Source organism: Mercenaria mercenaria, chromosome 15 (assembly GCF_021730395.1).
Source record: "Mercenaria mercenaria strain notata chromosome 15, MADL_Memer_1, whole genome shotgun sequence".
Classification (NCBI taxonomy): Eukaryota; Metazoa; Mollusca; class Bivalvia; order Venerida; family Veneridae; genus Mercenaria; species Mercenaria mercenaria.
In genome coordinates, this window is record NC_069375.1 from 39,600,910 (window position 1) to 39,705,078 (window position 104,169).

Sequence of the window (104,169 nt, forward strand, 5' to 3'; positions counted from 1 at the left end):
CTAAATTTCTATCACACCGTTAAATTTGAATTAGAAATTTAAAACAAATAAAGAAATTTTGAAATATGTGTTTTTAATGTAACATAAAATTAAGAACTGTTCATTACTACTATTCAATAATCACTGTTGTACTAAAATAATTGTATCTCTACATTATCATTTAAAGTGGAATTATATGCATTTTTCAAGTAAAAATCAAGCTCAAATAGATGTGTATGTAAAAAGGGTGGAGGAAATTATAGCTTTTAACCCAACATACCAAACTCTTCCTGTTACCAGTACAAAATAATAAGTTTCCAAATATGACTTTTCTTATTTTGACTGGGGCAGTCTTTTTAAAAAACGTCAAACTGCAAGCAGGAGTTGCTTCCCTTCTACTTCAGAAATTTCTATTTTCAGGTAAGGGAGATCATTGCGCAGAAGATTGAAAAAATATCTATTATTTTATCCGTCCGATTTCTTTATTTTTAAAGCATCAGCTTCAAATACTAATGCGGCATTATCGTTAATTTAACACATCTAATTGCACAGCAACCGAAAATTGCTTTTATAGAACACTCACCCAAAACACACTATGTGCAGTATTAGATGCGCATAATGCCACTTTAAGAACATTCATATATTTCCTTTCAAGGAATAACGTTATTGATACTTGATCAATTTACTTGATGTACGGGTTTTTCTTTAGTGTTTATAAGTAACATTTAAAAAAGTATAACTCTTATTTATTGACATCGATAAACTTTGTTATGAAATAGCCACTGAAGATGCTTATGAGGACGTTTACAAGGACAAAGATGTATTTGACACAGCCCTTAGACACAGACTCAAAAGTTCACATTGGAAACATTATAGAAGTGATTGTTATATTTATGGATTAGGCTTAAAGGCGCTAGCGATAGTTTTTTCGGACGGGTCGATATTTACCCCAACACCGTGCCAATTTGGTTGTGTTTCTAATCGATGTAGCTCACTGCAGAGTTGGAGCGGTTTCTGCGCATGCCCGAAAGTGATTATCTAATGTCGCGTACGGCAAAAATGCGCAAATTATTGTATGTTCGCATGCATTTAGTGTATAATATGTATAATATAATGACTAGAGGTTAGGGTAAGTATCACCATGGTTACAAAATATGTACATTTTAAGTACTTTTAGTTTAAATTGCTTCAATCCTGCATATACTAGAGTCTGTAATTTATACCGGAGCTCCAACTCTGCATTGAGTCACAGTTGTTTCTAATCCCGTACCGTACCCATACCGTATATCCGTATTCGTAAACTATAGGTTTTGTTCGGAGAAAGGCGGAAACTTTTATCGTTCTATGACATCAAAATACACCAGAAACACCTAAAATTCCGCTTATTAAGAAATCAGCCGTTTGATAATTTGATACATATCTAAGTCATTTGCTCAAACACTGAAAGATTATTTCGTACCAACCTGCGTTGTATAAATACCCGCCACACCCCACCTCGTTGTAATTTGATTTAAGCGAAATCAAATATGGTGATCTATCAATTTTCTTTTTGTTTTAGATTAGGTAGACATAACCAAAGTTATGTGCAGAGTTTGATTAAATTCTATTATGTGAAACTCGATAACATAGCAGAAGTACCAAGTTAAAATTGACAAAAATATGCAAAAATAGCCCTTGGGTCTGCTGAACAAGTATTCCTTTTTCTACAAAATTATTTTCTTTTGATTTCTCTGAGCATGTTTCAAAAAGATAAATTGTTTTCCGTCATAAAAATGCTTAGATATCAAATTTATGCTGGTTACTGTGAAATCATTATTATTCGTGGGGATTAATTTTCGTGGATTTCGTGGTTGAGCTCAACCACGAATTTAAGTCCCAACGAACAAATTGTGCCCACGATAATTTTAATTGTACGCAAAGTCGCCAAAAAGTGCACCATAGCCGTTCGATCTGATCCGTAGTTGTATGCCCGCGGCAGTACTAACCTGCAGCTTTCGTGTAGTTTATGGAGGCTCCATCAACGATAAACATAGGCATGCGTGGTAACAAAAGCGACTATTTCATTTAGAAATGTACCCGTGGTGTGTTTATGACATGCTTGTCAAAGTAAAAGTATATACTATTAAAAAATAGAAGTTTGACGTAGCCTCACGTGTCAACCGCGCTATAATACGGCTGTTATTTGATTTTTTCGGCCCTGCTTTGCAATGTTTATACGCTAGCCTTTATTTTTATAGTAAAATACTACGACTTTGGAGCTATTAAATTAGAGAGTGTAATTGCTAGATTTGCGTCCGATGCATTAATACTTAATTCACATTACATGTTTCTCGGCAGGAAATAACGCATGCACAAGTTCAACAGCTTGTAATTTTATCGAGTAGATGCAGACCGCCATTCATTTTGCAAAAACAATTTTTTTTAAAAAAAACCGGATCAGTTTATAATAGTTTATGTAAGGATTACTAGGGTTAAACTAGTACTACGGAATAAAAACAATATTATTTTTCTATAATTGTTTTACAATAACTGAATCTTGTTTAAAACACGATCAAATGATCAATGATCAACTTGTATCTTTGTTTGGATTATGAATGCTAATTGTGCAAGGTGCTACTGTTTTGACACTTCTTTATTGGCGTCTACTTTTCTTATTGAAAATTTCACAGTTTTAAAAAGTCTTGCAAATTAGGGGTCGTATAACTACAGATAACGCGTTCGTTAATTGGCACATGATCACTCGCTAATCTCCCGCGGCGTAGATTGCAATTTCGGTAACCATGGTAGCGCTGTTTGACACGTGTAGGTTGGACATGTAAGGACAGGAGTACTAGTAGATCTATTCCTGTGGAAATTATATTTTTTTTATTTTACAAAAATTGAAAATCCACGAATTTACATCCCCACGAAACAGCCGTTTTGGGCAAAACCACGAAATTTCGTGCCGACGAAATTAAATGATTTCACAGTATTGTACTTTACTGAAATATATTTTAGCAGTAAATTTTGAAAAATGTTAAAAATAACACAATATCTAGGGGCATATTAAATTGAAACAATGCTGGTGACCTAGTATTTTTATTTCATTTGTCAATACATTATGGCATGATCTTTTAATACAAAACATTTCATCAAAATCTATTATTGAGAAAAAAATACGAAACTGTAGCGAGCGTCTTTAATTCCCATTCTTGAATTTGTTCGGTTAAAAAGTAAAATGTATTCGTTTGTGTTAGAAAATTAAGTAAAGATGTTAAAAACAACAGTACATGACGATGATAATTAAACATTCATTTTCATAAAAGTCAAAGTAATCGGAACTTTAAAAATTATTTAACTCGAATAAGCATAATACGTTTGGAAAACGTATGCGTCTGTTTGCCTGTCCGTCGTGTTTCGTGGCCGGAGCTTAACTCAAAAACCATTCAAAGTATGTATTCAATTTAAATTTGGTACATAGCTTCTTAGCGGTGATACAATCTGCATCTGTGATGAACCAGGTCAATTTCCCCTCATATTTCGTGGCCGGAGCATAACTTAATAATCGTTAAGACATAGACTTTACATGTATAGGTAGATGGCGAAAAAACAATATGAGGAGCATATAAACCTGGGCATTAGGTTCAAATATAAAAAAAATGAAAACTCCACAGGTCCCCTTAACACGAAAAAAAAAGTGCAAGCTCGGTTATATTGAGCCTGTTCATGGACGATAGTGGTGGAAAAGCATGCTACCGTCCACGCACTCTAAGGTCAAAGTCATAACTGGAGCTCATAGACCAAGTTTGTCCTTCATATTTAGTGTCCGGAGCAAAACGCCGATTTAAAGTTTTTGGACGGACAGACTTGTGGGATGCCAAACTAAAGCTCCATCACAAGGCTAAATGAGAATGAGAAATTTAAAACAAATGAAGAAACATGCGTTTTTAATGTAACATAAAATTAGAAACTATTCACTGCTGCTATTCAATAATCATTGCTTAACTAAAAAGAAATTGTCTTTATAATCATTTAGTATCATATATGTATTTCTTTCCAAGGAATTAAGTTATGTATAAATTTTCAGAGCAATATATAGAGACTTAGCCTAAGCCTTCTTGATACAAGGTATATAGTGAAATTGTTGAGTTATCACCTTTTGTTAATCCTTATCCTGCCTGTGTTATATCAGTACAAAGGAAAAGTAACTTATCTATGTTAAATGTCGTGCATGATATGATAACAGTCATGCACCGAACAGTCCTGAAACTGATGTCTTCGATTTTCTCATATTTCTAGATATTTTTCAGTACATTGACGCATATATATGGGTAGTAGAGATTGTACTTCTTCCAGCAGTAGCCTTTTAATCATACCACACCTTGTGAAATTCTGTGGGTTTTGACTTTTTAAAAAGAATCGTCTGTTTGCTAACAAATTTCACCATAGAAATGTTACAGTTTCCCCAGGTCATTAACCTTTTTGATCTAGACATTGCTTTTTATTCAGATTGCTCATCCAAGTGGCAATTATGCATGCTTTTTTCCTGCCTAGAGGTAAAAAATGCATAGTTTGCATGAGATTCTAGGTCTTTAGCCACCTAAGCCTACCATAAAGTCTTAGGGGAGTTGTCTCCTTTGTTAGCTCACCTGAGCACAAAGTGATCGGGTTGAGCTATTGTGATTACTCACCGTCCGGCGTCCGTACGTCCGTCATCTGTACGTCCGTACGTCCTTTCGTCCGTACGTCCGTCCGTCCACACGTTCGTTTAAACAACATCTCCTCCTAAACCATCAGACCAATTTTGATGAAATTTCACAGGGATGATCTTTTGTTGGTCTTCTTTGAAAAATGTTCAAAGAATTAAGTTTCGTAAAGAAAAAACTTTAAAAATCTTCTTGTACAAAACCGCAATGCCTAGGGCTTTGATATTTGTTATGTAGCATCATCTAGTGTGTCTCTACCAAGATTGTTCAAATTATCCCCCTATGGTATAATATGGCCCCGCCCCGGTGTTCACATGGTTTATATAGACTTATATAGGGGAACACTTTGAACATCTTCTTGTCCAAAACCATAAGGCCTAGGGCTTTGATATTTAGTATGTAGCATCATCTAGTAGGCCTCTACATAAATTGTTCAAATTATCCCCCTCCCCCTTGGGTCAAATATGGCCCCGCTCTTGGTGTCATATGGTTTATATAGACTTATATAGGGAAAAACTTTGAAATTCTTCTTGTCCAAATCCATAAGGCCTCGGGCTTTAATATTCATTATGTAGTATCATACAGTCGGCCTGTGCCAAGACTGTTCAAATGATCCCCCTGGGATGAAATATGGCCCTGCCCCGGGGGTCACATGGTTTATATAGACTTGTATAGGAAAAAAAAAACTGTAAAAATCTTCTTGTCTGAAACCACAAGATCTAGGCTTTTGATATTTGGTATGTAGCATTGCCTTGTAGCCCTCTACCAAGATTGTTCAAATTATTCCTCTAGGGTGAAAAGAGGCCCTGCCATGGCGTTCCCTAGTTTTACATAGACATATATAGGAAAAAATCTTTAAAAATCTTCTTGCCTGGAACTGAAAGGCCTATGCTTTTGATACTTGGTATGTTGCATTATGCCCCTGGGGTGAGAGAGGCCCTGTCCTGGGGGTCCCAGATTTTACATAGACTTGTAAAGGAAAAACCTTTAAAAATCATCTTGTCTGAAAGTTCAAGGCCTATGCCTTTGATATTTTGTATGCATCATTGCCTAGTTGATCTCTAACAAATTTGTTCGAACTATGCTCCTGGGATGAAAAGAGTCCTGCCCCAGGGGTCACTTGATATATGAGTTATATAGGAAAACTTACTTTAAAAATTATCAGATTATATTTCCTAGACTGTTTAATTATAATTGCCTGATGACCCCAAGTGATAAGTGTCACCCGACTGTGACCTTGCCCTACTAACCTACTTTCTTGTTTGTTTAAGATACAGCCTTGAAATTTGGATGACATGTATAGTTTTGCACATCGATCTGAAAATTGACTTTCAGTGACCATGAAGGTGGCCTACTGACCTACTTTCTTGTTTCTTAAGATACAGCCTTGAAATTTGGATGACATGTACAGTTTTGCACACTAATCTTAGAACTGACTTTCAGTGACCATGAGTATGATCTACTGACCTTCTTTCTTGTTTTTGAAGCTTTAGCAAAGAAATTTGTTCAAGCAAGCAAATTAACTCAGGTGAGCTATATGGGGCCATCATGGCCCTCTTGTTTCCAAACATTTTACCCGGGGTCATTTTTTTCAGCTCTTCCTTTAGAAAAGGACATTTTAATATCTTTTTCAGTCTACGTACTTTGATGCAGTTAACTACACTATATATCTAAAATAGATAGTTCCTACTTGAAGATTGTATTTTTAGTTACACTGCCTACAATAAAGTGTATGCAAGGGCCTTAAAAATAGCAGTCGATAATGCACCCATAAAAATAATTGAGTTTCCCGGTTTAATTCTGGAAAGCATGACTTAATACTGGGAATGAATTTGGGCTTTTTGTATTGTCTTTAATGAAACATCAGTCAAACTTGAATGTGATCTTGAATATCTAAAACAATTACATGATGATAATTACAGAAATTCAACCCAAGTACTGAGGAGCAGAACAGAATAGAACTTCAAAAGGGTAAGTTATTTCATTCACGAATGCACGTAGATAAGAAATTGTAAGTACACTAATTAAAGTTATCGACAAGGAGTGTTTGTCTTAGATTGGCATTCATTTCATAAAACTCATCTCTCAGTGGAAATGTACATAATGAAAACACAAAATACCGAACTGGATTGTAAAGGCGGTAGTAAATAAAATATCTAAGAATATATATCGGAAGAGTATCGGAGTCTGTTCATGAGCAATAACGAAATGTGCAAGCCCTCTAGTCACTGTTTAAACTATCAATATTTTTACATTTATCAATAGATTATCTCTCCACTTTAGTCATCATGTCTTTTTATATCAGTTTTAAAACTCCCCTTTTAGAATTAAGTTATGCTATCTTTGAAATATCCATTAAAGGAAATGAAAGATGTTTAAAGTATATATTGTTTGGTTCTTAATCTCCAGACTTATCAATTTACAGAGCATTTACATTCTTAGTGCATGCCCTGTGTGATAAACGATACCTCCAATGCTTTCAGGATAAATGCAATTTAAATCTTTGTAAATCATAGTGCGACAAATATCAAAAGCAGCGAATATATGAATTTTTCGGAACTAAGATATATGTTTACACTACACAACAGTTACAGTTAGTCTTTTACTTATGTTTTTAATTTATTGTAAAATTCAGGAAATTCATACAATCGGATTTTTATTTTGTCTGATGGAGAATTTAAATTCAGATATTCTTGTAAAATATCATTGTAAAGTAAAACCAATATGTAATCTGATACGCGATATTATACATTAAAGTAATCTTTTATGTTCACTGCTTTTGTTGGAAATATAAGAAGTATATTCGGCTGGGAGATGTTCTGATTTGATTTACTGACCTGTCCTTCAAGCTCAGCTTCTTACAAACATTGTGACTTGAAATATAGAGCTGAAACTCAGATTTGGAATTGTCTATTTTTCAATACTACAATTCAATACTTCCTATTCCAATTACAATGACAGCAGAAGAAAATGCGTTTCCTGACACGGTTAATTCTCTTTAAAAGCAGTTAATCGGATATTGACCTCTGGATCATTCTGTTTACATCTCTGTAAATACCGTTTTAACAGCTTTCATAAGAAAAATGAGTGTTTAGAGTCCTTATCACGCTCCATTTTGTTTTCTAGGAAAATATCATTTTCAATCGTCTAACATACAAAATAAAAGTACCTTTTAACCTTCAGAGATTGGTTCAGCAATTCTTCAATACGACAACTGTGGTAGAGATATGGGAATTACAAGGGGATCACTGGAAATGATTTCACGTCTGAAAGGAACATGCAGCTTGAACGACTTCCTCACAAAGAAAGGGAGCATTCCCGCTGTAGCTGCTGCTGCGATAAGTTTGAAACTTTCAAAGTATTTGACCATGCTTCATGAGTCTTCAATTGCTGTCGATGAAATATCGGAGAGAAACACTTACATTCGAATGGATAGAAAGAAGGTATAAAAGATAAAGAATTTATTGACATGTATGTACAAAAATACTAGAAATGACGATTTGTTTATTCTTTAAAAGCATCAAAACGATATATATTTCACAAGTGTAAAATATCTTGAATTGTTAAAGTCAAATTTTACTCCCCTTACTTTTGCTATTTTCACATGCAGAATGTCAGCTTGGTTCTCGATTGGAAGTTATCTTTGGTGGACGACAAAGGAAAGATCCAAAACAATATTTACGAGTTTGGTATTCTTCTGCGACAACTTACTTCGAAAAGGAATTAGAAATGATTGTTTGGACTTTGATACAGTAAAGAAGTGATTGTAGAAATTTTCCTTTTTGTATCTTTTTTACAGTATGCGACACATTTAGATTTATTCGTTTATATATTTTTGGTATAATTAAACCTTTCTTTTATCTACTTTTTTTTATTGTATTTTGCTATGGGTAGTTTATGCTATTTGATACTAATTGTGTTATATTCAATATTAAGTGTTTATGCTATACATATTTTCAATTCCAAGCAGCGATTTGCAATTTCAACAAGTGATCGTAAAATAGATATTTTGTATTTGATTCAATGAATTTTATAATGAACACATTCGACCGAATATCCGAACGAAACTTCACGTTAGTTAACGATTTACTAAGAGTCGTGTCAAATTACGTATTGATTAGCAATCGTTTCAGTCATCTAAAATGGAAATAAATGCATACCAATTTGAATTGTTTAAATTTTTAAAGAGAAAATGAGATTAGAATAAAAAATTCATTTAACATATTCCTCTATAATACGGGGAATATTTGGATTTGTATCCATCCAGAAAACCTATTGCACTACCCATATTTTAGAATGGCAACTTGTCCAAATATATAAGCGTATTGTACAGATTAATGCAAATAATGTAATACTCTTGACTTCTATATAATGTATAATTTTAACTAACATTATTTTGAATTGTATTCTCTTGAATTTTATTGAACTACTAGTATATTGTATTGCACTATTATTTATTGTATTGCGTTGTGTTGTGTTTAATTGGGTTGTGCTCTACTGTATTGTATTGTATTGTTTTGTGTTTGTATTTGTATTTGTATTTGTATTGTATTGTTATGTGTTGTATTTGTATTTATAGTTGTTTTGTATCATGTTTCTAGCTGGATAATGCGCAAAGAGCTCATGATGAGCATTTAGGATCGTTGCAAGTACTTTGTCCGTCAGTCGTCGTCTGTAATTGGCATGCGTATTCTATAGCAGAAAGTTTTGAAGAAATGTTATTCAAACGTGTATTACATTAATATGACCAAATATTCTCGAGTTCGACAAATATCATCGAATCAAAATGTCAATTATCTAGACTCTAGCACCTTAATGTCCATCACCAATTTCAATCACATTAAAACCTGTGTTAAGGGGACGCATATTGCTACATTCACGGTTCATATAGAAATGAGGAAGGGGTGCATTTCAAGAAATTGATAGTGGAAAGATAAAAAACATGTTCCTAAATTGATATAATACTAATGGACAACTGTAATATTCCGTACTTTGTGGATAAAGATGTGGTACTACGAATGTAATAGGAAAACAGACGTCTTTATGAAAGTACATTCAACACAAAATATTAACCTTTTGTATAAGGAAAACGCAGGTTTTCTACAATACCAGTGTAACAAAAAATTTTGTAGGGATGAAATTTACTTTCTAACGCACCAGGTTTGCTTAAACATGTAAAAATTTAACGCCACGTCATTTCAACTCGGGATGGACGCCATCTTTCTCATTGATAAAAAATGTAAACAAAAAAAGAGTGGGATAAGCATTGCAAGGGCATTACATGACATTCTACACAATGAATACCTTAGTACAGATATTCAAGATGCTACACAGGTCTGGTGGGTTGGTTTAAACATATTTTATAAGCGAGATAGGTTACAAAATACATATACAATCAACAAAATTCACAAAAACGCTTAGGATAGGATCGAAAGCCTAAGGCTTATATAGATCTTTTCCTGGTGGGTTAAATGCATAACGTCGATCACTTGAAATTGATCTTGAAAAAGTGGTTCAGTTTAGTTTAATTAGTTCTTAATTTTCCCACGACTTCTCGGCGATTCACTGCAAAAAGTATTACTGCGCCGGGCGAACGGTAACTGTAATAATCAACGGAAGATAACTTAGCACGTGTATGTTTTTTTTTTTAAAAAAACGGTCAATGTTTATAATTTCTTATCAAATAACGAATCCTTTTCAGAAATGTATTTTTAATATCAGAAAATTATTAATTTCTATGGAAATTTATCAAAAAATATTATGTACAGTGGACTATTTTGCGAATCGAACGCATTTAAAGTTGTGAGGCACTTCCGTTATACTTTTTGACAACAATAACAAAATACAAAATGAATTAATAAAGTCACATATAAACCGACTGCTACTCAGATCAGTGTAAGTGTAGCTGTTATTACAACACCATACTTGTCAATTACGTTATGAGATAAAGTTTTTCTTGAACTACATCATCAATTAATTACGTTATAGCATTTACAACTTGCTGACCCCGTTTCTTTACGTGAATGACGGCAGTCTCATGCAACTCGTGCAAACAGAGTTATGAAAAGTATGGTTGAGAATATTCAAGGACACGTTATAAATGACATTTAAGTGAGGATAATTGTATATTTGTCCAGTTTTGAGCATTGACATCCTTGCTGTGTATTACTAAGTTTTGTGAATGAGATTAGAAAGTTACTTTTGCACATATACACATTGATTGGACCTCTCGACCCAATTTCATACCTTATTTGGGATTTTTAAGACAATACATTTTCAAAAGTTTGTTGAATGTGTTTTGATATTTAAATGGATTGTACTTCATGAATACCAAGTTGAAAATTAATAAGGGAATCATTTATAGGCCCTTATTGCTAGCCACTCGACTTCTGTAATAATAAATGTTTAATGTATTAAGGGGAATATACTCTTTTAGTTTTGGAATGTGGCCTTCCTTGACCACCATATCTTTTCATATGCACTACTTTGTAAACAAACTAAATACTCTGTTTTAGCTTACATATGCAAAATGAAAATAAAGACAGTGAACTTATTTCACTGTCTTTCTTTAAATTAGAACCTGTAGGATATTGATAAATGTTTGAACAAGGTACACCACTATTATTTTCGCACAAAAATATAAATTGTTGACATCGAATGTACGCAATAAGTCGTATGTAATTCAACAATAACTTTCTTGTTTCAGTTTTTCTCATTTTTATTTTAGTGAGCAATCCGTTGTGTACTTATAACAGTTGAAACAGTATCCATTTCATGTACCAAAACTTTGTACTTTTTTGCAGGTAAATTTTATCATACCCCACCCACTTTTTTCTAATTTCAAAGTATGCGTCCCCTTAATAATGAATCTGAATAAAAAGAATAATAATAATGTCGTGTCATATATCTGAAATGATTTCTTGTAGAACAAGATACAAAAAAACTTTATTGTTTTTTTGTTGTTTTTTTTTTTTTTTTGTTTTTTTTTTAAAGAATGCAGAGCTGTGAAGTTGATATAGAAACCTTTATAGTGATAATAAAGGCTTCACTATAAAAGATGCAAACAGGCGTATAAACTATTATCCATAAATCCATCAATTAATTAGTCCAATTTTGTACCAAAGCATGACGTCTTTCTACATTTTACTATCTTTAGCATGGAAAAGTGTCTAAAGCAAAATTTTAGTTTGAACAAGGTAAACCACTATTATTTTCGCACAAAAATATTAATTGTTGACTTTTAATGTACACAATAAGTCGTATGTAATTCAACAATAACTTTCTTGTTTCAGTTTTTTCATTCTTATTTTAGTGAGCAATCCTTTGTGTACTTATAACAGTTGAAACAGTATCCATTTCATGTACCAAAACTTTGTATTTTTTGCAAGTAAATTTTATCCACCCACTTTTTCTAATTTCAAAGTCTGCGTCCCCTTAAGTTAAATAATTAGTAAAATATGAGGAGTAATGTGTCCTTGATTTATTAAGAGACGCCATATTTTTCTTTGTGTTCACTACCATTTTACATCAAGATGGAAAAAGATCCAGTAGGAATAGCATCACAGAACAAAGCATATAGCTGTGTAATATATTGTATGAATGTGAAAATGATTGACATTTACACAAAATTAAACTTTTCTTAACAAACCTTGATCGTATTTACACGAAATATGTGAACATATAAGATGTTGTTCCAGTTAAATTGTAGGCAACATCGGGTTCATGTCCACAGTCTATACAAACTCAATATTTTTCCATCATTTACTCTAGCACCTGTAGTTATTTCCCAGTCCTGGTCATGTTAGTTTGGGAGATCTGCAGTTACATGCCCGTAATGTATTCTCAATATATATATTTCCCAATATTAACATTCTTGCACCTTTAGTTCTTAACCGTATATAATTACATTTCAAAAAATTGTTGTACGTGTATTTTGTACTGCCTGAAAAGTCATATAAAAGTTATGAGCCCTTGCTTAAAATATTAAAATGGTCCATTTAATCATATGTCCACTCAAAAGCTTTTATTTCGTTGGTCAGTTGTTATAAGTAATATGTAATCAAGATATATTTTCTTTAGTATGTATATTAAATATGCAGTTATACACTTTTGATTTAGAAATCATTGCTAACTGGCCTTTAACTCCTTCATAACAATAATAAATTTACTCATCTTGGTATGCAACTTTGAGTATTGTGTAATTAAGCTGGCCCCCTGTGACCTTCACCTTGAACTTACATTTTGGTTATTGTAGAAACAATAGAAATTGTACTTATTAGGTAATTACATCGTATGGATTGTCTTGTATTCATTATTTCTTCATCGCCATCTAAACGATGCATAGATTTGACCTATGAAACGAAACCTTTTGGACATTGAGATAAGACATTATACATTACGCCATGAAATTTGTTGATATGCCGCCACTGTGTCTCACAAGCTTTTTTAGAATCTGCAGATTGTATAGCCTTAAATATAAAAAAACAAACTTCCTGTTTTAATAACTTGCTTATAAAGACTCTGCTTATTGATACAAACTTATCATGTTACACGCCCTTGATATAACTAAGCTTTAGTATATTGACTTTATATTGTTTATTTGTATTCCCTTGAATTGTAGTTAATTATAGTGTATTGTATTGTTTTGTGTTGTGTTTTGTTGTTTTGTATGTTGTTATGTTGTGTAGAGTTGTGCCATGTCGCGTTACGTTGCATTGCAGCAAATATTTATTGTATTGTATTATTAGCTCTCTTAAGCACAGGGTAAGCTTTTGTGGTCAGTGATTGTCAGCGTCCGACGTAGTCCGTCGTACGTCGTCCGATAACACCTCCCAGCCTAAACCACCAGTCCAATTTTGATGAAACTTCGCAGGTATGTTCTTTGCATGATCTTCATTAAAATCAGTCTGAAGTGAATTCCATACAGAACTCTGTTTCCCATAGCAACCGAAAGAAAAAACTTTAAAAAAATCTTATTATCCAAAACCACAGAAGATAAGGCTTTGATATTTGGTTTGTGGCATCATTTAATGGTTCTTTAAAAATGTGTTCAAATTATCCCACAGGGTCAAATATGGCCCGCCCTGGAGGGGAGGGGCGGGGGGAGTTACGGGTCACATGGTTTACATAGACATATATTGGGAAACATTTGAAAATCTTCCTGTCCGAAACAACTGGGCCTAGGGCTTTGATATTTGGTATGTCACATTATCTAGTATCCCTCTACCAAAATTGTCTAAATTATCCCCCTAGGGTCAAATATGACCCCGGAGGTCACATGGTTTATATAGACTAATATAGGGGAGAAATGAAAATCTTCTTGTCAAACACAACAGAGCATAGGGCTTTGATATTTAGTATGTGACATCATCTAGTGGTTCTCTACAAAGATTGTTCGAATTATGCCTCTGGGTGAAAAGAGGCCCCGCCCCGAGGGTCTCAGGTTTTACAAACACTGCTAAAGGAAATTGATTTTAACATTTTCTTGTCTTGTGACCTTTGATATTTGGTATGTAGCATTGCCTATTAGTCCACTACCAAGATTGTTCAAATTATTACCCTTGGGTGAAAAGAGGCCCCACCCAGGGGGTCCGAATTTTATAAAGACTTATATAAATATATTGTGTGTAGGATTGCCTTGTCGTTTACTACTGAGTTTGTTCAAATTGTTCGTCCGGTGTGAAAAGATGCTACGGGGTTACCAAGTTTAACATAGACTCATATATAAAACAACTTTAAAAAATCTCATGTTCTGAAACTCCAAGGCCTAGGCTTTTGATATTTGGTATGTTGCATTGCTTAGTGGCCTTTTACCAAGATTATTCAAATTATGTCCCTGAGGTGAAAAGAGGCGCCCATCCAGGGGTCCCAAGTTTTATATAGACTTATATAGGGAAGAAAATAAAAATATGCTTGCCCGAAACTGCAAAGCCTAGGCTTTTCATATTTGGTATGTTGCATTGCCTAATAGTCCTCTACCATAATTGTTCAAATTATCCACCAGAGGTGAAAGAGGCCCCGCTCCGGGGAGCCAAGTTTTCCATAGACTTACATAGGAAAAAAGATTAACAATCTTCTTGTCTGAACGTTAAATGCTTAAGCCTTAGATATTTGTTATGTAGCATTGCCTAGTGGTTCTCGAAAAAATGTGTTCAAATTATGAACCTGGGGTTAAAAGAAATCTTGCCCCGGGAGTCACTTGTATGGGTTATTTAGCAAAAAATACTTCAAAAATTATCTGATCATATTTCCTAGACTGTTTAATTATAATTTCCCGATGACTCCAAGTAAACAGGGGTCATTGAGAGTGACCTTGATCTACTAACCTTGTTTTTTAGATGCAGCCTTGACATTTGGATTACGTGTACATTTTTGCACCGAATATAACAGCATAGAAATTTGGACCTATCACGTCAGTAACTTTCTATAAAGATCTCAATACCCATCTTTAATGTTCTTAGCCCTGACTTACTGGCCTACCTTCTTCTTTTTGAAGCTAAGGCATAGATAATTGCATTTTTAACAGAGTTCAGTACTTATCTTTACCATGATCTCTCCACCTAGTTTTCTTTTTGTTTTTGAAACTTTAGTTAAGACATTTGTTCAAGCAAGCAATTAAACTCAGGTGAGCGATATAGAGCCGTCATGGCCCTCTTGTAATGTAATGAAGTGTAGTGTAGTTTAGTGTAGTGCAGTGCAGTGCAGTGAGTGTAGTGTTGTGTAGTGTACATTTCTACCTCTGATCATCACCTATATTTTGAGACGAAAGCGAACATAAAAATTGAATGGCTTCATTGGTAAAATCCTAAGAATAAATACAGACTAGGTTTAGGTATGTCTCTTTTTTTCAATAGTCTAATATCTTTAGTTTTTTTCTTTTGTTTTGCTACTGTCTATCCAATAACAGAAAATATACAAGTTTGTCGATTATAAAGACTCTTGGACATTGTCCGACTTATTATTAGGTCATTGCATGCCCTTGATAGAACTAGGTTTTAGTATTTTGACTTTACATTGTGTATTTGTATTCACTTAAATTGCATTTAATAGAGATGGTATTTAAAAATTCAGATTCGTGTTTACAGCATATTTTTGGTGTAAAGTGTTGGCTAAGTGCACCAATTTACTGCATATATTAATGCTTTACCTCCTTTTTATGTAGAAATAAAAATATTTGATATTTAAAAAATGACCTTCTAAAAGTATGAAGCAAAATGGACAACTCTTGTACCGACAGTTTTACATTGATTTTTTTTTTATTTCCCGAATTATAGTCTATATTTAAAGTCTCCATACCTAAATATTTTCAATAGAGACTAGTGTAAGTTAGGTTTACTTTCAACACTTTGAAAGAGCCTGTACTGACCTTTCTTTTGTCTTTTAGTGAATTCAAATTCCAAGACTAGCCAAGAGTTTGAAACTCATAAAAAAAATGTCTGAGTGAAAGAGAATGACAAGCTCTTTATTAAAAGCTTCCCAAAATATACCACGTATTGTATTGATACCAGAAACACTTGATAATTTTAGCTGTAAGGCAACCGTAGAAAATGTGACAGAGAACGACATTTTGAATGCTGAGCAAAATGAATGCGACAGTGAAATACCAGATATTTCGAGCTGTGCTGCAACTAAATATAATGTGACTGATATAAGGATTTTGAATGTTAAAGAAAATGAAGGCGACAATGAAACGCCAGATATCTCGAGAGCAGTGTGGAAACTGAAGACACTGTGACAGAGAACATCTTATTGAATGTTGAAAAGAATAATTGCGATAATGAAGAGCCAAATATTTCGAGCAAGGTAGCACTGAAGAAAATGCGACAGAAAATGGAGTTTTAGATGAATAAAAAAATAAATGCGACAGTTAATAGCCAGATATTACGAGCAATGTGGCGAATGAAGACAATGTGACAGGGATCGGAATTTTGAATGCTGACGACAACAAATACGAAAGTGAAGCGCCGAATTATTCGAGCATTGTGACATCTGGAGAAAATGTGACAAAGAACGGCATTTTCAATGTTGAAGAAAAAAGTGCGAGAATGAAGCTTGAAATATTTCAAGCAGTATGGAGATTGAAGATATTGTGTCAGAGATTGGCATGTTGAATGTTGAAGAAAATAAATGTGACAATAATGCGCCAAATATTCCAATCAGTGCTGCGACTGAAGATAATGCGACAGAGAATGGCATTATGAATGTTGAAGACAATAAATGCAATTATTAAACACCAAATATTTCAAGTAAAGTTGTAATTAAAGAATTTAACCCGAGTGTGCAATTCTACAGAGAAACCTAAACATACAAAGATTAGCGTTTCATGTATAATGACAACAAATCAAACAGAAATTGAAACCATTTTAGGGAAATGGTCAGTAGGAAACGAAATACTCGAAAACGTAAACCAACAAGAAAGAAGTTTAGGTATATAACCAGTTCTTATGAGGACATTCCACTAAGTGTGTATGCTTGCAGACACTTACAATACGATAACAGCGTAACCAATTATAAGACGGAATTGTATAATTTTCCAAGTTGTCAAATTCATGCAAAAGGCGTTACAAAAAGGAAAGCTGGTGAAGAAAACATGGAATGAACCTGTAAAGAAATCATTCGAACAGAGAGGCAGATGTAGAGTACCGATTCTTAAATGGTGAAGGACTTAAACGGGATAATGTTCCTACCCATGGAAAGTTGTTTTTCGAAGCAGTATGCTATGCAAACCTTAAATCAGAATCACATACAGAGTGTCTGAACATTTTAAAGGAATAGACGAACTGATAGACATAGAAGCTCCGAATAAAACCAGTGAATTACAACTTCAAGAGATAAGGAATCATATACAATCCTTTCCAACCGTTGAGAGTAATTGTGTTAGAAAGTCTACCAACAGGCAGTTTCTTGTACCAAACTCAAATATCAAGAAAATGTATGACGAAATTGTATCAAAATGGAAAGAAACTCAGTCAGAAGCTGTGAATGAGCCAATATGTAGAAGGGGTTTTAACCACTAATACAACCTGTCATATCATGAGACGAAAAAGGATCAGTGTACTTTGTATAACAACTATAAAAATGCAAAATCAGATGAAACATTGGATGAAAACCTACAGGAAGAGTACACATTGCATCAAGAAAGCTAGAAAGTGGTTAGAGAGAAAAATACAGAAAGATAGTCATATTGAAAGACAGGATAGCAAAGTTAAAACTTGCCCATCAGTCTTGCATACGCCATATTACCTGGTCAGGTTGATGTACTATATGAGAAAACTTTGTTCTTATAATCTCTCCATCTATAGTGCAGGTGAAAAAAAAGCAACATGTTACCTATGGTCAGAAACAAATGGCAAATGAGAATCAAATGAGGTATCAACATGTTTGAATTTATACCGTTCAAGTTTGGAGACGTCAGTAGAGCATGTAATACTATACTCAGATGCATGAGCTGGGCAAAATAAAAATCATAAAAATTAGATTTTGCAACCTGTCTCCTTATTTCTATTACAACAATACCATCATTGAAAAATATTGACCACAAGTTTTTGGAAAGCGGACATACACACATGTACTCGACGATCGAATTTGCTAAGTCCAAGAGATTAATCTTTGTACAAAGTCGATGGGAAACAGTAAAATCAATGGCCAGGAGGAAAAGCCCATACAATGTTGTAAGATTAAAATTCTATGGCTTCAAATATTTCTAATCAGCAAGAACAAAAGCAAATTCCAAGGCTGAAAGTGGCAAAAAGCCAAGATGGAAACAAATGAAGAGGATGTGAGATGAGCTATTTCAAGTACAGTTTTGATGAGGCAGAGGAATTCGAAAATGTAAAGCTTCTTCGAAAGAAACGTCCAAATAAGCATATTCAATTTTATACAAGGGGAAGTTCCCAAAGTGCAAAGGAAAAGGATTTGATATCTTGTGCAATCAAGATGTAATTTCTACTGAATTTCATGATCATTACAAAGAATTATTGGCTAGTCAGAGATTTATGGAACTTCTGCCTGAACAAGATAGAGAGGAAACGGAGGATGATACGATACTGACATTGATTAAGAACAGTGTATGTTCATACATCTATGACTGTGGTACACCTCTTGTGTTTTCCATAAAGACCTAGTTCTATTAAAGGCTACAATCCCTTTTTATAACTGAAATATCTTTGTTATTACAAGACGTCGTTTCTGTTGTAGCAGAGCCATCGGTGTTTGAAAAAAACTTAATGAACTCGGAAAAGGAAGTGTGTGTGTTACTTTGTGTGTTACTTTGGACGAGATCTTCATGGTTACAGTTAATAATAACCCGTGATTGCAATAAGTATGATAAAAGATATTTTTGTGTAATGACTACTGAGTGCAAGAGTATGATATAAATGGAATTTATAATGACTACTGACTGCATAATGTATGAATTCAATAGTATCTTTTAAATGACTACTTGCAGCGTGAATACCATAGGATCTTCGATAGATATCATTTGCGTACAATGCTATTGTAACTTGTGTTACTTTTTGACGAGATCTATGTGGTAACAGTTTATAATTAATGGCGACGGCGGCACGAAGTATGATAAAAGATATTTTGATATAATGACTACGGAATGTCACAAGAGTATGATATAAATGAAATTTATAATGACTACTGACTGCAAAATGTATGAATGCAAACGTATCTTTTAAATGACTACTTACTGTGTGAATATCATAAGATCTTCAGTGGATACAATTAGCATAAACTGCTATTGTGTGTTACTTTAAGTTAGATTTAAATTCTCTGGCACCAAATAAAATGACACATGCATATTTACTTAACACAATTTTAAGTATAAGGTTTAGAAATCTGCTGTAAATTTATTTTCAAATTTGTCTGAAAGATCAAATTCATCAAATTAAAGCAACATTAAAGTCTTTTTCATTGAAAAGCTTAGATGTTTGAGATCAATTTAAATAAACATTTAATACAACCAAAACACTTCTCACGAGGTTACTCTGTTCTGTCCGATATTCTATGATTTTTTGAAAACAAACAGCATTGCCATTATCAGTCTATGCATGAATACTATTACATTGTATATAGCACAATGTAAATACGTGTTATGTCATCTTTCCATTAACCATTAACACCAAACAATAACATTGGTATATGTAAAAGTTTGGCCTGCTCTTTGCAAATAACATTGGCAAACAAATGCAAAGCTATAGTATGTTATGACCATATACTACGTTATGGCTTATTATTCCTTGTTATGTGATTTTCAAAAACCACGAATACCAAAACCAGGCATCTTTAACTGCAGTTTTCTGGTTAGAATGGCGCAAAAAGAAAGTTATATCTGCTAAATCCAAAATATATTATCGAAAATGAGGTGTTATTCCTATTAGAAATGCTGATAAATCTCCAAAGTTACAATGCCAAAAGAAAATTGTCCAAATTTGTCCTAAGTTTAAGAGCAAATGAGTAGATACATTTACTAATTATTAAAGAATGTAACTGGTCATCCAATCACTAGAGATGCTAAATGAATGTATATTTTTTATACATTTAAGAAAGTTTTTACAAGTTCCTTGAAAATTTCAAAAATGTCACGTATAAAATTCCAGATTTAACAGACGATATAAAATACCAATTTAACTCTTGTAAGTTTTCATTGCTGGATATACATTTTACATTTAAATATGTAAAATTTCGTGTTAACCAAGTTATCATCATAGAGAACATGAATTAACTTTAGCTTAAAAACCAAAACTTTAATATCTGAATGATTTTTAATGTCGTAAAATTTCGTGAAAGGAATTTACGCATTTTTTTGCTTTAGTTTTATGCATTACTTAACTTTCTAGTAGGGCTTAACTTATAAAATAACTGTTAGTGTAAGCCATGAGAAAAGCGTGCATGTTCTATATTGAATACGAAGAGTTTTATACCCCAGTCACACATACGGCGCGGAAAGCTACGTCTAGCCACGGACAGAAACGTAGTAATCCGTACTGATCCGTATCGATCCGTACCTGAGCCGTACCTTAAAGTAGTAACCCGTATCAATAAAACAAATAAGTCGCTTGACATTACAAAGGTAAGACTCATACACTAGACTTAAGAAATAAATATTACATGCCAAAAAATATTTGGTCAAGTAAAAAGACTAGACTGACACAGTTTGCATAAAATGTTTCTTCACAACGTATTTTTCTTTAGAATGATTCAGACCAGGTGTATATCTAAAACTGCTCCACACCTGACAGTCATTATAAAAGAAATATTTCTTCCCAAAACCCTTAACCTCAGGAATGGAGTAACTGTTAATATCCAAGAAATGAATTGAATAAATGTGAACTTTACTTGCTTATGTTAATGGTCGGGTGCACTGTTATAATGTGTCTTATGAACATTACCAAGGATAAGGAGATCAACCCTCAAATAAACAGATAACCAGCAAACTTCCTCGGAATGGGCAATCCCAATATGAGTAAGAGGACTGAGATTAAGTATGAATCTTACCATCTTATTCTGAGTTGCGTGAAAGTTTTTACTCAACACCAAACACCATAGTCAAAGTGACACTGAATTAATGAAGAAACAAGAGTACTTTAGTATACCTATTTAAAAAAACTTACTTTTTCTAAATAAGAGCTTCGCATTGGCCTTTTTAATAATCTGCTTGGCTATGGACTCTCCAGATAAGCATTTGTCAAGATCTGCACCCAGATATTTGACGGATTTGGTGGTTGAATCAACCTTGGCCTCGATATCATTTGCAAAATCAAAAATAGGAGATGCCAAGATTTTGTCTGCTAGATTAGTTGTTGGGAAAAAGACTACTTAGTTTTTCTTACACTTTTAACCTCTGTTTTACGTTAGCTTCAGTTTATTTTCAGAGTTTTTCCTTTAGATTTTCTAGGGTAGCTACCATCTTTATATTTAAGTATACTGTGTTTTATTGTGTTGTGCTGGGTTGTGTTGTGTTGTATAGCTTACATTGTATTGTATTTTTGTATATTTTGTATATTTTTCACATTTTTACCTCTGGTTATCGCCTATGTTTTGGGAAGAAAGCAAACGTAACTGCATAAAATCTAAATGGCTTCAGGAGTTATCTATTATAAACCAAATATAGATTCTGATTACAGATAAGGTGTAGATTTGGCACAGTTTGTCAGTAGGCTATGACTTGTACTATTTTCTTTTATTTTGATACGATTTTAACATAAGCGAAAAAAACTGGTCTGTCGTTTATGTAGGCTTTTGGGCATTGTCAGGCAAAATACTGTTCATTGCATATACTTGATATAACAAGGTTTTAGTAGATTGACTTTACATTTTGCATTCACTTGAATTGTGTTGAACTTTACTGTATTGTATTGTATTGTGTTTTGTTGTGTTTCTTTGCACCGCGCTGCACTGCACTACACTGCATTGCACTGTTCTACTTTGCTCTGCTCTGCACTGCACTGCACTGTACTGCATTGCAATGGTTTGTATTGCATTGTATTGTTTTATATATTTTGTACATTTTTACCTTTGAACATAACTGTATAAAATTTGAATAGCTTCAGGAGTTATCTCTTATGAAACAAACATAGATTATGAATTCAGACTAGGTGTAGATACATGTATGACACTTTTTGACAACAGACTATGATTTTCACTACTTTTTTGCTTTAGTACGCTACGTATGATATAATTTAAGAGACAATAAACAAATATGCTGATTATAAAGTTTGTCGGACATTTTCCGATATATTATAGTTCAATGTACGCACTTGATGTTATTGACTTCATATTGTATAGTTGTTATAATATGGGTGCATTATGTATTACTAAACCCAAAATGAAACATTTATTCTGTAACTACACTCTTTATTTCTTTTTGTTTGGTTTAAATCATGTCATGCTTACTTATATATTTTTAATTTGCAATTTCACATTGGTTTATTTAAACATGTTAAAATGAAATAATTATATATACATTGTACATTCATTTATTTTAGAATATCTATAAATAAACATATTAGAGGTGGTCAATTACGATTCAAAAACTTTTCTTTTTATAAACGGAAAAATAAAAGAAAGAAAATGGCGGGTTTAATATTCAATTTAATAAATGTAGTTTTAAAAGGTGTATTAACTTTATCTTAAAATTTATAATTACCGCTCTCTAAAGTGTAATTGTGTTTTGACGTTAGTTTTTATTACAAACTAACCTTTCACAGCCGTTAAAAAAACCAATAATACTGTTTGAAGTTTATATTCAGTTGTACATGTACTTCACATATATGCTTAAAGTAATACGTGCGTTATATTTAGATTTACGTAATTTCTTATATAATCTAGGAATGACGCTTCTATTGGCTATACTGTTAAAAGGATAATACAAGGAAGTTGTAAGTAATATTATTTCAAAGAAATATATTTAAGTTGAGCATAACAAAAATCAAGTACCATGTTCATTTGAATCTAATTGACCGCCTTTATCATTATTTGTTGAACTGGACTCTCTTGAAACTTATGTAGTGTTTTGTTGTTGTGTTTTCTTTTCTTTTTTTTCATTTTTGTAATTTTGCTTATTGTATATTACAGTTCGAAAGCTTACGGCCTTTTAGCTTACAAGATCAGAAGGCTCATGGTCAGCTATTACCTTGTCCTATGTATGAAGACATTTGCCTCAACTCCACAACTTCATAGTCTTATTTGTACATTTGTTTCCTTAGGACCAGCACTTTGACTAAGGAAATATGTTAGTTCTTGTCGACAAAAAAAAAGAAACCTAAAGACTGATATCAATTTACTTAAAATTATCTTTCTTCTGATAGCTCTGGAACCTCTCTTAAATGCGAAAGTAGCATGTAAATACGATAGATTTGTAACAGCATAATGAGGATAATTTGTCTCAGATGACTTGACAGGCCAAACGACTGGTCATGGAAAGAATTATGTAACCACATAAAGAGCTATGTCTTATAAGACTAGGTAGGCGAAATGACTGGTCATGAAATAAGAATGTAACCACATTAAAATATTAAATTATCTCATATTTCTGGCCAAAGCTTGTTGCTGTTAATAGTTATGAAACCACATAAAGAGGTTAGATTTTTTAGTGTATGTCTAGATAGGCTGGTTTTTGCAATTTACTCTATATGTTATATATCTATTTAGATTATTTTCTTCGTGTATAAATTTCCAAAATGCTGAAATACTTATTTCAGTGTGTGATGTCAGTTCTTTCTCTGCATTTTTGACAAATTACAAATTAATCATGAAAATGAAACACGAACACACTGATCTGAGATTCATCTTAGTTCAGACTGACATTTTGGAATGACTGTGATCTCTTTTCTTGCTTGAATAAAATTCTGAAAAAAAGTTACGTGTTTTGTCATATTTCTGTTTAAAGCTACAGAGTAAACTTCATCTACAATCATTGCATCATTATGTTATTTCGAATATTTTTAACTGAAGTTTTGTATTTAAGGACCACTTAGCATTTTGAGTAGAATATATATTGCCTTCATGCCACGATTTTATTGCTTTCATTATTTCACAAAAATTAGCCACCAAATGCGATAATTTTACTAAAAGAAACATACAGAAAGGCGTCACATTTCCGCCTTTATTTAGAATCTACGAGGATCATTCAATATATAATGCCAACAATTACATGAATTCTTAATTACAATATTAATTGTTCAAACCTTGTCATAATTCTTCAAAGTAACTTCCCTTGTGGTCAATGGTCGACTTTTATTTTTTCGGCAGATCTTCTATTCCAGTTGCTAGGCAACTACGCTCATACACCCTAACCTGCTCGGCCACGGCATTTTAAATCTCATTTAAGGCAGCAAATCGAATTCCCCTCATATTCTCTTTTAGCCTCGGGAATAAGTCGTAGTCACAGGGGTTAATTTCAGGTGAGTGTTGCGTTTCCCACTCATAATCCGCAATCATTGACGTCACGCTCTGACAGGTGTGTGGGGTTGCGTTGTCAGTATGATAGGTCCGGCTTTTAAATGTTCTAGGCGCTTTCTACGCATTGCTGATCTTAGGCGTTTTTAATATGCACCATGTAGTATGCCACTGTTGACCGATCAGAACCATGTGACTTGTCAGAACTCCACGAATATCATACGCGAATATCAGCAGTTTCTTGATACTTTTTAGAAAGTTCCGTCCTATATTAAAGCACGAAAGCAGGTTTGTAGCGATTGTTAAGCGGCGTTCTGCCTGTTCTGACGTCAGACGACGGGGCACACATCGCGCATTTTAACCTGTTCCGTAAAATCGAATAAACAGAGCCAATACTAATGTCCACTTTCTGAGCTATCTCTTCACATGTAAGTCTTCTGTCTGTTTCCAATAGTTCTCTCACTTTTTCTTTATTGTATGTGTCCGTTGCATTGATATTCCGTCCAGCACGCTGGTGGTCTTTCACTGTAATTCTGCCGTTCTTAAATTCATTTACCTATCTAGCTACTTGAGAATATGAAAGAGAGCATTCGCCACAAGCTTCTTGTAAGGCAATAAAAATTTCCCTGGCACTCTTTTCTCGGCGGCAATCGATTTTTATGTATACTGTGTTTTATGTTATGTAACTATGTTAATTTATGTTTCTATGTAACTACGTTAGTCTTGTGACGTTATCGCGTCCACGTTGTTTTGAGTGATGTCAATGGAAGGTGCGCGCCTATGACGTCATCGACGTTAATGTGCTTAAATTTCTTGGAAAAGGGGAATTGATGTAAATGATTATTAGGCCAAGTTACGTTAAATTATCAAGACTGGCTTCAGAAAAAATTGATAGTTCGCATTATATATTGAATGACCCTCGTATATTTAAATATCATGTAAAAAGTAAACAGTGCTGTTTACAAAAATGAACGTTAAAGTAATAATAATGAGATCACTCTGAGATTATTGAATACATTACACATATATCTATATGCACATTTGTATCTACAAAGAAAACGGTAAAAATATGCTCGGAAAAAGATACAATATGTAAATAGGAAAGATGTGAATGATTTAAGCCCACACAAATGGGCATGAAATATACCTGCCTCAAGTTTTCACAATTCCAACTTCTTTCATCTTCTGTGTCCCATTCATCTCTAAATGTGCCTTTTTCAGGTGCAGATAACGGTTGAATAAAATATCTACTGATTGATCTACCTTTCTGTGACAAGGGTTTTTATTGGTTTCTGTATACATGTATATATATAGACCACACAATTCACGTACCACACCTTTCCTAAAATATCCGATGGCGATGAAGGGAATTTTTCGAATACTCATTTTATCTTGATTACTTATAAATTTATTCCCTAGAAAATAAGAAAAAGAAGATATTGCTACGGTATTTTTCATGGTAAATTTCGTCCTACATCTTTTTAATGTAAGCTTCGGCTTTACCTGTTCTCATTTACTATAAAACATTTCTCTGACATTACGAAACAACATTTTTTTTTCAAAAACTGTTCATGGACCAGATTTGGTTATCAAATGAACATTATTATGATTATAAAATATATCAATATCTACTTTTTTAATCCGACTACCATCCAAAGCAACATTTAGGAACTTTACAGTGATGTTTAACGTAAATCTGGATCTTGCAACATAACGCAAAATGCACTAAAGATCTTGTTACTGGTCTGATGGATCAAACTGACGGACGTCATACTGATACAGGAAAAATACTCGAAAAGTTAATTTGGTGTTTTAAAAGAAACTGTAAAAACTAAGTAGAATTTTTAACTTCTGTTAACATGATGAAATATTTAGGCCTTGGTGCAAAATATGCGGCCACGCAATCTTTGCGTAGGTGCAACTATATTTATACATCAGGACTTGAGGAAAAAAGGTTCTGTATGTCAGTTGTTTTTTTAGTTTGTGAAAGTTATTGATGGATTGACTGAACTTATTTCCGAGAAGAATAGAATCATCTTATGGACTAAATTTGATTCTTATTATTGAACTTGATTCTTTAAAATATGAAATTATTTAAAATACGTGTCATTTAAAATACGTGTCAGTACTGCAAGTAAAACTAATACACGATCACGAGTGTGGTTTGAAAATGTCTAATATGTTTTTGTTCTTTTTAATGAAATGTATAACGGTATCAATCCCAAAATAATTTCCCGTCGAATTTGCACTCGGTGTATATCTATTGTTGGTTTACATGACAACGAAATACACTCCATGTGTATTAACTTATTTATACAATGTCCTGTAACGTGCAATGAATACACACTAAACAAGTTTTGCACGGTTGGTAGTTTGATTCACATGAAGTAAAAATGATTTGGCTTGTTAGAACAGTGCTTTGAACCTAAATTAACTTTCATCAACGCATATCATTTTAAATTTAATAGATTTACAAACATATTGAAACCACGTAATATCATTTACTTTTCACATGATGTAAACATCGTTTTTAATCGTGTTACAATGTATCTGGCTATGCCAGCGTTTGAGATGCCCAGTGTTTCCGTAGAATAACACTATTCAAATATATATAACACTGTTACCAGTATAAACAATTGTAGTTCCAGCTTTCACTGGACGCCCGAACATAAAGTATGCCTGAATAATGTGTCTTAAGACATCAGAGATAAAGTCAAACTTGCCCAATAGGCTATGTTTATTACGAGTTAGACTATGTACTACCGTTTTCCTCCTACCAACAGCAAGTCTATATTTCGACTGTACAAATCGTATAAACACGGTATTGTCGTTGTCTGAATAAATAAATACAACTCATCAAATTATATAGCTTGATAGCTATACGATTAACAGTTTAGGTGATGTCGTCTGAAAAAGTAATTAGCTGGCTGCCATGACATAAATCCTATAGCCCCCGAACTGTTTTCAACCATAAGGGGGCTAATAAGCCATGGTAGAAAATCATATTTAGCAGTATGCATCCCCATCCATCCTGGTCGCTCTAATGAATAGAATAAAACAGAAAAGCATAGAATGTATTTTGTTTACCAATTACTGACTGCTTTCATCTCTGTTTATACTTTTACCTAATTTAAGGCGATCATTTTGAATACTGTTGCCATCTTGTTACAATTAAAATCTATAACAAAATTGTTTTTCTGTTTAACATGATTTAAACAATACCAGACAATTTCTGTCATGAATGTATATTTGAAGAGCCATGATCGAGTTTCTGGTAGCCATTTTGAAAATAGTATCAAAATGATCAGTAAAACACCTGCTTATAGCCTGTTTACAATTCAGCTTACTAACTCAATAATATGTGATTTAAACGCCGGAACGAAAGAATATTTTAGGTGGCCATTTTGAAACAAGTTGAATGAGACCCATGCCAGTTTTAAAATTCAGATCTGTTGTAGGTTGAAGTTATTCTGGAGATTTCATACTTTTATTACTGTTTGCACTATTTTACCTAATGTCGCCCGACGATATGTAAAACGCTAAAGAAGTCCAGTGGGTGAGATAGTAATTTATACAGTGTAAGACATTGAAATAACATATTACCTTGTGTTTGCAATATGAGTGAATAAGTGCTCAGTTAAACAAGTGCAGATAAAGGTTTGCATAAGTTTGATGTAGTAAAAATCGAGATTAGTTTTAAAAAAGTAAGTTTATAACACGATTGCTTTGAAAAATTCGTTCAGAAGAAGACCACTCAAAGACTTATATTTGATAGAAATGTTTCAAATTTCAGAATGTTAAGCGACATCGCTGTTACCTGGCTAATTTATCATATATTTGAAATAAACGTTCGGGAATATCTTCCTCACTACAATAAGCATGTTTTATAAAACTAAAGATAATAACCATAACTATAAAGAAACAATGCAATAAAGTTCTCCTTTAAAATGAAAACTAACTTGTCTTTTATGTATAATTGACTTCTTGTCAACATGGATACGTCCAGCTGTGACGATGTTGCTATAGTAGGTGCTGGCATATCCGGAAGTTACGCCGCCTGGCGTCGTTGAGACAAAGGACTGAAGATATCACTGTTCGAGTACTCGAATCGTATGGGTGGACGGTGTTTTACCGTACAACTACCGGGCACACCGGATGTAAATATCGAAATGGGTGCAGTGCGGTATTTTGCTAGCTGTGTGTGTTCTGTTATTGAACTATAACATATTCTTAAATAACATGATGTCCCTTATAAATCGCCAGTGAATAGTTCGTGCTATTGACCGGTCAGAAGTTCATCACCAATCTAAAGTCAAAACTTCAAAAAAATACGAACGTAAAATACTTTAATGGCTTACCGGTCAATAGTCGACGAACCTCGGGCAATAGTTTTGACTATTGACCGGAAGACATTCAAGTGTATACTATTTACTTAAAAAGTGTTCATTCTATACGCCAATTAAAATGAAAAAATAAAATAGACTTAGTATTTGTCAATATAATATTTTTATCATCAAGTGTTCGGTGTGTTTACTATGCATGGCGGATATGCATTATGAACTTACACGTAAAACTAGGCGAGTATACAAATGATTAACGAACTGTAAATAAAAGGACTTGCCATAACCTCAAAGGTAAACAAAATAGTATGCTGCAATAAAAACGAGCTCGACAGCATTCAAGTATGAATTCAATCTTTTTCGTTAACCCTGACGGACGAACACATTTGTTGATTACATGCATCAGGCTTTACTGGTATCAAAGGTATTTTACTTCGAAAGCCCGATTGTTAGATTTGGAAATATCTTACAAGTAAATTTAGCGTACCTTTCCTGACCACTCTATTTTAAGGGATACCGTTACCGTTACGCACGACCATTTGCTTCCAGACTGCATGATTTTTCCCCTTGCATGACGTTGAAACCTATTCCAGGACATCCAGGTTTGGATGTAGAAGACTTGAAGAAGGCAGCTAGAGTCGGGTGACGACGACACTCTCTACAATCTTCAAGGAAAACATATGTCATACAGTGAACTTCCTGTACAAGGTCCTTGTAACATATATGAGTACTACCAAATTGACTATGACACACTTAACTTGTAAAGTTCTTTAACATTTTATTTTGCATTTGCTATAATCTAATTGCCCAAAAAATCAACATATCCTTGAACACATTCAAATGGTACACTGTTTCAGGTTAACATATACTAGTATCTAAGCTGCAAGTTGAAGGCACTATTCCAAGCCTAAATTGGAAATCCAACAGCCATCTAACGTCGTGGTCAAATGTTGGTTTAATTGACCAAATCACTCAGGGTACGGTTAACTATTTGTGCAGTAGCTGATTCTCTAATTAAAAATTCATTAGCCTAAGGTTTAAATGTGCTAATTCGGGTAAATCATGAACAATGTAGTTTCGCTCAGAACATTCATGGGATTGTCATTCAAACGTGAATATGACTGGCGGATTATAATGTGAAATTGATTACCTTCTTATTTTAGAATGTGTTCGCAAGTTCATGCATATTTTGACTATTTGAGATCATCAAAAATGCTGAATATGTATATAATCTTAAAAATTCATAACCAGTTTTACTTATGTTTACAGTGGACGTGTTATACCTAAAATGACTGTAAAAGTTAACTTTCTGGAGAAAGGGAACTATATATATAAAATTTAATAGCTGCTGTTATAATCTGTTATGAACAAGAGATGTATGGTCCGGATTGATACCGATTTCTAAGTGAATCTCGGTATAGATTTCATGTAGAATCTGGAGCCTGATACAGGCAATGTTATTATCTGAATGGGCTAACTTTATGCCTTTAAATAACTTTACATACCATATAAATCTGGCGACAAATTATGTTCTACACAGAGTTTTCTTGTATTATTATTTTCTCAATGAGGCTATTTAAATATACACGCAGTTTCAGAAAGAACTGCACGCTAGTTTTCTACTACAAGGTATGTTTTAAAGGAGTTCATCACAATATTTTGTGCGCAGCTCAATCGCGCAGCAAGCGATATCCACTGTAAAGTTCAGAATTCGCCGCCGAAAGTGCATAATTGTCGGATATGAGGGCACTCGCGCAAAATATATCGTATGTACTGACAATATAGGTCGTGCATCCATATTTTACCTTTAAAAGTGATGGTGTTTTATTGGAGGAGTAGTTGTAGGAAGTGCTCGAATCGAATACATTGTGGACAGCCAATTTGAAAGTAAACTATTTCGTCCAGTAATGATGCAGCCGACTCCAAGTCAAATAAAATTCCAAAAAATCTTAAAGTAGATATATCTCCTTCAAGTTCAAATGTGACTTCCTAAAAATGTTGTTATACTTTTTCTGCCCCATCCCGAATTTCACGTAGTAAGACCAGAGTTATGGCCCCTGATAGTCAAATTGTACCTAAAGGGTCTAAACATTTGTGTCGCATGTACCTCAAAATTATATGCGCCAAGAGTCATGAAACCACACAAGAATTAAATTCAGAATGCGAAATTGTGCACCAGTGCTTTTATTTGAGGTTTCGCTCAATAAAAACAGATTTATGTCCCTTGACGTGGTCAAATATATACGTAAATGGGATGTGAAAGCTTGTGTAGCACGTATCTCAAAAAGTATTTGATCTAGAGGCTTGCAACCTTAAAGGAGCATTATTCCGCATGTGAGTAAGAATATTGGTTAAGGAACTGGTAATAACATTGTGCAATTTGTTTTGTAAGAAAAAAAAATGTTCATAATTTTTAGGTGGGTGGGGTAATGAAAAAATACTTTTGTGGGTGGAGTGAATATTTTTTAATTTTTCTTGAAAACAAGCACGGGTTGATATTATTTTTTTGGTTTAGATTTTTTTGTCTTAGTTCTAGCTTACATAATATAAAATTTGGAAAAAATCTGTCCGCTAGATTTTTCATATCATTAAGAAATACTTCGTGTTTTTCTCAGTTTCAGATACTTTCGACATCTGTCAAGAGTAATTTTTCTGAGTTAATATATCTATATGTTGACATTTTATGCATAGTTATAGTGGTGTTATTAATTCGGATGCATAAAAAGAAACATCAGAAAAAAATTTCAAATAAATAATTGTTTGCAGATTTTTTTTAAACATTGACTGTTTTCAACAAAAATACCGATTTGGTGTTCTATAAACTTGAATATTGAAAAAAAGCAGGGGCCCTATTGTTTTATTTTTTTTTTTAACTTGTCATACTCAATTATAAATATGCAAATTTTAAAAAAAAATTCTGCCCGCTAGAAATAATTGTAAAAACACCTTTAATTTAAAAACAGATAAACCATCTGTAGTAAATGAATATTTGAAAAAAAGGATGTTATAGTAGTTTTTTTCTTAGGCAGAGTTTTTTCCTTTAGGCAAAATACATGAAATACCACTTTAGAAAGCGCAACTTTGAAAAACACAGATAAAAACAGACAATCCATTAAACATTGGGGCGGTGTGGATTTGTACGGTAAGTACGTTGATCTTTTTTAAATTTGATGTATCAAAAACATATCAAAACCATACCAGGGACATTTTGTTATTCTTTTTTTCTTTAAATATAAGAATAGAGAAAATCTTTTTTGTTTCAGTGTAAGATCGAAATTATTTCACCAAATGAAACTAAATTTGCCCCAAACGCAGTGGTGTGGGAACATATTGATTTCCCCTTTGTTTTCTGTGTTGTGTAGTCTTCTTTTGTCACAAAGTTTGTCCGCACTTAAATCGAACATTTCTCATGATCTTCCCAAAATGAATAAAATGTGTTTGACAATAAGTCTTCGGCCAATTTTCGAAAACTAGCCAAATCGGCCCAGGCCTTCGGAAAATTAGGGGCCCTTCCCCAAAATAGTAAACCCCCCCCCCCATTCACCCTAACACCTAGACTCATAAAAATGCTGAACCTTTCTTTCAAAAACAGTTCCAAAACCATTCACCCTAATCACCTAGATCAAAACAACGAACCATTCATCCCAAAAAACTTTTTCCCAAAAATTACTGAACCTTTACCCTGTCCCCCAGACTAAAAAAACACTGAAATTTTTTTCCAAAACTTCCCCCCGAATGTACTTTTTAACTTTCGATTTTAGACAGTTGTGGGGAAAAGCGCTTTCCAAAAGCAGCTTAAAATATTTTTTTGAGCGGCGCATTTTTTGGTGTTCAGAGTGAAATATTTTTCGATCTTACAGGAAACAAAAAAATTTTCTCTTTTTTTTTTTTTTTTTTTTTCTTTGTTTTTTCGAGGGTTTTAAAAACAAATTATACTATTTTACCCGCGCAGCATCACGTACACGCATCAACGACTATAATTTTAACGTCATGATATTATGAAAAAAAACGTCAATAGTTTATAGTCCAAGGATAGGGACTTTATTTACTTGTTTGAGCCAAGCAAACTTTTTATTTCTTTTGACGCTAAAAATATAAATTTGAAAAAAATTAAATTTCGTTGTCAAAGGGGGTGGAATCACTAAATTTTTTAAGAGGGGCCGCCAATATGGCCGCCAAATTTTTAAAAATTTCCGTTTATTTAAAAAGGAAGCATTCTATATAAAATTGAAAAAATTTATCAGAAATGGTTTCCTTCCCTCGACCCCCTTTCTAAATTCCATTGTTTAGTTCTGCCATTTTTTTTCTCGTTTGGAAAACTTTATTTTAACTGGGGACCATACGCCGTTTTCAGGAATTACACATAGTGAGCTTTAAAGGTTCTATGTGCCCGCCGTTGAACCATCGGGCGGGTCTCAAATTGTTTTTTGTACTTTTAAAATGTGAAAATTTTAAAGTTCGCTAAAACCGGGGGCTAGAGGGCGGGACTTTTTCATGTTTTCCCAAACCCCCGCCCATGAACAGGTCAACAAACCGGCCTGCAACATTTCGTTTTTGTTGTGTTAGGGGACCTGGGAGTTTCAACTTTTCTTTTTTTGACAGAAAAAAACTTTTTTTAAAATACGTTCCCCGTTTATTTTATTTTATACCTTTATTGTAAAAAAAAAATGCCTACAAAAGGGGCAAAAATATTTTTTTTTCGTTTTTCTCTTTACAAAACCCGTAAATATTTGTCTTTCAAAAGCGACAGGAATACTAATTTGGAACTTTTATATCTATTTAGCATCCTCAATAAGATAATTTTTCTTGCCAGATATGTATCTAGCAGAATAATATGTTTTTACATAAAACCCCAACGGCCCGAACTTTTGTTTAGCCACAAATGTTCTGATATTACCGTGTTGCGAAAATTTGATTTGAAAACGAGCAGAATTGTCGTCGGGTTTTATGGCAAATAAAAGAAAAAAAAAGTTTTCAACTGGCAAGACATAAGAAATGACAACGTTAATAAATTGCGAAAATCGGGGGAAATAACTCTTTTTTAAAGGAAACTTTGAGGTTTTTGTATATAAAACTTTAAAAATGAAAAATGACCTATACCGTACGGGATTTTTTCATCTTTTTTTAAAAAAGAAAAGTTTATATCAAATACACAGTTTTGTTTGATGTAATCAAACTGTTAAAAGTAAAGACTTATGCAATTTTATGTAAGTTTTTATTCTTATAAAAGAATGGTTTTTATTTTTTGTTCTTGATATTGCCGAAATTGACATGTTTAAACACAGGAAGCGTAGTTTTCCCCTTTTTTGTTTAAGATACAAACGACTAAAATTTAAGTGATAACTGTAAACTTAAAAACTAATTTGTTATCAGTAGATACATGTAATTCCTAAATACTTTTAGATTCTATATAAGATATTTTGAAATATGACTTTCCCTAGAGGGTTTTTTTTATCGAAAATAAAAAAAAGACGAATTTTTTCATGCAATTACCAAAAATATTCTTGTCATTGTTCTCTATTTCTTTTAACAAAGCTTTCTTTTAAGCCTATGATAAAAATGTTTGATAAACATAAAGTGTTCATATGAAATTAAATACATACAGGATATTACATGATGTCTTTTATTTAATTCAATTTAATTAAATTTTTTTTTTAAATTTGAATTTATTTAACGGTTGAAAAATGATAAAATGCGGGCTCTCCGACTTTTATAAATTTTTATTCAACGAGTTTAATAAATTAAATGTAAAAAATCACAAATGAAATATTCTTTTGATCACACGTTGCTTTTCTTGTCGAAACTAAAAAAAAATCTTTTTACTATCAAACTAGAAAATTTACCGACGTCGCCAAAACTTAATGAGTCGACGTCAAAGCTTATTACACTTTGAAATATCATTTTTATTTTATGGTTTTATTCACCCCGCGCGTCAAACATGTGATAAATCCTTTTTTGCATCCAGTGCAACATTAAACGGTTATTTTTGTACAGTAATAGCATACGAAACGAGAAAAAAAAGATTGCATCCCAATGCTCATCTGACACAGGGCCAGTCAATGTCCGATTTTTGGGTTCTGGCCTACATACTCTAAAGTAAAAAAATGACCATACTTAAAAATAAATGAAAAAATGTAAAATTTTTTGTCAGACTAAAATTTCTTTCAATTTTGTTTAAAAAATTTGCCTTAAAAAAAAACCTTAACTAACATCAAGTGACAATAATACTTCCTTGATTTGTGTCTTAAAAACAGACTACCTACAGATAAAAGTTTTTCTAAAATACTCCTTTAAAATAAAAATTATTAAATAATTGTAACAGACACAATGCTGTATTTGAAAGCGCACCATGTTTGGGTTGTTGATAAATATACCCCTGTAAATTTTATTTATTAAAAATGATTTTTTATAATAAATGATTCAAGTAATAACAAATTAAAAGTTGTTTCAGTAAAAACAGCTTGTTTTATTTCTTATGAAAAGCCCCATTTTTACAAGTTTATAACTGGGACATGTCTTTAATTTGTTATGAAAACCCCTCACTTTTATTATATTTGAAAAAAAATACACCCCCTCCCCCAGGTGGAATGCCCGAAGGAAATAGATATCGGATCGCAATATCGCAATACTTAAAAATACCATACAGCTGTGTCTCCCCTGAATCGATTTTCGCTTGGGTGGGTCCCGGGGGTCAATTCTTCCTCATATCATGCATTGTTACTTTATCTGTAAATCCTTGTTACTTTATATAAATACTGGGGACTTCTTTGGGCCAATTTTAAGAAAGGGGGTTAACCTTTTGAAACAGATTTTTTCTCAACCATTTAACACAAGAAACAGCCTGTAACACCTGGTAACGCCTTGTTACATCTATAAAATTTAAACTAGGGACTTTTTTGTTATTGTTATTATTATTATTTTTTTGGATTCGTTTTATACGCCCTTTTCATGATTTTCACGTTCAAAGGCGTTTTACATAGCAAAAGCCCCACCAGGGCGCGAAATTCACCTCTCAGAAAACACAAGCGATCTGCCCCGAGGGACAAGTGAGATAAACCCCCCAGAACAGATAGAAGAAATCCTTTTTGAAAAAAGGTGTCCGGAATTAGCCTGCTCTTTGCAAATAGACAGTCTGGTTCTTAAGTCCCCCGTGTATAGCACCGGGTTTTTCCCGGGGAAGAACCAGTACGGGCCTTTGTTAGGGGGGAAACACTCGAGAGTATTCAGAAACTTCCAGTCCCTGGATGGGGATTCAAAACCTCAACCTCGGGTTTGCAGTCGTCGGTTCCACTAGACCACCGGCCCCCCTAAAGCGTTTCGCCTTTTTAAAAAATGGGGTGTAACAGCGATATTTTAAATACAAAAGACACCTCTTTCAAAAAACGTAACATAAGTTAAAATAATAACACCCCTGTCCATCGATGTTACATCAATAAACTCTAAGAGCGTTTTTTCGGGGCATATGTTAAAAAAGGGGGTTTAAAATTGTAACATTGTGAAAAAAATCCAAAAAAGGGGGGGGTTTGAAAGGCCCTAGTTTTCATTGTAACATCGATATAACAAAACAATGATGGAAAAAAAACATGTTACATTTTATAAAAAAACTTCCTTGAATTTGCCTTAAAAGCCCTGAACATCTATATAACACTCTGTGTCGTTTATTTGCCGTTGTTAAGAAATGAGTATAACATTTGACTACAAATAAACCCCATAGCTAGACCCCTTTCTCCGTAACGTAAGAAAGTAAACCAAGAAACCCCTTTTTAAAAATTGTTGAAACTTTATGAAAACACAATACGGGCGTTTTTGTTTTTTTCCCCTTTTAAAGAAATGGGGTGTAAATTTGAAAACTTTTTTACAAGAAATAAACCCTTTTAAACATAACAAGTAACATAGGTAACTTCCATGAAACCCAAATATCTCCTAATGCGGAACTTGAATAATTAACAAACAAAATCAATTTTTATATATATCCCTTTATATAAATCCACACTCTACCAAACGTATGAAACACCAGAATGTCTGATATTTTTCTTTTAAATCATGAAGGCAAAGGGATTGTAAAATCTACGATTCTTGCGTGCTAATTTACAATGCAATGAAATGCCGGTGTTATTATAATACTTTATGTATAACCAAGGGCGTAATGTTGAATATTCCTTTTATGTAAGATAACCAAAATCACACATTTTGCCACATCAAAGTCAGTATATTATTACAAAAAGATAAGAAATGCTTTTCTATTGTATAAAATACTATTTCCAATTGGAATGCTACAGTCATAAGCAACTTATTTCGAGATATAACGAGGGCAAACTTTTCGGCTTATTTTATCTGACAAATGTGACGAAGTGGTGACTTTATATGTAGTCATCCTCACTATATGTACTAAACGTACTGCTCACGGCTAGGGGTTTTTCTCAAAATATTTGTAGTTTTTGTAATTTGGGCGAACCAATAAAAGACTGCCAACGCAATAAATTATAAAAAGAAATATTTATTTGTAATGTATGTCCTTAGGAAGAAAAAATAGGCAAGGAATGATCTTTCAAAAACAAACAAAGAAGATAATATAAAAAGCTATTTGATTACTAAGATATAAAACTATTTAAAAATGTCACATTACAATGATATGTTATTGAGGAAGACCTAAGTTAAAATAAAAAAACAATCATAACCGAAAGAAAGATTATCAAAGTAATATTTATTTGATAAATGTATGTCCTTATGGAATGATAAACATATGGAAGGAAATGATGCATTGCACTTGCCCAAATCTCGATTTCCAAAGGGGAAGGGCAGGGTTCATGAATAAGTAGGGGGAATATAATAGGATAATTGAAGGGTGATATATGGGCCCAAATAAGAAGTAAAGGGAATACGTTGATGAAAAATTTTATCAAAAGTGTCATTTTTACGGTATAAAGGAATGTCATAAAATGTAAAAAAACAACCACTTTATTCATTTTATTTATTTTTTAAATGTTCCCCTTGACAAATGCAAGTACAAACCCTTTGATGTATAAAATTATTTTTAAAATTCTTAGCTCGTCGTTTTTTTGAAATGAAAATTTATTTTCGAGCAAGAAATTAAATTTATAAAACTTTTAATTTAATCTTTTAAATTTCTGTTAAATATAAAAAAATAGGTTTCATTTTTAAAATGTACAAAAACCAATTATTTGTTTTTGCATCATTTTTGGGGGTACGTAATTTTATTTTAAAGGTTTTTTTTTCACATCGCTGTCACGAATTGTGAGAATAAGGATTAAAACTTTTTTGCGTTACAGGCTGAAAAATACATTACTCTGTAGGCTTGTAAATGGAAGTTGTCTTTAAATAAATTATAACCGCCTGAGCGTATCATGTAAAGCTTCCCGCAATGGGGCCCGGTGGGGGGGAAATTTTAATTCTAAAGGTTCGTTTCATGGTAAAAAATTTTAAAAACGACCGCGCTGAAAAACAAAACAAAACGTTTACTCTGTAAAACATAGATTAATTTCTAATAAGAAAACGGACTGCGTACTACTAACACAACTCACCAAGTTGCAAACCCTCTGACGTGATGGTTCGATTTGAGGTATTATACAGCTAATGGGTTTTTGTAAATGTATGAGAATGTGTGTAAAATTTACAGTCTTTACTTAACGCGTTATCTTTCTTCCCGGAAATTTTGAAATATACGCTTTAAGCCAAACATTTTTTACACCTAATCTGTTTTATCCAATTTTTACTGAAATGCGCTTTATCAAAAAATCGTTATAGGACAGCAAAGTAGGACCATGGAAGGAAATAGAGATCAAATAATTGCACCTTTCTAATCCTCCCAGGTTTCTGTATTACAAAAGTGGATCTTTTGGACATTTGAAAAACAAAACGTTTTTCTGCAATTTTTTTCTCTGGTATTCGTTTTATTTTGGTTTGAAAAATTTAAATTTTTACCATTTTAAGTTGAAGAACATGGGAAATCTTGAGGGGTAAATCAAACACAAATGAAAAAAAACCTTAAGATTTTTTTGTGAAAAAAAAATGATATTGGTCTTAAACAGTTTTCATTTTCCATAATTTGTTATTGCAAGGGAATAAATAATAGATCTTACTTAAAAGTATAGCCCAAGGCAAGAGTTGTCATTCTTTGTGGATCACAACTTTAAATTAAAATTAAAACCTTTTATTGTTTAAACAAAACATCATAAATTTCACATTTGTGAAACATTTTGGTTATTTCAAGGATTTGGAAACAAATTTTCTAGACTTTAATTTAATGAAAATTTATCATTGAAAATTTTGGGCCCTATCCTAGCCCAGTAAGTTCGTACAAAAAGTAAATGATAAGTCCCGTATAGGGCCCCGGGGCGCCCGGGCATTGCACAATTGCCCTGTTGTGTTCTACAAATATTAAAGGCCATACCCTTCTATAAAAACATTAAGTGTAACCCCCCCCCCCCCCCACACAAAAACACCCTCCCCCACCTCAAACAAAATAAAAAATAATAATATTGATAATTTATAATAATGATAATAATATTTTATAATGATAATAATAGTAATATTCATAAGCCACGGGTATAGTGAACACTGGGTACTTTGGTTGTATTGACAAACCATATCTGCCAATATCATATGAATAAAGATGGCATTCGTTTTAGAATATAGATTTTTTAATTTAAACCATATTAAGTGAAAAAAAAAAAAAAAAAAAAAACTGTTCTTCCTGAAACATGTTAAAATTGCACTACATTCCTAAATAAGTTTCTTTGTTCATTATATGTGTATTATTATGTTTTAAAAACACAGTTTTTTTGAATGGGCCAAATTAAATTTTTATTTTTTTAAAATTTCGAGGGATGTTGAAAAAAATTGCTTATTTCTATTTGGGGACTTCAAATTTTTAAATTACCCAAAAGGGCTCATTTCATGCCTCGAAATACCCCCTGGCTAGAAAAGCAAAATTTCAGCCCATGAATCCCTTTTTGAAGGCGTCAGGGGGCGCTGATTTGGGCAAGTAATAAGGTACGATAATGGCAATCCAAGTGTTGTCGGGGCGGATTTCCGCCCAGCAAAGGGAAAGATTTCAAATTTTGAAACAAAAAGAAAACCTGGGGCAAGGTCGGGGAATTTCGGGGGGTGAGGAAAACAGTTACTTTTTCTTTCTTCAAAAACGCCCTAACTGTTTTCGGAGGATGAGCGGGGGGGATTGTCAGTGAAGCGGGAAATTTTAAACCCTGGCAGGGCGTCGTTTTGAAATACTTTTTCAGTTTCTTTATATGTCTTTTTTAGTACTTTCCGGGATGCTTTGCCCTTTTTCCCGGCATTTTATTGCGACTCCTTCACCAGAGAAGAAGATTGCCCCAAAAAAATTCTTTGCACTCAAAAAAACGTTGCAATTTTGGGCGTTTGCTGTGTTTAGGCCCAATCTTATTGCTAACCTTTCTACGGGTTTAAAAAAATGACCCCGGTTTTTATCACCGTGCGCATTGCAAAATGCTTTTTGTCTATTTTGGGAAAAAAATTTTTAAAGCTTTTTGGCCCTTTAAACCCGTTGCCTCTTTTCTCATCAAAACAGTGGGCACCCCTCAGCAGAAATCTTTCTGACTTTCAAAACTTCTTCAAAATAAGGTGAACCCTTGGGAGTGATATGCCACCTTTTGTGCATTATCCAAAATGTAAACTGGCATCTCCCTTTAATGATTTTTTTTATTTTGGAAACGATTTTTTTTACGAGATGCAGATTTTGGCTACCTGATTTCGGTGCATTTTTGATTGCCCTTTCACCCAAATCAAATTTTTTTTCCCCCCGCCGAACTGTGTCATAAGACACAAAAAGGGCCATAAACAAGAAAGTTCAATCATCAGCGTTCAAAGAACAACCAAGTTTTGACGAGCTTTTATGAAAAACCCTATTTTATCTTTCTTGTCGACGCCCTTTTACCCAAATTTTTAACAGGGCAAGATTGGTGTATTTAAATGGCAAAATTTTTGTCTTTTCACTTAGTTAAAAATGTACATTTAACACCGTTGTGTAGGTATTGAAATAACCCCATAAAAGTAGGTATTGGTTTTTTCGTGCCCCCCGGGTGACTAGGGACAAAAAGCAAATTTTATGAAAACCCCCCCGTACAATAATTATTAAAAAAAAGTTTTAAAAAAACATTGTACTTTTCATCTTCTCACTTATTGATCCAAAAAACAAAGAACCTGTTTTTTGGAACCCTACTGCAGTAGCCCACTTGCTAAGGAAAAAGAAAACCCCTTAAAAAGCTTACTGCAAAATCTAGGCCTTTAAGGAAAGTGTTGCTACAGGAAATCTCAATAGATACAGTTAGATGGAGTAATATTTATGCAGTAAAGCAAAGAAATCTTTCACTTTAGAAACAAAAATATCGAGAATCGGAATCATGATAAGCGTAAAATATATGTGCCTAGAAACTTTAAACCTAGCTTGCTTTCAAAACAACTGTCTTTTGTTGTTAGGTAACGCACCAAACTAATTTATAAACTTTAAATTGGCGAATCAGTCAATAATTAAAAGACAATGTTATACGAATTAAAAAGGGTGATCAAAATGCGTTTCGCAAAAGGCGGACATTTCAGCACCTGCAAAAAACAGCAATAAATACGTTCCAAAAACGATGTTATTATTTTGAGCATAAAATTAAACTAAGTGAATGTTTTGGGCCCTGAAAAAGGTATACTCTATTGAATAAATGCGGAAAATTAAAGCTATATTTCTACTCAAGGAACATAAATATCGGACGATTACAGTTCCAAATGGAATATATATCATTTTTGTACAATTGCAACAATCAAATTATTATGGTATTAAAGACTTGAACTATTTTAAGGAAAGGGTCATATTTGTAAAAATTTTAGGTTTTTTTATTAATTTGACAGGAAGCAAGTTGCGTAAAACCAAGATGGCCCCTGTTGAAAATAAAGTATGTGATTTCCTCATCCCCTGCCTCCCCATGATGGGAAAAACAGCTGTATTTTACAGACTGGCCCAATTTGATTGATTTTATTTTTCTTTTCCTTTCCCCCATTTTGTATAAAATGTATATGATTTTAAAGCAGAATGTACGAATACGTCCAAGCACAACAATTTTTTAACCCAGGATTGTTTTTGAGGAAAACAGAGATATCTGACTCCCCACATATTTTACGATTCTAAAAAAAAACAAACCGCTGTACAGATAGTCCATTTTATTTTATTCCTGTTACAATTTGTAGCATACAACATGCAAGCAAATGCATTTATCACTAGTTGCATAATTACAGTAATATCCTGTTCCGAAATCTCTTTCCTATCAGAGTTTTATTCCTTTTAAAAAATCCCTTTTTAGATTAATTATCAAACTACTTTAAGTATTGTTAATGATTGTGAAATTTGTTTTTACCTGTAAAAGATTCGCTTGCGTTTTGGTCCGTAAAAAAGGGAGCTGGGGAAAACGGGTTTTTTCGTGCGGGCATAGGTGTTTTTCCCTCTTGAAAATGATAATTTAAAATGCACTTTCAAATTATCGACTTCTGCGCATGTCATTTTTTACGCTGGAAGATGTTTCAAAAGTGGCGTTTAAAGGGAAAAAATTAACTTGAAATAATCGTCCCCTGAATTTTTTAAACAAAGTGATGCTTTCCTTAAAAGTACAAGTCGTAAAAAAACTACGATTTGTTTGTTTCAATTGTGCAAAAAATGATATATTATTCATTTGGAAAAAATTTTTAAAAGTGCGAAGTAAGGGGGAACTGAAACCCCCCCCCCCGGGTAAAACACTTCCCCGTTTTTTCCTGAATTTTTCCGTAAGGTTGTTTTTCCCATATAAATTCCATTCTTTCGGGGGAAAAAACAAAGTTTTTAGGGGGGAAAATTAAAAATTTTTTAATTATCTCTAGAAAACGGGGTTAAAAAAATAATCTACTGGTAAATACTAAATTTCCCTGTTAGAATTGGGAAATACCTGCTGTACAAAAAATGCATTTTGAGTGTTAAATTCAGACAAAAAAAAAAGTTTTGTTTGCAAGAAAAGTAAACAAACCGTTTTAAATGAAACGGGTAAATATTGCAATTGCAAAAAGCTTTAAGCGACATTTTTTAAAATCCCAACTCTTATCCCTAAAAGCTTTTGGGAAAAAAAAAAACTCGTGAAGATTCTTGCAAATGTTAATGGGGTACTGAGACATGTTTTACAGACGCTTTTTAAACAGTTGTGGCACAGAAAAAATACACGAATTATTAATGGAAATAAAGGGGGATGGCAATCAAAAACAAATTTTTTGGTTTTTGTCTAATTTTCCCTTTTCCGCATTTTTACATTTAAAACATACGACGTTTGTTGAAGTACGAAAATTACGCCCAATTATCAACTGGTTTGGATTTTTTTTTCCATAAAAAGGAGCAAATGGTGAATTTTTACTAGAAAGCAAACGCACGTTAGTGGGGACATATATCAGTATTTCTACTTTTAGGATAAGCTAATAGATTTTTAAAATATTTTAGAAGTGGCTCAGTTACCCCAACACGCTGGGGAACTGGCCATAAACGTTTAGTAAATTTTATTGACGCTTGCGCGGGCTATCCGAGTAAGACATACAGATTGTATTCAACACGGATTAAAAAAAAAGCTGAACTTTTTGAAAATTGTTAAATTAAAATTTCCCGTTTTTAATAAAATTGCGACAGCGGTACATTTTTATTTAATCCCCCCCCACGAGTGTGGGGGTTAAGAAAGGTCTCCCCCGCCCTTCCCCCCCTTTCCCTTCATCTCCCCCTAACATTTTGTTCCGCTCTGTACCTATACCCCTTTAGATTTTCATGAAACTTAGGTCAAAAAATTTTCCCCTCAAGACTGTGCAGAACCATGGTCACCATGTCGGCGCAAGAAGGTGGCCAATTCCAGGTCAAAAATTTTTTTGATCCGCTCTGTTCTCCTAAACCCCCTTTAAGGTTTTTATGAAACGGGTCAAATGAACCTCATCAAGACGATTTTAGAATCTAATAGCCCTGTTGGCCCAAGGTCAAGGGCACAATCAAAGTCCAAGGGTTTTTGATTTTCCCTTTGTGTCCGCCTATATCTCCCAAGGCTTGAAAGGGTTTTTAAAAGATTGGAAGAATATTTCCCCCATCAAGACGATGTGCAGAATCAAAAATTTACCCCCAAACCCAAATCAACGTCAAGGCACAACCAAAAAGTTTAATGATCCCCCCAGTCCCCCCAACCCTTTTTATCCAAAAAACGGGGGGGATATAGCTTTTTTCAACTGATTGTTTGATTTTGACCAAAATTGCCACAACTTGTGTTTTTGGGTTTTAAAAGGGTTGGGCGATATTTGGGTTTAGTTTAAAAATGTGAACCGCTTATATAATACTCTAGGCCCAAATTTTGGGTATCATCACAAAATAATGATGATTATATCATTGTGGTAAATGTTACAATTTTTTTGATGTGTTTCCTATATCCTAAAAAATCCCCTTTCGACCCGGAAAATGACTCGTCCTATGCAAAAAAAGAAAAGCACAACGACATGCGCAAAAACGATAAAAGGGGCCGGCCGTTTGTAAGTTTGCTACAAATTGTATTTAAGTCAAAATGGATAATTTGTTTTTTTTTCATCTTATCCACATGATAAAGGTGGCTCGTTACATAAATATGTTGGGTAAAAGAGCCCTTTTGGGCAATTCGTCACTTGCGTTTCCGAAAAACAACAAAAAAGCGTTTCGGGACTTTTGCCCCCAAAGGTTTTTTAAAATTATCCCAAAAACAAAAAAAAAATAAATTTGGGGATGCTGCCCTTTGTTTGCAAGAAACAAGCTTCATAGTTCTTTGGGGGTCAGTTAACCGAAAATTTCCCCCATATTTTAACACGTCCGTTAGAAAAGAGCTTCCAGGTGAATTAATTTTTCACTGGGGGAACTCGTGGCCAAGGGGGTTCGGTCGTGCTTCGAATCACAGCCCTCACCACTGGCTTGAAATCGCTTGGCTCTAGAAACCCTTTTTTGGAGGAAAGCATCCTCCCAGCCAAAGAAAAATGGGACGTGGGTTAAAAATTCGGCCGCCCCAAACCAGGGGTCGTGGGTTCGAACCCCATGGGTCCGACCATGACTTTCATATGACACCCGTACTGGTTTTCCAGGAAGCGGACCGAAGCAGCAAAAAACCCTTTTGCTTTTATCACAATTGAGTGAAATTGTATAACTTAAAGGGGAAATGTCGCTATATAACCCACATTGTGCAGAGGGGCCTAAATCCAACAAAAAAGTATACTCAGTTACTTACTTTTTGACTCTCTTATAGAAGATACGCGGTTGTGTACACGTCCAAAAACAGAGGCATGAAAGTCGAGTCACCAATTACTCCAGGGGGTTCTATATGGAAAACATGCAATTCGTAGCATGACATAATACAAAAACTTTATGACTTATGACTCTGGTTCAATTTAAATATACCGTTCTGGTTATAAGCCTCCAACTGTTTCTCCACAAATTTCCATTACGGGTACGGCCTTCCATAAATCGAACATACATATCTAATCACATCGTTTTTCCAGAGCTGTCTTAGTTCTGCCGAAATAAAAGACGAAAAGCGTATGAACAGTGTTACTTTATTTGAGTATCTTTCACATGAATGATAGGACCCTCTGTTTACATTCCGTGCATGATGGGAGAAAACAGTTTCGTAAAACGTTTTCTTCAAAACTATACACATCAAAGTAGCTATATTTTAAAAATGCCAAAATGCGTTGAGCTTAATTTCGAAAAAAACCACTTCTGGCAATTTTGATGTAACTTTCAGAGCGAAAAAAATCTAGCCTTATTATCAGGGAACATTTACAAGTAAACGACCGTTTCTTTTTTTAATAAGTGGGCTCGGGCCCTGGGTTTTTTCTTGGGAAAAAGTCAACAAATTTTAAAAAAATCCATAACCGGGTGAGAAGTCAACGACACTACCAAAATCTAAAATCAATGTTTAAAACGAAATTTTATTTTTTCTAAAAAAAAATGACATTTTAACTTTGCATACGTCTAAAATTCGGGAAAAGGGAAAACAATTTTTTGGGTATTTTTGTACGACAATTTTTTAGTATCGCAAAAACCTGCAGCAACCCCAAAAATTTTAAAAAGAAAAAAACAATTAATCAATACTTCCAGCATCTTAAAAAAGATTCCAAAAAAAAATCTCACACTTTTTGCATTCGCGTATTCGCGATTTTTTTAAAAGACGAATTCAATGCCTTCTTTTTCAACAGAAAAAAAAAGAAAAGAAGCAGAAGGCACAGTTTAGGTGGCATTATGGCAAGTGGAAGTGGGTTAATTAAATTGATTTTTAGCTCAGAAAAATTAAAAAGCAAATGTTATGTTAAAGGGGAAAAACAAAATGTGAAACCAATGTCCATTCGCGATTTTAATTATATTCGTCCCTTTACAAAATTTAAGAAAAAAAAGTAATATTAAAAGTGTGCATTGCCTTGTTTATATATGATTTATATCCCATTAATATCTTCGAAGACCCACTGTAAAGGTACTTTTTATGCAAGACTATTTCTTTACTTTTAGCGTACGGATATATGCGAAACTTTCGTCATATGAGTCACTTTTCTAATACTCTAATTTTTTTAAGCGTGCAGAAATGTGAATAAATTTTCTTTTAAATATCACATCGTGTCCAACCGATAACGACGATTTACGGTAATGGCGCCTAGTAAATCGGCGTTACTGATTGAACACGGTGTAACAGCTCGCGTCTATGTGAGTCATTTTCTTTTTATACTAAGCGTGCGGACATATGTGTTAATTCTCATTTATATATAATCCGTGAGTATTCACAACAGTATTATAGATAGTTTATGTCTATAGTTGTTACGAACAATAGCATCGTTAATGGTCTTGTCGCTTTACACAATGCAGGTTTATATTCAGTTTGTTCTAATTCTCTAACGCATCAACTTCCAGCACATCAGCGCTCAGTTTGCAAAGATTTTATTCTTTTCAAATATCTCCAGCATCTCAGTATATTATCCAAGTAGTTTGAGAACTTTTTCAACAATCTCCAGCGCGCCGTTAGCCCAGCTTGAACTTCGGCTGAAGGTATTCGATATGATATATATTTCATCTGTACTTGACGGTTTCAACATCATAGATTCAACATCCTTCCATTTGTAGCCTGGAGCCCACGAATACCATGCAGCACCTATTGGATACTGGTCCCAGATCGACATCACCTGCAATAGTTTGTAACTGAAACATATTCAATATGCAAGATGGCTAACTATTTTATATTTGTACCCTGGTGGCCTCCGATTACTTTAGTATCTATACAATATTGTTCAAAACGAAATTAAGTGGACGTGAAAAGAGGTCAAAAATAATTTTTAATCGACTCACAATATAGTAAATAAAAATTATTATCTTAGCATCAACAAATATATCAAGCATAAACGTATGAACTTTAAAAAGCTCGACTATCACATTTACAGATATTTAAAAATAATCAAAATGAAAATGAACTTATGATAAAAAACCGAACATGCTTAGAAACTGACAGAGAGCCTAACAGTAATAATTTCAACTACACAAGCAATTACATTACCACCATAATCACACACCAATGTGGCTTATTGAATTCCTGAGGTACAATGCCTATTCATTGACTCCATCAACTATATTCTGGTGATATTTTTTGTGAAACCATTTTGACGACTTTTGAGCGTATGCAAAACGAAATGTATTTTAAACTAGACAAGAATACATACGGCAGATATCGGTGTGGGTATGTCATCTATACTGACGTTGAGGATCTGAGATAGATAATTCCTGGCAATGTGCACGCTCGTATTTGTCATTTCAATTGACTTATCCCCTACACCTGGTACAGGGTCACCAAATGCTTGTGCATGCCTCCAATACTCGTTACCTTAAAATAGTGTTATTTACTACTTATGCAAATTTATCAGAGTAACAAAACTCTAGAGAAAAGGTTCTCTGCTATGTGAATCTTACATTTTGATGCAATTAGAATAATTTTTCACTTTTAAATCAACCCGCACAAGGTCGGAATAAAATAATAAACATCATGATTTAAACAGAGTTTGATTATATAAAATATATCTGACAATGAGACATCACAAAATAGGTGAAAACGTATCAAATACTCCTACAAACTACTGTAAAATTCTGAATTTGTTATTCAAATCATATCAGATATAAAAAATCTACTACATATGTTATTTCACTGGCAAGGTATTAAATTCGCGACCTGTCGCACTGTCCGAGGAAGCAAGACATGCCTTTGGACTGTTGCAGAACCATTTCACAAGCACTTATTTATTAACACAATAACATAATATAAAACATTTTAAAATTAGCATACTTAAATCAGGATACGCAGTCATATAAACAGCTTTCGACGTAGATTTCGACTGTAGATTAGCAAAATCATACGTGGCTCTCAAATGTGTATCCGACACTATACTGTTGGAATACAGCTGCATATTTCTCCACCATGTAGTTTCATATCCCAAAAACATCTTTGTTGCATGGATACTCTTAAAGTGATAAAATGTATATATATAAGATATCAAACTTTTCCTTTATTATACTACGACTTAATATGTAAATATTAATGAGTCGTCAAAAAGATAAAATAACGATTTTTTAGAAGTAATAGCTTCCTTTATATTTTGATTTCTAAGAAACATCAAATACACATACATTTCAGTAAAAAGAAATTACTTCCGACGGGTGCCAAAGTCGAAATTTTCAAAAGTGAGCAATAATGGTCCACTTGTTGGCTTCTTTTTATAGATTTTATTAAATGTCACAACAACATTCATTGTGTGACGCTTGGCGGCCGTAAAATCCCTCTCCGTTTTATGATTCGGTGTTATATTTTTCCTAGTCTTTTTGGATTTTTTTGTCCATTTGATTGTATCATAACAGAGTTCCGCTTAAACCAGTACATCAGGGGTGTTGCAATTTTCAATACCTCTCATGAACAGATTCAGTCAAACCGAGCCTGCTATTATTTTGCTCGGTTACATTCAGTGCTTCCAAACGATCTTTTTAAAAGACTTTATTGACGCTCACACTCACCATTATGTTATTTATTTGTCAGTTTACATCGTCTGATTTGTCATTCTTATCGCATATCAAAAATGATGTGCTAATTAAACGTTTGATATGCTACAATGAAATGCACAAAGAAGGCAAATACGGGTATAACCGATATTTACAACAGTTCAATTCCAGAACTTATCCTGTTACATCAATTTGCCACAATCTTCAGCTGATTGTATTCTTTCACATGACAGTATGATTTGCATTCTTTGTGTCCTTGGGTTTTGGAATACCTACCACAAGAGAATTTTCCAGAATGTCTTTAACAGGATCGTTCTTTAGGACATCCCAGTCTAAATTTTCTAGTGCAAGTTTTTGTACTGCCAGCAATACTTTTCGAGCACACATCATCTTTGGAGTTGCTCCCTGAAAATTTGATAGTTTAGAACAAATTTCAATGTCAAGTTTGCTTGAGCTAGGAGACAACATGCATTACAAACGAATTAACATAAAATATATATTAAAGATCTGAAAATAAAATATTCCATTGTATTATGAACGTTATTATTAAGAATATGTTCATGCATTATTTCAGATAAAACGATTACCTTGACGTCTGAGGTAATGCCAGCTTTAGTTGCTGTTGGTTGAAATTTAAGTATATAAAGGCCATCCCGGTTCCTGTTTATAGACCGCAAGTGAAAATTCCGTTGAAATATGTGCCTGAAATACAATTTTGACCTGTTATAACACTGAAGCGATGAGAAGAAGCAAATACAAAGTAGTTACAGGGGATATAAGTCATAACACGACTCATAACATGTTTATACCAATGTTTCGATTAAGTTCAAGTTAGAAGTGTAAATTAATTTCGACTGTAAAATGTAATTTTATTTTACCTGGTATAAAGACAGTCACGTCACCTGTTTTTGTCGATTTTAACATTTGTTGTGAATTAACACTTACAAATAAACATCATATTTAGGATTTTCCAGCCAAAATCTCTATATACAAGCGTTTACTAAAGTTTGAACTCACTTAGCGCTTGCATTGAGAAATTGTTCTACCATTGTTGTTGGAACGGCTTGAAACCCTTTCGAAGGCGTAATGAAACGGGCAGTATTCCATCCTGACGGAGTATTTGACTTTGGAACATATTGTGCAGCGCTTGTACCTTCGAACTCGTAGTCATATCCCGCGGCGTCAACTATATAACTGGTTGTTTCTTTATCTAGATACTTTCCACTGAACACATCCCAACTGAAAAAACAGAGACTGCCTTTGAGAGTTGCTTTCTTTTAATCTTTTATAACACTTATCTTGTTCACACAAGAGTAAATCAGCTTCGTCCTAGCCATTTTCTACAAAACCATGGCATGTTTATACGATAATAGACCTTCATGAATACTAAATAAAACAAAAATTAAACGAAATATGAGTTAAGGAAATAAGAATAACAACATGTTCCTGTGTATGTTTTAGATACATCAATGTACAAAACGATCAACGTACCTCTGCCGATACAAATCCACACCGTCTAATGTTTTAATGTATTGTCTGTTTTCATCTGTAAGTGTTTCAACTCTGCTGCTTTCTAATGTGGTATTCATGTATATTTGCCTGAAGAGATATCTACTGCCTAAGGAAAAACTATTATAACATCCATTTTATCAAAATATTCATTTACAATACTAGAGTGGTTGATCTGTTTAGTAGTTACAACATACCTTGTAGTACAAAACTAGCGTGCAGTTATTTCAATATGAAACTACGTGTATATTTAAATAGTCTCATTGAAAAAATAATAATACAAAAAAAAATCTCTGCGTAGAACATAATTTGTCGCCAGATGTATATGGTATGGAAAGTTATTTAAAGGTATAAAGTAAGCGCTCTCAGATAATAACATGGCCTGTATCAGGCTCCAGATTCTGCATGAAATCTATATACAGAGATTCACTTAGAAATCAGTATCAGTCCGGACCCTACATTTTGTTCATAAGAGATTACAACAGCAGCTATTCAATTTTATATATAATGTTCCATTTCTCCGGTATATTTGACTTTTAATATCATTTTTGGTATAACACCTTCACTGTAAACATACGTAGAACTGGTTATGAGTCTTTAAGATTATATGCATATTCAGTTTTCTTTTTGATGATCTCAAATATTCAAAGTATGTATGAACTTGCAAACATATTCTAACATAAGAAGGTAATCAAGTTTATATCATAATCCGCAAATCATATTTATCTTTGAACGACAATCCCGTGAATGTTCTGAGCAAAACTGCCTTGTTCATGACTTACCTGAATTAGCACATTTAAACCTAAGACTAATGAATTTTTAATCAGAGTATCAGTTACTGCACAAGTAGTTAACCGTTCGTCGAGTTATTTGGTCAATTAAACCAACATTTGACCACGACGTAAGATGGCCGTTGGATTTAGAATTTAGGCTTCATACTCATACTTGGAATAATACTTCATACTTTAGAATAATATTTCATACTTTGGAGTAATACTGACAACCTGCACGGCATAAATATAGTGTAAAGTTTGAATATGTCCAAGGAAATGTGGATTATTGGGCAATCAGATTATAGCAAATGGAATGTAAAATGTTAAAGAACTTTACCAGTGAAGTGTGTCATAGTCGATTCGGTAGTTCTCAGGTATGTTATAAGGAGCTTTTACAGGAAGTTCACTGTATGACATATGTTTGCCTCGAAGATAGTAAAGAGTGTCACCGTCTCCCGACTCTGCCTTCTTCAGGTCTTCTACATCCAAACCTAACTCATGTATAGTTTTGTTTAACAACGGATGCCCTGGAATAGAAATCAACTTTTGACATTCGGTTAACATGTCATCCAAGGGAAAAAATAAATCATGCAGTCTGGAAGCAACGTCTTGCGTAACGATATCTCTTAAAATAGTATACCATGGTCAGGAAAGGTCAAATGTGTCTCGTACGCATGATGTACTTTAACTGTTTTAAGATATTTACAGGTGTAACAATTTGGTTTTCGAAGTAAAATACCTTTGATATGAGTAAAGTATGATTCATGCAATAAACAAATGTGTTCGTCCTTCAGGATTAGCGAAAAAGATTGAATTCATACTTGAATGCTGTCTGACTCGTTTTTATTGCAGTACACTTGATGTACTTTGTTTACATTTTAGGTTATGTCAGGTACATCTATTTACAATTCGTTAATCGTTCGTATACTTGCCTAGTGTTATGTATAAGTTCATAATGCACTTTACCGCCATGCATAGTAAACACACTTGAAACCTGACGATAAAAGGATAATATTGACGACTAAAAAGTTTTGTTTTTTTTTTCATTGGCGAACAAAGTGAATGCTTTCAATGTTAATAGTATATACTTATTTAATGACTTACCGGTCAATTGTCAAAACTATTGACTATTGACCGACAAGCCATTCATTGACAAGTGTTTTATTTTTTCGTATTTTTCTGGAAGATTTGACTTTAGCCAGGCAAAATTTATTGATGAACTTCTGAACGGTAAATAGCACAAACTATTGACCGACGATTTATAAGGGACGTTAGGTAATAATATATATATCAAAATGTAGCTATAATAGTTCAATTACACAATACACACAGCTAGGAACAAACCGCAGTGCGCCCATTTCGATATTCACATCCGGTATGTCCGGTAATTGTACGGTAAAACATTGTCCGCCTATACGGTCCGAGTACTCGTACAGTGATATCTTTAGTCCTTTTTCTCGAAGACGCCAGGCGGCGTAACTTCCGGAAATACCAGCCCCTATTATAGCAATATCATCACAGCTGGACGTATCTATGTCATCTGGAAGTCAATTATACATAAAAGATAAGTTATTTTTCATTATATTGTATTATTTCTTTGTCAAGATTTTTTATCTTCAGTTTTGTAATGCATGCTTATTGCAGTGAGGGAAATATTCTTATACCATTCCCGAACGTTTATTTCACATATATTATATCATTTACAGCGTTGTCGCTAAACATTTTCCAACTCTGAGATATGAAACATCTATCAAACAGCAAAGTCTTTGAGTGGTTTACTTCAGAACGAATTTACTGTGCAATCGTTTTGTAAGGTATGTATAATATCTTACTTGTTTTTTAACCTTTACCCTGCTATATTTCTAAAATCGACTGGTCCATCGTTCAATTTGGGCAGTACCATTTATTATTCGAAGGGAAGTTCGCTGAAAATATACTGATTTGATAGCGAACAGTGCAGACCATGATCCGACTGCACGGATGTGCAGGCTGATCTTTGTCTGCACTGGTCGCAAAGGCAAACTCACTTGCCGCCAGCAGGCTAAAGGTTAAAGATCTGGTTACTTTACAACATCTAACTTATAACTTATACAAACCTTCGTCTGCACTTTGTTTAGCTGAACATTCATTCACTCTTACTGAAAACACAAGGTTAGATGTTATTTCAATGTCTTTTACACTATGCACATTAATATTCATCTTCTTTAGCATCTTACATAAAGTTGGGCGATTATTAGGGAAAATAGTGCAGATATTGATACAAGTATGACACCTTTAGAATATCTTCATTTTAAAACTGACCTGAGTCTCATTCAAGATGGCCGCCTTTTTTTCAAAATGACCACTTGGAATATTATTTCCTTCCCGCACTTGAATCACATTTTACTGATTCACCAAGTTGAATTGTCAACAGATTATATACAGGTGTTTTACAGGATATTCTATTACTATTCTCACAATGGCAGCCTGGAACATGATCGTAGCTTTTCAAATAAACATATCTAAGATAATTGACAATGAACTGCTATGTTCAAGTCCGTATTTGTATATAAATTTCTGTTCTGTTCTGTTCTGATAAAATTGTCTGGTATTGTTTCAAACATGTAAAAATAAAACAATTTGGTTATACATTTGGTCGTTACAAAATGGCAACAGTATTAAAAATGGTCCCCTGAATTAAAGTAAAAGTACAAACAAAGATGAAAGTGGTTAATAATTGGTAAACAAAATACATTCTATGCTGATCTGTCCTATTCTAATATTTGAGCGGTCAGGTAGATATGGAAGGGAATGCATACTGCTAAATATGACAATTATGCCATGGCTTATATTATAATCTCATTTTTGTAATAAAAGTCTCACTTTATGTGCATATGAGCTGCTTTTAGTGTATGCTTGTTAGGTTTGTATATGTCTGATTCTTAATGACATCTGCATTACATACGTTTACAATTTGGCACATACATGAAAGCACCAAGAACTTTTCAATATATAATCTAGCACAAAGGAAGTCTCAACATAAGATTTATGCTGTTATAAAGAAATATACAAGATTAGTTTAATTTATTCTTTATTTAGACTCAATCAAACCGAGTCTGTTATTACAGATTTTATTAACTATCACAACAGCAATCTTTAAGTGCCGTGTGCGGGCCGTAAACAGTCTCCCCGTACTTGGATTCAGTGCTGTTATATTTTCTGGTCCTTTGGGATCATGGAGTCCATTCAATATCTTCCATTCCACTTAAGCCGGTGCTAGGGGGCGTGAGAGGTGTTGCACTTTCAATTACCTCTCATGAACAGACTCAATCAAACCGAGTCTGCTATTATTTTGCTTGGTTGCATTCTGTGCTTCCAAAGGATCTTTTTACAGATTTTATTATAAAATGAACGGTAACAATCCATTAGAAGATACATATTTTAACTCTGCACATTTACAGTCGAACTTAAAGTTACATTTGCTACATGTTGCGTGTCGTATTGAATTGGGTTTCGTACGTTTTTGTTTTCATGACAATCTCCATTATTGACGTACGAAAATACGCATCGCCCGTAAGTATTTACCTGGCACTCATTAATATTCGCCAATATTTTCGGGCTTCTTTGTTATGATACGCGACAGATATTTCCTGACAATATTTGTACTAAGTTAAAAATAACTTATACAGTTAACCCATGATATGGTGGCGTAATGGTTAGCTCTCAGACTTTTTAATATGGGTTCAAATTCCGTTCAAAATATTTTATGTAATGTAATTTTATTGAAATTGCTTTTACTTTTTACATATAAGTCACATTTTTGCCATTTTCAATCAATTTTAATAGCTTTTAATTTGTGAAACCTTAAAGGAATATAGAAAATTTTCACATATTTCTATTGAAATGGATGAACCAGGAAAACCAGATAGTGTTGTCATTATCAATTGAGAAAAGTTTCAGTAAACTTATTCATTCTATAACCTCCGTTGGTTCAACACGTTTCTACATGTGATATTTTTGTAATTTCTATTTATAATAATGTGAATATACTTAGCCAGAAATGTGTTGGGATAAATCTTATACATTTATGTAAGGATTATCATACTTTTTTCTATCTCTAACATGTCAACCAGTTAATTACTTTTTAGACGATGTCACTTTAAACCGTTAATCGTATATATTTAAAGCTGTATGTCGATTTGATGAGGTGTTATCATTCATACACGTCAGACAACATTAATACAGTATCTATACGATTTATACAGTCGAAATAAAGACTAGCTATTGGTAGGTGGAAAAGGTTAGTGCAAGGTCTAATTCTGAGCAGAATGTAGCAAGTGCGACTAATATGTTTGTTGTCTAAGTAAATTAATATTCAAGCGATAATTTACGTTCGGGGGTCAATTGTAAGTTGGAACTACATTTTTTATACTGGCAGAAGTGTAACATATATTTGAATAGTGTAATTCTACGGGATCATTAAGCATCTCCACACATCGTAAAACAATAAAAAGCGATGTTCACCTGGTGTGCCAAATAAAAGCTGTTATATGCTTTCAATATGTTTGTAAATCTTTCAAATCTAAATGAAATTTAATTTAGGTTCAAAGCGCTGTTATAACAAAATCGCAGAATCATTCTTTCTTCATGTGAATCAAATACTACCCGTGCAAAATTTGTATGGTGTGTATTAATTGCGTGTTGCAGGACCTTGTGTAGATAATTTAATACCATATGGAGTGTATTTCGTTGCCATATGAACCAACAATAGATAAACACCAAGTGCAAACTCGACCGAAAATTATTTCGGGACTGATCTCTTAATTCATCACTATTTTAAAGTCGTTCCCTAACATATTAAGCATTTTCAATTCACACTTGTTTTCGTGTATTTGTTTTAGTTTGCAATAATGACAACATTGTAAACGATTTCATATCCTTAAGATACCCAGGTTTGGACAAGTTGAATGATTAAGCCCAAATTTAAGTTATTAAATAATTTTATTCTTCTCAGAAGTATGTTCAATTACTAAATTTCACAACTTATTTGCACCTGGAACACTTTCTGCCTGAACCAAGGTCTAAATATTTCGCCATGTTAACAAAAATAAAAATTATATTTAGTTTTTACAGTTTCCTTTTTTAACATCAGATTAACTTTTCGATTATTTTTTGCTGTCTCAGTATGACGTCCGTGTTAATACGTACTACAGTTTGATCCAACAGATCAGTAACAAGATCTTTAGTACATTTTGCTTTATGTTGCAAAATCCAGATTTACGTTATACATCATTGTAAAGATCCTAAGGTAGTAGGATTTTGTAATGTAACAGGTTTGAAAGGTTCGGAATATTGTATATTATATAAATCATTGTTTAATATGTTACGGAGAAAGATGATAAACTGTAATACTTGAATCTAAATAGAAAATATTTTAAGTTTGCTGAATTATCAAACCTGTCACAAAACATGTAGCCCAAGGGTTAAACAGGTATACTTAGATGTTTATACCATTTACTTCCGGGATCAAAGTTAAATATGTTTAAGGAAAAGGCACGACGAATTGCGTAATTTTACATAGCGGCTAGACTGCTTAATTAAATATATATGCTGAAATATAATTATCGGGAGTTAGATTTAGAGTTAGAGAGAAAGATGGGTTATAGATGCTAGATTGATAAGGTCACCTTTACTTAATAATATCTAGCTAAAATGTTATGTTTAAATATTAAAGACTGTTGCTATGGTAAATAAAACTGGTTAAAAGGTTATGTTTGTTGTACTAAATGGCCACGCTACGTTACAACGCGCATTTCTGGAGCCGCAGACCAGGATGGACCTTTGGAATGTTGTCGGGGCACTACGATTAAGTACGCAATACCACTAGAAGATCACGCCGAGAAACAAGGTTAGAAAACTGTCTATTCTATTTGCTTGTTAAATAATTTATTTTAAAATGGCAGACAACGCTTCAATTCAGCAAATTTTTCAAGATTTGGCTATTCAGTTAAAAAATGTTTCCACCGCAATAGGAACTCAGAGCGTACGACATATGATTTCAAAATTTGATGGTAATTCTGAAGATTTTAAGTCATGGGTAAAATCAATAGAAAAATATTCTATTTTAAATGATTTAACTGATGATAGAAAGAAATTAATTTGCTATCAAACTGCAACAGGGTCAGTGTCAGATTTTATACATAGATTTATGAACGAAAATCAAGATTGTACTTGGGCTGCTTTAAAACATGCTTTATTTACTAGATTTTCTACAGTACATGACTCACAGCATGCTTTATATCTTTTGCAAAATATAAAACAAAAAAAACCTGATGAAAATGTAAATGTCTATGCTGAAAGATTATTAACTCTGGCAGAAGATGCCTATGAAAATCAGGATCAAGGTCAAAATCATACTATTAATTTAGCAATTATTCAGAAACAGTTAATAGGTAATTTTATTGATGGGTTAACAGAAAATTTTTTTGAAAATGAAAGTTATGCGTGATTCGCCGGAAACTTTACAGGCTGCAGTTACGTCAGCTATGAATGAACAAAATTTAAAAGATCGGTTTAATTTACGATTCGGAATTGTTACTTGCCAGCAAAATATTTCAGAAATTTGTCAAAAAGCTAAAGACTTAGATCACACTCAGCCACAAATTCGTTGTCAATATTGCCGAAGGCTAGGTCATAATGTCAAGCAATGTAGGACACGTCAGAAATATGTTCATGCAGTGTTATTACGAAAGAAAGCCACTAGACATATGCAGAAATTAAGCCAAAGTAAATTTCAAAACAATTATGATTGGAAAAAATATATTGATTGCTGGAATTGTGGGAAATTAGGACATTTTATGAGGGAATGTAAGAGTGTGTTGAGACCTAAAAGGAATATATTTAGGCCTTTAAACTAAGATCTTCCTATCATAAAGAAGTCGATGGTAGGAATAATGATTTATCAACGTATTTGATAGCGCTAGCAGGGAATCCAAACTCTTGTACAATTAGAATAGGGAAACAGAAGATTAGGGCATTAGTAGACTCTGGAGCAGAAGTCTCATTAATTAACAGGAGGACATATGAATCATTAAATAGAATGCCAAAACTATTTAAAAATCATAAAGTTTCATTACAGTCTGTAAATGGTAATTCACTGCATGTAGATGGATACACCAATCTTATTTTTCGAATAGGTGGTGAAAAAATAGAACATAAATTTTATGTGGTCTCAAATATGAATAGAAAAGCAATACTTGGAAGGGACTTTCTCATTCAGAACAAATGCAGAATTTATTTTGATCTTTTATCAATGAGAGTTAAAAATAGCTATGTCACATTACAACAAGATGTACATATTGCTTCAGTAGTTAGGTTGCAAAAAGATACTGTAATTAAACCTCAAACAGTGCATATTTGTTCAGGACAATTACGAAAAGACTCTAAACTAAAGAATTTTAAAACATATGAATTAAAAAGTGTTGAAGATGGTTATCTTAGTACAGAACCTGGTTTAATGGTAGCTAATTCAGTCATAAAATTACGAAAACATCATAGGTTTCGTGTTATGTTAGTAAATGCTACAAATAGAACAATTAAATTAAGAAAAGGATGTGCTGTTGCAACTGTTGAACAAATTGATGAAAAATGTATAGCTTCTGTGTCTGATGTCAATAAATTATCATACAATAAGGGTGAAAAATCAAGTATAAATACAAAAGAAATAATAGCACCAAAAGAACACTTTCAGTATGTAGAAAAATTTGTTCAAACAAATGGGGACGTTTTTGCGAATAATGACTCAGAATTGTCACAGACAGATACGATTACAATGAAAATTCCTACTGTAGAACATGAACCGATAAAACAGCGACCATATAGAGTACCATTAAATGATAGAAAAAATATGAGTGATGCTATAGATGAAATGCTTAAGGCTAACGTAATAAGACCTTCTCAAAGCTCTTATGCAAGTCCTGTTGTGCTGGTTAAAAAAAAGAAAAACGACAACAGTACTAGATTTTGTATAGACTTTAGGAGGATCAACGCCCTGGTGAGACCCACAGCATATCCTCTACCTCATATCGATGATATATTGGCTCTTTTAGGTGATTCAAAATACTTTACTACCCTAGACTGTCGCTCAGGATTTTGGCAAATACCGATTGATGAAAAAGATAAAGAAAAAAACTGCATTTACCACATTCAGGGGTCTATTCGAATTTAACGTTATGTGCTTCGGATTAGTTAATGCCCCTGGGGTGTTCCAGGAATTAATGTCTAAAGTCTTAGAGGGATAGATTTTGCTGTGGCATATTTAGATGACTGTCTTATATTCAGTAAAACATTAGAAGAACATAAACGCCACTTAGACATTATTTTTCAAAGGTTAAGAGAGCATAAACTTAAACTTAAGTTGAAAAAGTGTCAATTCATGCAGCCTAAAACCGAATACTTAGGTTTTGTCATAAACGAAGATGGTATTAGACCAAATCCTGATAAAGATAAAGCTATTAGGTCACTTCCGGTTCAAAAAAATGTGCGTGAAGTTCGAAAAATAATTGGGGCTTCCTCATTCTATAGACGGTTCATCCCCTCATTTTCAGAAATAGCAGAACCTCTTATAAACCTTACAAGGAAAAAGTCTCCATTTATTTGGACAGAAGAATGTCAGAAAAGTTTTGAGAAAATTAAAGAACAATTAACAGCTTTTCCTTTCTTATCTTACCCAGATCCAAACAAGCCGTATACACTGTATACCGATGCCAGCGATAGTCATGTGGCAGCGTGCTTAACTCAAGCGTGTAATTCACCAGAATCAGATGAAAATAAAGAAAGGCCTATATATTTTCTGTCTCATAAACTAAGTGAAACACAAAAGAAATACAGCACTATTGAAAAAGAGGCATATGCCATATTTTATTCTTTGCAACGTCTAGATTTCTTTTTACACAATGCTGAATTTACAATCAAATGCGACCATTCTCCGCTTCAGTATTTATTAAAAAGCCCAATGCAAAACAAGAAAATTCAGTTATGGGCATTGTCTATTAGTGGTTACAACTGTAAGATAGAGTATCTTCCAGGAAAGGCAAATGTTATTGCTGATTTCTTTTCACGACCACCAGAATCTGAAAATAAACAAACAGAAAGTGAGCAAGAAATTGAACCAGATATAAATGACAATACCTACAAACTTTCTGACAAAAATACAGTGAAAAGCATAAATGTTATAAACTCTAACAACTTAAACCCGAAAGAAGTAGCTAACAAAGAATATCAAAAACAAGATTCTTTAGTTGAAACTGTCCCAACGTTTGCAGATTTAGATATGAGATTAGAACAAGATAAAGATCCTGCAATTGTTCAGATGCAAATGCAACTTAAGCATGGTGACCAAAGTAAGGCTGAATTCAAGAAGTATTTAGAAGTAGACAATGTTCTATACTATATTTCAAACCCAGATGAAGAACCAGTTATGAGACTGTACGTTCCTAGTCATTTGAAATCATTAGTTATAACAGAATATCACAATAATGGTCACCCCGGTACACAGAGTATGTTTGCAACTATAAAAACAAAGTACTACTGGCCAAATATGTTTAAAGAACTTTATAGATATGTAACAACTTGTGTTGATTGCCAGTCTAGAAATTTGACAAAGGTTAAAGCTCCCTTAAGAGAAACAAATATTGCACCATTTCCATTTGCTATTGTGTCAATAGACATATGTGGTCCTTATGAGAAGACACTTAGTGGCAATCGTTACATCATTTGTTTTGTTGACATGTTCAGTGGTTTTCCAGAAGCTTTCGCAGCTCCTGATAAAAGTACAAATACAGTAATAGACTTACTTTTGAGTGAGATATATCCTAGATATGGATGTCCTCTCCAGATAATTCATGACCGAGGGTCAGAATTTACGAGTTCTGCCTTTAGGGAGGTCCTGAAAGAGTTAAATATTGACAATGTATCATGTACAGCATACCACCCTGAAAGTAATGCAAGGCAAGAACGAATGCACAGAGTTCTACATGATATTTTAGCAAAAAGAGTTCAAGGTAATACACGAGAATGAGATCTCCATCTTAATATGTCTTTAGCAGGCATGCGTCACAATGTTTCTTCAAGTTCAAAGTTCACACCTTTCTATTTAGTTTACAACATAGACCCGATTTTACCTATAGATAATTTGCTAAAGCCTAGAGCTAAATACCATGGCGAAGAGTTTCACAACATAGTTCTTCAAGAACAACATGCAAGTTTCCTTACTGCTTATAGACATTTAAAACGCTCAAAACGAAAACATAAGGCACAAGTAGACAAAAAAGCAAAAGACATTAAGTTCGAAAGAAATTATCCTGTCTATTATAAGAACTATCAAAGAAAAAACAAGCTTGAAGATCGCTGGAAATCGCATTACAGTATTCTTGAACAAAAAGGTCCAGTCACATACCTTATTAAGAACCAGCTTGACAACTCAATTGTTCAAGTGCATGCAGATCAGATAAGGCTTGCTGACATTGCTGAATGACCCGAACGCAAGCTGTCAAAGTTTGTCCAAGACGAAGGGTTAACTATGTAATACCTCCAGATGATTCTAGCTCAAGCAGTAATGATGAATCTGATGCTTCTGATGCTGAAATATCAAACAAAATCAGAAAAGTTAAAATGCCTAAAAGCACAAATAGGGTCCGTCAAGAACGTGAAAATTCTTCCTCAGAAGATAACATTCCTTTAGCTCAGTTAAGAAAACATTTAAGAGAACAGAGTAGGGAACAAAATGACTCAGAAACGGAACAAAAAGCAAGCAATACTGGCGAAAGTTCAGCTAGTATGGTTAACAATACAGAAGAAAACAATTACATTGATAATGAATCCCGTATGGAATCAGGTGCTTCGCATTCTGATCAGTCCATAGAGATGGATGACATGGATACACAGTCTTTGCCAAACGAGTCTGAAAATAATCAAAGTAACATGGTTATTGAAAATGTTACAAGACACACAAAGAGACCTAGTCCTGTAATAAAACAAGATACTGATGACAAACAAAAATATCTGCAAATGATATTAAGTCACATGGCTGAGAATGAAAAAAGCAAAAATGAAATGATGCAAGGTCTGCTAAAGACATTGTTTTAGACTTTAACTGTTAGACAATTGTTACAGGGCTTAAACGAAGGTCCTATCTTAGAGAATATTTTGCTATTTATAGCATAAAATGATACACAAGAGATTGGTAAGAAAAGTAGCGCTATATGATGACGTTGATAAATCCAAATGACTTCACCAAGGTGTATATTCATATACACTGTATTGTTTTGTAAATATCTTCAATTAAAGTTATTGTTCATACATTTATTATTATAACTGTTCGGTGTTGGTTAAGTTCCTAATGCACAAAGTTATATTTTCTGCATAGTAAAAGGCTAGTAGAGAAAACAAGATACAACCACAAAGTAACTTTTTTTTTTCTTTAATTCTGTTTAGAACAGAATATCTATGCTGTTATTCACATTTGTAATTATGTTAACAGAATATTTTAATGTCAAATCATTTAGTGTTCTGAGACCTGTGAGAACAATAAATAAAATTGCCTGGCTAACATTTTTAATGTATTTTTTGTGTTTCGTTTCTGCAATTTAATGTCAGCTGCAGTCTGTAGTTATAGGAATAAGGTCAGTAATTCGGTCGAAAATGTGCTTCCGTGGTGTAGTCGAAAGAAGTCCATAATAAATAGATCCTAATTTTCCCATTTTCTGCGCAAATTCGTGTAGAACGAGTGCTTTAATCACACTTTTTCGCTACTAGAATACATTCTGCATGAAATGAGACGGTTTTCATGTTCATACAACCCACATGGCAAGTTTTGCAGATCGAAACCGGAAGTAGGTGTTTATTGCGCGGAGGAGAGCAAATATGCGCCATTTTTAGGGTAGCAGACCACAACTGACTGGCATTTCACTAGGAACTATTCAACCCCCTATTTTCTTTTCATTTTTTCGTTAATTTGTGATAGAACTTTCATGAAAAATTGGTGTAGGAAAAAGTGATGTTTTCTAAAGATACGTAAAGACGACATGAAGTTGTCGTTTTTAATATGAAACAAAGAAGGATTTGAATTACTGACCTTTAACCTAGAGTATTAAAACCGGTGTCACAATAAGTTTCTCCACGCACCTGTTCCAGAAACCGGTGTCATGATAGATTTCTCCACGCACCTGTTCCAGAAACCGGTGTCATGAAAGGTTTACACACGCACCTGTTACAAAATCCGGTGTCATGGTAAATATCTCCTAGCACCTGTTTAAACGTATTTCTGAAGATTTCAGTTTAGATAAAAAAAAAAGAAATAGTTATATTCAACCCATTTGAAGTTTTCTATGCGAGATTTATGTTTTATTAAAGCACGTACGCTTTGCCAGTATCTAATGACTTTTGAATTTTTTTTACACGTATTTTTTCTTAATAGTAAAATGCAGATAAAACTAAAATGTATAGGCATAACAACAATTTAATAATCTTTCATAGAATAAGCCGAATAAGTAAGGCTTACAATACGTACTAATTACTTTTATTGCATATATGATTTTGTTGATTTAGATTTAGTGTTCTCATACCTTTTTTGTGAGAACAAGCACATTATTTTACTAGCAATTATAGTTAAAGCACATTTACCGCGATACATTTCCACAAAATGAATAAATTGCTGTAATCGTATTAATTCTATTTTTTGTATCAAATATACATGGTTCAAAGTTCATATCCTTAAAGTATTCATTTTAAAGTTATATTGTTCTATCTTTAAATAAAGTAAACATGGTCACAAATGCTGTGAAATAAAAAGAAAAATGCGGCAACCAGTACAAAAATTTTGTTATTCGTTTAACTATGTATCAAATTCACTTGCCCGAATAATTTTGGCAAAATAATTCATAAAATATAAGTCTGTTTGCAAAAGCAAATTAAATGTTAGAGTATTTTTTTTTATTTAAAACAATTTATATAAATTAAAGGATAAATATATATAATATACTTACCTTATAATAACTTGAATACGTGAAATCATTCCTCATGTCCATTGTTATATCCTTTTATAATATCTGAGTGCTCGTATTACGGTGGAATTTTAATTAAATTTTAAACAAAATTTCTAAAACACGTCTGCACACAATACAAGCAAAAAATATAATGGTCAGTTAGCTAAGTTTCTGCCACGAATGCAAAAAGGGACTGACAAATTCACGGTTGAACGCACGATATTGACCAATAAGAGACTGCGTAACAATAACAGCCCTCAAGGACTTATTATCAGTCAACTATATCAGCAACTTCCTGGTGGAACGCCAAAGTGATAAAAGATAAAATCATGAATAATACAACAATCAACGAAAAATAACCTCGAGCTATAATGATATATCAGTCTTTCTCTCCATCTACAATTAAAGAAACTTTGTTCAGACAGAATTTATGAAAAATGTTAAATGAAAAAGAAATAATCTGAAATTCTGTATAAAAAACAAAAAAGAAACAAGACAAACAAGAAACATTTTAGCAACAGATATATTTACACGATGTCAGATTCTCGTCAGAGTATTATACTTTTATTCCCCATGCAATTCTTATTGAAAATACCCGACACAGTTTGCAAATAAAATTGATTATGAAGACTATTTTCCCAGCTGATATAAAGACTTTATTTTACCCTAGTTGAAAACTGCAAAGATTCAACAATTTGAAACTATATAACTGGAAGTATTTTAGACAATTTTAGTGATTAGCAAATTCAGGATCCCACAGCCATCTACTACTTCGCAACGAGATGTGTGTATATAGAATTCAGCAACAACAGAGAATTATTACGAAACTATGGGACGCCGATGTGAACAACGCGAAACAGCAGACTTGGTGCCACATGACCGACGACTGATGTTTCTACGCTGCAGAGAAATAGCTGATATTGGAGGCAGATTTGTTTAAAACTTGTATCATTTATTGTTTATTTCATTTGAATATTTAAAAGAAAGAAAGGAAATTTATATAAAAAAAATGTTTTCAGTGCATACAAATGTATTTATAAAATGTTTACTCTAGATATAAGTCTTTCAGAATTTTATACTTTTGAAAGAATATTCAGTATTTTTTAAATAAATAGATATCCGACTCGGCGTATACACTTGTAGCATGATCGCAATTAAAAAAAATAATACATGTTCAAAAAAACAAAGAGAAATATCAAACAGGGAATGCCACGCACCAAAAGCGCAGGCATATAAATACCTTGATCTTTAACCTGTACTTTATACATGTGCGCGTATTTAATTTTAAAATATTAGCATGTTTCAAAAGATATATCGTATCTATAGAAGATGTGATTTTATGGCTGTTGATATCTATAAACATGTACATGTAGTATTTAAAACCAGATATGTAATTTTGCTTTCTAATTTCAGAACCACTTATGTTTTATATGTATGACAAGCTCTGATAGATGCATCAGAAAGACGGAATTTCCACAAAATGAATGAAAAACGAAACAAACAGACGCTTATCTGACAAACGTGATACTGCACAGTTATATATATTATATCTATATTCTGTTATATACATGTAATCGTGAAAATATAGACAGATGTGACTTTCGCAAATGAAATACTGTTTAATTTTAATGTATAATGTTGTAATATTGTAAAACTACAGTGGAATGTAAAAAAAAAAAAAGATTTATAATGCACTTTATTTGTATAAAAGAAATCATCACGTTTTAGGAAATTCCTCAATTATATTTGTATTATGCTTGCACTAACTATTCTGATGCCTCAATACTGAGAAATTGTATCTATCTGTAATATTATGTACTTTAAATTGTCTTTTAATATGTATGTGTAAAATTACTCAACTGTTAAGTCGTGCATTCAAAAGCTAATTATGTTTACTAAAATTATACCTGGCGAACCCTCGGCAACATTTCTAAACGATCAATATTAAGGATTTGTTATAGCTTAGATTTATTATTAATCTTTTTTTTTATATTTTTTTTTTGTGGAAGAAATGAAGGGATTTGTAATGTAACAGGTTTGAAAGGTTCGGAATATTGTATATTATATAAATCATTGTTTAATATGTTACGGAGAAAGATGATAAACTGTAATACTTGAATCTAAATAGAAAATATTTTAAGTTTGCTGAATTATCAAACCTGTCACAAAACATGTAGCCCAAGGGTTAGACAGGTATACTTATATGTTTATACCATTTACTTCCGGGATCAAAGTTAAATATGTTTAAGGAAAAGGCACGACGAATTGCGTTATTTTACATAGCGGCTAGACTGCTTAATTAAATATATATGCTGAAATATAATTATCGGGAGTTAGATTTAGAGTTAGAGAGAAAGATGGGTTATAGATGCTGGATTGATAAGGTCACCTTTACTTAATAATATCTAGCTAAAATGTTATGTTTAAATATTAAAGACTGTTGCTATGATAAATAAAACTGGTTAAAAGGTTATGTTTGTTGTACTAAATGGCCACGCTACGTTACAATTTTTTTTTTAATTTTATTGATATCTTTTATAATGTTCATTTGATAACCAGAAAATGTTTACTGGCCCACGAACAATCTTAGAAAAAATGTTGTTTCGTAATGATACAAACTTTTAACAGGGAAATGTTGCTTATTGTGCTAACTGAGATGTCCTTTAAAAACAGTTTTACAATCAGTCAACAGATAAAGCCGAAGCTGACATTATAACGATGAGAATTCGAAAAGTTCCCTTCACTGCCATTGGATATCTTAGGACTTATAAGGTAGTTCAAACAGTATTTGTTTTTATTTAAAACCGTTATCTGCACATGCACTGGTAATTACAAGCAAACAACTATTCAGTTATGCCGACATTGAAATATATTTTATTTATAAAACAAAATATTAAGTGCATCAGCAGCATTTTTGATACCTCGTTTGTAGATTGTGGTTTTATTTCAGGCAATTGTTTAAAAGACATTCACCTGTTTTATATGAAAGACTTGTATACATTATATTTCAGTGCAGCAATGAATGTTTCGACAGCTACATTTGAGCCGCGCCATGAGAAAACCAACATAGTGGCTTTGCGACCAGCATGGATCCAGACCAGCCTGCGCATCCGCTAACGGTTTCTCTATTTGCAATAGGCCTTAAAAGCGAACAGCATGGATCCTGACCAGACTGCGCGGATGCGCAGGCTGGTGTGGATCCATGCTGGTCGCAAACGCACTATGTTGGTTTTCTCATGGTGCGGCTCATATATTTTCTATTTTGTCTTTAATCATCGTTTTTAGTCGATCATATAATAATTATTTATATACCCAAATTCACTTTATACAAAATTGTGAGAATATCTGCTTCAGCATTTATTTTCTGGAAATCTCTCCCTCCCTTACTTTTGTGTATACAGTTGTGTTGTTGTTTTTTTGACAGTCATTTGTAGAAATGGCGGTCATCTTTATTTTAAAAAAAAATTTAAGAGAGAAAGAGAGGGAGAGAGAGAGCAATTGGTGTTACTTTATATACCATGTCTCTTTCCGTATGTGATTATAAGTGCATCATTGAATCGTTTGAAAGATATACTTGTTTGTCACAGATTGATATATTATTTCAATCGGCCATTTTGATCGTTTTCATCTTTATTAGAAACTTTATCATTTTAAAATTTGCAAACTTTTTTTATTATTATAAGATGTGTAAGTAGGCTAAGAGTATTAAATCATACATACTTTTTATCAGTATTATGGTCCTTTATATACCTAGAAAGCTGGGATTTCTTGTTTCAGTCCATCTTTCTTAAATACTATAAGAGTTATAGCTTTGAAACTGTGTACACTTGTTAATATTATCGTTAGATTAGTAAGTAGGTTAAGAACCTAAAGTCTCTTGCAATTTTCAGAATGATGCCACTTCTTATCCTATAAAACTAATATTTCATTGTTATGTTTTCTTGTTAGTTTTGAAATTTTATTTTTCATTATTTAAAGAACCATTACTCGTTTCTTGCTTATTGTATAATGCCAAGCACTTGCAGACGAGCGACGAGCATTGGCACCCGCAGGCTGTGTTCTTGTTTAAACAAATGCTAAATGATACTGTCCGAGGCATACTGTTTAAAATAAATTACCTGTACATAAAAATATGTCTGGAGGTTAATCATTTTAAAGCAAAAATAATGATACCAGAGTATATCACCTAGGATAACAAAGGCTCCTATTATACTTCGGGCAATATATCATAAAAAGTAACATTTATCAACTTCTCTGCATTATCGCAGTCCTGAGACCTGATGTGAGGATAAGTAAATGAGCCGTGCCATGGGAAAACCAACATAGTGGCTTTGCGACCAGCATGGATCCAGACCAGCCTGCGCATCCGCGCAGTCTGGTCAGGATCCATGCCGTTCGCATTTAAAGCCTACTGCAATTAGAGAAACCGTTAGCGAACAGCATGGATCCTGACCAGACTGCGCGGATGCGCAGGCTGGTCATGATCCATGCTGGTCGCAAAGCCACTATGTTGGTTTTCCCATGGCACGGCTCAAATAAAAGAAATATTACCTGCAAGAATAACGATTGCAATAATACCGGCCAAAAGCAAAATACCTAGAATGGCAAAGGCTACCACTATCTTTCGTGACATCTTGACCTGAAATAAAGTATGGGTTTAAATACCGAAAGCTTGTATTAGAATAAACAAATTTTAAAAAAACGAATATTTTGTATTCATAAATCTGTATAATCTAATAGTTTTAAAATAAGTAAAGTAGGATAAACATTATCAGTTAAATTCCCGTTTCATTACAAAGAATTAAAAACAGCTCTCTTTTACGCACTGAGTGAAATATTAGTGGAGTTAATAAGACTGAAAATAGGCCCGAATTGTGCACTTTGTAGAAAAGTTTGGACATTTATCATTATGCATTACTATTATCTATAATAATAAAACATTTTAGATATAGAACCCACCTCTACCCACCCTTTTTATGATAAATTACAAAGGTCAAGGTTATGTCCTTTGAAATTATTTATAAAAGGCATTGGTATACAAAACCCACCATATACTTATTTATGTAAATTATTATAAATGTCCCACCATTTTATGCGAAATGTATGTCGGAGAAAATTATTAATCAGTCTGGGTGCTCAGAAATGAAAAAAAATATATATGAGAGTTACGGCCCTTGAATTTGTCAAAATATAGAAAAATTGGACAACACTTTTAATGGTACATTTTAAGCTTGTTTTTTTTTAAATAGTTTTGTTCAGCTATGTTTTCGAAAACGACGTTATAATTAGTAAAGGACGAGCTCATTGGTTGTGAAACCCTATTTTATGCCCCCTTCGAAGAAGGGGGGTATATTGTTTTGCAGATGTCGGTCGATCTGCCGGTCGGTCGTTCGGTCGGTATGTAGACTAATCGGTTCCCGGATGATAACTTAAGAACACTTGGGCTTAGGATCATGAAAGTTTGTAATGAGGTTGATCATAACCAGGAGATGAGTCCTATTGATTTTGAGATCAGTAGGTCAAAGGTCAAGGTCACAGTGACCCGGAACAGTTAAACGGTTTCCGGATGATAACCAAAGAAAGCTTGGGCCTAGGATCATGAAACTTGATAGGGAGGTTGACCATGACCAGCAAATTACCCCTATTGATTTTGAGTTTAGTAGGTCAAAGCTCAATGTCACAGTGACCCGGAACATTTAAACAGTTTCTGGACGATAACCTGTAAACGCTTGGGCCTAGGATCAGGAAACTTGATAGGGATGTTTACCATGAAAGTGACTTCTATTGATTTTTAGGTCAGTAGATCAAAGGGCAAGGTCACATTGAGCATGAACGGGTCTACGGTTTCCAGATGATAACTCAAGAATGCTTGAGCCTAGGATCATGAAAGTTGACAGGGAGGCCAGCAAATAACCCCTATTAATTTTGAGGTATGTACATGTAGGTCAAAAGTCAAGGTCACAGTGACCCAGAATAGTTAAACGGTTTCTGGACGATAACTTGAGAACGCTTGGGCCTAGGATCACGAAACTTGATAAGGAGATTGATCGTGACCAGCAGATGACTCCTATTGATTTTGAGATTAGTAGGTCAAGGTCAAGGTCACAATGACCCGGAACAGTTGAACGGTTTCCGGATGATAACTTCAGAACGCTTGGGCCTAGGATCACGAAACTCGATAGGGAGGTTGATCATGACTAGCAGATAACTCTTATTGATTTTGAGGTCAGTAGGTCAAAGGTCAAGGTCATATCAACCCAGAACAGTAGAACATTTTTGCCAAATAACTAGAAAATGCTTTGGACTAAGATCACATTTGATACGAAGGTCACTTATGACTGGTAAATGACTCATAATTATTGATTTGAGGTCAGAACGTCAAATGTCCAGTGTAAAATGACCAAATAATTTCTAATCCTTGTGCAGTTACTGAATGCATCAAGGGGGGCATTTCGTGTTCTACGAGCTCTTGTTCAATATTTCAGTCCGTCTGTCTGTCCATCTCTATACCTGTCAATGTCCTAACACATATACCAGATTCATGCCTTCCGCACCGCTATTTCGGATTTGTTTAAATTTGCTTAAGTATCATTTCATTTGACAGTACAGAAATATCAAACAGTTTTTTTTCTCAGGGTCAAGAACAGGTTTAAACCTTCAGATCAAGGTCAGATGTGATTAAAGGCCAATAAATTATATAAACATGATTATTAGCCATACGCTTGTCATCATTACAAAAGCTTTAAGATGTTCCCGTAATGTAAGCTTATCGTTTGCAGGAGATTTAACCATTAAATAAAACAATTATATACACTTGACGTTTCAAATTCAAGTTCATCAGGAGTCAAAGGCAAAAAATAATCTTGTACTATCCGCAAACGCAAAGTCAAAAATGTCTTGTTATAAAAGAAGATGTCAAAACCTTTATCGATCTACATGCTTACTATGTAATCGCGTTGTTACGTTTTAAATATGATTTTACAGTTGCTTAGACCTTTGTTGTTTCTACGTCGGAGGTCATGTCACCAATTTTTAAAAAATGACACATTATATACAATTTCTATAGCAACTATTTTAATATTCTGTAAACTTTGTAGATGAACACAATGTTAGTGTTTCTTTTTGTCAACAGAATAAAGGTCAATGTCATCTGAGAAGAATTGCATTTTGACATTCTTTTTCCTTTTCACAAGTATCTAACCAATTCTTGTTTTTATATATAGAATGCGGTATCCTTTGTTCAGTTCTCGTGGTATTATTTTACTTTGATTTCATAACGCCAATTGTATATGCCACATTTGAAAATGAGACATATTTTGTCTGTCCGCCTCAAAGCGTGACTCCACCTTTTGTCTCCAAACATACATATATTGAGCTAAATTTAAAAACAAGTGTTAATGAGAATCTACAAAACAAGTTGTCAGGTGGCTCTTGCATTTATTCACATTTTCATGTTCTTCACATTTTATCGTCACTTATAAAAAACATGATTAATACATGCGAAAAACATTGCCTCGAAAATGTCAACTGATGTGTACTTATTATTTAAAACTTGGCATTGTCTTTCCGTATTCAGCCCGTTAAAACAAATTTCATTTCGTCGATGATAACAACTCGTCTTCAAATATTTTGCGTGATGTTTTAATTCTTATATTCGTAATACCTTCAGCATGTCGTCAGGTGTAAAGGCTGTCGTTAGTGTACCTATGGTGGCTAATTAGGATGTTTCGTGATGTTTGATAGAACGGTTATTATCTCTATTACTTTTCAAGGGACAGCTGTAAGTACTCGAAAAGCCGTCAATTTCTGTAATAATATCCCTGATGCGAAACCAAGGTGCGGGGAACACCTTAAAATCAGGATTAAGCCTAATTTCCGGAAAAAGTCTTAATTCTGCATTAAATGTGAAAATGACATACCATGTTTTTCTTAAAATGGTGTTCATAAAACATTTTGATAAGAAAATACCAGCTTTACCTCGGTTGAAGCAATTTTCACGAAATGCTAGTTTTTCTTTATAGGTTAGAATGTACTGAATGTCTCCGCTACTATTTTCAATGTAAATATAACAATGCATAGCATCTTCTTGTCAGCATTTCCAGCCTTTCACTTCTTGCCTTGAAGGTTTGTCTATAGACAATCACTAAATAACAAAAAATATTGGGTTTTCCATAATGCAGTGAAACCATGGTCACGTGACTGAGATACATGATAAAAACGATAATATTACGTAGGAAGACATCAGCCGGTACCTACATGCACTTCCCAGCAGGTTCTACACAAACTTGGAAGAATATAACGTTACGTAGTTTTAAATCATCCACAGACATTCTTCTTTACAATAAAGTATCAATACAGCTTATATCTGGCATGAAAATGACCTTTACTAGGCGGAAAAATAGCCCTATATACTGATATGTATTACTTTCGGGGTGACCATAGATGCATAATCGGCGAATTACTACCTTCGTTCCTTATTTGAATACTTTCTCACGAACTTTTGAGTAGTGAATAGTTTCGTTGTAACAAAGTCGTCAAGCTCGCTTGAACGCTTTGCCTTATTTCATATTCATCTTATCGGCTATCATCTGCATGTTTTTTAAAAAGTTTTTTCAATATTTACAAATGAGTACGTGCATATTAGCAATGAATACAATTTGTCATGGTCCAGTGGTGTTTTCAATAACCTTCAGAACATTGTATGAGAACAATGCAATGCAATTGTCAACTAAAAACTTTCAGAAAAGTGTTCTTATATGTACATTGACATTTTATCCACATTTTTTTTCAGTTCTAGTTGGCACTGCTTCAACCTTTATTCTTTACATGCATTTTTACAAAATAGGTCAATGTTTACATGTGTTACATGCAGAATTGCTTAAATCAATAAAGTTCGACACGCTCCAGCAATTTTGCAATAAACACCAAACATATACACTTATTGCGTCTGCATTTAAAAGACAAATATTTGTACAAAATATTTTAAGAATTGAACAAAAAATAAGAAGTTATGACCAGTACAATGAAAATCTCCACTAGTATAGTTTCATCGAAATCGGCCTATATTTTGTTAAATACTTCATGCAGCGATGGGTTCTGCATCAGAATTGTAATATTATGATACAAAACGCAAGAATCATACAAAACAAAAACTCTTCTACAAAGTGCACAATCTTTTGGCTTATAACCTACACTATATAGACCAAAAATTAAATAAGTTTAAATTCAACGTTGTTGATAAATTCGGGATTTGAAACACAGAATAGCTTGGGTAAGAGGATTATTTCTTTTTATTTTTTACATGTTAAAAGACGTTTGGAGACATTTATTCAATTCGACGTGAATGGCTGCTGAGATATATTTATTTCATTATAACTACAAAAGCACCAGTGCATCAATGAACGGAACGTTGATTTCTTCAATGGATATTAACATTCTTTCTCTTGCTGGATGAATATCAAGCCTTTTATCTATTCAAGTTTATGAAATAGTATCTGTTTTCGCTAAAACATGTTTGTACAGAAAGAAAAATGTGTGTATCTTCGTAAACAGCACTGAGAACACCCCGTTCCACGAGATTGGTCGCGCGATCTGACGTCATTCTCACAAAAACAAAAAAGACATTGCGTTGTTCGAAAAAATCTTTCCAAATTGGACATAAAAATTCAAAAAGAACATTAAATTATAGTGGGTAACTCTAATTTTTCTGAAAGTTAAAATCAAAATTGAGTCAACATGACAACATAATATTTTCCAGGATTTAAGGATATTTCAAATAAAAATCGAGGACTGTATTTAGTTGGAAGGTCAAATACAATTTTGTTAAAATATAAGTATAAAGACTGAATGCTATTTTGGTGTGTTTAAATGGGAATAAACCATAATGGGACTTCTTGCAAATCATCCAAAAATCGCTAGCACAAAAATAGCATTTATTTAAGACATTCTTTCTGTGTCGATTCAATTTTTATATTTACCGTCAGAAAAAAAAGCCGTTACTATAATGTAATTTTCTTTTTGAATTTTTGTTGTCGAATTCTGAATCATTTTTCGAACGACGCCATTTTGTTCATTTTTTTTGTGAATAACACCAGACTGAGCTTGCAATTTCAAGGAAGGGGCCACCGTTGAAATTATTGCACCAAAATTGTTTATACGAACATGAACGACTTTTTTTCTCTGTGTACAAAACATATAGTGAATATAAATATTTCTAAATTCAAAGTATTGAACATACCATATTTATTTATTAAACTCCATAGATAAGCAACACTTTAAACCATGATTTAGCTCGGCTGATTGGTTGTCTGTTAAACTATGGGTTTAAGTGACTTTAAACCGTAGTTTAAGACTTAAAATCACGGTTTAAACATTATTGTGCATACGGCACTTGAAACTATGGGTTTAAGAGGCGTTAAACCCTAGGTTTAACAGTTAAACCTATAGTTTAAGGCATTAATGTGATTGCACGCAAAAAGGTTTTATTTAAGAAATAATGTATAGAAAACCCGTGTTTTAACGTTATTAATACACGGAAAGAGGTTATACGTCCGCGGAATAATTTTACGAGGGCGTAGTCCGCGTGAATTATTCTGGCGACGTATAACCGATTTTGAGTGTATTAATTTAGGTAAAACACGATTTCGCTATACTATACATTATGCCCTTAATCTAAAACAGTAGATAAAATATAGTAGCGCTCTTTCTTGGTCGCAACAAAAACATTGACGTCATCGCAAGTTAACGTGACGTCATTTTAGCTTAAGAAACAAGCATATTAGAATATCTCTTACATGTTCTTGAAATATTCAATATATAATTTATGGCGATACAGCTATGCATATGATAAATATCAGGCCTTGCCTGCAAATGTTTGTCTTATAATAAACAAATGCAGGTACAACCGCTTCTTATAAAATGAAAACGATTAGAGTGCTCTATTGTCTAATTATTACAAGCATTATTATCGTGTTTATCGTGAAAGTATCGTTTTTGGTAGTGTTATAACTTGTTTGTGATTTATATGATAAAGTCTATGAAAGGATCCTTTGGAAGCGAAGAACGCAGCTAAACAAAGTGTTAGCAGACTCGGATTGCCAGAGTCTGCTCATGAAAAGTAATGAAATGTGAAACACCCTTCACACCCTCTAGGTTCGAGATTGTTAAACAAAGTGTTAGCAGACTCGGATTGCCAGAGTCTGCTCATGAAAAGTAATGAAATGTGAAACACCCTTCACACCCTCTAGGTTCGAGATTGATAAACAAAGTGTTAGCAGACTCGGATTGCCAGAGTCTGCTCATGAAAAGTAATGAAATGTGAAACACCCTTCACACCCTCTAGGTTCGAGATTGTTAAACAAAGTGTTAGCAGACTCGGATTGCCAGAGTCTGCTCATGAAAAGTAATGAAATGTGAAACACCCTTCACACCCTCTAGGTTCGAGATTGTTAAACAAAGTGTTAGCAGACCCGGATTGCCAGAGTCTGCTCATGAAAAGTAATGAAATGTGAAACACCCTTCACACCCTCTAGGTTCGAGATTGTTAAACAAAGTGTGGCGGACTCGGATTGCCAGAGTCTGCTCATGAAAAGTAATGAAATGTGAAACACCCTTCACACTCTCTAGGTTAAACATAAGCGAAATTCTTTTACAGTAAAAATGAATGTTCTCCATGATCCTAAAGAACCAGAAAATATAACAACACTGAATACCATTGTTTTTGCTCTTCGTGTACTAAGAATATGTACTTACCCCCGTCACAGTGTCAGTCTCAAGTAGATCAGAGGCGTCAAACTTGTATTCCATCGATGTAGTTTTACTCGTTGGTACCTTGAATCAGTCACAATATATACGTTTTTGTTTTATTCACATGAACACAGTGCCGCAGACCTGTTTACTGTATCTCTATGATGCATTCAAACTTTATAGTATACAAAAATAAGGATCTTCTGCAATGAATAAACGTTAGCTTTCCTTTTGATCAATTAACCTGTAGAACGAATGTTTTAAAGCATAACTTTACGTACAGTGTATATATACTAATTGATCTTCAATACCAACAAATTTCATCTTTGATAGTTACACCCGAGTAATTCATGCAAGTGTTGACGAGTGTAAATATGTATATTTGGTATAACACATTTTACGATAAAATAAAACAGATAGTAAATTTCTGTCTAGGCTTACCTGACTCATGTCAGGTTCATGTAATTAGTTTACGTCTTCATGAAGCCTTTCACTAGGTCGCATAAGTCTTCATGATGCATTTCTTTAGATAGCAAAAGTCTTAATGATGTTTTACGCTGGGTAGCATAAGTCTATTTGACGCATTTCATTGGATAGCATAAGTCTTCAATATGCCTTTCGCCGGGTAGCATAAATCTTTATGATGGAATTCACTGGATAGCAAATGTCTTAATGATGCATTTCACTGGGTAACACAAGTCTTCATGATGCATTTCACTGGATAACTTAAGTCTTCACGATGTACTTAGTATTCACTAGGTAGTATAAGCTCTTCAAGAAGCATTTCGCTGGGTAACATAAGTCTTCATGACGCATTTCTCTGAGTAGTACTAGTCTTCATGATGCATTTCACTGGATGGCTAAAGTTTTCATGACAATTATACTAGGTAGCATAAGTCTTCATAATGTCTTTCACTGAGTAGCATAAGTCTTCATGATGAACTTCACTGAGCAGCATAAACCTTCAGAAAGTCTTTCAATGGGTAGTATAAGTCTTCATGATGCCTATCACCGAGAAGCTTAAGTCGTTATGAGGAATTTCACTGGGTAGATTTAGTCTTCATGATGTCTGTCAGTGAATAGCAGTAGTTTTTATGATGTCTTTCACTGGTTAGCATAAGACCACATGATGCCTTTCACTGGGCAGCATAAGTCCTTGTGATGTATTTCACTATGTAACGCGAGACCTAATGATGCCTTTCACTGGCTGGCATATAAGTCTTCGTGATGTATTCTACTGGCTAGCATAAGTTTTCATGATGCCTTTCACTAGGTAGCATAAGTCTTCGTAATGTCCTTCACTGCGTAGCATAAGTACTCATAAAGTTTTTCAATGGGTAGCATAAGTCTTCATGATGCCTTTCACTGGGTAGCATAGGTCTTCACAATACCTTTCATTGATTAGCATAAGTCTTCGTGAAGCCTATCACAGGGTAGCATAAGTCTTTGTGATGCCTTCCACTCAGTAGCATAAGCCTTTATGATGCAACATAAGTCTTAACGATGCCTGTCACTGGGTAGCACAAGCCTTCATGATGCAAAATAAGTTATCACGCAGCCTTTCACTGGGTAGCATAATTCTTCGTGAAGCCTTTCACTGAGTAGCATAAGTCTTGATGACGCAACATAAGGCTTCACGATGCCTTGCACTGGTAGTACAAGTCTTCGTGAAGCCTTTCACTGGGTAGCTTGAGTCTTCATGATGCAACATGAGTCTTCACGATGCCTTTCACTGGGTAGCAATACGTCTACATGAAGTCTTTCACTGTGTAACCTATGTCTCCTTGAAGTTTTCCACTGAGTAGCATAAGTCTGCATGGTCCCTTTTACAGGGTAGTATAAGTCTTCCTAGGTTTTACATGGTTATCTTATAAAGTTATACGTTACAGACCTATAAAAACAAATGTTCGGCAAAGGTCGATTTTGTCTTGTTAATTTGAGAGGCTCTAAACTGTATCTGATCTAGTGATTGGCCAAAAACGTACGTGTGGGTATCATTATTTTCTATCTCAAAGATAAGTAAGCCATCAGAACATTTATAAAACATGAAGATAGTTACAGTGAGAAGAACTATAAACAGTATAGCTCTATGTAAATGTATTTATAGGTATGTTACATATTTGATTTTGAATCAAAGGTAAGATATGATCCTTTAGGAATTACATTATGTGTTTTTCTTTTAATTAAAGTACGTTAACTTTATACAATAAAGTGAAGATGGCATTTCTCACTGTTTACCTTTTCGATGTAATTGTAATGTTAATGTTCCAAATCACTCAAAATTTCACATGAATCTTCATAGTCATTTCATACGAGTATACTGGTTGGGAACAAGTATCCGGACAGGACCAGTTTCCGGACACATGTAATAACCGCTTTATTTCGGCATTATTCACGTAATTGTTTCATCTAGATCATTTGGATGTTTGTTCTTCATGTCTACAGTATGTTCAAAAATGCCAGTATAAAGCATGCAAACAAATACAAATTGAAAATCAGACATAAACAAAACAAGATATTAACTGGTCAGTTTGGGATATATGGTAAAATGGGCTTTATCAGACATTTAAAGCAATCAGTCATGGTCGAATTGCATGATTCTACAATGTCCTGTATATACACGTTCGATAACAACCGTGTGTAGTCCCCAGTCTTGTAGGTGTGAGTAAGACGTTTGTACTTTATTCTGTATGTAATTAGCAGTCAATTCAGCTACTTTCCCACAGATGTAATATGACTGGCAGGACGTTCTACTTGACGTGACAGCTACATTCTTTGTGGACATATAGTAGTTTGTCGAATGTAGTGTAAAGAATACCACTTTACGCGTTGCAATTGTGTTATAGCCTAGGTAAGCTTTCGATTCAAAAGGCATTTGGTGACAACACTGTCCGCTGCTTTTATCTAGATTCAGTTGTAGTCGGGCATCATCTATCTTGTCCGGAACCTTTGAAATTAATTGGAGATGATATAGAATGAAAACAATTTGCTACTCCAGTATTCCCCCATTTCTTCTCACAGAACCCTTATTTCCTCTGTGTTGAGTCAAGTGAGAAGAGAGAGGAGCTACAGTTGTCATTTTCCATACACCAGAAACTACCTAATAAGATAATATACCAGTTGGCCAAGAAAGATAACTATTTGAAATTTACAAACTTTTGTTAAAGGAATTATTCTCCACTTTTAAGCAAAATACGATCTTTCTACAAATAACATAGTTCATCACACGGTAATGTGTTCAAAGTGCTTAAAACAATTCAATTTCCATCTCCCCATCCCCGATCTTAAATATATTAGGAGGCCATACATTTTCCACTTATACAAGATCTATATATTATTGACCATCCAAGCCCACAGAATGCGAAAATGAAAATTCTTGTGCATTCTTATAACCGTGTTAACTTGATTTCGACTTATGTTGTATTTTGAAACTGTCTGATTTTTTCATATCACCTTCTGTGCAATATGCTATAATTAGATATGCAAAACTGAAAAACTCTTTGACTTTCCTATCTGTATAACGTAAGCTACCTTCCCTTACATAAATCTTAATTTTGCTTAAATCATTGCTCTTCAGAATATCAAGACATGTATAGAAAGCATTTTCGAGAGGTAACTGTGTTTGCAAAAAATAATTTACCTTTTATTTAGTTTAATCATATTTTATTGTATATATATACATATTCAATACACACACATGCAACAAGCATACATAAATACATCAATGTAAATATACAAAAGGGTTGGGCCAGAAGTTATAACAACATTATCGGGGGCCCTCCCCTGACAAAGCAGACTATATGTTATTTAAAAATACTGTCGTTATGTGATATATGTGAACAATCGCTTATCAAATCAAGAATAGAAAAAAAAGAAAATATAGAATCGTACTGAAAAAACAGCAACAAAAAAAATTATATATTAAAGAAAAGCGAAAAAAAAATATTAAAAAAATACAATTGCCGCAGATCCAATATAAATACCACCTCCCCTGTCCAATGCATTTCATGTATGTAATATTTTAGCAGTGGTCCATTCTATCTTGATGTACATCATTAAAATACAGAAAACTAAACAGTAAAAATAGTACAATAATTATCAAAATCTCTTAGTTTCCTTTATGAAATGATGTACATGATGAAATAAGAGCCTATTTTGAGCATCGTTCAGGATATCAATATCAAATAGTAATTTATTCGTGCTAAGAGGGTTGAACTGACGCGTATTTATAAAAAGATTTCTCCTTTGATTGCTGTATTTTGGACATTGAAATAGAAAGTGTTCGGCATCTTCTACTAAAGCGCCACAGTCACATGCAGGATTTGGGATAAGGTGATTGTTATACAAATCTGAATTAAGGTTGCTACAATTGTTTCTAATGCATGCTTGATGTACTGATGGTGAGCGATCGCCACTTGTAAAATATGATTGAACAATTGGTGGTTTGTATATATCCTTGAGTTTTCTTTTGAAACTTGCTAATGAGTCTGATTCTCTAATATCTAAAGGTAATTCATTCCAAAGTTTTATTGCTGAAGGGGTGACTGACTTAGAATATATTTCTGTTCTTCTCGCCATTGATACATAATTGACATTATTTCTCAACCAGTATTGATTTTCATATGCATTTTCGACTAAAGGGGGGGGGGGGGAAACTGTGATAAGTACGATGGCAATAAATGATGTTTTACTTTGTATACTAATATTAATTTCTGAATCTTTCTTCTGTCCGCTAGAGATACCCATCCGATTTCTTTTAATAGTTTTTGAATAGATACTGATCTTGTTAAATCCGTTACAACTCTTGCAGCTTCGTATTGTATTTTTTCTAATATTTCTTTCTCATAATTAGTACAATTATCCCATAACAAAGAGGCATATTCCAGACGTGGACGTAAATAAGATATATATATTTGATTGAGTGTTTTTCGTTGAATTTGAAATTTCAACATTTTCATTGACCCTAAAATTATCGAGGCAGATGAGACTATAGTGGCGATATGTTCATGCCATGACCCGTCCTGACTAAAAGTAACACCGAAATGTGTATGATGTTCAACAAGTGTTAGATGTACATTATCAAAATATAAGTTTGGACGGTTTCTATTGCAATAGGAAAAAAACATAACTTCTGATTTAGAAGGGTTAAAATTTACTAACCATTGATTGGACCATAACTTAATTTTGTGGAGGTCAGGATTAAGAGTTTCTTCCATCGAATCTATGTTACTTGTTGATACGGTTAGAGAACTATCATCTTCAAAAAGTCTAGTAATACTTAAAAGTGAATCAGCTATATCATTTACATAGATAAGAAATAAAAGAGGTCCAAGGACTGAGCCTTGAGGAACCCCACCATGTAGACATTGTGACTCTGAAACAAGAAGTTCCGACGAAAACGTTTTGAGTTCTATTCATCCTATAATTTTCTAAGCAGTCTAACTAATTTCCAGTGATTCCATATTGTCGTATTTTAAAAATTAGCCCTTTATGCCTAACTCTATCAAAAGCTTTGGATATATCACAAAAAACAATACATGTGGATTCTTTATTGTCTAAAGCTTTGCATATTTGATTATAGATGTTAATCAGTTGATAAATAGTAGATTGTCCTGGTAAGAAGCCTGGTTGATTTTGGAATATTAGTGAATTGTCATGTAGATAGTTAAACATATGTTTAAAGATAATACGTACCATAACTTTTCCAACACAACTAATAAGAGAATTTGGTATGTAATTCGACGGTTCATCTTTGTTGGCCTTTTTAAAAAGAAGCATAATATGCGCTAATTTCCAACTAGACGGATATATTTTTTCGGACATTGAACGATTATAAAGTAGACAAAGAGGTTTGCATAATGTTTTAGAAGTTTCTTTTAACATTTTATGACTCATTTCGTCAGGACTGGAAGCTTTGTTAACAACTAAATTTATTAAAATGTCTGTAATTTCTTGTTCCTGTGTTATAAAATATTCAAGACTTGTCGGTGTTCTTAGTGAGAAGATAGGAAGTTCAGTATTTGTATCATCAACATTTGAAATAGACACGAATAAATCGTTAAGAGTATTTGCTTTATCAATATCGGACAGTGAATAGCTATTATTTTGGATCTTTAGTGGTGGTATACTCTCATTATTCGAAGAGTTATCCTTAACAAGCATTTTAACTGTATGCCAGTATTTACGCGGATTCGAAGTATTTGAGTCATTTAATGAAAATTCCAGATTATTATAGAAAACTTCTTTTGCGTGTTTTTTTCATGTTATTTACGAGATTTTTTAGTTGTTTATATAAATGCCAGTCTTATGTTTTGTTAGAATTCAGTGCTTTATGAAATTGCCTATCTCTTTGTTGCAAAGTTCTGCGAATTTCATAATTGAACCAGGGTTTGTCTTTTTGTCGAATCAACGCCATATACGTAGGGATACATTGTTTTGCGAGATCTAGAAATTTAGCAGTAAAGAAATCACAAGCATTATCTACACTTCCGTTATTTATATCGGACCAATCTGTATTTTGAATTAAGTCATTTAATTTAATAAAATCAGCTTTCTTATAGTTCCAAACTCTTCTTTTAAACGGTTTGTTAGAATCAAAATCTATTTTAAGGAATATATATGTTCCAAAATGGTCACTAACTTCTTTCGGCGTTTCCAATATCCCTGAATCAAAAACATGAATATTATTTGTAACAGCAATAGGATCAAGTAATGTTCTGGAGTTAGATTTAATTCGAGTGGGTGAATTTATAATTGGTTAAATTGTTTAATAGCATTGTCACGAAACTTGTGGTTTGATATGTTAAGCTGGTCTTCATTTATATCGCCTACCATTATTAAGTTCTGTTTTGATTCTAAAGCTATTTCTAAACATCTATTCAGTTTGTCCTAAAATTCGACCGTGTAATGAGGTGGTCTATAAATTGTACATAAAAGATATGAATGTTTTTTATCTTTAATTTCTACCCAAAGTGATTCGGGAAGTATATTTTCTAGTTTAATTAGTCTTGTAGGTCTTAAAAAGGCGGAAATATAAACTTGAAAAGCCCCAGAATGACATGTAATATCCTTTCTGAACATGTAATCAAAGCCCGGTAGTTGTATTGTACTATCTTGAATATTTGCATCCAACTTGGTTTCTGTAAAACACAAAATATCCACATACCTTTTATAACAAATATGTTGAGTGGCGGTACTCAATTTTATAGACAATATAGACCTTTATATATAAATACGTTTCTAAAAAGTTTGTCTTACATATTTATGTATGTATTTCGGGTAACAAAAATGATATATTTTAACATATTTGTTGTTTTACTTAAAATAATTGATAGGGCTATCTTAAGTTTTAATACGTTTTGGCTAAGGCAATTTACATCGATGTTAGCCTATAGATGATTTTCCAAATATATCTGGTAACGTAACAATAATGCTGGTAATACGACCGGTTTTTTATTCAGATTTCCACGGGCAAACCTGAACCTGTTCTTGGTCTTCATCAGTGCTTAAAACACCAGACACCTGGTAATGTACTCAGTTTTATACTTAACATAAGGAATTATCATAACTGAACGTTGAAATATTTGCATAGAAGTTGCAAAAATGAAATATTTACGATATATCGGATGAGAACCATTAATATTTTTTTTTAATTTTCTGGAGTATTGTTAAAACTATCAGCGTGTGCTGTTCTGATTCTAATGCTTCGTTATAGAAATAAGCTTCCAGAGGAGTCATGAAGTAAAATGCTTAACCCAGCACATTGTACATAAAAACAACTTGTAAACATACAAATATCACAATCTTGCAATTCTAAATTATTGATCTCCTACCTGGCTATACATTACTAGATAAAATCAATTAATTTTAGAGTCGCTTAAGTCAGTAATAGGGGCGTTAGTGATGTTGTACATATTTCTTTTCAAAGACAGACTCAGTTAGACCTAGAATGTTTCCATTTGACCTGACTGTCTTCTATATTTCCAAAAATTACCACATTTACAGACTTCAGAGTTCTCTATCGTCACATGGTTATGAGCGTTGATTTCGATTCTTTTCCCTCTCGCCGATGTGCATTGGGTTAAGTCAGCTGGCTTACGGACTGTCAGCGGTTTGGCTGTGCTTTCTGGATGCGAGAAGCCAACTTACTGGCTTACGGAAGATGAATGGTTCTAACCAGGTACCTGTCTTCGCCTGTATCAATGAGCAGGGGAGGTTGGGCGGGCACCTGGAGTCTTCCTACACCGTCAAATACTTGAGCTGTCGTCATATACGACATAACTTGTGTCGATGTCACTCTAAATTCTTCAAACGAAAAAATAAAATTTTACAGATTTTATTAACTTCCACAACAATAGTCTTAGATATTGACACATACTTTCACAGAGTGTTTACAATGTTATGAATATGTCAGAAAATATAAAAAGAAATTACTTTGGAACAGATTTCAGTTAATGATTCATTACATCAAATGTACAAACTCAGTCAAACGATTCTATTGTCATTTGGCTTGGACTTTAGGTTTCCAAATCATTTTCTGAAAAAAGTGTTTAAATCAGTGATTAATTTTTGTTATTTTCCACCAAATAAACATTGTAAAAAGTCTATAAAAGGCAAAATACTTCATACATGTTCAATCACAGATTAGCGTGTAAGTTTATAACCATGACCAGAATTCGAATTAAGTTCGAACAAACCCAGTTATTTAAAGATTTCAAGGCACATTGTGTATAATGAAAATTATCAAAGCATTGTAATTATTGTAGAAGCAATTGGATTTTACAGGACTGTTACATTTTCAAGCATATTTCTTTCGTTGTAACGTACATTTAGCATGACTGCAAGTAGTAGACATCATGTAGCATATACCTCTTAATTGAAAGGTATTGTTGTCACTTTTATATGGTCTGTATATTCGTATTACACACGATTTACGGCATTGCTACATTAAAAGGTGCAAGACTGTAAGTAATGAAAGCTGTTTTGTGAGAACAATCTCACGTGTCATAATTAGATAGGTAGGACAGCAACATATGAACAAGACTGGTTACATTATAGTTATTTCTAAAATACGCTACTGAAACAATTTATCATAACGATCATCATTCTGCTTCTATTTCTATTTCTATTTCTATTTCCTCTAGAATTTGAGGAATCTTAGCAAACACGCTGAGAGGAGAAGTAGCATCGTGCTTGCAACAGTCGTATCGGCGCCGTTACATCCGCCTGTGAACCTGGAGAGGTAGTTACTCCAGATGGAAATGGAGATGGAAGACCCGGAACACACAGAGGATAGCTCGTTTAGAAAACTGTTTACCATTGTGTCTGCAAACCTATTGAATTGGAACATGAAACAAATTTATTTGTTCTATTATCATAAATAACGATTCTGCAGATTCCAATTGGGTATGAAAAACATGGGATATTTTAAAATTCGTTCACGGCCATAATGTTCTTGAAATAAAACCACTGTATTCAATACATATATAAAATCTTCTGAAACCACACGCCTTATTTATATTGATAAAAGTGGGGTCCCAGTTAGGTGTCTGCGCTAAATGTTTTATGATTTTATTTATACTTTGTGGTAATATACCTACATGTATTAAGTTTCATTAACAACTATTGTTGTTACTAGTTTTGACTTACTTTTATAGATATTCACATTTAAAGTGGGTGGGGTAATCTGACATGTGACCGCCAGGAACACAATTTTTGTATTTTTTAAAAATGGTTCTAACTTTTTACCTGAAACTTTCATGATAAAATAACTATGCAATGGACATTCACACAACATGTTGCATTTTAAATTGTACTGAATACTTTTTTCATTACAGAGCCACAAAGTGGTCTAATCAAATTTACTGATTTTCAATGGACGAACTTTACCAAAAAGCTAAAACATTTTTCCTTAGTTGAGATATTAAGGTGTTATTTTCAGCAGATATTGTAAACTAAATAAACATTAAAATGACAGTATATCAGTATACTCTGATTAATATTGGAAGAGTGGTACACTCTCAAACTGGAAAAAGTGGGTGGGGTAAATAAATATTCGAAGCAACACTACAAAAATTGTGCAGTTGTTACGAAATGGCCTCAGATTGTCTATTACTATCTTTATTTTATTAAATACAGCATTGATTGATAAATTTTAACAAAAAATTCCCATTTTATACATGTGTGTCATGGAAAAAGCATGGACCTTGAACATGACATGTAGACAAACCAAATTAACCCTGAAAGCTCAAAGTATTTAACAAAATGTTTTGCCTGAGGCAGTATATTTGAGGAAAGCTATTGTTCAAATTAACATTAAATTTTCTGCATTGATTTTTCCATGGCACACATGTATAAAGTCTTATTAAAGTGAAAAAAAAAATTGCTAAAATTTATCAACAAAGTCTGTATTTAATAAAACTAGAATGTGTCTGTAGGACAAAGGGTGTGTCCCCCTCCCCACCCCCCTACCCCCTCCATGGTACAATTTGTCACAAATAAGGGAACTAATTCAAATGTTTGCAGTCTTAATGGGTATAGCCTCAAAAAACTATGAAAAGGATTCATTATTCTATACCATATACTTTATGAGCATCACAAACAAAAATCCACTATTTTAGCTATTTCAAGGGCCATAACTCTGTAATAAATGCTAAAATTCTCAAGAAGTGCCATGTGTGCAAAGGTCACATTATAATAAAGACTCAAGCAAGGTTTCATGAATTTACATTTAAATACTTCTGAGTAAGGAACCGAGAATACTTCTGAGTAAGGCACATAATTAGGTAAAAATGTGCATTTATCAGTTACTATTTCAGGGGCCATAACTCTGGAAATAGGGGGCAAACCCAGATAAAAATAGTATATGCGCAAGTTCATATCATGATAAACACTCATCAATTTATATCAAATACTTTTTGAGCTAGGCATGTCACAAGGTGAAAATGTGCATTTTTGACTATTTCAGGGACCATAACTCTAGAAATAGGGCGCGGACCCAGATTAAAAATAGGAGATGCGCAAGTTCATATCATGATTAAGACTAATGCAAGGTTTCATGAATCTATATCAAATACTTTTTCAGCTAGGCGTGTCACTAGGTGAAAATGTGCAATTTTTACTATTTCAGGGCCCATAACTCTAGAAAAAGTGGCGGGGCCAGACGAAAAATAGAAAATGTGCAAGTTCATATCATTATAAAGACTCATGCAAGATTTTATCAATTTATATCAAATACTTTTGAAGCCAGGCGTGTCACAAGGTGAAAATGTGCATTTTTTACTATTCCAGGGGCAGTAACTCTAAAATTAGGGGGCGGAGCCAGACGAAAAATAGAAGGTTTGCAAGTTCATATCATGATAAAGACTCTTGCAAGGTTTCATCAATTTATATCAAATACTTTTTGATCTAAGCGCGTCACGAACTTCGGACGGACGCACAGACGGATTGACGGACGGACGCACGGACAAATGCAAATCTATATGCCCCACCACTCATGGCTGCACAATTAAGATAGTAATAGACAATCTGAGGCCATTTCGTAACAACTGTACAATTTTTGTAGTGTTGCTTCGAATATTTATTTACCCCACCCACTTTTTCTCCAGTTTGAGAGTGTACCACTCTACCAATAATTAATCAGAATATACGATATACTGTCATTTTAAATGTTTATTTAGTTTAACAATATCTGCTGAAAATAACACCTTAATATCTCAACTAATGAAAAATGTTTTAGCTTTTTGGTAAAGTTCGTCCATTGAAAATCAGTAAATTTGATTAGACCACTTTGTGGCTCTGTGATTAAAAATGTATTCAGTACAATTTAAAATGCAACATGTTGTGTTAATGTCCATTGCATAGTTATTTTATCATGAAAGTTTCAGGTAAAAGTTAGAACTATTTTTAAAAGAATAACAGAAATTGTGTTCCTGGCCGGTCACATGTCAGATTACCCCACCCACTTTAAATGTGAATATCTGTAGAAGTAAGTAAAAACTGGTAACAATAACACTTGTTAATGAAACTTAATACATGTAGGTATATTACCACAAAATATTAATAAAATCAAAAAACATTTTGCGCAGACACCTAACTGGGACCCCCCCCCCCCCCCCCCCCCCCCCCTTTGTCTAATTTTAATCGATTGATAACAGATATTTGTCAAAAAAGGACAAGTTTTGTTGGATTTAACATCGCACCGACACAAAATTAGGTCATACGGCGACTTTCCAGCTTTAATAGTGGAGAAAGACCCCAGATTACCAACGTGCATTATATCATCACGGGCGAGCAGCCGGGTAGAACCATCGACCTTCCGTAAGCCAGCTGGATGGCTTCCTCACATGAAGAATTCAACGCCCCGAGTGAGGCTCGAACACACATCTGCGAGGGGCAAGTGCTTCGAAGTCAGCGACTTTAACCACTCGGCCACGCAGGCTCCATCAAAATAGGTTAAAGTCGTCTATTATTCACGGTTGTTTTGATGAAGCAACAAACAATTTAAACTGAACTGCTTCGCCTATGAGTACATACTTTACAGAAATTGCAATAAATATATTATATAAATATCTGATTACAGGAAATAAATTTTGACTGTAAATATATACATGTATAAACGAAAACAGTCTCTTGAACTCCAAATTCGCTACATTGCACATAGGCAGTTACAGTGCATTTTCCAAAATAGTCTGCATACTACAGTTGAACGACCGAATGAATGTACACTTTCCAATGAAAAAGTTATCTTTTGTCAAATTTATCTGATACTTACGAGCATATCTCTGTCAATGTTGGATCAGACAGAGCATCAACGGAGATGTCGAAATCTGTCAGGTTTCCTTTGACACTACCTGTGTCGACGAAGACAGCACATCCGAAAGGTTCAACTGAAGAAAAAAACATTAATAAAAGAATTAAGATATATTTTAATATCTATATTGTAATACTTCAGGGTACTGTGACCTACTTTACTTAGTGGGTCTTTAAGCTTAACTTTAATTTTAATATAAGGTTACAGGCTATTTTAAATAATTCTATACCTAGTTTGATAAATTTATATAAGCAGTAATTCTTGTTGAGTCACTAGAAATAGCTGATTTCATGGTTTTGCAGACATGCTGTTGTTGTTTTACTTACAATGCATTTTTGGTAGTTGCCTAGCAACTACTGCCTAGACATTGTTATATATATAAATGTCATTTAACTTTAAACCAAATATGCTTCCAAGAAACTCCTTTAAAGGGAAATTTGATATTATAATCTTTAGATTATTCATGTTTCTTTTTATACTAATATTTATTATGATCCTTTATGTTTTATAGAATTATTGTCTTTTTGTTTCCTAAAAGTGTATAGTTCACAGCTTCCGCAACTCCAAAGTATTTTGTGTGAAGCTGGGTTCACATTAATTTGTGTAGACTTCACATATCCTCACATTTCTGAGTATGCGCTTTCCGCACATATTTTTGGGAAGTCTTGGAGGTACAATTCCACTTTGCCTGTTTAAAGAGTTCGCAATATTAAATCTCTGACCTTGAACAACTGCTATACTTAATAATTCTAAGTAAAGAAATGTTTAAAGAAGCTTAACAAATTTGATACAAGATTGTTTTACTTGGTGTGTTTTTATAGCTGCTGTATTTTGCCTTTTGGTAAACACTTTAAACTTTTAGCTGAATAAAACTGCTATATTTCGTTGGATCTATATTAATCTTAGCTGTTGCTCTTAAGTGTATTAGAAGCTTACTGACATTTATCAAAATTTAACAGATGCTGTGTTTAATTATTATCATTAACGAATATTAGTCTTGATATTATCATACTATTCTTGAGAACTGTGAAATGTTTACAGATTTATTGTGTGAATTTCTGAACGATAACTGTTACTGAACATGAACTGTTTCTGTGGAAATTCTTATTTTAATAAACTATAGTTTAACTGCTAATTTAAAGGAGTTGACAATTCCTGTAGTTGAGTACATTGAGTACAAGAAAACCTGCCAGCCTTATTAACCTCCTGTGTGTTTAACATAGAAGTTTCTCCCAAAGGTTTACATCATCCATAGCGTAACACTATCAAAAGCTGCCGCTATTAGCTAGTTGCTTTCTACAGATTCGACTTAATCATAGATATCCAAACTTACTGAAGTTTCCATAAGGACTACATCGGCCATAGCGTAACACTATCAATCCACGTATCATCTACATTTTTGAAACTATTGAATATTCTAATACTAGTAAATAATAAACAAATTTGTTTATATATAATAAAGAGCAAGATGGCTGTTTTTAAAACATTAGGCCTAGCGATGGTTTTTAAAATGATTATGAAAGTGAGAGATTTTAAATACTGCCATCAAATATGATAGAATGACATATGGGGATTGCTTGTGAAATGAGTTTCATTTCTTTTATGATTTTATGCCACACCAATGTTGTTACAAAAGTCTTATTTTTGCAACTGAAGTCTTATTTTTGCAACTGAAATTTATTAACACGACAGGACACTGCATAAGCAGATTTCTAAAACGCCTAAAGGTATTAAACAAGAGGGCCATGATGGCCCTATATCGCTCACCTGAGTGAAAGAGAACATATGAAATACTTAATCAGATCTGTGTTATTGCTAATAATAACTGTGCTCAGTGATAATCCAGAGGGTGACTGTTCATAACCAACAGGATATCATTTCTATGGCAAGCAAAATTTTAAACATTGCAGACCTTTTTGACTCAAATATGACAAACTTCATTTATCAATTTATATTTTTTTATTTATAGACAATTTAACATTTTAAACTTATCAACACATTCACAGATGACACTAAACTTTCAGAGACATACATGCTTGTGGTAAAATATATTTGTTAGTCATAAATACTTATATGTTCATTGTTGTGTATGAATAGGGCAACCTAATAATGTACATGGTTATGGTAAGCATTTGAAGCCTAAACCATTTGCAATATTGTATATAGAGATAAAATTACAATTATAGTAAGTTATAAATTTGCTGCTGTTATTGTCTTCACTACTGAAGCTTTATTTTATACTTGCACAAGGACTATTTAATACAGCCAATTCTATATTTCTAACAGGATATCTAACCTAACATAATCTATAGATTTATACATAAAAATATCATTAAACTTTACACATTGCAATGCCATGAACAATATTCTGTGCAGTTAACATTCACTTTAGTAGTTAGTAACTATAAAAGGTTTAAGTAAGGTACAGTTAACACTGAAACTATGTAGTACTATGTATGTACAAGAGGAAAATGTGAATCATAAAACCACCCAAGGAACATCTCTGTGAAGTTTCATCAAAATTGGCCTGGTGGTTAAGGAGGAGATGTTGTTTAAAGGAAAGTGTGAACGGACGCCGGACGGAACTTGGGTTCATCAGGTAATTACAATTAAACAGTCTAGGAAATATGATCTGATAATTTTTGAAGTATTTTTTCCTATATAACTCATATAACAAGTGACCCCTGGGGCAGGGCCTCTTTTCACCCCAGGGACATACTTTGAACAATCTTGTTAGAGATCCACTAGGCAATGCTACATACCAAATATCAAAGGCCTAGGCCTTGAACTTTCAGACAAGAAGATTTTTTAAAAAAAAATCCTATATAAGTCTATGTAAAACTTGGGAACCCTAGGACAGGGCCTCTTTTCATCCCAGGGGCATAATTTGAACAATCTTGGTAGAGGACCACAATGCAATGCTACGTACCAAATATCAAAGGCCTAGGTCTTAAGATTTCAGACAAGAAGATTTTTAAAGTTTTTTCCTATGTAAGTCTATGTCAAACTTGGGACACCCTTGGTCCTCTTTTCAACTCAGGGGCATAATTTGAATAATCTTGGTAGAAAACCACTAGGCAACGCAACATACCAAATATCAAAAGCCTAGGCCGTGCAGTTTCAGACAAGAAGATTTTTTTTTTTAAAAATCCTATATAAGACTATGTAAAACTTGGGACCCCCGGGGCAAGGCCTCTTTTCACCTCAGGGTAATAATTTGAACAATCTTGGTAGAGGACCACAAGGCAATGCTACATACCAAATATCAAAGGCCTAGGTCTTGTGGTTTCAGACAAGAAGATTTTTAAAGATTTTTTCCTATATGTCGGGGCCTCTTTTTACCTCAGGGGCATAATTTGAACAATCTTCATAGAGAACCATTAGATGATGTTACATGCCAAATATAGAGGCTCTACGCCTTGCGGTTTTGGACAAGAAAATTTTCAATGTTTTTCCTTTTGGTTGCCATGGCAACCAGAATTCTGAATGGAATTCAATTCTTTGAACAATTTTAAAAGAAGACCATCAAAGGAACATCTCTGTGAAGTTTCATCAAAATTGGCCTGTTGGTTTAGGAGGAGATATTGTTTAAAGGAAAGTGTGGACGTACGACGGACGGACGGACGTGGACGGACGGACGCCGGACAGTGAGCGATCACAATACCTCACCCTGAGCACTTTGTGCTCAGGTGAGCTAAAAACAAGAGGTTCATAATGATCCTGGATCGCTAACCTGAGTAATATGAGCTACATTTATCAAATGTCAAACTGATGTTAAGTTATTAAGAAAGTAGGTCAGTAGGTCACATTCATGATCATTGAAAGACAGTTTTAAGATCAATTTGCAAAACTGTACCTGTCACCAAAATTTCAAGGCTGTATCTTAAAAGACAGGAAAGTAGGTCGGTGCGGGGCCTCTTTTCACCCCAGAGGCATAATTCAAACAATCTTGTTGGAAATCAACTAGGCAATGATACATTTTCCTATATAAGTATATGTAAAACTATGGACCCCCAGGGAACGGCCTCTTTTCACCCAAGGGTAATAATTTGAACACTCTTGGCAGAGAACCATAAGACTATGCTACATACAAAACATCAAAGGCCTAGGTATTGTGGTTTCAGACAAGAATATTTTTTTCCTAAACAAGTCTAATAGTGCCTGGGCGGGGCAATATTTAACCCTAGGCGGATAAATTGAACAATCTGGACCAATAGATGATGCTACATGCCAAATATCAAACCCCTAGGTCCTCTCGAAGTTTTCCTATATAAGTCTACATAAACCATATGACCCCCAGGGCGGGGCCATATTTGACCCTAGGTAGAGGACCATTAGATGATGCTACAAACCAAACATCAAAGCCCTAGCTACCGTGGTTTTGGACAGAAAGATTTTTTAAAGTATTTCCTTTCAGTTGCCATGGCAACCAGAGTTCTGCATGGATTTCAATTCTTTCGGCAATTTTCATAGGGTCCCCCAGGGATCATTTCTGTGAAAGTTAGTGTAAATCTGCCGTGTGGTTTTGAAGAAGAAGATTTTTGAAATTTACAATATAGCCATATAGGAAAAATAAGCCCCGCCCCCTGGTGGCCATGTTTTTTACTGAAACAGAATGGCTTAGGCAATTTTGACAGAGGGTCACCAAGAGATCATTTCTTCAAAATATTTTTGAAACGCGGCTAACAGTGTCTAACAAAAAGATTCTCAAAGTTTTTCTTTTCGGTTGCCATGGCAACCAGAGTCCTGCATGGAATTAAATCTTTAGGGCAATTTTGAAAGGGGGTCACCAAGGATCATTCCTTGTGAAGTTTGGTCTAAATCTGCCTAGTGGTTCTAAAGAAAAAGATTTTTTAGGATGTGTTGACATACGACGCACGACGCACGACGGACACAGAACGGTTTCAAAAGCTCACCTTGTCACTACGTGACAGGTGAGCTAAAAACAGAGGCAGATATTGAATATGGTACATGCGCCGCGCCATGAGAAAACCAACATAGTGCGTTTGCGATCAGCATGGATCCAGACCAGCCTGCGCATGTGCGCAGTCTGGTCATGATCCATGCTGTTCGCTTCCAAAGCCTATTGCAATTAGGGAACACGGTTAGCGAACATCATGGATCCTGACCAGACTGTGCGGATGCGCAGGCTGGTCTGGATCCATGCTGGTCGCAAACGCACTATGTTGGTTTTCTCATGGCGCAGCTCATATGTTTGAGGTGTGTATAAATCATCTGGAAAACTGATAAATTTTCACCAAAACTGTTTATTTGGCAATATAAAACAGTCATATCGTCAATAGGGGATCATGACCAGTACCAGATCACATAGTTATAGGCATAACATTTCAATATTATATTAGTAGCTGGATTCATTTTTTACATAATTTTAGTAGCGACAGCGAAGATTTTCCTCGGGTGTTTGAATCAAAAGATATTATTAAAGTTATGATATTAGCATCTAGCCATTTCTTTGTCAATAAACTTACTTTCGTTCCGTATTTTTTTTTTGTTCTGTTTCATTATGATATAACAATGTAGAGTTAATCTCCTTTGCAGTGGTCTCCCCTTACAGTAAAGAGACCGCTATCGTCGAAAACATTTTAACAAGATTTTCATGTTTTGTTTTGTTTTGTTTTGTTTTTATCATATAACAGAGACTTAATGCAAATAATTATGGTTAATTTATAACAGAAATTTAAAAATCGAAAATGAGATTAATTTTCGTGGTCACGTGGTGTTTGTGGCAAGTGCTAATAGAGACAATCGCTGCTTGGAGTTTGAAGCAGTTTCAATTAGTAACAAGAAGAACCTTACCGTTAGAGTTGGAGTCAAATTGCGTACAGAGATATGTGTAAGCAGCCGATAGAGCAGAGGCACCTACCGTAAGAGTTGGAGACAAATTGTGTACACAGATATGTGTAAGCAGCCGATAGAGTAGAGACCCTTACCGTAAGAGTTGGAGACAAATTGCGTACAGAGATATGTGTAAGCAGCCGATAGAGCAGAGGCCTTTACCTTTAGAGTTTGAGTGAAATTGCCTACAGAGATATGTGTAAGCAGTCGGTAGAGCAGAGGCCTTTAGCTCTAGGGTTTGAGTGAAATTGCGTACAGAGATATGTGTAAGTAAACGATAGAGCAGAGGCCTTTACCTTTAGAGTTTGAGTGAAATTGCGTACAGAGATATGTGTAAGAAAACGATAGAGCAGAGGCCTTTACCTTTAGAGTTTGAATGAAATTAAGTACAGAGATTTATGTAAGTAAACGATAGAGCAGACGCCTTTACCTTTAGAGTTTGAGTGAAATTGAGTACAGAGATATGTGTAAGCAGTCGGTAGAGCAGAGGTCCTTACCGTATGTGTTGGAGACAAATTGCGTGCAGAGATATGCGTTAGCAGTCGGTAGGGCAGAGGTTCTTAACGTATGAATTGAAGACAAATTGCGTACAGAGATATGTGTTAGCAGCCAGCCGATAGAGCAGAGGCCCTTACCGTAAGAGTTGAAGACAAATTGCGTACAGAGATATGTGTAAGCAGGCGATAGAGCAGAGGCCCTTACGGTATGAGTTGGAGACTGATTGCGTATAGAGATATGTGTAAGCAGCCAGCCGATAGAGCAAAGGCATTACCATTAGAGTTGGAGACAAATTGCGTGCAGAGATATGTGTAAGCAAACGATAGAGTAGAGACCTTTACCTTTAGAGTTTGAGTGAAAATGCGTACAGAGATATGTAAGCAGCCGATAGAGCAGAAGCCTTTACCTTTAGAGTTTGAGTGAAACAGAGATATGTGTAAGCAGCCGATAGAGCAGGGAATTTACCGTATGAGTTGGAGACATATTGCATACAGAGATATGTGTAAGCCGCCGATAGAGCAGAGGCCCTCACCGTACGAGCTGAAGACAAATTGCGCACAGAGATATGTGTAAGCAGCCGATAGAGTAGAAGCCCTTACCGTAAGAGTTGGAGACAAATTGCGTACAGAGATATGTGTAAGCCGCCGATAGAGGAGAGGCACTTACCAAAAGAGTTGAAGACAAATTGCGTACAGAGAGATATGTATAAGCAGCCGATAGAGCAGAGGCCCTATCAGTTAGAGTTGGAGTCAAATTGCGTACAGGGATATGTGTATGCCGCCGAAAGAGCAGAGGCCCTAACCGTTAGAGTTGGAGTCAAATTGTGAACAGAGATTTGTGTAAGCAGTCGGCAGAGCAGAGGTTCTTACCGTATGAGTTGGAGACAAATTGCATACAGAGATATGTGTAAGCAGCCGATAAAGCAGAGGCACTTACCTTAAGAGTTGGAGTCAAATTGCGTACAGAGACATGTGTAAGCAACCAGCCAATAGAGCAGAGGTCCTTACAGTAAGAGTTGAAGACAAATTGCGTACAGAGACATGTGTAAGCAGCTGATAGAGCAGAGGCGCTTACCGTAAGAGATGGAGTCAAATTGCGTACAGAGATATGTGTAAGCAGCCGATAGAACAGAGGCCCTTACCGTAAGAGTTGGAGACAAATTGCATACAGAGATATGTGTAAGCAGCCGATAAAGCAGAGGTCCTTACCGTTAGAGTTCGAGACAAATTGCGTACAGAGATATGTGTAAGCAGCCGATAGAACAGAGGCCCTTACCGGAAGAGTTGGAGTCAAATTGCGTACAGAGATATGTGTAAGTAGCCGATAGAGCAGAGGTCCTTACCGTTAGAATAGGAGTCAAACTGCGTACAGAGATATGTGTAAGCAGCCGATAGAGCAGAGGCACATACCGTTAGAGTTGGAGACAAATTGCGTACAGAGATATGTGTAAGCAGCCGATAGAGTAGAGGCCCTTACCCTAAGAGTTGGAGTCAAGTTGCTTACACAGATATGTGTAAGTAGCCGATAGAGCAGAGGCACTTACGGTATGAGTTGGACACAAACTGCGTACAGAGATATGAGTAAGCAGCCGATAGAGCAGTTCCATCACCGAAAAACTTTGTAATGTTGCTGTTTGCTGAACAAGCCTGAATTTCGGTCTCTACACACGTGTTGATATCTGCCAGATGGGTTCTGGAAAAAAGTTTATAACGTCAAAACAAGCAATGCAAAACTTAAGGAACAGTGTACCATTTAGCGCCGTTTTAATGTATAAAACGTAGTAGAAATATGCGCATTTGCAAAACGAGTGCAATGGAATTAAATGACAGTCTTTCTAAAAATGTTTTTTTTAAATGGAGACAATTTCAGTCACCATTTGAATTAATTTGCACCAACGTATGGCTGCCAAACGCAAAAACGGATAGTGACAAGTGCGGAACAATTTAACATTGTAATGTAGAATGTGCATTTCTTGCACACCGGACTGGCGTTTCCGGTGATTTTACCCATGCCGGCAAAACCCACCTGGCAGCCCCCATGCCAGATGACTCTCGTGCTGTTAATGACAACTAGTGGTTCATGCACTGATAATATATTGTTTATGTAAAAGCAGGTGCCTTGATAGTTTCTCTCCGTTCCTTATAGTATATTTCTCGATTCAAAATATGTTACTTTACCGTATGAACATAACGTTACGCTACAAACGATAAAACTAAAGTGGAATTTTGTTATTGTGCGTAACGCAAAACATCATGACGTCATTTCTGCTTACGGACGTTAATTTCCCGCGCTTTGAGTTCATTCTCTACTATAAGAAAGAGTTCTACAAAGAAAGTATTTCTACTTGTTATTTGTAAAATACGGTATGCAAGAAAAATAATGTGCTAGAATAAAATGCTAACGTGTATACGATATGCAAGAAAAAATATTAGTCATGTGTTACCGCCCATGGCTACATGCGCATGGGTGGTAATTCCGCATGCCTCATTACCGCTCAATACGCAGGCGCCCTCGGGACGGATATTTCTATCCGATTCGAAAACACATGACAGATATTATTAATCTAATTAAATAACATTTCAAACAATGTGTAACGCTATTATTAAAGTTGTGTTTTTATAGCTTACCAAAATGCATAAATCCGATATACTTACACACAAAATGAAGTGGCGTCGATGGTACTCGCCATTATCGGCAGTGCGTATTCAGTCGTCAGGCTACGAGTATCAAAACAGTCGTACAGGGCAAGGTTCAGGTCTGAATAGGTACAGGCGCCCTTGGTGTCACAGAACAACCCCAACAGCAGAACAAGGTTAACTGTATGATATAAAAGATAAGTATATAATATGTAAGGTATATATATATATATATATATAAATTCATTGTATCCTTAAGATCCAGTTTATTTATAGAGAATATGTAGCTTCTCTTCTAACTGGAATCAGCAGTATGGAAACTAATCTTATGGGTTAGTGCTACTGTTGTTTCATACATGTATGCCCGCTAGTTTGTACCGCTAGGCGCTTTGGTCGGTGATTGGTTCTTATAAATCCTCTCTATCTATAATAATTTATAATGCAAACTTGTATCCTCGTGCCTTTGACAGCATTGAAAGGTGTGTAACTGGCATTTTTGGTATCTTTTGCATCACAATAAAATTGAGTACCACCTTGCGAACTTAGGAGGTCAAATACAACACCATAACTTGGATCTTACTTAAAGCTAATTTCACAGGACAAAAATATGCTTTGAATTTTGTTTTTGAATAAGTTACCACGCTTCATGTAAAACAAAATCTAAAAAAAGTCTTTATGGAGTGGATTGCAGTCGTTTAAAAATTGATTTTACGCAGAAAAACGAAACATCTGATATTCCATGTTATTACCAGTATGCTGGAATATTGTCTCGGCACGACAATCGAATACTGTTAACACATCATCTATACGGTGCGGATGGGGCGGACACGGATAACTACGGAGCAGTACGTCTTAGTACGGGAAAAATGATGAAAAAAATGGAGCGGACGCGAATAAGTAGGGGTAGGTACGGCGTACTATGTTTTACTGCGCCTGGCAACTTGCCCAGAGCGTGGACGGGTCTGCAGTGAACTACGTTGAACTACGCGTAAGTATGGGCAGCCTTGGATATGTACGTTCAGCTACGGCAATGTACGTTTCAGTACGAATAATTATGTTTTGGTACCTTTAACTACGGATGAATAAGTTTCAACCAAGTTGGACAAAAGTCACATGCATTAATTACTCTGTGAAAATGAATTAGATAGCATTCAAGAAACATCTATGTGTACTTCGAACAACAATAGTCAGCCATTGTCATCCTGTGACGTCACATCACTAATTTCGCGGTGTAGGTCAACAATTGTGGCAATCAAACTAACATAGGTTAAGAAACACTAAATATTATTCAAACATTGAAAAGCTATCTAAGTCAAACTAACAGGAACACTCAAAAGTCATTAAACGCCAGTTTAAACGTTTTATATTATCTGTTTATTTTGGCACTATCGAAAACATTCTCCTCTGGGCTGTTGACACACGTAATATTTTGCAAGTAATACACAAGGTCGCGGGCGTGGTCAAAATGTATCGGAGCCTAAGAACTGTACCATTACTGAGTATTTTCTATCTGATAATATCTAACCTGTTCCAATTAACTGCCAAGTATCATGGGTGTATTTTGAGGAGATGGTCGCGGGGCCCCCATCCCCTCTTCCCCTTAAAATCCGTTGAGTTTAGCCGTTTTGATGTTTCGCCTTATACTAATATTTTATTCATTTTTGTCTAGCTGGGGGATGTTACGTAAAACCTGGTGTTCTCTAACCTATGGGTGGGACTTAATTTGCATAATTAATCAGGACAAATGCCGAACGGCTGGTAGACGAACCTGTAAACATTGCAAATATTTGCTTAATTAATCGTGGATTTATTTTGATTTTTGATTTTTTTTTTTTTTTTTTTTTTTTTTTTTTTTTTGCAATAGATATGTGAAAAAATACGCTTTTAATAGATATTGATAGATATTTAGCAAGGTAACTGCAGGTAAGAACGGTTTTCGCTAGCATGCGTAAAATAGGTCACGAACTTTGACATGTAAACACCACGTAGGTGGCGCAACTCAAATACCGCGAGATTAGTGATGTCGAGTATATATGGTCACCTAAACCAAATTTAAAATATTAAAAGACAATAAACGAATATAGACGCCATATTCATTTTTCATTTGGCTTTCACGCATATATTTATTAACGCAAGTTTGTTTTCTGTTTTAACATCTGCAGAATCCCTCAATATTCGCTGTTAGCCTCGCCTTAATCGGCAAGGGCACTGGCGCCAGATCAGAAAGAAATGCCCCTGTACATGTTATACCCTACCCCCTAGGTATTCTATAAGAACCATGGTCGTGAACGGGAAAATATACTAACCCATTTCAATCGCGTATTTCATATCTAAAACACGCAGTTCAGTAAATGTGTACTATTGATATTAAACAAGTGGTAATTTATCTTCCGTTGTGTACCGGTCACATTTCTTCAATAGTTCTTATCTTAGAAAAACAACGTGTAGTTTACAGTTTTTTCACAGGTACACAAAAAACTTGCTTGAACTTCCCTGGTGAAGTTCCGTTCTAGATTATAGACACACTCTGATTGGCTGATATGAAAATGTATGTCAGTCGTCATTTTACTACACGTGTACGCTAAAATGTTTATCTGCAGCATAAATGTGCAAAATGAATTAAATAAACAGAATAAATGTATAACTATGTATGATTTCAAATTCAAAACCATATACAAGATGAATTTCATTCATCATTTCGAGTCTTATCGTAAAACTGTGAATATATTGCATTCTGTTTTTGTTTGTTTACATTTCGCTTAACATGTGCACACAGTCGTGACCTCTAGACCGGATGTTCATTAGGGAAGTTCACGCAAGTTTTTTCTGTAACGTTGACATAAGCATAAAATATACGGAGCATCTCTGCAATATGGAATATTGAGACAAGGTGACTGGTGCACGATTGAAGATAAATTATCGCTTGTTTAATATCAGTAGTACACATTTACTGACCTGTGTGTTTTAGGTATGAAATACGCGATTGAAATGGGTTAGTATATTTTCCCGTTCATGACCATGGTTCTTATAGAATACCTAGGGGTAGGGTGTAACACGTACGGAGGCATTTTCTTTCTGATCTGGTGCCAGTGGGCAAGGGCCCCAAAACAGTCTCTCGCGGTACTTCAGATCTGAATAAAAAAAAACATGCGTCAGAGCGAGTCCTACATAACAAGCTGCTTTTGTGATATTTGAGAGGTATTTTTTATGTTGGCATATAAACAAGATTATTTCAAGTCACGATTATCTTTCCGAAGATGCGCATTCTGATGTTTTACAGTTCACCATTAAAACAGTTGCAAATTTTCAAACTGTTTTACAGTGTTAATAGTAAAATATACTAATGTCATATGGGCAAGTGTTTTGTCTAATTTGCTATATAAATAGAAAATTAAAATGATTTTGCAAAGATTGAAGAAATTGACAATACAAATCATATGCGTTAACGATTATCGCATGTAAAGGTAGCACTGTTTGTAAAATTATATGGATAAAATGGTGTAGATATTGATTTTTTTTATTATGGTCGAATATGAAAACAAATAAAACTTGTTCCTAAGATATGACAGATCAATGAAGTAATTTTGTTTTTGTCATGATAATCCCACAAAATTCGCTCTTTACTAAATTGTAGATATGTATGTGCATTTTTGTGGCTTTAAAAAAAAATGGGAATAAAAAAATGATATCATCAGTAAAGTATCATTCAACTGTGTTGAAACCGCAGTGTGAAATGACTGTGTGAAAAAAATTATAAAAGGTATCGTTAGTAACATGAAAAATAAGAGCGCAAACAGTTCCCGCTCCTCCAGCAAAAAATAATACCAACATTGGGATATAAATACGCAACAAACAACAACGGGGAACCTTATGGATTTTGAGTCTTGCACTACCCTCCCACTAATATTACTGACTAGAGGAGTCGCCAATATTGGTTGCCGGTAGCGATTATAGACAAGCTTATAAACAAATAAACTATGAAAGATATTGTCAAAGATTTCGAGTTCCGTTGAGTGTATACTTTAATAAGACCACATTTTTTTAATTTTAAATACAGAACCATAGTCTATCGAATCTTGACCATTGAAAAATCCAGTCCGTAACATATAGTTTGTGTCGCGAAATAATCGATTATATATAGGCACTGTAAAATAAACGACCTATTTTAGATATGTATGTAAAGGAGAAACCACGAGAAACGAAAACAAGTTTGTTTTTTTTAAATGCAACTACGCTTAAACCAGGTATGTTCTTTAACAAAAATAACAATAATAAAACAACAGAAAGTTCTTTTAAAGACTGAATCGTAAAATAAACACAACCTATCGAATTAGACCATTGGACTATCCTCTTGGTGTTACTTATAATAATGATAATAATAATGATAATAATAATAATGATAATAATAAATATAATAATAATGATAATAATAAATATAATAATAATGATAATAATAATAATAATAATAATAATAATGATAATAATAAATATAATAATAATGATAATAATAATAATAATAATGATAATAATAATAATAACAATAATAACAATAATGATAATAACAATAATAATAATAATAACAACAATAATGATAATAATAATAATAATAACTTTTAATGAGGATAACATATTTGGCTATGGCTGGTTTAACATACGGTCCTCTAAAATTCTGTCTTTAGTATGTGACATAGACAGTGAAGTGAAGGACATGAATTGAAATAACGTATTATGAACTATATTTATCCTTAGTGACATAAACAGTATGTATTACAATATAAAGAGTATAAAATCTAGTCACTATCGAAGCTAAAATTATGTAGAAATGTTTAAAGAATAAATGTTATTCGTAATCGGCGCACCAAAACCCTTAAAATTTCTTGTGTAAGAAAAGTATGGAAAATCGTAAGAAAAAAGGCAATAATTTTGCTGTTATGTCTGCATGAAATTAAATATGTGTAATTACAAAAATAGACTAAATAAACCAAAACAACACTTCAGGTAAAATGTGATCAGTGTAAGACTTAGTGAAATAACATTTAGAAGTGCGGAATTTAGAAGTAAGAAGTAAAGAAGTTGGAAGTGAGAAGTGCAAATGTTAGAAGTCAAAAGTAGGAAGTTCGGAGATCAATTGTCCCTCCAGGGCTTCCATATGTGACAGAATTGTCATATATATTATACACCTCTAAATAGATAAGAAGAGAATAATAGGAAAAGCAATGCCACTAAGTACACTTTCGAGAGAAACAATAAAAAGAAAATGTGTAGATACTAATAAATATACTTTGATAAATGGAGATAAAAATGATAACGTCTCGTGAATGGGAAGAATGAACAAAATACACTTGAGCTGTGCCATGGGAAAACCAGCATAGTGGCTTTGCGACCAGCATGGATCCAGAACAGCCTGCGCAACCGCGCAGTCTGGTCAGGATCCTTGCTGTTCGCTAACAATTTCTCTAATAACAATAGGCTTTGAAAGCGAACAGCATGGATCCTGACCAGACTGCGCGGATGCGCAGGCTGGTCTGGATCCATGCTGGTCGCAAAGCCCCTGTGTTGGTTTTCTCATGGCACGGCTCACTTATGCAATAATATTGTTAATGAATGGAATGTACAACTAACAGTCATAACAGCACCATTCCTCTTGAGGCTATCTAACCCTTACTGCAAGATAACAGTGCTTATAGACGGGCTGCATACAGAAGTTCAAACGCCCTGGTTATTGGAGCCATCACTCGTTACTTCAAAAATACTTCACACTACCCCATGAGGCTATGATACCCGTGTAGCCGCTACCAACAAGAATGGAAGCATGTGAATTATGTTTGATTAGGGAACTAGAGTAGATCTATACAATATAAAGATAGATTGCTTACAAAGTTTCATTTTTTATACAGTTTAAAATGTTTTTCGACGCGGCCGTATTAGGCTTTTGTCCGGAAGTCGACAAGCTCTCGACAGCCAATAAAAACTCAACTTTTATTTGACATTTCATTTTTAGCAACTACACATTGAAACCGTTTATCTAAATCAGATTTGAAAAGATGCGATGAATTATGACTAATACGAAAATAATTTAAAATTCATAATTTCAAACGTATAGTCCTGTATCTCACGTGTAAATGTGATGTTACATCTCTATAATACAAGTTTTATACTGAACTCAGGCCATTCGCGTAGTCAGTAGGGAGGTTATCCTATACTACACTTACCAGAGACAACAAAGTTGTAGATTCCAACCGTACACCCCCGTACATGCCGCGTACTTGTACTGATTGTTTTCTCATTTTTGTCCTGTGCATCTTACTTATTTCATATTGCCTAGTTGTGATACATTTTTGC

General features: G+C 33.9%; 2 protein-coding genes and 1 long non-coding RNA gene across 6 annotated transcripts; all 3 read right to left on the reverse strand.

Annotated features, from left to right (window-relative positions):
* Positions 1 to 46,365: 46,365 nt before the first annotated feature.
* LOC123551772 (L-amino-acid oxidase-like) lies at positions 46,366 to 76,378 on the reverse strand. 4 transcript variants are annotated; one of them, XM_053525063.1, is made up of 12 exons: positions 76,033 to 76,378; positions 68,833 to 68,920; positions 53,356 to 53,397; positions 52,590 to 52,799; positions 51,597 to 51,786; positions 50,469 to 50,606; positions 49,995 to 50,216; positions 49,565 to 49,679; positions 49,254 to 49,382; positions 48,271 to 48,445; positions 47,654 to 47,814; positions 46,366 to 47,122 (listed from the first exon to the last, which is right to left on the reverse strand). In XM_053525063.1, the coding sequence occupies exons 1-12, from the start codon at positions 76,084 to 76,086 to the stop codon at positions 46,916 to 46,918; spliced, it is 1,731 nt and encodes a 576-aa protein (XP_053381038.1). In that variant the 5' UTR covers positions 76,087 to 76,378; the 3' UTR covers positions 46,366 to 46,915. The 4 variants fall into 4 exon arrangements, with proteins under 4 accessions (XP_053381038.1, XP_045196895.2, XP_053381039.1 ...); XM_045340960.2 differs by having other exon boundaries at positions 50,469 to 50,576; positions 76,033 to 76,376; XM_053525064.1 differs by lacking the exon at positions 76,033 to 76,378 and adding an exon at positions 72,259 to 72,392.
* On the reverse strand, positions 53,404 to 66,262 carry LOC128549041 (uncharacterized). The gene is made up of 4 exons (XR_008367444.1): positions 62,105 to 66,262; positions 61,695 to 61,877; positions 61,093 to 61,184; positions 53,404 to 60,369 (listed from the first exon to the last, which is right to left on the reverse strand). It is a non-coding gene; the product is annotated as an uncharacterized LOC128549041 (long non-coding RNA).
* An 8,059-nt stretch (positions 76,379 to 84,437) lies between the features above and the next one.
* Positions 84,438 to 98,002, reverse strand: LOC123561201 (uncharacterized). The gene is made up of 4 exons (XM_045353444.2): positions 97,846 to 98,002; positions 96,735 to 96,883; positions 88,799 to 88,913; positions 84,438 to 85,358 (listed from the first exon to the last, which is right to left on the reverse strand). Exons 1-4 carry the CDS (start codon positions 97,878 to 97,880, stop codon positions 85,166 to 85,168), a joined length of 492 nt encoding a protein of 163 aa, XP_045209379.2. The 5' UTR covers positions 97,881 to 98,002; the 3' UTR covers positions 84,438 to 85,165.
* Between the last annotated feature and the right edge of the window lie 6,167 nt (positions 98,003 to 104,169).

Coding starts and splice junctions, on each gene's coding strand:
- LOC123551772 (XM_053525063.1), bottom strand. CDS start 76,086: ATGGAATACAAGTTTGACGCCTCTGATCTACTTGAGACTGACACTGTG. Junction 49,680..49,994: donor TTTCTCAATGCAAGCGCTAA/GTGAGTTCAAAC, acceptor ATTGTATTTCAG/GCACATATTTCAACGGAATT. Junction 48,446..49,253: donor TTCTGGAAAATTCTCTTGTG/GTAGGTATTCCA, acceptor TATCACTTTAAG/AGTATCCATGCAACAAAGAT.
- LOC123561201 (XM_045353444.2), bottom strand. CDS start 97,880: ATGGCGAGTACCATCGACGCCACTTCATTTTGTGT. Junction 88,914..96,734: donor GTTTGTGTCCAACTCATACC/GTAAGTGCCTCT, acceptor TTTTTTCTTCAG/TTGAACCTTTCGGATGTGCT. Junction 85,359..88,798: donor ACATTGACAGAGATATGCTC/GTAAGTATCAGA, acceptor CCAATTCAATAG/GTTTGCAGACACAATGGTAA.